Here is a 144,179-nt window from a genome sequence, read left to right on the forward strand (position 1 = left end):
AGTGGGTTTTGTGAGGAGGAAATGAAAAAGTGTAGTGACCACACAGTCTCTGGTGCAGCTAGCCATCTACGTATGATATCAAGAGTTAATTTCACAGGAAATAATCTTAACAATTGTTGTATACCACAAGTTCCTCATAAGCACATTTCATATCAACATGGTCTTTACAAAATACAAATAAATTTGCATAACTTTTTTGGATCCCAACTTTAAAGAAAATCAATCTTCATACTGGACTCTGTTCTCTAGATACTCAATATTTGTTATACTGTTAAAAAGATATAATATATATAGCAAACATGATTATAACATATCATAATATACCATAATTATAACATAATTGTACTATACTTAAAACTATATAATTATGATATAATTAATGGCATTCATGATATTGTCATTAATGCTTATTACTAATAATATTAATTATTAGTAATAAAAAGAATTAAAGTAGTCTTGAATTCTTTCAAAATACAAACAATATATAAGAAAGCTGTGTTCTTAGTTAAGTTTCTACTATACAAACAGTGATCTTATATAGGTTTACTTATGGTCTTTATAAGCTTAGAATATCCTTAGTGAAGAGCTCACAGCAATTTGCCCAAGGCCTGTTCTGTTGGCTATTGTGAAACAGGAGGCAGGGTTTTCCATGGCTTACCTATCCCCCATTATCTTATCTTCTCAAGGCTGGGCTCCTATGCCTCCCAAGCTTACCACTGGCTGATGGGAATGAGGTACCCATGTTGATAAGTTAAGGAATAAGACTGAAGATAGCTCCCAAGGCCTTCCTTCTCTTTCAGGGTAATGTACAGTTTAACAGTGGCCTTCAGAAGATGAGAACCTTGTTTTTGTTTTCAAACGAAAACATCCTAGGTGGCGAGCATATTAGACTATGTAAGCGCGAACCACTGGGGAATGGATTCTGGGTGTGTGACTACTTCGGGTAGCCCTGAATCATAGCAGAGGCAGCCACATCTCCTAATCACTTCAGGGTGAGCCTGCAGGCACAGATACAGGATGAATCTTCACCCCATAGGGAACAGAAACGGTTACCTTCCGTGTTAATACGCAGTTTTGAACAATGACTACTCCCAAGGTTCTTTCTGTTAGCTAACCCGAATATTTTATGCTGTAACTCAAGAACATTTTTCTTTCCATATTTTCAAAGTACTTTTTGATTCATAGCAGAAAGAATTTTCACATAGTATTTCCCCATCTGCTTTTAATTTGCTACTAGAATACCTCTGCCTTCCACTGATCTAATTTCTGTTTTACGGAGAGCCATTTTACTCTGCCTCACCTCATAACCCTGGATTCACTTCTTGCCTTGCTTTCTGACTAACATGCAGGAATGTTCATACGCATATACGTGACCACTGTAGCCATTACATTCAAACAAGCAGCCAACCCTGATGCCGTTTGCTCCAAAACATCCCACAATTTTATCTGTATTTCTCCATGGCTTAGAACACACTTTCATCATTCTTATCCAGGACAATGGGGTCTCCGAGCTTTTGTTTTTCAGTACCCCCACTAACAAATATTTTTGAGCCTCAGCTTTCAGCTTTTATCGCTTATAAATGAACTGTTCTATCAATTTACTTTATATGTTGTAAAATGTATAATTTTATACATTATAAAATGAATGCCAAAAGCTGAGACTTTTTGAAGGATAAGATACAAATCATTAGAAATAGAATTTCAATTCCTTTTCTCTCTAAATGAATTGCCTAGTCCTCTCCTTGAGGGAAGCACATCCCATGCACCCATCTTTGGAGACTATTGTCCTGAGATAGGGCAATAGTATTTTAATCCATGTTCTTGCCTTTCAACTTGTTCCCTTAAATTCATCTTTATTTAGCTGCCAAGGTGATCCATATGAAATGTGCACTTGGCCTTGCCATTCCACTGCATAAAGTGGTTCAGGGGTAGCCTCTCCCAGGATGAAGTCCAAGCCCTCTTGTACAAAGCTTTTCATACCCTTCCCCCCAGCTGCCCTTACATCTTAATCTCTGTTTTTGCCACAGACTTCCCATTTTAATAACATGAAAAAGTTTGTAGTTTGGCTGTGCACATCTAACTTTTATATCACTCAGTGTTTTTGCTCCTTCTGTGCCTTTCACCTGGAACAACACTCCCATCTTGAATCACCATTCTGAGACCCATTCTTCAGAAGTCATCTCAAGCATTATCTTCTTTTTGAAGAATCTTTCCCAGGGTGATCTTAACTTCTAGATGTGATAGGCATAAGGAAAAGGTCTATGGGGTTAATCAAGACCTACTGTAAAACTTAGCAACCAGAAGGAGGGAAAAAACTGCAAACTTGAAATGAATAAGGATTTAGTTACTAAAGACCATGACGTGTCCTTGTCTCAACCATCAGCTGCTATTGCAACTCCACACAAATGTTATATATTTGAGTTATATAAAAAATTGCATTCATTTGTGATGTGTAACAGCATTTTAATATGTTTGCTAGGATATGGACTAGGACCTCAAAACGTAGCAGTGCATCGAGCTTACCAATATCATAAAATGTTGTTGGATTTGTGGTGTTACCATATGGTTCTGAGTGCTCAGATCATTCAGATTTTATATTGAAATTATCTCAAATGTCTGTCTCTTTTCACTTTTTCTAGAATATAGCAATCATCAATCTAGAGCAAAAGGCTCATATACCGGGATTTATTTTGCTCACTGTATTTTGAACAACAAAATGCACAGCAATCAAAGTTTTATATAAAAAAAAATTAATGAAACTAAATAATATATCTCAAATACAAACATTCTATGCATTAAGTAAAATTCAAGTTTATAAAACTATATTATATATATTCTTACTCTAACATAGAAAAATTAAAATGATACATGAAATACCATTTAAAAATAAAAAATATACAAATGAAGACAATTACACAAAATAACCAAAATATTTGATCTTTTAAAAATAATGATGTGTTTCATTTCTCGAGTTCTAAGTATTTTTTTTTTTTTTTTGAAATTTTCTTCAGGGGCTGAAATAATTATTTTTGAAACTATACTAGTTGGAGAAATATTAAGAAGATAGGTATAAACTAAATCCAAATATATTACTGTAATTACATTATCATCAAATAAAATCATTTTTTGTTTGATCACTTTAGGAGAGCATTGTAAACTTTCTCTCTGGAGTTTTATCCAATCCTTCCATTATATATAATTTTGTTTAAATGGAAGCATTTCTAGTTCATCTTCATTTTCTTTGTTTCTATTGCATATGGATGGAAAGTTTAATGCAGGGTTACTTTATCAATATGAATACTGGTATGTTTGCATTTTATTTGTTCAGAAATTCTCTGTACAATATCAACTTTGCTTTGTTTACTCTCATTTTCTAACTCCTCCAGTGTATTATGAAATTTTAGAAGAATAATTTTAAGTGAGAGTACCTTTATATCATTTGTGATTTTAACACTGACTATAACTCTTTGAATGGAGATGATGTTCATTTGACAAGTGATTTCACTACAAATTGGCAACTTTTCATTAATGTTGATCTCAAGAGGTTTTTATATTTGTCTATATATTTACCTTTACCAAAGAACTTGGTATTTTCATATGGCTTTGAGTTACTATCTAGCATCCTTTCATTTCGTTCCTGAAGGACTCTGTAGTATTTCTAGTGGCAGGTCTAGTGGTAATGAACTCCCTCAGCTTTTATTTATCTGGCAATGTCTTATTTTCTCCCTTATTTATTTTTTTTTAAGTAAACTCCATGCCCAATGAGGAGCCCAATGCAGGGCTTGAACTCATGACTCTGAGGTCAAGACCTCAGCTGAGATCAAGAGTTGGATGCTTATCTGACTGAGCCATCCAGGAAGCACGTCTCTTCCTCATTTTTGAAGGACAGTTTTGGTAGATATAGATTCTTGGTTGACTTTTTTTTTTCCTTTCAGTACTTTAAAGTTATCATCCCACTACCACCTGGTCTGCAAGGTTTCTGCTGAGAAATCTGCCGACAATCTTATTAAAGATCCCTTGCATGTGCTGAGTCACTTTCCTCTTGCTACTTTGAAAATTCTGTTTGTCTTTGTCTTTTAAAAGTTTGATTAGAATGTGTCTTTGTGTTGTTTCTTTGAATGTATTGTACTTGGAGTTCATTGAGTTTCTTGTATTTGTATATCCATGTCTTTTGTCAAATTTGGGAAGTTTTGAGCAATTATTTCTTTAAATAAGCTCTCTACACCTTTTTCTTCCTCTTCTCCTTTTAAGACTCCCATAATGGGTGTACTGGTCTATTTGATGTTTTCCCATAAGTCCTTTAGAATCTACTCACTTTTCATAATTTAATTTTTTCTTTTTAGATTCAATAATTTCAAATGAGCTGTCTTCAAGTTCACCGAATCATTTTTCTGCTTGTTTTACTGTTGAACCCTTCTTGAATATCTTTCAGTTCAGTTATTATATTTTTCAGATCCAGAATTTCTGTTTCCTCTACCCTTAATCTCTTGCCCCTGAGTATCTGTGGGTCTGTGGAATCCTTGTAGTTTTCACAAGTTATGGCTGTTGCTTTTTGCACCTCTTCCTAGTCTGAGATCTGAGTCATTTTGTCTATCTGTGCTTTAAATTGGGTGACACATAGCCAGTGCCTCAGGAAGCTTAGAGTCAGGTTAGAAAATTTCAAATTTGGCCTGCACTTTTCACCCCAGGTCACTGAATGAAACTGGAGTCTGACTGGTCTGCTGGGGGAGCCAAGTGCGAGTAAAAATATCCTGAAATTTTCTACTGTTTTGTATGTGGTTTTTCTTGGTTGAATGCTTGCTTGGTTTCTGTAGATGTCAGATTGAATTCCAGAGTGTCTGGAAAGTTATTCTTGTCAGTTTCAAAGGTTTTGTTTTAGTGTTTTCAGAATTTTTAAATTACCGCAATAAAGATCCATTTGGAATACCCTGGTCTGGTTTCTCTGGCCTCTACTGGTGTAGTTGCTTCTTTGGGCTTGAGTTTCCTCCTCCGTAGCTGACCTATTGGCTATGGCCTCTGATGTGACTGGTCTATGGAGCTTCAATACCTTCTGCCATGGTTGACTACTCTAAGATAAACTTTCAGAATTACTGACTCTGGCCAGAGGCTGTTTTGAGAAATTTTTGTCTTTCTGCCAACTAGAGAATGAAGGACCTGTTTAGGCAGAGACACCATCTACTGCAGAGTATTCTTCCACCATATATACATATATATATAGATAGATAGATTTTTTTTTTTTTTTTTTTTTTATGAAGCAGAGTTGGGATGGATTGAGTTGGGGAATTGCAGGAGCGAAATAGAAAAAGGCACAAATGGGCTTTAAGTGAAGATTTCAGGGATGGGGGTTAGGAAGGACAGAGAAAGGGGAAAGGTGAGCAAAATTACTTGCTCATGCCCAAAACAATGTTATTGCCTCTATTCACCCCTTGCATTCTTAATACTATAAAATAATATGATCTGCCAAAAATACTGTATGGCAATCTGATCAATCTTTGTAATTCCAGTATCTAAAAGGGTATATTAAGCACTTAATTGGTGCTCAATGCATGGTGAACTGAAATGACAATTATTTAGTCTTAAAATGAGTTCTGAATGAAAATCTTTAATATATATCTTTCCCACAAGAAACTGTTATTTATTCCTAAATAGTGTTACATGAGCCTGTTCATAAAGTATATGACAACTACCTAAGGTTGAAATATATACGAAACATATTTGTAAATGTATGTTACTTTTATCTCTATGAAGTATGAAGGAGATTATGTGGATGATGAATATTATTTTTTCCTTGTCATGAAAGTTTCCAATTCTTCTATTTTCTCTTTCTCTCTCTTTCTCAATTAGTCAATCAGCAGTACTAAGGATGTGTTTGCTCAGGATTTTGCAAGGTGCTATCAGGCATATTAAAAATGTCATAGTTATTGTCCTAGGAGAACAATAAAATATACCTGCTCCCATCTCATTCAGCAATGAGTTTATTTTTTTCTAAATGGGAATTCTTAAACTTCTGCCCAGTTTTATTTTCATTTTTGTTGAGTGAGATATGGAAGGAAGTAGAATAGCCTAATTTAATTTTCTTTTGAGAGACCATCTTATGTACAGGAATGAGTCTTGGACTCAGCAGCAGAATATCCAAGTTCTAGCCTAAGCTGTTCCACTCTTCACTGATGTGTCATTGTTCAAAGGAATTTAACTCTTTGTTTTCTTATGTTAAAATAAGTATAACCACAGTTCCCTCAGAGGGGAACTTCTCTGTACTCCAAACAGAGTTTTTTGGGGGGGAGGTGGGGGCCCAAGCGAAAGCATTTGTGAGAAGATGCTATAAAATTGATAATTGTGATGACCTTTCCCTTGAACCCTCTCATTTGTTCTGTTTTCTCTGTTGAAGGAAACAATAAATTGATGGGCAGAAATTGGCATCACTGAATACCCAAGGTAGTAGCCCATGGAAAGCATCAGTTGCCAACAAATCTTCACATATTGGAAACAGGAATGTTTGGAGAACATGTGTGTGTGTGTGTGTGTGTGTGTGTGTGTGTGTGTGCGTGTGTGTATTATTTGATCATGTCTCCCCCAAGACTCACAATTCTCCAGGGGCTTTCCAACCCACTTAGCATAAAATCCAACATCCTTCCTATGGCCTTCAAGACCCTTTCTCTTACCTCAAATTTATTTCCTCCTCATTCCTCTCCACTCCTACATCTTTGCTGTTACACAAACATTCCAAGCCCATTTCCTGCTCAGGGGTTGTACATTTCAATTCTTTATTCTCAATCCTGTCAGTTGCATGACTCATATTTTCTCTTTATTCAGGTTTCTACTTAAAGGTCACCTCTTCCAAGAGGCCTTCCCTGATCGTCTATCTAAAATAGCATTTCCAGTCTCTCTAGTCCCACGACCCCACTTTATTTTTTTCTTTGTACTTAATGCTACCTCTCTCTGTTTTATATCTGCACTTTTAATTATTTTTGTCCCCCACTAGAATGTAAACTTCAGAAAGGCAGGAGTTTTGTCCGTTATTTTTCTGATCTGTGTTCAGTGCCTCGCACATTGTAGATATTCAATACATAATTGTTAAATGAATAAATGACTGGCTGGATGAATGAACAAATGTAAGTGTACATTCCATGAACTCTATGTAAGATTTGTAGCCAAGTCTATATTTTTGGAAGTATTATCTCTTGTTGTAGATTAAGCACCTGATCGTAGTTAATAGCACTTAGCTTTTCCCACTATTTATAATATCCCACTCTTTTGCTCTTGCCTCAAAAGCCTGAATGGATTCTTTTAAGCCATTGCTTTGAAGGCATTTGTATATTTTTCTAAAGATGTTTAATGAGTTGGAAATAACCATGCATGAAGCACTTTCAGTGTAGCCTTTATAAAGTTAGCTTTTGCATTTAGAAGTCTTGTTAGATAACTCACTGGAAAAAAATGTATTTATTTAGATCAGATTGTTTCTATCACAGATGATTTTTGAAGCTACTTCTCAAGGAATTTAAAATATGAAGTTATAGCAGAGTGACAAGACACAGATCCCTGAAACACAGAAACTCAAACTGAGCTCAGGCCGAGCTCGATGGACAGTTTTCCTGGCAGTATCACCACGTAGGCACTTAGAGGCAACTCTGTACGAGGCAGTGGCTTGGCGGCCGGCAAAGCTGTCGAGGTTGAGGAAAGCAAAACTAATTGTAATGAGTGAGAGTCCAGATTTTAGTGCCCTAAACACTTATGAAAGTAGCTGCCCTGTAAGCAGAGGAAAACTTAGAGAAAATGGGAAATTGCGGAGAACTTAGTGCGGTTGTGTCGACTCTGATTGGCTACCGTAGTAGTGCTGCACTTTGTTTGACGGCAGTAGTATTTTTTAGCTATAGGACATGGCAAGAGCTGCCGAGATACAAGGGTGAGGAGCGAAAGGGAGAGCTCTGTAATTCTCTGTTAGGTAGAGCTGACTACTCGTACAATACGTAGTTAAACAGATGCAACAGTGTTTACTCCTTAGTTAAGAATAAAACGATACAGCAGGGGCGCCTGGAGCTTTTACAAAGGGAGGAAGTCATCTTCAAAAAATTATTAGTATGTAGAGCAGACAAAGAGGTATCAGGCAAGTACATTTCTTTGCGGTCTGCCTTCTTATAATTGAGGAGAGCGGTTTATTCCCAGGTTTGGCCAGGAAAATATTTATCCTAATTGTCTTTGTTTGCTTTCTTCTTTTGAAAAAGACAAACAACTTTGAAAGAAACGTTAGTCTGATATGCTAGGAAGTTACTTGCTGAGCTCTGGTATGACAATGGAGAGCATTGCTGTGAGCCAATCAGGTGCTGCCTGGGGAGATGTTTTTGTTTGCAGCATTTTCACACATACTTATTCAATAAAGCTTTTGTTTTACTGACATTGGAAAACAGTGCACTGCATTATGCTGTGATTTTGAAGTGACAGTGTCAGTGGGACTAGGGTAAAAGATTTGAAGTGAATTGAGGCTGAAAACTAAAGCTTTGTTTTTGCTTAGTTAGGAAGGAAAGTTAAATTTAAGATTTTTTTCTCACTCTTGCTTTCACCACTGGAAAAATAAAAACAACCAAAACAATAAGAGAACAACAGCAAAAGCGAACTTGTGTCTCTTTGCACTATTTTAAGTGAGAGAAGATAACTCCAAATACATCTTTATATGTCTTGGGGAAAGCAAATTGTCACAACTGCTTATGCCACAACTTATGATAGGCAAGACATAGTTAATCCTCAATAAGTAATATAGCTCAATTGAGTTAAAACTCGACATTCTGAAAAGCGTCTGTTCAAATGGGATAAAGTGAAACTTAACCAGCAAAGAACGGTGTCTGTTATCAGGGTTCCTGTGATAAAACCAAATCATAATGAATTTCTTCCATATATCTGAATTGTATGCTTAAAACTTTGACTTTGAAAAGGTAAGGCGACAAGTCACGATGATAAACCGGCCAAAGTCCCAATTGCCGTATTCTACAACTTTCCCCGGGTGTTCTGATTGACTTCGGTGTGCCGCGGAACCCCGGCAGGCCTTCCTCTTCTTCATCTGATTGAGAGAACGTAACTGCACCACTTCGAATACGTCTTTCTGTTGAAACACCCTATGAATCACCTTGTTTCAGAAAATAAGCCATTCAAATGTATTCAGTAAATTCAGAGTTAAGCTCTTACTGACCTTCACATTCAGGGAAGGGGGAGGTGACGTGGTTCTTCTAACAATGCTCCCACAGTTCTATTTTTCTATCATAGCACTCATGTTAATTGGTAATTGTTTCCTATGTCCTTGTCCTCCATTAAATTCTGATTCCTTCCATTCTTGATGTGATGGTTTCTCCCATCTTAAAAAGTAATTGACCCATGATAATGATCATCTTTTATCACCTTTTTTCCCTTCAAATTCAAGAGTAATATATCGCACTGTTTCATTACTTAACGTCCTTATTTTTCTAATAACCAATCAACAATCACTAGTCATTTTTTCAAAATACTTCTGCGTGGCACCTGACCTTGTCAATTGCATCCTACCTTGTAGGAATTAGTTCTCAGTCATTCCTAACATTCACCACAGGCTCCCCAGCTTGCCGTGAATTTGTAAGTATTTGCTCTTTTCTGAGAACTGAGGCTTGGCCTCTTCTCCTCTTTACCCTTTTCCCCAGGCTCCTAGTTAATACATTTGAGTTCTATAAACATCAGATAATTTCTATTTCCTAAATTACTGCCTGTAGTCAAGTCATTGCTCCTAAACTGTACCTGCCTTCTGGTCAAATTTACGCAGGCACTTACGGGCACATCAGGTTCAATGTGTTTAAACTGGAACCAAAGGCATCTCTTTTCTCTACTGCCCAAATCAGGGATCTGGAAGCTTTCCAGATTGTTTTTTTTCTGTGTTATCCTCCTAACGTGGCCCTAGGCTCTAATGTATCCTAAATCTTAGACTGTACCTTCTCTCCTCTCGCGTAATCCATCAATATTACTTTAATTTAGACTTTCAGCGCTTCACACTGGAGCTATTATATTGGTGTTTTATTAGGTTTCTCTGTCCATTTTTTTTTCTCTTCCATTCATTCACCACACTGCAGTCATAGAAATTATTTAAAACTGCAGATATTATCACATATTTTACCTATTTAAAACCTTTTAATGTTTGCTGTTGCCTTCCAGACAAGTTAGAATAACAGGACATGAAAGGCCCCTTTTTAGGGTATCTATTTCTCAAATATCTATTGGATTTTCACTACCTGCTTTTTGAGGCTTCACTATAGTCATACACACTACTCATAATTCTCTGAGCTTGGCCTACTGCTTTATATCTGTATCTCCACACTGTTTCCTTATTGGACCCAACTACATGGACTTTTCTATGATACTCCCCTAAGCATAATTGGTTTCTCCTTTTGAGTTTTTAGTGCCCATCCCCCATACTTTGTCCAGAACTCATTTATCTTTTCTCATTAACCATGTTTTATTTATATCTGAATCCCCAGTACCAAAGCTGTTCCTGATAAATAATAGTTACTTGATACGAACAAGATATCAAACCTCTCAGAAAACAGTTGAGAAGTAATACTAACAATGCAACAATTTTGCCAAGGATTTTGTGATCTTTCCTTGTGGCCCTTTTCTCCCCGTAAAGATAATCCGTGAATAAAATACTTAAAGCAGGGGGTAGGTCAGCATTAAAATCCTGAAGGATAACGTGGCTGTCGGTGGGGAAAGATCAAGAGGAGGAAGCTGGAGTATTTTGGGCACTTCTGAAGGGGAGATGGAGACCATCTGGAAAGGAGGATGCTGCAGGAATGAGAGCCAGGACGGAGATAAAAGTGAAGGCAAAGGAAATGGCGGCTGAACAACATCAAAGAGGAAATCCTAGTGCTGCGCGGAACGAGTCACTGTGCGCTCGCTCTGGCGAGGATACAAGTGGGTGGCACTGGACGATGTATCCCAATGGTTAGGACAAGAAAGAATAAATGGGGACATAACTTGGTTTAAGACCACTTCCTCCAGTATAGCTGGGCTTATGTGCTCGGGACAAAGTAACAGGAAACAACCGGATGTTTTCAATTTCTTTTTATGTGCAAATGTATCTCAGTGAGTGTTTTCTACTCTAAAGAGCACTAACTTAAACTATTAATTTAAAGAAGTCTTTATTAACATGTTTAGCTCTTTTTCCTTTTAGAAGAAATCCATCCAACTACTATGAGTACACCAAGACTATTATTTTGGGTAATGTCCCTCCTTTCTGAAGGGAACCATTTCTGTGTTCTGTCATGGATTTTTCTTAGCCGAGCTCAGGTAGACCTGTCTGTGGGTAGGAAATTCATGTGACTGAAACAGGATACTGTATTGCTTTGACTTAGGGAAAAAAAAAAAACCGTAAACATAAACATCCTCTTCAACCATTTGTTTACAATTAATTGCTAATGATAGATAGAAAGCTTTGAGAGCAACAGGAAGTATAAATAATATAGGAAGAAAAAAGAGAAAAGAATAGTGTTAACAATAACAGTTGCAGATGGTTAGCGTTTTTCCCTGGAAAGTATTGTTTTAAATTTCTGTTAAATCTTGCCAGATTTCGGGAGATTGTTTGATCTCAAGTAAAACATGTTGCCACTACTTCAGTGATAGTAAGTGCTGCTGAAACATTTGCAAAATAAAGATCAATACACTGGAAATGCATGAACTTATATGTTTAGGTGATAAATCCATAAGTGCCATAAAGAAATTACTTTTTGTGTGGTTACATTTCCAGAAAATCAAGTTGGATCCTTCAAAGTATTCATACAACAACCATGATCTGAACTGGGTGATTTTACTTGGATGGAATTAGAATTCAAAAAAAAAAAAAAACAAAAAAAAACCACCTTTCAAAATGCACGTATGCATATATGTTTTTGCACATACCTGTAATTAATTCCTTCCTTGTTTTGTAAACAATGAAAAGAAGACCAAATAATATTCAGTAATTAATATTGATAGTAATTCTAGATACTGAGAGACTTTAATAGTGTGGTTGAAAGGAAATACTTGAGTATGTTCTGTAGATGTTCGGCTGACTCACAGCTCAGTGTTTCACACAACAGCGAAATGATGAGACATTTACTATTGTGTTACAGTCGGACTTATTTGGCTGTTTATCTTAGGAATTGTAGGACGAGGTGTGATAACTGTGGCATCTCCAACTTGAGGAGTCATTAATCAGTGAGAATATGGAACCAAAAGGCAATTAGTGTTCATGTGTGAGTAGTACAAAATAGCAAAAATGGAAAAATAAAAACACAAGATAAAGAACAACAAAACACGCCCCAGTAATGGTATGACTACTAATATACTAATTTCCTATTGATGCCAGGAGAGGGTTGGTATTTTAAGTCACTTTCACATTGACAGCAATTCTACTCTGGTCTATTTGCAAATCCAAATAAAAACAATAGTTTAGTATCAGACACTGATTTATCAAGGAATCTGAGGAAGAATCTAAAACAACTTTAAAAGCTGTTTTAGCGTAAGATGGGTTATTCTAAAAAAATTCTTTGAAAGTTGTCCCTCTTGAATTTACAGTCACAAATTCATATTCCCTTTGTGATATAAGTGGAAACGATCTGTCTTCTGTTCAAATTGCTGGTCAATATGTCAGTCAGATCAAATGCCACTAATAAGATGCTAAAAAGTGCTTCAGAGGAACGGGGGATTTCTTTAACAAGACATAAAGTGCTTTTTAATCCATTTCTTACTTGTTAAAAGCATTATGACTCTTACAGATTGTTCTATCATGATGTGGTTTTAATCCTTTATGAGAAGTGAAAATGCATTGTGGAATTCTGAAATATAAGTTAAGAATTGAGTCTGCGTAGCCTCCTCAATAGTAGTCCTACCCCAAGTCTGAGGTAATAACATAGTTCTGGAAGTACTGTACCCAATGAAATGTGGAAGATTTTTAAGAAAGGCTGTAAAATATTTGGGAATTTTTTTCATGAATTAATTTTTTAAAACTTACTTTTGACTTCTAAAGAATTTGGTTTCTCATCGTCTGAATCAAGTCCCCTCCAGAATATCAAACCGATGAGTAATCATGGGAACCCTCTGAAGAAGCAAAGATAGTGTTGCCTTGTGGAAGAAAGAGAATGCTTCATTTTTCATGTGAAATTTAGTTACCTCTGGGAATAAGAGCAAAATTACCAGCCTTTCCTCGTTTCTAGTTACTTCCTTTACAGTGACCACCTCTTTGATTCAATTAAATTAGATTTTACTGATCGCTAAATGTCAGAGGTGCAACAGAGTAAAAATCCTAAAATCAAGGGGGAAGGGTAGAGACCAGGGTAGAAGGTGGTGCCAAGTTCATATCAATCTGCCTGCTGCATGGAGAATGAACTGGAGAAGGGCAAGGACATGAGATGGCATGCTATAGCAATTGTCTACATAGGGTGTTATGGGGTTTGGAGTAGGATGGTGGAACTGGTGATAGGATTGGGATCGAAAAATACTTCATGAAGTTGTAAGGTAAGGTGATGAGGTGAATGTGGGGGAGAAAGAGAGGGTAGGATCATGAGTGCTGCTTTGTGTTACTCAGTAGATGGGGGAGAACACTGGAAGTGAGCCAGGTTGGAGGTGGAGAAAATGGGAATAAGAATAGTAATTTGTCGGGGCGCCTGGGTGGCACAGCGGTTAAGCGTCTGCCTTTGGCTCAGGGCGTGATCCTGGCGTTATGGGATCAAGCCCCACATCGGGCTCCTCCGCTGGGAGCCTGCTTCTTCCTCTTCCACTCCCCCTGTTTGTGTTCCCTCTCTCGCTGGCTGTCTCTATCTCTGTCAAATAAATAAAATCTTTTAAAAAAAAAAAAAGAATAGTAATTTGTCTTGAGACAGTTGAGACATATTAAATCTTTTTCACTTCTATATTCTAGGCTCAATTTACACAGGTATATCTCACTAAAAGGTAAATCAGTTAATTAGTGAAGGTATGATCTACATCCTTTATACATATATATAAAATCACACACACACACACACACACACACACACACAGGATCGTGATAAAAAAGGGAAATTTTCTATTTCTCAACATGCCATCACTCCTATTTTTTAATATTGTGAAGTTTTTCTCAATTAAGATTTATATAGTTGCTTTTATGACTTTCTTAACAAAGTGAAAAGAATTTGAATTCTCTTTGCTTCTTGACTTTTTAAGAATACTTTGTTTACTGTCTTTTGACAAATGGTCTATATATGGAGCTTCTTCTAGTTGCCAGTAACCTAATAGATGGTGACAGGCGTTTAATTTTGAGTGTTTGGAAGCAAGAAGTTCCAAGCACAGTTTTTCTGCTCATATTTTTTTTTTAGGATTTCCTTCTCTCTGTCAGGGAATGTGTGTTTTTGCTTCAGGAACTTTAAAAGAGCCTTCTCTGCTTTATCTTCAAGCCCAGTAACTAATCTAAGGATCAGGAAATAGGACCGACACCCCCCCCCCCCATACACACACACACACACACACACACTCACTCAGGAATTCTCTTTTAAACAAAAAAATGAAGAATTATACCAAATGTATATGATCAAATTTGGAAAAGAGTGTTAATTCTTTGGTTGAGTCTATGGTGGCAAAATGATTACAATTTTGTGGCAATTATTTGAATATAACATTAAGAAAACCTGATTTGAAGATCTGGGTTCTCATTTCCTACTGAATTATGTACAAGTTCTTTGGCATAGCGTTTAAAGCGTTCCACAGCACGCCACTGAGCCACTTTTCTATCTTTATCCTCCTCTGATCCTCTCTCTCTAAGCCTGTGCTCCAGACAAACTAGACTGCTTGTCATTCCCTACTTTTCCTAATACTGTTCTCTAGACCTGAAATCTTTTGCTTTCTTCCCAGATCACTTCCCTTCTTGCTTTTCATTTCCTGCCCATGTCCTATTCAAAACTCTCAAAATTTTGATTACTTTTCTCTCAAGGCCTGTCTCAAATGGTAGCTGTACCATAGCAGGGCTTGGTTATTTTTCTTTAAGCATTTTTAGTAATTTGCCTCCTTCTCTTACGCTTTAACCTTGTAAAGCTCCTACTCATCCTTGTTTTTCTTATTGTGACTATCACAGTGACTTGCACATATCATACAACCAATAAATATTTTTTTGAATTAAGTTGAATCATCCCCACTGACAGCCACTATTTACGTTAGACATTGGGAAATTATTCAAATCACGAAATCATCTTGTTTGCATAGACAAAGGTACCGTACCAGGCTCTCCCCATTATATTGCCTCATTAGGCCTCATTCACCAAACATGGGTTGAACACCTACTAATTGCAGTGTGCTGTGTTACTCTGTCCTGGAAACAGGACCAAATATAATTACATAATCATGTGTCAGGAAAAATATGTAATTATGTGCATCTCACATATTCAAAATAAATTTCTAAAATAAAATAATTAGACTAACTTGATATCAATTAAATCTTGTCCAAATAAAGACAGAACATTCAGCTTTGTTCAATCTCATGTAAATGCTGATAAAGAGAGTTAATCCTTCCACTTGAGAAAAACAATTAACACATATCTAACCCAGGCACTCATTTATTCAAGAACTTTCTCAACCAAATTCATAAGTGAAGAAAAATTTTTCTTCTCAGTGCCTTGGTTGTTTTTCAAAGGTGCTTCCAAGGATTTTGTTTCAGAATCTGATTTTAGGTACGTGTCTTAGGGTTGGTTATAAACAGGACAGAAGGAGAGCTGAAGTCCGGCAGCAGCAAACAATTGTGGAAAATCTGTGAAGTAATGTTGTCCTTGCAACACTTTCCGGCCTACTTTTCAGGACCCATGGGCTTTAGATAAGCATTAGGTATGTGTCCAAAATAAACCACTGGGATTTTTAAGTCACTCTCCATCCTTGGTGTAACTTTCTCACAAATCATCAACTTCATAAAAGACACTCTTTTTCCATGATTAAAAAAATTGGGGGATAGGGGAACTACCTGGGTATGTGTGATCTGACAATTCATTGTTTTAATTTAAAATTCTGCCCAACGTTGCATTCAAAAATGACCACACGATGGTTTGTAAGCCAAAAAGCATAAGAAGTGCATTATGGGTAAGCAGTTTATTTTTGTTATTCTTTTGAAATATTCAGCTGGTATTAAAAACAGATCTTTTGAGCTGGAACAACAGTGGTACAGGTAGACTTCCTACTTTTGGAAAAGATCTGGTCTTTAGCTTATGGGAACCAAGCCGAAGCAGATGTGAAAAGTTCAACTAAAGGAAGAACAGATTAAACGCACTTTTGTGGTTGAAAAACCAAAACAGATGTTATTATTAAACCACAAAAACCTGGGTACATTTAAGTAACACTAGGTGTCTGAATTTTAAATTTGGATTTGAAATAATGAAGGCATTTAAAGTTACCCAGGCTGTTGTGTGCCACTAAACTCTTAATCGCAAATCAAGCAGTTTTCAAATTAAAAAAAAAAAACTTTCAAGAACATTGAGTCTCTGTCATTGTGGCTATCATCTGAAAATGAGAAAGCATCTGACGATAAAAAAACAAATCCTTTCGGTGATTTCTAAATCATTTTTCCAAAGCATTTTGAAAATGTTTGTTTACATATATATATTCAGGTCTTTACAGAATAGCTAGGAAAGGTCTAGACTACTGTTGTTACACAGTAAATCTAAGAGGGAAGGATCAAGTCACAGAGGAGAATTAAGGTGATACCAATACGTGAATGCACAGACCATTGGCCAACTTCCTGGAATACTCGCCCATACATGACAGCTCTACCATGAGGTATAAAATGGTACGGAAAAGCAAATACAAATCAGAATTGTCCTGCAATGGCATGACTACTCTTTGATAATAATTTTGGCTTCCTCAATAACTTTTTGCTCTAATATGCCACCCCTTCTACCTTAACACGAAGAGGTTAAAAGCCCAAGTTAAAAGGATGCAGAGACTAGGTATTATCCAGGGAAAAATCCTGTACTAGAGAGAAGCCAGCAGAGAGAGACGGTGGCAAAGGGAAGGTACCAGTGATTTGCTTCCTAGCCTTTGATCATTAATCTAGACATGTTCTACACATTAGGCCAAAAGGGATGTATTTAGCTAAAATGAATATTAAGGATGTAGTCTTTCACCTCTATTTGGAAAAATGAGTGTTGTGTGATATGCGATGATTTTAGGATAGGGCTGGGAGGATGCCAAGCTTTCACATCATGTGATCTTTGAACATTGGAAGTGAAAGAGTCTCTATTAATTACCTATTCCCATCGAAAGAATTCTCTTTTTCACTCTCGTTCTCAAATTGGGAGTAGAAATGGGGTGACTCTTAAACTGCTTGGGGCATTTTTCCAAATCACGTATGCTTTTTCTCTCCAAATGAACATTTCTAAAGATCTTTAAGATGATTCCAACTCACGCCCTTCATTCCCTCACTCTGTCCTCACCACCTTGATAACCATTTTGAACATTCCATGTGGGAACGAACCGTACTTTAACATAATGCCTTAAAAGATTCATGATGTAGCCAGACTGTTACAACTCCTGCATTGCTCATAAAAACTTATATCATCATATTGATTACATGTTGGATTCATAATGCTCAGATATATATTCCAATTTCCCTTTTTCTTTTTAATTTTTAAATGTGGTTACTAGAAGATTTAAAATAACTTCAGTGGCTTGCATTTGTGGCTTGCATTTTATTCCCATCGGACAGCTCTGTTCTGTCTGGTAAAGAAAAGAGAGAGGAGAGAGAGCAAAAGAGAGAAAGGAAGAGAGAGAGACAAAGAGAGAGAAACACGTGACTACTTTGAGAAAATAATATATTACATCTCTTTACTTTCAGCTGTACTCCGCCCTTAGCAGCACAGTTTTGACTGTGTGTGAATATCATTTAAAAACAGGGTGGGCAGTTAGCAATTCTGAGATGGTAAGTCATAAGACAAGATCCCAGAGCATGCATCTCTTAGGTGGCTAGAACAATAATGACAAAGAGGAGAGGTGGCATTTCACCTGGGATGCATGCAAGGGGATGTCCTTGCCTGGCTTGAGGACTGTGCATAAGGGGTAGTGAACCCCGGATGGTGTAAACCACATTCTCCAGGAATGTATGTTCCAGGTAAGACCTAGATATGGATAATCCAGTGTGTGGAGTTCTTTGGAAAAACTGTGAAAAAGAGAACATGAATGGAGAAATGAGAATACATGGGAGAGATGTAAATCTCTTACAATTAGAAATCATTTATTAAATCATTCTTTAATTCCATAAATATCCATTGAGGTCTACTGACGTCAATTCATGCCTTTTTCTGGACAGTAAAAAGGGAAGCAAAGAAGCAAAATCTATGTCTCTCTGATGTTTGCATATAAAGGGGAATAAAAAGATGATAAATGTGTAGACAAATGGTTAGTGCATCAGGTTTTTCTATGAAGAAAGATAAAGTAGAGCAAGGGGATAACGAGGGAGGGAGTGCTAATTTAGAAAAGATGTTTAAGGAATTTCATTTAAAGGAGGTGGTGATAATTGAAAAGAGACATAGTTGAAGTGAGAGAGCAAATCAAATGGGAGCTGTGGGAAGACTGTACCAGGACACAGTGGTGGATGTTCAAATGTCTGAGGCAGGGGCTGTGTGATATGTGTCTGAGGAATCACACGGGACCAGTGAAGCTAGAGAGAAGTGAGGAACAGAGGGAGCTGTAGGAGGTGAGGCTACAGAGGACCAGGGTCAAGTTGTGCTGAATCTTAGAGGGTAAGGCAAGGATTCAGGAGTTTATTTTAAGGGAGATGGTCAGCCTTTGTAGAGTTTTGAGCATTGTAAGGATGTCATCTGGTTTTATATTTTAAAGGATCCCTCTGATGGTAAGCAGAACACAGATTCTAGTGGGGCAACAATGGAGAAAGACTGGTGAGGAAGCAGTTCCAATAGGCTAAGTTAAAGCTGGTAATAGTGTATACTGGAGGGCTAAAGTGGAGGTGGTTAGAAATGGTTGAATTTTGAACGTATTTTGAAGTTGAACCAAAAAGTTTTCTTTATGGGTTGTATCTGTGGGAAAAAAAAGAGAAAAGAATCAAGGATGACTCCAAGCATTGGGCTTGTGTAACTATAAAAATGGGATCACCATCTATGAAGACAAGGAAATCTGTAATAGACAGTAACAAGCCAAAGATGCATGTTGTAATCTACATGGAATCCGCTAAAGGGAAAGCTAGGAAATATATAGCTAACAAGCTAGTAGATGCTAAAATAAAATGATTAAAAATATTTGATTAATTAAAAAGAAAAATCAAGAAAAAAGTATAAAACCAGTGGTTCAAATAGAAAACAAATAAGGTGATGGCTGACATAAACCCAAATATTAGGAATAACCTTATTTTTAAAAATATGTATTTATTTATTTTAAAGAGAGAGAGAGCATGTGGGGGAGGGGCAGAGGGAGAAGAGAGAGAAACCAAGCAGATTCCACACTGAGGGTGGAGCCTGTGTGGGTTCAATCTCAGAACCCTGAGGTCACGACCTGAGGAGAAACCAAGTCGGATGCTTGACTGCCTGGGCCACCCAGGTGCCCCCAGTAATTACTTTATATGAACTAAATAAGTCCATTTAAAACTAAGATGACAGAATGGTTAACAATATAAATAAAAGAAAACCCTGCAATAGGAACAGTTAGGAAAGAGTGAAATTGGAATTCAGTTTGGGATATGGTAAGTGGAGATGGTTAGTTGACACTTGACTATTGAAGTCTGGAGTTCAAAAGACAGATGGAGACTGAATATGTCGATCTGAATCACTAGAATTTTCAACAGTTAAGAGTCCATCTTTCAAATTCATGGTTAAATAGCGACTTAGCTAATCGTCTACTTGAGTACTTAGTAGACATGTTTTAAGGGATTCAAATGCCTTACTGATAATTGCATTAATAAACTTGTAAGACTTCTTTCCTTCTGGGATTCCATATACTATCAAAGAAGTATTTCACTGAGAGGGAATTCAGACCAGATGGTTGCCATAGTCCTTCCCAAATCTAAAGTTCTACCATTAGAAGGTGAATCCAGGATCAGTGCAGGTGAACCATTTCATTTCTCCACAATAAAATGTTCCTTGTTGTGTTTTATCTAAATCATGTGAAACAACTGTGAAGGCTACTAGCTCTTAAAGTCCTTTCAAGGAGTTCCAAGTTGCCCTGAGACTCACTCATTTTCCTCAATAAATGCCATCAGGCAATCACTGGTACAATTTATTTTGCTAAAATTTTATTTTGTTAAAAATATTTGGAGATTTGGATATACATATAAAATTGAAACAGCGAGATTCAGATTTATTTTTTATTACACCTTATCACCACTTTTCTAAATATATAATTAAGCATAAAATCTAAAAAATGCTTTCCTACTGTGTAGTTGTTTTTTATTAGCCTATACATAATTATTATTTTAACAGCTCTTACCATTATAGCTCTTGACCAACAAATGATCTTTTTGATATAAATTTCGGTATTTGTTATACTGAACCTAACTAATATTTGGAACTTAAATCAGCAGGTTTATAGTTTGCTGTTAAATATCATCTTCTTTGGCAATTCTATATTAGAGAGATCTGTTTGCATATTGACTCTGTATTCCAAAATATTAGCTCTCCTCCAAGCTTTATGTTATCATAAAAATGAATACACTTCCTTCTGTATCTTCTAATCTAAACCATTCACAAAAACTTTGGGCAGAAGTAAAAGAACAGAAGCCCATGAATACCATATCAAATATAGTTCTTCTCAGCTTGATAATTACCAAAAGCCTATATTTACATTTCATCAGAGCTGAATCTAACATAAGTTAGTTGCATTATATTTTCTACATGACGCCAGTAAGGGCAGTTTTAGAGAACTGAGGGAGGTGGAGAGAGAGAGAAAGCACTGTACATAGTGGAGTCCCTCTTTCCCTTCATTCTGCTCAAATGATGTATGTTTTGTGGTTGCAGTTCTCATGGGATTCCAAGTGTTCATAAAGTTCTGAGTTGATCATTTCATCAGGCTGAGTGTGATTCTAGTTTTTAATGATTTTGGGGGGCTATGCGTATGGTTTGTAAACATGAGCCAACTACTTCATGTAATGCTCACAGAAAAAATGACTAATTCCATAGCTGCAGGAAAAACTGGCTGTGCTGTTCTTACAGAGACAAACATCTTAAAAACAATTTCAAAGACAATTTTGACCACACGATATTATTATCCTACAAATAAAATGTGAAACCTTCAACAAGATACAACTCCCCTTAACGGTACCATGATTTAACCCTAATCTCCATTTTATCCATGAAGACATGACGTATACTTTCTGATGGGAATAAAGAGAAATTATTCTTTTGCTTCCCCCTAATCTCCTAAACTAGAAACATTTCTGTAAAATGAAGTTCGGCTACTGAAATGTTCCTTATTACCTGTGGGTATTTGCTAACTTCTAGCTGTCCTTTCCTTTTTTTATGTGAACCCGAATGATGTTTTCTTTTTTTTTTTTTTTTTGGTACTTCACTTTATTTATTTATTTTATTTTATTTATTTATTTATTTATTTTTATTCTTTCTTTTTTTTTTTTTTAATAATGATTTTTTATTATATTATGTTAGTCACCATACAGTACATCCCCGGTTTTCGATGTAAGGCTCGATGATTCATTAGTTGTGTATAACACCCAGTGCACCATGCAATATGTGCCCTCCTTACTACCCATCACCGGTCTATCCCATTCCCCCACCCCCCTCCCCTCTGTAGCCCTCCGTTTGTTTCTCATAGTCCATAGTCTCTCATGTTTCATTCCCCCTTCTGATTACCCCCCCTTTCTTTATCCCTTTCTTCCCCTACTGATCATTCTAGTTCTTATGTTCCATAGATGAGAGAAATCATATGATAGTTGTCTTTCTCTGCTTGACTTATTTCACTTAGCATTATCTCCTCCAGTGCCGTCCATGTTGTAGCAAATGTTGAGAACTCGTTCTTTCTGATTGCTGAGTAATATTCCATTGTATATATGGACCACAACTTCTTAATCCAGTCATCTGTTGCAGGGCATCTCGGCTCCTTCCACGATTTAGCTATTGTGGACATTGCTGCTATGAACATTGGGGTGCATATGGCCCTTCTCTTCACTACGTCTGTATCTTTGGGGTAAACACCCAGTAGTGCAATGGCTGGATCATAGGGTAGCTCAATTTTTAACTTTTTAAGGGACCTCCACACTGTTTTCCAGAGTGGCTGTACCAACTTGCATTCCCACCAACAATGTAGGAGGGATCCCCTTTCTCCACATCCTCTCCAACAATTGTTGTTTCTTGCCTTGTCTATTTTTGCCACCGAATGATGTTTTCTAACACCTTTAGCTTTGGATATTTTCTAGACTTTTCAAAAAATTGGGTAGACTCACAGATACCCAAATATTCTGGCATGAATGCAGAGGGTAGTACTCGATACTTAGCGGCGATTTAGCTTCCTCATCTGACCAGATGCTGAGCACTGGCTTTTCAATCTCTGCTCTCACAGTTCTTCATGTAGCACATGCCAGGCTGCCTTCAGTGCCCAGCAGAGAGACTGCGTTTTCATGAAGTTTTCTCTGAACAGTATGTCCTGTGCCAAAACTTTCCTCTCCTGATGTATTCATCACTTTCTAAAATAATCATTCACTGTTTACAAATGTTGTCTTGTAATCATTCATTTACCATCAGTATTTGGAAATATGCCCTGAACATTTACTATAAATCAGGTATCATTTTAGGTATTATGAACTTAGAAGTAGCAAATAAACTCCCTTATAGTCTAATCTAATTGTAAAGGTAGTACATTTAAAAATGTACCCGCAACCAAGTCGGGTATGGATTAAGAGAGAGAAGTCCCAGTTGCCGTAAGAGCATGTGGAGGGCTCCCTTCCCAGGCTGCACTTTGGAATCACCCAAGGATTTAAAACAAACAACAACAAAACTCATGCCCGTGGGCTGATTTATCTGGCGTAGAACAGACCTGAGGCGTTAGCAGTCTTACAGTTCCCTGGGGAATTCCATTGTCCAGCCAGGGTTGAGAACCATGGGTCCCCCCCTTTCACTGAATCCTTAGTTTAGAGGTATTGGCACATGTCCCTCTGGCCAACATCAGTACCTCACTGGGTCTTCAACTTTTCACAAAGAGCGGTTATAAAAGAAGTTTGAAGAAAGACTGGGTTTGCTTCTAACATCCATTTTCGTGGTCCCAGCGGTAAATTAGGAGACTGCAGATTGTCTGTGATGCAGCTTCCAGGAACAGCAGCAGCCTCTGGAATTCCTTATCTAGAACTCACTTACTGAATTGAATACCAGGCATCAGTGATCATCATCCTCATGGAAAGAGAAGACCATCCATTGTATTTCCTTCACCAGCCCCTTTCTGTGTGATGCCTTCACCTTTATGCTTTATCCCCAGCTTTTCTTTAATCTTAAAGATTGTTTTCTGGGCCCGGCATTTTAATTATTTTTAAGCAAAAATGGACAAATTCCATGCCTACTATGGATAAAAAGATAAATAATTTTACTAGTTAGCCAAGTCTGCCCTTAACAAAGAAGAAAATAGAGGCATGAATTCTTTTAAGTCAGGCTAAATATAACATGGTTTATGGTATACAGGTAATTGAAGAAATCAGGTTTTCCCCCCACCCACCATATATCTCGATAATTACCTCATTCCTCACCCCCCACCCACCCCTCATCACCCTGTCCCCTTATTTTGCTGCATAAACAACCTGGTATTCCGTTTTGTGGTATTTGCTTTATCTTTAACTAGCACCCTTCAAAGGTTAAAAAAAGAGAGAGAGAGGGACTCTCCAGTCTGCATCACTACTTAAAACTATTAGAAGACAGCAATTCACTAGTTGGGACAATACAATTCAAAACACCAAAAAGATAACAGGTTTTGAGAAATTGGCATATGTTAGTGATTATGCAATCATTCATTTCCCACAGATTTCTTTTTATAGGAAACTTTGGAAAATCCCAAAAGAACTGACCGAGTCATTTAAACCACAACAGGTTTCTTTCAACATCAAAACCATGGGTAGGAGTGGGCGAGGAATAATTTTCTTTTTTTCTTTTCTCTTCCCTTCTCTTTTCTTTTGTTTTCTTTTCTCTCTTCTCTTTTCGTCCCCTTTTCCTCCCTTCTCTTTTCTTTTCTTTTCCTGTCCTGTCCTTTCCTTTCCTTTCTCTCTTTCCTTTTTCAGCACAGGCAGCTTGGTCTGAGTGTACAGAGCTGTGGCTTCCCCTCCTGTGGACGCCTTCTGAACAGCAGATCTGACTTCCTCCTCAAACCAAGGCATCCTGAAAACATCCAAGTAGAGGAAGCATTTTTTCACCATGACATGGGAAAGGGCCACAGAGATCCAAATGGAAACGGACATTTCATGTGAGTGACTATTTCTACCCCAGCTTGGCTTCTTGCCTAATTCAACAGACACTTAGGTGGCTGAAGAGGGAAATTTTTGTTAAAGTGAATCCAGCTCTGAGTTGGAAACGGAGCCTTTTGACTGGTGGCCGAGTTCCTTGTGCTAGCTGGCAAAATTCACAAATTTTTCTTTTGGTTGTTGTTGTTGGGTTTTGAAAATACTTCATTTCCTGGCAACAGTTTTCTTTCTTTAGGAGATAAAGGGAAAGATCTTTTCCATCTACACCATATAACACTCCTATCATCTTAGAAACTGTTTTCTCAACCAGGCAGGATCCCCTGAAGACTCACTCTCGCTCTCCATGGCCTCCTGACAGCTGGCTTATAACCAAGTGGTCTCAGAAAAGTCCTCCCTTTTCCTGATTGTGTATGTCAGCGGGAGTCTGTTTGCTGTCATCAGAAGGTTCATCTTACATGTATGACCACGGGAGCTGTGTGTGTGTGTGTGTGTGTGTGTGTGTGTGTTTGTGTAAGGGGTGGGCACAGAGCCCAGTTTTAAGCTTTCAAGAATACTCAAAAACTGTGATTGAGAAAATTAGAGATTAAGATGGTACTCCTTCCCCTGTTGCTGCCTAGGAAGCCTTGTAAAATCTCTTGTTATGGGCCACCTATCATATTTATGCGATACACACCACTGTGTTACTCAGAGATAGACTATCTTCTAAACTGGTGGCAGAGTGAATTGGCACCACCTTTCTGGGTAGCATTACAAGCCAGAGCTTTAAAAATCATATCTGTACTTAGGAATTGATCTTAAGGAAGTATTCATGAGTGCACACTAAGATTTATTGGCAAGGATTTTCACTGCAAAATAAAAGTGAAAACAAATGTCCAACATTTAGGAAATGGTGATGTGTCCATCTAACGAAAGATTCTATAGTTGTGTTTTTAAAGAATATACAAAGATAGGAGGTAAGGTTTTTGACATACTGTAGAGCGGAGGAAAAAGAATAAGAAACTGACACCGTTTAATGACAGCTTTGTATAAATATGTATGCATAACTGCATAAGTAAATGACTAATAGGAAATATACCAAAGTTCTAGCGGTGATTTTCTCTGTGGATTGGCATTCCAGCTAGGATGGATGGATGGATAGATGCATGGATAGTTACGTAGATACAGGTAAAACTTTTTGTAAGAAAGAAAATGAACTTTGTTAGATATAAAAAAGGAAAATGTTTACCTAATCTGTAAATAATATGTAAATTATGTAAATTATGAAAATATCCATATCAAAGTAAAAACAAGTATTTCATAAGCATAACCATCACAGAAATGGAAATAGCTTAAAACAAATACGAAATTCTAGATAACAGCAGAGGGCTAAGAGACCACCTAGTTCCTCTGTCTTCCCAGAGGAGAAACAAGCAGCACAGAGAGGTGCTATCTCTTTTATCAAGGTCATAGTAACTTTGTAATCAAGCGAGAACAAGTTTTAGCCCTCAGCTCATTCCAGTATACAAGGGATGGCATTTTATTGTTAATGTTATTCTTTCTTTGTTTACATGTAGCTCATTGATTTTGATTAAGTTTGGATTATTTGGTTGGCATATTTACCTCCCAAACAGTCACCTGTTTCTTGATTTGTGGGTGGTTTGACATTCTAGATTGGAAAAGTTTGTCGCAATATTAATAATAGCCCTACCTGTTGTGTAGACAATGTTTGATAAGTATTGGTATGCAGCAAGAGCTTCTGTCTTTGAATCTGTTGCTATTTATGCATCTGACTTTTAACGTGGATGACTTTGAATTTGAGACTAATCAAAAATGCAAGGGAAATAAACTAAATGATTTCCAATCCAGTAACACAAAGTTCCTTTAGTAAGGTGTTTATTTCTGCACCAAGTACAGAAACTTGTAAGAATTCAATAAACAGTTGTTGACCAAATTAATAAACACACAGTGTTTTCAGAAACATTTTCCCAATGGCATGGAATTATATGTAGTTAGAATTGGCAGTACTGTTTAAATAATTCACATAGGTCTCTCCTTAAATAGTATGATAAAATAAGATTTTCCGAAGTACAAGAGTGCCTTCATTTTGGTTTAAACACTTCCCTTTCTCAGCGTGTAGATCTTATGTTGCAAATATTAGCTGTGAAAACATCATATAATACCTACCTGGTATTATAACTTTCTTGCAATTCAGTCAGTGAGTATTTATGATTTCTAAGTAGGGGTAGTTAAGTTAATGAGTTCTGAATAATATTTATTAACTATATTTTAATGAACCACTCTTTTTATTGAAAACATTAAAATCTTTTAGAAATCACTTTATAAATGCGATTTTAATTCTTTTACCATCTTCATAGGCCGCTGCTTTCTCAGGAAAAGAGATTAAATGACTCAGGTTTAAAGAAACAAATTACTGTGCTAATCTTCAGGTATTTCTCTTCCTGATGTGACCGCTCACGTCTCATTGTGGCAGCACAGGCCCCATCGCGGGGCTGGTTTCATCGGTGCTCCACTGAGTTTTTTGTCAGGATCTTGAGATTTGGTGTAAGAAACACTAACCTTCAGTGCTTTCCAAAACAGGCTGCCTCCTCTAAAATAATCAGAGAGCTGGCCTCATGAAAAGATAGCTGAGTCCGCCAGGTAGAAGGACTTCAAATGGAACACGGGAGCTTTTGGTAGCATTTAGACTGATGGTCAGGACTCTTAGAATTAACCATTCAGGCATCTCAGAATGCCCTGGACTGTTGAAAAGCCCAGACCAGGATTGCTGGAACCGTCCCACGGTGGTAAGGTGTTTAGTTTGACCACGGAAGTTTTGAACAAATTGGGAAGTATTTCTTAAAAGCCAGGTGTCCAGCTTTCTTTGATAAATTGCAGGGACTGGTAACCCTGGGTTCTCTTCCTCTCGTGACACTGATCAGTGTGGCCTGGTAGAGGAACCTGCCCGTTGAGACGAGGGAGGTGCCCTTTACCGGCCATGCTCCGACTCTGACCTGGCCTGCTTTATTCGACATTACCGACATTAACGCATGGCCAGCTTCATCGGTAGGGATGTTTGATGTTTTTGACCTCTGGCAAAGGACGAATGCATTGTCAGGGCTGCCTCCTGCCCCAGGTAGATTTTGTAACTTGACTCAACATTTAACCCCATATTGCATGGGAAAGTACGCTGAAATTTCAGTAGGTAATTCCCTTTTATATCCTTTTATGTGTAAATTATAGGCTCTCTTTGTTCATTTTATGTCTTCCTTCTATTTTTAAAGAAATAATACAAGGCTTCCTAACTAGCTTTTCTGGGCTACTGCAGACTTTCCTTTTCTCCCCCTTTTCTGAAGTCTTATGGCATGTTTTATCTCTAAGAATTTATTTCTTAAGATCGGCACTGTAATATTGCTCTGGAATTCAATCCAATTCAAAGTCAGATATTTTTTCTCCACAAAGGACAAGGATAATGCCTTTTACTAATATTACATATAATGCTAATATTTTTACTAATATTACTACTAATAAACTAGTGTTAATTTACTAATATTCCCAATATTACCGAACCTAGCAGAGTGCTGTGTTCACAGCAGATCTGCAAGTGTCCTCGTTGACTGACTCAGTATTTCCACTTTTTCACTATTTAACCTAAAACATTAATTGCCTTCAGTATGAAAATTATTTATTGAACTGTAGCATATCACGTATAATACATAGTAAGTCAAATAATATCAGTTCCTCTTTCATGTGTTTAGGAAGAAATACTTCTAACAAACACATAATACAAAAATGTAAGTTCCTGTCCTGAATTTCTATTGCCTTTTACATTTCTTCTTACCACTGCTGAGCCAATGTTTTCCTCTTTTAATTTCTCTATTAACTTTAATTAGGCTCATGAGTTTGCTGGCCAGGTGGGTTTTCCCTAAATACTCACAACTCCATTTTCCAGGCTAACAGTAGAATTAAGTTAAGCTGCAGATTTGTGGCAGAATCTAACATTATAAGCTATGGAAGGTTCCAGTGCCACCACAACTCATTTTATCCACTGAGGATTTCAGCAGGCAGCACTTTTAATAAGCCAGGCTCGACATTTTTCAAGGAATACTTTGGGATCCATTTTTGAAAGCAATATTGGTTATGATTCCACAGCTGGAAGATTTCCGAGGAAATAATGTTTTGTCCTCTTGAAAACATACTTGGTCCATACGGCATACAGAACATAATAACTCTAAGCAACCGGTTCTCAATTTTCCTAACACATATCGCTAATACGTAATTTTCCAATGGCATTGTAGCAGGCACATGATAGAAGAAGAGTAGCATTGGTTCCAATTCACTCCTTTATTTTATCTCATTTTATTTTGTCTTTTAGGGAACATAAATCGCCTATATTATTTATGCATTTTAGTGCATTAGCATAGATTTCATTTGTAATTTTCTTACTAAAAATCTTGAAAAGAGGAACCGAACAAGCTGAAAATCTTCGTGCGATCGTACAGAGCATTAGATCGTCTCAGGTACTGGCTGCTGGTTTAATAAAAGGATAGGATTTTCATTTACTCCAGGCAGGCTTAATGTATTGTTCTCGGAGTGAGACAGTCAGAATGAGTCAGGAGCCAAAGAATACACTTTATAGACACAAATAATCGTAAATTCAGAATGTCACCTTTAGGCAGAGGCATTTTTATTATTGTTAGTGGAGCTGCTGAGTAGGTTTGATGTTTTATTCTCTTGAGGACTCAATGTTCCCGAGTCCTGGAGCCCTGTCTTTATCAGGCTCGCAAGGAGGGAGCCCAGCCAAACTTGCTTCCTATACTTCTCTATGATTGATAGCAGATGGCATGCTTTAAAATAAACCTATCCATTAGCAGTCCTCAGTGTTTTTACTCAAGGCATTTACAACTGTCTCAAGCAGCAAACACATTCACTCCATGAGCTAGTTTCAGTCCACAACAGCTGTACAGGTGCAAATCTCTCATTAACTCTTAAATAGTAGTGAAATAAACAATGGCTTTTTCTCTTACTCTATTTAAGGGAGTATACTTCAAAGCTGCTGTGGAATTACTCTCCTCTACAACAGAGCTTCAAAGGATGGAGTTTTATTAAAACTGAGTAATATTAGGCAATGATATGCTAGTCCAAAGAATGTATAGATCATGTGGCAGAGGTTATAGTTTTAAAAATTTGTTCTTAGGCACACAGATTTAGTGGTAAATTACAGTCTCATAGGAGTGTTTGTGATGAGGTAGGAAAGAAAAAACAATACTCAACAGGAGTCCTTGGCGGCACTGAGGCCCCTCATTCCATGCACGTCTACCCCAGATGTGTAGTCCCCTCTCCCCTTCCCCTGCCCCTCCCTGTTTGCAAAGGGAGTGTTCACCTGAGCTATTGCCATATGATGAGTTAATGGTTTCTTTTTAGGCAGCCAATTGAATTTCCTTGCATATTGGTAGTTAGAGAAAAGCAGTCATTTTATTTATTTATTTTTAAAAGATTTATTTATTTGGGGGCAGGAAGGAAAGAGGGAGAGAGAATCCTGAAGCAGACTCCCCACTGAGCACAGAGCCCGACTTGGGGGTTGATCCCAGGACCCTGAGATCATGACCTGAGCTGAAATCAAAGGTTGGATGCTTAACCTACTGAGCCACCTAGGTGCCCCAAGCGAATCATTTTAAAAGTTAGTTTGCTACCCATACTGAACACAGGTGAGAAGCTTGATCTGTGCTTAAGGGGAAAAAAACCCCAACTTTGTAGTTTAAAAGAATATTATTATTAATATTGGCAAACGCCTAACAGAATTTACCTTGTGTCAAGTATTGCCCTATAATCTTACAAAAAATAACTTACTAAACCTTATCAACAATTCTTGAGAAAACTATTATCAGTATCCCCAGTTTTACATATAAGGAAGCCACCATGCTATGTTATGTTTGTTGTAATTAACAATAAGACTCCAGACAGAGTACTTCCTAAAAGGAGGAACTGAAAGCATGGATTCCAAGGCCACACTGCCTGGGTTCAAATGCTTGCTTCAGCACATCTTGTCTGTATGGCTGTAGGCATGTCCTTTGATGGTCCCTGTTTGCTCACTTCTTACTTTATAGGTCTACTGTGGGCTGATAACTGTTCCTTCCTGATATGGCCATTGTGATCATTGAATTAGTGTAGATATAATGCTTAGAAGAGTGCCTCAGACTTAGTAAATGCTATGAAAGTTCTAGCTATTGCGTTGCAGTCATCATCATTATGAAGCATATTAAACTGACCTTAAGCCCTTAATGTAAATTAGTCTTCTCTGATTATCTTCTTTAAGACTCTGTGTTTTGAAATATTTTAATGTTCAAACAAAGCAGTTTGTTTTTATTGCACATTTTATTAATCAAATACATACACAGTTGCCAATCAGAGGCTCTGATCATCATGAGGTAGTAAGAGTTTTCTATGAAATTGATAAGATTTTACCCCTTATTTTTGGTGAGTGTGTTATTCCCTTGGGCCTTCTGAAATAATGAAACTGGTTGATGGAGTCCCTCCTTACAACCTTCCATGGATCCCAACGGCCCCATGCTGCCATGATAGGTAAACCTGAGCCAAAACATTTCTTCAGTGGGCAGCTGGAGAGGCAATGCAGCAACAGTCATAAAATATGCTCTATGCCTATCCTACCCCCTGCTATAGTTTTTAAAGGGGAGCCTGGGTTAAAGGATTTTTCAGAGGAAGGCCCACATACCAGAGACTTGCCATTAACTTCCATGAACACCTAATATAGATAGTTCAGAAAACTGCTGAAAAAATCCAAGTGTGCATGAGGCACTTCCATTACAAGCTGTCTTCATGGAGTCTGTGTGCTCTCTCACCAGGAGCCTTTTGTAGAGATATTTGCTCTCTTGTCTTTGCAAGTGCACTTAAGTAAGTTTTAGAATAAATATACCTATACACAAGGTGAAGAAAACCCTAAAATGATGCTGGGAAATTTAAGTGATAAACAACATCTATTAGTGCTGGGTTATTTTATGTTGGTATGGATATTAGACATCCAACTATTACCATTGTAATGACTGTTTGGTTACCCATAACATTTCATTTGGATTTCTGAAAAGTAATTCTATATTGGGTGTGGTTATAGAAGGTAAATGCTGGGCCAATGGATATTCCATACTTCTTGCTGTAAGCTTCAAGGGAATATGGCTAGTCATTTGAGATTACTCAAGGGTACCTTGGTGTGCATTTTAGAGGAAGTTGGTATATTAATGGTTCCTCTACACTTCATTACTAGTTTTAGTATCATACTGAATGGGATTAAGTCAGTTAGATTTATAAACTCTCTACACAGAGAGAAAGAAAGAAAGAAAAAAAGAGAAATAAGGAATGGGGTCTTGGAAAATCAGTACACTTATTGGATTAAATGTCCTAGAAAGAGAAATTAAGTTTTAGTAAGAAGTTATTTTTTTTCAGAAAGGTAGATAATCAGAGCTTGAAAAAAATTAAGAATATATTTAAATATTATGATTTTTATGGTAGAATGAACTAAGACTATATTATTACAGAAGTATAACTATGTATGAGTTATAGCTCCTGTAGAATTTCAAATAATCAGCATTTATAATGCAATCGAAGAAAGGAAGGTAGGGAACTTGATGTCAGTGTACCTGCATTCAATAAAGAATAACAACCTAATATCTGTCTACCCTTAGGCCAATTACTTCAGCTCTTTGTTCTTAAATGTAAGTACCCTATGTCTCAGATTCCTCAACTGTAAGTTAAGAGGGTTGGACTAGATCAGAAAATCAAACAAATGGCAGGTGGGTTTGGATTCCCCACTCCCATGGCCATGACAGGCAGCAATAATTGATTACAGACTCTTCCTGCTGAGCCAATATGGGGCCTTTGAATTCTCAATGCAGTGACCTGAGCAGTCTTTCTGTAATCCCCCTTACTCAAAGTGAACTTGAAACGAGACTCGTTGGATATCTCTGTTAGCTCCTCGATGGTCCCAAAAATGGATTAATGGTTTCCCACCTTGAGACATTGTCTGGGTTTAAATGGGCAGATGTGTTAAATGGCGAAATGGATAAAATAATTCATATTTTGGTGTTTTAATATGCTAGTGTTTTATTTTATATTTATATTACCTTTAATATGCTGGTGTTTTAATATTACCTTAAATGACTGTATTCCTGTGAGGAATGCTTCCTTTTAGGGAAATCTTGATATCCTTTCACACTGGCTCATTTATTTATTGTTATGGTTTTAAATCTGCTGAACCTATTGTTTTCTTTTCGTTGCTTACTTGTCCCCTTATTCAATATAACCTTAAAGTACTTTCTGCTAGTTTATACCCAGTCTGCGTTCTTCTAAACTGATCCAAGAATTGTGTTCCCAATGTACTCTTTGATAACTATTTATTCCTTGAGTCCCCCTTTTTCTGTTTATTCTTTTGAAGAATTGTTCCACTTCATTCAAAAATTTGAGATTTGAAATTTCCAAGTAGAGTTTATCTGTCTATATCTATCTCTGAACTCTGTTCAGTTGGAATGTTTTAGGAGTTGAGTTTCATTCCCAGCGATGGGTCACAATTGGGTTTCTCTGCATTATTAGTTATGTGTCAGAGTAGACAGCAGTTATCCAGAGCTTTCCAATGTGAATAGCAGCCCTTGTAAAGTTAGGAAATTATCTTTAGTTTATGAAACTTTCCTGATAAATATGTAATTAATTGTATCATCTAAAATAATAGCAATTTCCTAAGAATATATTGTTTACCACCATTCCTTACAGTAATTCTTCTTTTTCATATACTTTCAGATAGAGGAAATAAACTGTCCTAGTTCAAAACTTTATTACTATTATACCTTTTAATAGCACTTTACATTTTGTAGAGTGCTTTGTAGTTTCAGTTTCTGGTGGTTTTCAAGAAATTGCGGTCTTTCGGGTATAATTATGGGTTAGGACTTAGGAGACAGATTTTAGCCCTTCCCTGTCTCTACCACTATGATTTAGGTTACAATCAATGACCAGTAACCCTATTTCTCCACGATCAAGTTTTCATCTCTGTAAAATGGGTGCGATATCGCTAATTTTGTTTGTGACTGTGATAAAAAGAAACATTTTCTTAGACTATTTCCTTTAAACTCTTCAAGAGAAGAAAGCTATAAGTAGCATGCAAAGTACTACTTACTGTCTCATCTCAGACTCTGTTTCCCACTCTCAGGTTTCCTTCCTAACAAAGAAATAATGAAATTGTCCTTGACAGAAGAGTGGCTGGATGGTGGCCAAGGATTTGGGTTGCATCCCCACTGGTGTTTAACATTTGTGTTAATCAGTTGACTTTCTTTGTCACCTGGAGTAATGTTAAGTTGAATTTGTATGTTCAGCACAATGAAACAAGCAAACAGATTTTTAAAATGTTGAATGTTCAGCAAATTAATAGTTATAAGCCTTCATATCCAAAGGCAATAAAGTATTGTTATACAATTAAAATTAAACAGAATTTACATTGACAATAAATAAATATATACTTTAAGTTGAGGAAAATGTGAGCAAATATATTAGCAATAATTAACATGTAGTACTTTAAATATTATTTTAATTGTTTACAAAACTAATTTTTCTATGGTACATTCACAGCAAGGCAATCAGGCATTAATCAGCTAGGTTCTGAATGGCTGACTATCAGAGGTTTGACAGAAATCAGGTCAAAGGCTTGCTGGTACAATTTCTTCTTTGAGAAATCTTGTGACTATTCCCAGGAAGAGAAGCCAAACACACACACACACACACACACACACACACACACACACACGCACACACACACACACACGCGCAAACCTTTATAACAAACAAAATAGCAGTATCACTTTATATGGAACCCTTATTTTCAAAGGATCCCAGAATGCTTATAAACTGTTATTCAAACCATATACAGGAACCACTGAAGCACGGTCTTATTTTGGAGCCAGAAGAGGAGCTGAAATGTCAGTTGAAGAGGATGTTCTTGTTCTGGAAGGGGTGTGGCTTGCGTGACCTAATAGAAGTTTTCTGGCTCTAATTTCTGCAGTGCTGTGTGGGTGGAATTCCTCTGCTTTGGAGCTGCTTATATAAGGCGAGGCTGTATTGCTTTGGAAGGTGGGAAGTGAAGGAGAATCCAGTAGTGGAAAGAAGAGGCATGGGGAATGGACTGTTTATGTTCCTGTCACCAAGTGGCAGTGACTACAGCCAGTTACCGGTTGCTGGGCTCCCTCCCCCTGTGGTAGAAAAACTCTGTCCCAGGTGCTAATTGAACCAAGTTATTTGAGTTGCCAAATGAAAAACTCATCTCCTATGGGAATTTTTGAAGGAAAAATATAATAACAGGTTCAACCGGCTCACATATAGGATATAGAATGTTGGAATAAGATGGATACCAGAGATTATCTAGTCAAAAACCTTTATTTTATCTTTGAGAAAACTAGGACCCAAACAGGGGAGGAGATAAGAGCACTATCTTAGATCAATTTGGAAGAGACCTTAGTGATTAACTAATTACATCCCCCACACAATTATAGAATGACATCTAAAATCTTTCTGAGAGTTATTTCAGCAATTCTGTTGACTGACAGGGACTAGTATGCCAGAGAGCAATGAATTCCATTGTTGGAAGTCTCCCTTTAGGAACGTTTTTCAGAATATTCATTCTTTCATTTCTTTAATACACATTTATTAAGTGCCAATTATGTGCCAGGTATTAAGCTGGGCTTTGGAACACAGAGGAGGGCAACACAAAACAGCACATTATATTTAATGGGACCACACTACAGGTTAGTTACCATGTGCTTTATACATATTAACTCATTTATTCCTCATAACAAGCCTGTGAAGTAGGAGCTGTTATTTTCCCCATTTACAGGTAAGGAAGAGAGTATAACTTGCCAAAAAGAAGCAGCTAATAAGTGGCAGAGCAGGGATTTAAGCCACGTGTGATGGTTTTAGAGCCCATGCTCTTCACCCTAACACCATTGCACTCTTTAAGTCACCAGCTAAACAAATAAATGAACAACACAACAACTGATTCTTATTAAGGAGCAGAGTTCTACAAAGGCTTAATGAGACCCACTAGCCACAGTGGTCAGGGAGGAATTTGAAGGAACCACCCATCAGAATAGCTTTGTCCAGAGAAGAACAAGCTCAAAGGCTTCCCCAATCAGAATGGGGAAGAATCCAATGGAGCCCCAAATTTCTTCCTCTAAAGTTCTCCAATTTAATTCTACTCTTGAAATTATAAAAAGTAGATTGAATCTCTCTATCTTACACATTTGGGAGTAAGTGAGGCTTTTTTTTTTTTTTTCTTGAGGAGTACTATATAAACCATCAAGCACTGATTTTATAAACAGACCTTTGCCTTTTAATAAGGGCCTTTGTAGAAACTATTAGGTTTGTCCTTAATCTCTGCTCCTTTTATTTTGTTGTTTTTATCACCTCACTTGCTCCTCCCACCTTTATAATAATCATGTTTGCTAAAAATGACCTCTACTGACCCTTGACACTTCAATAGGAAAAACAACTAAAATGTATTTACTATGTATCGAGCTTCAGGGGAAGACCCTTATATACATTATTTCATTTAAATCTCACACTTCAATAAGTTGTATCATTAAATAACTTCAACACATTGAGGTTAGGGAGATTAAATTTGCCTAAGACCACTCTACTGGTTAGTAGCAAGCCCTGAATTTTTTTTTTTAAAAATGGTTTGCATGATTCCAAAAATTGTTCAACTCTTGTCTTCCTATAACTCCCCCTTTTAATTTGCTGAATATTCTGATGTTTAAAAAATTTGTTTGCTTGTTTCGTTGTGCTGACTATACAAATCCAACTTAACATTACTCCAGGTGATAAGAAAGTCAACTGATTAATATCAAACACCACTGGAGATGCAACCCAAATCCTTGGCTACCATCCAGCCACTCCTCTGCCTCAGGGACAATTTCACTCTTTCTTTATTAAGAGGGCAACCTGAGGTTGGAAACAAAGCAGAGCCTTACTCCTGATGGGAGCTTCCTAGGACAGCATAGGAAATCTCAGTAGGGTTAGGGTCTCTTCTTTGTTGTTATTGTTACCTATACATCTCTGATCTCAGGATGGGTCTTATAATTGATAGCATTTTATAAAGCAGTCATGGCATAGTTTTCATTGTTTGTTTATGAATGAGTTTGGTGATAAATAATTATATAGTTGTTTCAGTTATACATGGATTGTTGCAACTATGTATGTTTAATTGCTTCTTATTTTTATTTTTTTGTTGAAGTATACTTGACATACAATATCCTATTAGTTTCAGGTGTATATCATACTGATTTGATAATTTTATACATTACAAAATGATCACCACAATAAGTCTAATTATCATCTGTCACCATACAAAGTTATTGCGATATTGTTAACTCTCCTCCCTATGCTGTACATTACATCCCCATGACTTATTTATTTTATAACTGGAAGTTTGTACCTCTTAATCCCTTTCACCTATTTCAACCACCCCCCTGTAATTGCTTTTAATAATGTTTTCCTGAGTATTGTCTCAAAACTTGCTGTTGACTCCTTGTGATCAGATAAAAAAAACAAAATCAAAACTTGCAGAACAATTTCAAGTGATTCGAAAAAAAATTAGAGACAATGGTATAGCACTCTTAAAGAACTGAAACAGCATCAGTGTTCTGCTGGCATGTATCACGCTACTGTGTTAAAAAATTCTGTGCTTCATGTCATCATTTAATTAGCATTGCTTTTATTTTTTTAATCACACATAAAGTAATCCTCAGTGTTAGAGTCCATGACATCTTAGACCAATAAAATATGATGAATAACATGACCAAATTCACATAGAAAGTAACTGGTAGTGCCCACAATCACGAAACTTGTAAAGGGTCCATACTCCAGACTCTTACTTGCTAAACTATCCTGCCTTTTAGTAGAACAGTGAGAAATTATTTTTTTTCAACTCCACGTATCAAAGATGGGCAACTTATTATATGCATTAAAAATTAAAATGCATCCTGCATTATGCCTAGAAAATATTATATAACAGACTACGATGTAATAAAAATACATATTCTATCAGTGTTGATTATAATCTTCACATAAGATGGTAGACTCAAATACTAACACTGAATCGATCCTATCATTAGCCTTCAAGGACAGTGGATTGAGGTGGTAGCCATGCAAGAACACACACCGTGTTCATTTTTCATTCTAGGTTTCCCTCACATCGTATCTCTTTTCCTGATGTATAGGACTGATAGTCTAATAACGTAGGACCCTGGAGCTTGACATGTACAAAGAAACTGGAACACTACATTATCTTAGGATAAAAACAAAGAAGAAAAACAAAACTACTTAGGGAAGAGTTAAAGAGTTTCCTGATGGCGGAGTATCCTTGAAATTAAATATTTCTCCATACAAGTTGACATTTAAAATGTGTGACTTAAGAGAGATAAGAAGAAAATTGTGAGAAACATAACCTTAAATATTTTGGATCACATTTTCGTGAATTATGCAGCATTTGGCACAAACTTTAGGAAACAGAAACACTCTAGGGTAATGATGAGTATCTGTATGCACTTCATGGGAACATACATGCACACTCACACAGTGTATTTGGGGTATAATGTACTAGATATATAGACCACGTCTATGGCAACATTGCTTTTCCTGTCACTGTTCCATCCCTGGGACTAAATGTTGGCTCTTTAAAATTTGTCTTTATGGATGCTTCCATGCTGAACTTATGGAACATAGTTGCTGGATAGCACAAATGTTGTTCTAATTCTTCACGGGCAGTCAAATGTCCTCTGAGAAGTCACCCTGCAGCCATTCTTAGAGATGGCATGTTGTAGACAGGACGGAACAAAGCGGTAAAAGAAATAAAATGAAACTATGTTATCATTGGCTACCCTTTAAACATATTAAAAACTCTCAGAAGAGATAATCTACAGTAGGGAATAGTGCTGTGTTGGCACAGGGTATGCAGGATGACCTCATGGGTCTTTTCCATCTCTAATTCCTGTGATACTGCAGATCTAAGAGACGGAGCCAGTAATTGTTTACAACATAACAGATTTCTGTCTCCCCCCACCCCCCTTCTCTCTTTCCCCCCCTGTCCCTGGAGTTCCACAGAGAATCTCTTAAAATAAACAAAAACTGTGAGAAACTCAGAGAAGTCAGGGACTGGCCCACTTTTTTGGTGGCAGAGTATGGAAAGTATGAAGCGCTGATCTGACTCTATGGGCTGGAAAGCTCAGGAGCCTGAACCATTTACACTACAGGCAGTAGTTAAAAAAGGAAAAAAAAAAAAAAAAAAAAAACTTGAAAAAATGGGTGTAACCCTGGGCTTTGATACAACTGGCCTTTCAGCCCCCACTTGAGATTTGAACATCCCCAAGGGAAGCTGTGGTTTGGAATAAGATCGTGCATTTAATTTCACTCAGAGAACTTATTGGACTTGGCACCAAAAGAAAGAATTTGCAGTATATTTTTTGTCATGATTAGTGGCCCCCTCACCACAACATTTGATTATTTTGGAAAGGGAAAAGTTAAATCCTTGTAAAGTTGTGATTTACAATTTTCGAGCAACCAGGTAGGGAGCATGACTTCTGCCAGCTTGATCATGGGACCCACATTTTATTCTAGCTCATTGATGTGAGAAAACAAAACAGTTCTGTGGGGGGAAAGAGACTTGGAAATATATCCCTTGATTATCCTGGGAGATTTTCTCTCTACACTGCATCTTCTCTCAGTCACATTGATTTTGGTCTCGGCTGGAACTTGTAGCGAGAAACTGGCATGTGGCTGGTTTACTTTTCATTTCTAATCTGTAGTATCTGGTATTTTTATCATTTGATTTCTTGGCCCTCACGGTTATGCAAATCTTGAGGCAAAGGAGCTAAAAGGAGGTTCTAATTTTATACCTGAAAATAACTTTCCCTGAACATGAACATTTGTTTCTCGAGCTTTCTGATTAAGAGTGGAGATCTCATGGATGTTTTAATACAGACTAAAATATGCCCAGATAGCCAAAGGGAAAGGGAATGACCAACTGGGTAGGCTGATGAATATTTTCCTGGTAGATGCACAACTTTCCCCACAACTGTGATGCTTTATCCTCTGACATTAAGAACGCTGTTTGCAGAAGTAACATTCCTTTGAACACTCAGCTCTGAAATGGTGTCCTGCCGCAAGGACTGAAGTAGGGTAAGTTTGAGCGTCAACGCTGAGTAACAGCCAAGCAACTTAGATTCGGTTCTAGTGTCCAACAGTCAGTCGGGTCTTGAAGTAAATCTCGAAGTGGAATTAATACCAATTACACGCCACCTCTTTTACTACTTTTGAAATTTGGGGTTTATTTCCAGTTGGATTTGTGCTTGCTGGAAAACAGTCTCTAACGATCAGGCAGAGAGTTCTCACCATGATTACTAAGTGAAAGCTATTTGCTGAATAATGTCAATGTAGCAATGTTAGTGGTATTGTTGGCAGAGGGAAAACACTTTTTTTTTCTCTCGTTCTGGACTTGGACAGGAGATAAAGATAAATACAAGAATTTCATTGGTATTTGGGAAGTATTCCATTTGGTATACTTGTCCCAAATTGGGCATGGTGGTTAAGGGAATAGATGGGTAAGGGCAAAGAGCCTGGGTTCCAGTCCTAGCTGGCTGTGTGACCTTGGGCAAATTGTCTATCTTCTCTAAGTCTGCTTTCTCGTCTGTACCATGGAGCAAGTAAAACTGTCTCATTTGGTTGTTGCGGGGATAGGGGAGTCAATAGAAATATATCATTAATGTTGTATAATGATTGGCACATAATAAGAATTCAGTAAATGTTAGTTATTATGGCTGTATGGTATTGACCTCAGGAGCAAGATAGTTCTTGGTTGTATGTCCTGGTAAATTTAGATTCCATTTCTCTGTGGAAGTGAGATACAAAATCTGCTTCCTCTTTCTACTCTCACTGACTTAATGACAGGGAGTCGATAAGAGTGTTCTTATTTGACCCCACCTTTGCAAAGCTATTATGAAATTTGAATCAAAAGCCAATTCATTCTGTATTAATGAGGCCTTTTTCAATTGAACGTGACAGAAAACCAACTCAAGCTTTTTCTTATATTCTCTCATGTTTCTAGGAATTCTGAGATTGGGTTCCTGTTATCTCCTCTTCCCTCCTGACCCCTTCCCCCTCCTTTTTACTCTCTCCCTTCCTTCTCTAGCATTCACTTCCTTCTGTGGCAGATTCATTTTTGGCAAGCTGTCTACCCATGATGGCAAATATGCCCTCCGGCACAGGTGATCTGACAGCTAGAATTCCTAGAGGATACGTAGCAGAATGATGTGGCATAGAGATAATTCTCATCGTGAAGGCTAGATTTTCTCCCAAATATCTCTAGTGGATACACACTTACCAGTTACCACTTGCAGTCCATTTTTCTCTCTATATGCTCTTTTTTATATGTGCATAATTTTGTCATGCCCTTGCCTAAAGTAACACAAACTTCCTCTATGCAATAAACACATTCACCTCTTTCAAAAGAGATACAAAGCCATATCTCACTTTGTCACCCCAGATGCAAGCACAGGATCTTTGATGGAGGTGTATTTGCCTTGAGCCTGATGCAGACGTGACAATTTCATAAGCACCAAGTGCTATGTGGTATTTTCAATTACAAACTCTATGGACAATGGAGGAGGAATGAGGGGATGAATTCCTTAAGATTACCATTTAGAAAAGGGGAGAAAGAGAAACAACTTATAGTGGCCAAGAGTTTGGGGCATATAGCACATTCTGTTGGACTAGAGTAGCAGGAGCTCTTCCTTCTGGTGGTGGAAAGCATTCTACAGTCACCGATCTGGCTGCTCTGAGATATGCTTCTTGTCCATTGTCTTTCATAGCCTCCTTGGAGAGGCAAAGGTTCTCCCGCTGTGACAAAGTGACTTTAAACAACTTATGTCATCCTGACATGGTCTCAGTGCCCTGGAGAATGACTTGGGGATTGACCATTCCCCACCTTTATTGGTCGGTCTTTGAGTTTCTTTCATAAACATCTTTAAAACCTTAGGAGGCTCCCTATCCATTTGTTCATTTCACTTTAAGAGTTCTACCTATTATCAATTCTAAGATGCACATTCTTTTCCACCTTTTGACATTTCTGAAATGTTCCTGAAGCCAGTGAATGTGTGAAGTCAAGGGCTGTGAAGGGCTGGATTCTAGACCCTGTTCTGGGCTTTTTGTTTTGTTTTGTTTTCCTTTTAGTAAGAGCCTGGATGTGTTATCCACACCTCCTTTCCTGCCTATGGTGCTAACAAGTACCTTAAAGAAGGCAAAAAATCTACAATTTTCATTGTTTCGAGTGGCTGGGAATGTGGAGGGACAAAATAGACAAGTCTAGCACCTTAACATACCTATTCATTACCTTTATGGTGTGTAAAATTGGACTATTTACTATAATAAAAACCTTGGAGGCTCACTAATGTCATTTACGTTAGTATTGACATCATCTAGGACATTTACCCACCTTCTTCCAAAATACCGCTTGACACCCTTGCAGAGTCATTGTCAAGGTTGGACTTGATTCACATGATAATGATCAAATCTGTCATTTAGAAGTTTTTCTATGTGCTAGTAAATTCACCAATGTGGTCTCTATTCATCATGTCTATGGAAGTGTTAAATTGTCATTTGCATTTAAAAAAAAATAACACCCACAAAATCCACATCATCTTTTGCGGACTAAGTCTATTCTCAGACAACTGTTGGATTTAGTTTATTTGCAAGGAGCAGAGCTTAGACTCATTTATGACATAGTTGACTTAGCAGTTTCCTCTCCATCCAGTCCCCTCAATTCTGTGTCCGTTTGTGGCGCCCACCTCCTTTTCAGTCTGCACTTGAGTAACTCATATCTTCCTGTTTCTTAGCACACCCTTCTGTCAATACCTTCTTTAAGGAACAGATCTGGTATCAATTAGTTTTACTTTGGTATGACGTAAAGTCAATCCTAGTTGTGCTTTCTTTTTATACCGACACAGTGAGGCAGGATGCTTCTCAGTGAGCATGCCGGAGAGGAGACATTACCTTTTTCCCCTGAAGTACAACTAGTGAAAATACTGCTCACACTGATTAGGAATAAAATTGAGTTTAGAGGATAGGTTAGATGAAGGTCTAGAACCATACTTACTAAACTTAACCATAAAAATTATCTGGAGCATTAAAAAAAAAAAATTTCCTGGGCCCTGTTCCAGACTCGTCGGGTCAGACTCTCTGAAATGAGGTCTTGAGAATTGTTCTTTAATGAACTCCCCAGGCAGTTCTTATGACCAGGCAAGTTGGTCTAAAATAAGCCAATAATGGGAGAGGGTATAAACATAAGAGAGCACAGTGGATGCCACAAGATCCTACATGCCATGCAAAAGGGTACAACTTTGATTTACCTTCTTCAAACACATTTAGAGATAGTGTAATCTTATTGAAATGTTATTGTTCCTCTTACAGTTTATCTCTCCTATATTGCAAACTTTAATGTATCCAAAAGCTAGGGAGTTATATGCAGTTTGAAACCAGAGAGAATAAATGACTAAATCCCACAGGATCTGAAACGTGAGGATTCTAGGGAAGTGAGATAAGCTGCTGCATCCATAAACATAAACAGTCACTTGGTTTCATTGCGTTTATCTCCTGAAGAGGAACTTTATTCCAAATCTAGCATTTCTTTGCTTTTATTTCTTCATATACTTTAATCTTTCTTTAAAAAAATTATTTATAACTTTCTAACTTTTTTGAGGAATAATTAAACATAACTGTATATATTTAAAATGTACAGCCTGATTATATATATGAGTATAATATATATATTATGTATAATATATATATATATTACATATAATATATAGACACACATATACAGTGGAATGATTACCAAGATCAAGATAATTTCCGTATCTTCATCTCACACAGTTAACTCTGTGTGTGTAGTGAGAGAACACTTAAGATCCACTCTCAACAGCTTTTAAATATACAATACCATATATTATTAAATACGATAACCATGCTATACATTAGATCCTCAGAACTTATTCTTCGTATAACTGAAAGTTTGTACCCTTTGACCCATATCTTCCCATTTTCCCCTTACCACAGCCCCTGACAACCAGCCTTCTGAGAGCATTATGGTAGGTGAAATAAGCCAGACAGAGAACGACAAATACTGTATGGTATCATTTACATGTGGAATAAACAAACAACCAAACACAAAAATAATTTTATAGAAACAGAGAATTGAATGATGAGTACTTTAATCTTTCTAATCTGAGGTAATTTTGCAAGTATTTTATTACTTTAGAGAAGGGTAACATTACGACGAATATCATTTTCGATCTTTTATAATTTTTACTATTTAATATTTCTATATTAAGGAATCCAATTAGAAGTACTCGAACATCAACTCCTGAATTAAATCAATATCTACTTAGATGATACTGAAGTGGTTAAAATGTAGTCCTTTATATAATTTAAATAGTGCTGTGCTGCAAATATCGTGGCAGAGCGATAAAACTATGAAGAGCAAAGGTTTTAACAAAAGATATATTCTAAAGTGTGATATATTCTAACCTCACTTATTTAACTACAACTTTCTGCAACAAATATTTAAAACACTCAGGCTTCATTCAAAATTTCTAATGTTAATTAACGCATGTTCTAGATAGGTTGTAAACTGGCTTAGATACATACATTCTATATTCTATTTTGTCTCTACTTTGTAAATCTGTGGCCAGTTAACTAGTGGCATTTCTGTTAGTCTAAAAACGGAGACCAAACTGCCCCAGATCTGAGATCATCTGTCCTCTTGCTTTCCAGATCTCCCTGGATAAGGATTTGAGAACACAGCAAAGAGAAAGAGTTAAGCCTGTTCTCCTAGTTGGCAGAAACTTTGTAGTTTAAAATTACATACTGACTCTGGTGTAGAGACACAAGAAATTATAGAGCAGACACTGTCCAGGACAACGTATAATTTACAATGTACTAAAGAATGTATACCGCATGGCAAAGTAAGTGAAGTGCTTCTTCAAATATAAGTGTTTTGCATAGAAAGGCAGTAATTATCCACTCCTAGGGAAATGTTTGCATTCATTCTAAATCAATATTTACTATTCATTTCTTGTGTTCAACAAAACAGGGATTTAACTTTTTTTTTAATTTTAATGAAGCACTAAGACTATAATAATTCTACAATGTAATTGTCTTGATATGAAATATTGCTAAATGGTGTTGCTATTTCAAGAAAGAGCAGTGTGAAATGGAAGGGTATCCCTGTTTGTGAAATGTTACTTTGGGAACATTCAATTCAAACTCAGCCAAGCAGGGCGACTCACCAGTTTTCAAAGATAACTTCAGCTGTCTCTTTGGTAAGACCCTTAACTAGGGTCATTCAGATGAGTCTTTGCCTTTGTATCTTTTTCTCTTTCTCACACAGGCTTTCTGATAACGATTCTGTTTCAACTCAGCTATTGCTTTTCGGGGTGGGTGTGTGTGTAAGAAATTCTTCTATACAATTATTCTTTTCTGCAAGAGGAAAAGATTTCTTTCCCTTTTACCTTCCCAATTCCCCCTGATTATTTTGTTCAAAAGAACCTCAAGGAAAATGCTGGAGGAAAAAATAAGAAAATAGGGACACATGAATACTGTAGTCTGAGACAAGACTGAGGGTCTCTGGCATATTTTTATTTATAGAGCTTATGATCTGATTGTTCTATGACTTTTCTTTGGAAAATGACTACAGTTTTTTTTTTTTATTATAGAGGCTAAAAAAGAACTGGACAATATAACAGTATGTTATATTACAACATGAATACTCTTTTTTATCAGCAACAGAAACAATAATGGCTTTGCCCCCTAGTTTCAGGTCAAAGCAGAGCCCTTCAGTGAACACCATTGCATTACCAAATGCGACATAAATGCCCAAGTTTTCTGCAAACTTCGATTTCTGTCTTCCGTGTCTGTGTGTAGTTTAGGACCTATGGTTTTCTCTTGCTGTTGTTGTTTTTATTTTTATTTTAGGGGTGGGTGGAGTCAAGGGGACATCTTTTTGGAAGTCCAATCACTCCCAAGAGATTTTTCCGATTCTATATTGATTAGCTTATTTGATTTAAAATTTAATCAGTGCTGTATCTTCAGAGTCACAGCTTCTATAGTGTCCCTATATTATTTAAAATGAGATTTAGAGCAGGAAGGGAATCCAAAGTCAATTATATACCTTCACAGTTTCCTTATATAGTTTGTGTAGCTTGTCTGACTTTAAACTGCTCATGTAAGAGCAGTGTGGAGTGAGTCTGGATTGAGGTTCCCTCTCAGTGCTTTCCTGCCATTTATAATTCATGCAAGCTCTTTGAGTGAATTACTACTTGGTATGTACTCTGGGGACAAATAATATCATTTATGTATTGTGATTGCTACTCTATTCTATCTTCCTTTTTATTGACAAGAAACAAGGGTGTTGCTTGTATTTTGAAACTAAATGGGGTGCAGAAATCGTCCTTCTCTTTCTGAGAAAGGCACCTTCTTTTTGCAGGAAATGCTATTATAAACTGTACTGTTATAAATGGTGTGTTAGTTTTCAAGATATTCCTGTCTCAGTGTATGAAGTAACAAAGTGTTCCTTTAGCATTCAGTAGAGAGAGCCAATGGAAAAGCAGGCAGTTAAGGACACGTTCCTAAAGTCTGGAAAAATCAATGGGACACTAAAAAGGGAACTGAAGTGGACCGGAAGGAACCTCTTGAGGGTCATTTAAAAAACCAGAAACTGATTATGAACAGAGCTTTTACCCAAGGAACTGGAGGGGGCCAGAAAACCCATTCTACTGCACTCAGTTAAATGTCTAATAGTTGAGATGTTTTCTGCACAGCCCATAAAGGATAATGAGGAAGGCTTTGATAGCTTTAAAGAAAGTCACTCTGTGGCCTCTCACAAAAACATGATCTGAGTGCAAGTGGCAAATGCTTGCAGACCCCAAAATGAAAAGGGGCAATGCCAGCTAGGTAAGGCAGTTACCTTGCTAATTGCACGAGAAAGAGATCCTGATGCGAGTTTGCACCTGAGGGAAAAATAAAAGCAAGGGACGTCAGAGTGTAAAATCTAAGATCTCATTTACTTAAGCTGAAGCCTTCTGGAGTCCTTGAAATTATCCATGAGTTTACCTCTACATCATAATTATTTAATGTAGGTCAAATTAAGGACTAACCTGCATTCTTAGTTTTATTGTATTGTATTTTGAATTATGAATCATCCTTCTATTTGTTGGGGTTCAAAAATATTATATTACTACTTTCTTATTGCAATCATTTCAGAGATTATTCTTGTATATCACCACCCCCAACTCAGGCGAAGACTTCATGAATAATTTAAAAAAGAAAAAAGAGAAGAACATTCATGTTGAAGTATTTATATTAAGTTTGGTAATGAAGAAAACAAGTTTCGTTAACTGTTCTTTTTATGGTGCCTTTGCTACTCTTAGCAAAAGTCTATTAAAAAAAGCAACCCTAAAATCCTCTCCCAAGGCACTGAGGACACTTACGCTGACCTTGTATTCATTCTTTCAGAATATAAGACAGTTACATTGAATAAGAGAGTAGTTGAATACTTCTATTCATAGAAGTAATCTGCCATATGGTTAATAGACTAGCCACCAAGAATGAAGTAATGCTTTCTGCAAGATAATCAGTCAATCAGTCGGTAACTTTATAAACATTGATCACACACCTGCTTGGCATGACACCCAAACAAGAATTTGGTGAGTTAGCCAAAGCAGGATACCTGCAAACAGATTGGAGAAAGATAAGTACTCAAAGCCTTTCCTCACTTTTGTCATACTTCAACCAAAATTTACTGCACTATAGAGATATGTCCAATAATGTGGCCTTTCATAAGAATCAAATGATCATGGTCTCTGAATCAACGATCGAGAAAGAAAGGGGCAACAGAATGTCCTGCAAGGCATTTCCTCAACCGCTCACAGAAAGCCTACTGCTGATATTTACATGTGTGTACTGGTTATGAGTCCCTCCTTATCTTAGTACTGAAGTCCTAGAAGACTGACTGACACATGGTAGAATGCGGCCCTCAACCACACCTGGTCATCACCCATACCTGGACTTGTTTTAGCTCAGTGATGTTCAGGACATTATTATTGATGGATAGATGCCTCCTTTCTTGATTATTTCACTGTCTGTGTCAGCAGTTCTCAAATTTTTGGTCCCAGAACCCTGTTCCACACAAAAATTATTGAGGACATTCAATAGTTGGGTATTAGATCTATCAATATTGACCCTACCAAAAATTAAAACTGAGATTTAAAAATATAAAATACCAATTTATTTTTAAAACAAGAGTAAATCTATTACTTTACCATAAGTAGGTTTTTCATGAAAGATAGCTACATTTTCCAAAACAAAATATTAAGTGAGAAGAGTGGCACTGTTTTACATTTTAGCAAATCTCTTTAATATATGGGTTCTCCTATATGCTTCTTCATTCAGTTAGTTGTCATATCAAATATTATGTAGCATTTGGAAAACCCCATTGTAGGCTCACGAGAGAATGAGAGTAAAAAAGGCAAAAATTTCTTAACAATCTTAGGCAAATACTTTCGGTTCTGCAGACCCCTTGAAAGGGTCTTAGGAACCCTCAAGGAGCCTCATGTATCAAATGTTGGTCCGTAATGTACTGAATTCATATGTCTGTTTACCTTCCCCCAAACGATGAGTTCAGTGGAACACCTGACACCTACTAGGTACTCAATATAATTTCTTTTCCAATTATTCTTTTCCAGCTCAAAGAGAATCTTTCAGATTTGTGCCTCAGAGTTCAGATAGCTATAGATCCTGATGTCTTTTTTTTTAAAGATGTTATGTATGTATGTATGTATTTTAAAGAGAAGGAGACAGAGAGTGTGTGTGTGTGTGTGTGTGTGTGTGTGTGTGCATGAGTGGGGGGGACGGGCAGGGGGAGAGAGAATCTCAAGCAGACTCCATGCTGAGCAGGGAGCCTGTGTGGGGCTTGATCTCATAACCCTGAGACTATGACCTGAGCCAAAATCAGGAGTCCAACGCTTAACAGACTAAGCCACCCAGGCACCCCCCTGATGATCTTTTATGTATTCCTAAGTGAGCAGAAAGAACATTATCTCATTCTGGGTCCCCTTTGGGTCATTTCTGTTTCTTTGAAGAAGGTTAAGGAAAAAAGAAGGAAATGGGAATAAGGGGAAAATAGCTTCTTGGGACGATATGAGGAACAAAATCACACACCTGGGATTCTGGATTTCTGTTTCATCATCTGATAACTGATGCCATATAACACAGCTTATAAACTTAAGTGCCATAATTATCAGATAGATATAACTATCTGTCAACAATAAAACCAATCTTCCCAAAGTATTTAAAGCTTAGAAAAGAGCAGCACAAGTATTTTCACAGTTTGATATTGGGTTTTCAATCATGTGAAAGCTAAAATTCATTTGTTTAATCCCATGTTTACTGATCTGGTGTGTGCTACAGATAAAGCAATGTAGAAAGGCATGGATTTCTGTTTCAAATGCCTTGCAGTCTAATGAAATCTACTCATACAACATGGCAATTAATGATACAGAGTAATGAATGTTAGAATGTGGCGAGACAAGATGTTTTAAGAACTCATGAAAGGGGATATAACCCAGTCTTGTAGGAAGAGTTAGGCTTCCTAGGGAAAATGAAGTGACCTAAAGAATGAGTGGAGCTGGCCTGGTTAGTATTCCTATGAAACTGGGAGAATATGCCAAATAGAAGGAGAGTTAAGAGAGACCATGATTCATTTTCTGATTCATTTACATACATAATTTTGAGATTATTATGGAGTCTTTGAAGGGTTTTGATCAAAATATAATCACAAATAGGCTTGAATTTTGTCAAGATCATCATGGTAGCAGTTTGGACCCAAAGGGTAAGACTAATGTTGTGTTGATTCTAGAGAAGGGGGATGGAAGCCTGTATAGATAGGACAGCAGCAGAAGTGATAACAGTGAGCACATTCTAGAGATATTGAGAAAGCTGCCCAACTAGGCTTTAATGATTGGTACAGAGATGGGGATGGAGTGAAAAGGAAAATTTAGTATGAGGCTCAGGTTCCCAGCATAAGCAACTGAATATTTTCATTGAAACAGGGAGCCCAGTAGGAGGAATATACACATGCAGAAGTCAGGGAAACATAATGAATTCACTCTTTTTGAGATATCCAGGTGGAGATATTGAGTATTACATGGCACCTATGAGATCCATTAGACTATGACATCCATTAAATTTAGGTTTTTTGGAATTATGGAGTTCAATAGACTAGCCACTATGAAATGGAGCAACTCCTCCTTTGTTTCTTATCGTTACTCCATTGCCTACCGATCTGTTGCATAATCGAAGTTCACTCAATATTTAGAGAATAAAAAGTACGAGTGGCATGAATAAACAACTATGAGGATCAGAGGAGAGACTTAGAATGGCTGGATGGATTCGAAGTCATTAGCATGTGTGGGTGACAGCTGAAGTCAAGGAAGTAGCTGAAATAACCAAGGTAGATAGTTTAGGGTGAAATGAGAAGGGACATTAACAAGTATCTAGAAGACTTGCAACATATAAGGAATAGACAGAGGAAAATCAATCTCCAAAAGCTATAAAAAAGAGGAGCCAGAGAATTGGAAATTACAGCAATCTACATTCTTTTTATAAGCAATAGAAGACTGACTATCTATCTTAAGGAAAACTTAACTTTAATGAAAAATATCTAGAGAGAACAGAAATGAAGAAAACATGGAGAACCAGATTTGAAAAATGGCATTAACAACGTGAGATCTGGAAAGCTGGAGAGCATGAGCTAGAATAAGCTTGAGTTGGTGGTGGTGTCTGAGGGGGTCATCTGTCACGGCCATTGCACAAATAAGACTTTTAATCATCCTTACACCCTGACTTGATCAAGCTTTAAAATCCCAGAAGAAAGTGTCTGATTGGCTGAGCCTTGCTCACAGCACTACCCGCTGTGCCAGGGAAAACAGAAAGTTATATGCCTTCAATGGAAAGCAACAGTGACCTCCCGCTCCAACTCCATACTGATGGAGCCTTCTTCAAAAGGGAAATAGAGATGCCAATAGAAAGGAAGGGCCAGTAGGTACAGGAATGAAAAAAGGACAAAAGCTAGGAAACTGGTAATCTTATAAATCGAGATAAATTTGGATAAAAGAGAAAAGCAAAAGCTTCTTCATTGGCACAGCAGCAAGGAGGTCACTGTGACTTTGTTAAGAGCAGTATGAGCAGTGCAGTGGTGCTGGAAACCAGATTGGAATAGATGGAGACGTGAGAGCTGAGTGACAGAGTGAAAATAGCGTAGACGACCATTTTAAGAAGTTTAACTTAGATTAATACAGGGGAAATTTGCTTCTATCATTTGGAAACATTGAGAATGACAGAGAAAACAATTTTGCCCTTAAGCAGGGATTTTTGAATTCCGATGATCAGGGAGAGAGTTCTAAATCTTGCATGACCCTAGATGGGTAAATTTCCACATCTGGGCAATTGCCCATGCACTGGAATCTCTCGCTTTTTTTGCAGGACGCCAGTGAGTTGCACAACTCTGTAAGTGGCTTGCTTCTGCCTCTGAAAGTCTTAGCCACATGATTATCACTCTTATGCTTCAATGTATGTTGCCGTTATGCTGAATATTGCTGTCTTTGTATTTTTCTCTAACCAGGATTCAGCACTTTGGGACAGGGCGCTCTTTTACTCCTCACAGCACCTACCACAATAGTAGCGTGAAATAGTGCCCATGCTGATGGAGTATTTACTGATTATTTTATTGATTTTTTAAGAACTTTGACTAAAATGACATCTACCCATAAATCTTCACAAGAAAAAAAATATTTTAAACTATTTGCCTCCTTGAAGTTTCATTTGATATCTCGCCTGCCCTCCTTTTACCGTCTTCTCTTCCCTATGAATAGCTGGTATGAAAACACATGAAAAAAAAAAAAGCATTGTTGCATTTTAAGATAGAATAAACTTTTAGATTGGAAACTTCCAAAACAAACTGAAACAAACGAAGAGTGCATTTTACTGCTTTATATCTAAAAATGGCACTGCCCAATTTAAACTATTTTTAAAACCTGTATACTCATGCAGCTTGCATACCAAAATGAAAATTGGTGAGTTATAAACCTTTGAAAAACAGGGTTTATAATGGAAACAGTAATTGACCCTTAAGTACAACATCAAAAATACAATACTATATAATACAAAGCCCAGGGCTTGGGATCTCATGTGTGCTCTAACCTCAGACTGGCACACTAACCCAACACCACAAAGCCAACTAATAGTTATATTCCAAAATGTTTTCTTCTTACATGGCAGGGAAGTGGATATGTGATCCAATGGCCGCATGCAGCAAAGCTTCACAAAACCAGTTCTCCAAATATCTTTAATGAACTCACAACTCCAGAGACACAGCACACCATTAAAACATTAGACTTGCTTGGAGAAACCATTTAATTAAAAAAAAAAAAAAAAGGAAAACTACTACTACCTTGAACTTGTGTTGCATCACGGACTTTGGATATGTAACATTATACCACAGGAGGCAGTGAGGATAGAGTGACCAACTGTCAGGAAAGCTCATGGAATTACCGAAAATACTCTTGAAATATTTAGCTGTCTTCAACTTTGCTCTAGTTCATGGTTGATCCAGTTTCCCATCTTCCAAGCCACAACTATCCGTTTTTGTCATGAGAAAATGCAACCTAAATGAAAGAGGAAAATAAAAGTATTCAATTGGACTAATGAGATATGAAGGGTAAATGCAGATTCCTGGTTATATCTTGCTCTAGGCAAAGAGGCGTGTGTGCGTGTGTAAGCGTGTGCGCATGTGGGCACGTGTGTGTATATATACACACACACACCAAGAATCTTATACTGTTTGTTTTTTGTGGGTTTTTCATTTTGTTTTGTTTTGTTTATGGAGGGGAGGGAAGGGGTTAAGGGAGTTTGTTGCTAAAGAAGGAAAGTTCAGAGATTCCTTTCATTTTAAAGTTGAAATGTGAGAGCATTGCCAGCTTATTCCTTTAAGAAGCTTCCAAAGAATTTGTCAGCTAAGAATAGTCAAGATTTTGGCTTTTAAAATGTCATCTATTCACACAAGTTTTCAATGACTTATGTTTATCAAAGGACAATTAGCAGGACTCTTTGGTGTTTTCTTGTTGGGCCTTGCATTTCTCTTGCTACCTTAACAACTGGTGAACTTGGCAAAATGAAAATGAGTGAAACATTATTGACTCTGTGAGTACTATCTCTTCATCGACACCCTGTGACCAAGACACTAAGTGAGCTTTGGAGAAAGAACCAAAGGAAGAAGGAGGAAGGAAGAAGAACCAAAGGAAAAAGTTTAGAACTGGGATAGAGGGGTATTTTTCTTAGTGAAAGTTTTTTGGAAGATTGTAGAAGTGACAGTGTCTATTCTGGCATTCAGCAATTCTTCTAATTGCAATTAAAATGTTGTCTTTATATAGTGATATGAAAAACTGATGTGCATCATAAAATTCCAAGGCTTAAAAATAAATAAAATCCTTCTGAGGTCACAATAGGGCACTTCTATGATATTTCAGATACTGAAATCTATTTCAGATAACTTTATGGTGTATACTACCAATAATGTTTACTCAATGTCATACCAAAGAACACTAGACCTCTTCCACACACATATTTGAACACAGATACATACTTTCTTCCTTATTTTCTTTCTTTTTTGTTCCTCCTTTCTTTCCTTATAATTCTTTCATATACTGAGTTTGTTTCACCCTAGTTTATAAACCCTGTAAATTCTGTAATTATATTCATGACTTATTACATTGTGTATATATAATAATGTGGTGGGTTAAAGTTTTGAACTATTAACTGATGTTTTTCCTTTTCCATATACCCCTTGGCTCTTTCCAGGAAAGTCTGGGAAGAGATAACACATCAAAATGCAAAGGAAAAATGAGTAAAGTTTTAGCCTCAGAGTTTCAAGAGCCTACTCCTTGGGAGAAGCAGAGATAACTCAAGGCATAAGCAAAATATTTGAAAAGCAACCTAATAAGTAAAGACCCAAGTGGTTCTGTTGGCCATTAGATAAAACTGTGTTGGGCTGGGGGCATGAAGAAAGTTGGAAAATAAACATTAAGAGATTATGATAGAAGGGTCCCCAAGAAAAGAAAAAGACTCATGTCCCAGTCACTTTGGCCAACTGTAGGTGGGGGGGGAAGAAGAATGTGTAAGGTGGGGGTTGGGGTGGGGGTGGATGTGGGACAAAACCCAAGAGGCTTACACAGATCCAAGGCTTCAGACAAGGGACCCAAGGATCAGGGTCATGTCAAGGAGGAGAAACTTTGAGATGACCAGTGTCTCGTCTTTATCCTCTGAGTTCACACAGGTTTCTTGAGTCTTGCTTGCTAAGCCCATTTAGAATTGGTGACTTTCTCTTTCTAACTTCTTTCCAGCCTTTTCTCAGATCCCTGAGCAAAATCCTGCTGGTCCCATGGCCCACTGGTTTCATGGGAATCTCTGAGAGGCCTTTTGCAATAGTTTTGGCTATCCTTAAACACATGAGAATTATTCTACTGTCATGAGATGCAAAAAAAACTCTCTGAGCTGACCTGGGTTCACCTGCTTTGCCTCACCTCTCAGCCAATGGTCTGAAGACATCTCAGATTCCACCTGGAGGGGGGACTGGTCTCCCCACACTCAATTCCCAGCTCACTCTAGAATTTCCGTTCTTTTCTTACTGGAAAATCACCATGTAGAGGAGGAAACAGGGAGCTGGAAATCTTTCTTAGGGACCCATTCATATCTTCACTTTCAAAGTATACTCTGTGTGAACCTCTAGGGAAATTTGTCTTTCAACCTGAAGTATGATATCTTGGTTCTAACTCATTAATTAATATATTTTCTATTATCTGTGGTTTATTTACCTGCTTCTTCCTGAGGAACAATGTAAGAAAAGACTGTTTGGTTTCATTATTTTTTTTCTCTAAGTTATGCATATGTTCCCAGAAGTAAAACCATAGAAGGCCTTAATTGATTAAGTTAGAATAACCCTAGGGCCCCGAGAAAAAATATAGAAAATATGAGTTAACATTTCAAGATATCCTACCACTGTGTAGTTTCATTTAATGGTGTCTCTCCTGCTGAAATACAAGCTCAATGAAGGCACAATATCTTTTTGCTTATTGATCTATCCTCAGCACCTTGTACATTGCCTGAGACATAACGACTACTCAATAAATATTGTTGGGGTGCCTGGGTGGCTCAGTCGTTAAGCATCTGCCTTCGGCTCAGGGTGTGATCCTGGCATTATGGGATCGAGCCCCGCATCAGACTCCTCCACTGGGAGCCTGCTTCTTCCTCTCCTACTACCCCTGCTTGTGTTCCCTCTCTCTCTGGCTGTCTCTCTCTGTCAAATAAATAAATTTTAAAAATCTTATAAATAAATAAATAAATAAATACTGTTAAATAAATGGAGAAATAAAACAATAAATGAAATGCCTAAAATATTGTTACTCTTTTGTGGGATGCCCTGCCATTTCCTCAAGAAGAAGCTTAGGTGATTTATTTTATCCATTACTAACTCTGAAAATTACTGGTTGCAACCAAGCCTTTTCTTTCCTCCCTGGTTTTGCAGACTTAATACATTCTTAATACAAAATTAGGTGAGATCCAGACAGTTGAGCTTTTTCCTTTTTTTAACCTCTGTTGGTCTGAATTAGATTTGGACATTTCTATTGAGAGAAATTCATTATTTGAATTAATGGAGAATTTCTGACAAATCAGGCCAGAGTACTTAGAACATTTTGAGTATAACTGCCCAAGGCGCACAAAGTTGAAATAAGATAAGAAGACTCATGGAAGTTTATTTTGCTCTTAGTTTTGAGTTTTAGGTATAAAGTAAGGTTTTTTTTTGTTTTTTTTTTTAAGAATGTTTTAAGATTTTCACTGTGTTTTTTGATCAAAGCAAAGACTGAAGGTGAACTCACCTTTAATTCTTTGGTAAGGTACTCTCGAACTCTGTTTCTGTAACAGTTACCTGCTACAGATTCCTACTCTTTGGGCCCTTGGACTTGTCTGTCTGTAGTTCGCATTGACCTAGAATTTAAATATATGTTGCTGAAAGGAGAAAGGCTGCAGAGAAGATCTCTCTCGTATGTGACAAAAGTGTGTGCATATACGTGTGTGTGTATACGGAGGTCATTAAACCACATATTTTAACCCCTACGAGAAAAGTAATTCAATTCTGGAAACCGAAAACTAGAATTAATATCTCCTTCCAACTGTAGAAAATACATAGATTAACAGAGACAAATATTTCCATTCTAGTTAGTTATTCCATAGAGATAGACCGGTAGCTTGCTGGAGACTGCACATGTGTGCGTGTGTGCGTGTATGTGTAGAAGTGTGACCGCCAATTTGTGGGCAATCTCTATGATTAGAATCAAAGTGATATAGATAGCAGCAAAAGAGGAGCGGTGCATTTCTAATAGATCACCTGGCATAAATGATGGCTGTTTACTCTGCTTTCTTGTGGATCTCATTTGATATTCCTCTCAAGGTAAATGTCAATTTAGTCAACCAGGCATAACTTCATCAAATAATATAAAATGCGACTTTGAAAAAACCATTAAACACTTATTGAACACACATTACATAAAACTGTAGCTAGTCAACATGTATTAATTACTAAGTCATGTCTCCGCTTTCCTTTAGATAGTTTCTTTTTGATAGTTCCTTGATATAGCTGAAAGCTCATGTCTAGAAAAGAATCAGGTGGAATATTGAGCACTCAGCAAATACATTTAATTTATGGAAGAAGTCAGTCAACATGATTTGGTATTTCTAAAATAATTGCCTAATAACTTTACTTCAACTTAAGTAGGTACGTAGGAGTAATTTCCCTAGATGTTTCTATTGATGTTTATATGTTAAAGATAATTCCAGAGGCTTCTTCTCAGTGTTGGGAAGATGACACTTTGTTTTAAATTCCTGCGTATCTTTCTCACATTGGTCACTCAAAAGGGAAAAGTATACTAATTATTCACTCATATTTGGAATTCTTTAAATTGTAGAAGCAATCAGCAATAGTTTATTAAAAGAAATAAAAACTGATGAATGCCACATCAGTCTTGGGCAATAGATCAAATTTTAAAAGTTTGAGTCTGTTGTGGCATTGACATTTCTAAAGCAGTCACCATGAAGTATAACTCAAAATGCAGGTTTCAGCAAAGACCACAAAATACATATTTATATTGTAGTTTCCTAACTGTTCCCTACTGTTATGGGCATTTGTCCTGCCTTTCAAATCTTGAAAGAGAAAAGCCAAGAAGAAAGCCGTGGTTTTTGAGGCATATATTTTAGGTGTATGTGGACTTTTTTAATAAGGCATCTTCCCCTCCTTCCTGTGTTTCTTTCTTTTGTTTTCATGCCTATAAGAGTATTATCATTTTAGGAACACAACTGCAGCCCTTATCATGAGCTGAAAGTAAGTATCACTTTGTAGACTGACCCTGTAAAAAATTTAAAAAAAAATTCTCAATGAATTGGGTGTGTTCATATGCTTTCTCCTCCAAGGGACAGAGGCCTTAGTCTTTGGAGCGGACCCTTGTCAATTGCTATCAAGAGTGGGCAAATTACATCCTGCTAATGTTTTGAAATCTCTACTTATTTGTTCATTACCTTTCTTTTTCTTTATAAAACTTTCCCTTTTCCTGTCCTGTTCACCTCTCTCTCTCCTCACACTTGCTACCCCAGTTCTATAAGTATGCAACAACCAGAACGTTAGTCTTCAGTACTCATGGCTCCAGGAATCTGTGATCATTCTAGTGTACAAGTAAGTGGAATTTAAATAATGTCAGTCGACCTTCTGACCATGTGGCACTTACATTTTCTTGCTATTAAGAGATGGGGAGAAGATTGAAACCAGAAGCTATAAGATACATTTGACCTTTTCTCAAAGATATAAAATTCAGTTATTCATATTGATAATTATGACAGGATCACTAAGATCCATGCAGTATGTCTTCTATGTGGTGAAAGTAGAGAACATTTGTTTTGGCTAGAATATAACCAAATCCCATTAAACAAAGTTGACTATATTCTTAGCCTTGATATATGGTGCTAGAAATGCCTGCATTTATGATAGAATTATTTTAATTTAACTTTAAGAAATTTGATTAAGACTGTGATCAGAAAGACCTATATTTGATTTCTGTCAGGAAATATTCATTTACTTTTTGGGCCGAATTGAATGCATCTATGTCTTCCAACTCATCTGCACTGTCTACATATACTGGGAAGAAAATCTAATTCACTTAGGCTTATTTAATGTTGAGGAGAACAAGCTGATATCAAATTCAGGTGTGAAATCAGCCTGGACACTGTTCATTAATTCACCTAAGTATTTAAGGGGCTATTCTGTACCTAACACTCTTCTGAGATCTGAAGGCCTGAAGGTAAGAAGAGAGCCTCTGTGTGTGTGTGTGTGTGTGTGTGTGTGTGTGTGTGTGCACATGCATGCATGTATGCAAGTAAAAGAGACCCCTGCCTTTAAAGCCTGTGTTCTGGAAGCCACACAGCATTATTCAAAGGATTACAGAGATCTATATGAAAATACGAAACTATGTTGGCATAAGTGCTTTAAAGGAGAAGAAAGTATTATGAGAGTACTGCCTAATGAGGGGGGTCAAGGATTACCCCTGAGAGGAAATCAGAACTGAACTGAGATTGAAATGAACAGTAGGAGTTCTTGCCTGAAGGAAGATGAGGGACAGGAGGAAGGAACAATGACCCAGCCCTGGGGATGAGGAAATGTGAGCTGTGAGAAGCAGGCAGAGGCCAGGCTATGGATTTTAGCCTTCACATTATATGCAAAGGGCAGTCACTGACATTTTAATCAGGAGAAAGGGGAAGGGACCAAAGGATAAATGCAGCATTTTGCCTTTGCATTTTGGAAAGAATATTCTGGCTGTTGTATGGGAAACCACACTGACTGTAAATGAGTACTTTTGATAGGAGATTGCTACAGTAGTCTAAGAAAGAAGGGATGAGAGTTTGTAGTGGAATGATGGTGTGAAAAAGAAGAGAGCAGAGAAGAGTCAATACATATTTATTTATGATGTGATAATAATAAACTAATATAAATAATTTATTATAAATAACAAATTTGTATTTATTATTTATAAATATAAATATCTCTATTACTAATAAAATATTAATATATATTATTCGAGGGAGTTTGATTTGGATACAGAGGAGTTTGGGAGAGGACTTTTTAAGAGAGAGAGAGTGTATGTGTGTGAGCAGGGGAGAGGGGCAGAGGGAGAAGGAAAGAGAGAATCTCAAGTAGGCTCTGCATGGGCTCAATCTCACACAACACTGAGGTCATGACCTGAGCTGAGATCAAGAGTTAGACGCTTAACCAACTGAGGCACCCAGGAGCCCCTGGGAGAGGACATGTTATAAGAAGCGACTGAGTCACTGATTGTACCATTGATACTCTGTGATGCTCTTCCATGGAGAAAGAGAGAGGTGCTGAGGAAGAGGGCCAGGATTGAAAGAAAACCATATGTTTGGTTTGGCCTATAGCCTTTGAAATACCCAAGTGAAAATATCCAGAGAGCAGTGGGAAATAAGACCTGGAGCTCAGAGGAGAGGGCTAGACCACAGATAAACATGTATGCAGCTTTTGTGTGCCGTTGGTGTGGAAAGCCATAGAGAGTGGGTAAGGTTGTTTAAGGAGAGGATAGAGGGCAAAGAAGAGAGGGACACAACCTGCCCAGGAAACTGCAATATTGAAATTATAAGGTAGAGGTAAAGGCTAAAAAATCAAATCAATGATCAGGAAGGTGGGAAGAAAAGAAAAAAAAAAAATCATGGTATGAGAACTGAGGTAGGAGAACGTTCCAAGATGGAGGAAAATAAAAATACAAGGTAATAAATAGCTCCCTATGTGTCCTGAGGCAAAACTGAATTCATATTTCTTTATTGGCTCTGTCAGTGGTTGTAGTAGATGCTAAAAAACATCTAATGACACCATTTTAACTTGAGAAAGACAAACAGAAACAGGTATGCTGTGTGTGGAAGAACGCATCCATTGTTATTGATGAACAAATGAATGCATTGCAAATATGAAATAAAAACCAGAAAGCTCTAAATTAGGGAAAAAAAAAGACTTACATCTTGTCCTGCTCTGAGTCACGTGGTATTAAAACATCTAGGAGCTTCTTTTCCATAATATAGAAGGGCCGATGCCTTGACAGGAAGACTTCCAAGATCTTTTAATCTAAAGTTCTGTGAATCTTTTTTGCCTAACTCTGCTGACAACATTGGAGTAGATCTCTCTGGGGGGAAAAAAAATAAAGGCCTTTTCTAAATCCTATTGCCATGCAGGTTGACTTTGAACTGTGTCAATAATATTTGAAGAAGGGAAACACCTTACAGACATTGTGCCCTATCCCCCATTCTCTAGCAGCGTATCTACTTGCCTTTGCTGTGACATCCAGCCAGGTGAACCTGGGTATATCTAGCATCAGCTGAATCCTGTATCTTTTTTTCTGCCCTAGGGCTTCTCTACAACCTTAGAGAAAAAGGCTGGGCTTGTGAACATCTGGAAGGGTAGGCAAGTCACATCCTCAAGGGAACTTTGACTAATAGGGAATGGGAACCATAAAGAAATACTCCCCGCTACACTGGTCTCAGGTAAGCAATCCCATGGTGAACTCATTCTACATGATTTCTCTCAGGGTCCCCCAAAACACTGAACCCCAATATTCACCATGGTAATGAGTTCAATGCTACTTTTCTTCCCCCTCTTCCGTTTTGCTTTCTCCAGTCCCCACTCTTAGTTGTTCTTTGGAGGGAATTTCCCAAAATAAAGGATTTTCCCTCAAACCCTTCTCAGGAGGCTGCTTTTTGGAAGAACCTTAGTTAAGGAAGCTTTCTTCCTTAGGTACACAGAGTTTACTTTACCCGATTAAGAGATTTCTGAAATTTTATGAGTAATTCAAATTATTCTAAACAATATTTTGCTCATTGACTTACATTTCAATTTCAGGAATGTTATATCATTATTTTGTTATAAAACTTTAGTTGGCATAGTCTTCTAACTCTTTAACATCTCACCTGGGATATCTTCCAGCTTTTATACCAAACAAAGAATCATCTGTAAATAAATATTCAAATGTATTAGCAATATAGTTATTTAAAGGAACTGTTTACTAAGAAATAATTTCTTTGCTGGTCAAAGCACAATTACTTGCTAGCAAGCATATTTTCATAAATTTTATCTTGGATTATCGTTTTGTTATGTCAGGTTTATATAGATTTTAATCCTTATTGCTGGTGCCCTTCATTTAGACTTGGAAATTGTGTTCCCATTTTCATAGTAATGATAATGCTTTTTCCTGATCCACAAATTTGTTAAAGTAAAATGTATACACACATAGATATTTCTCTTTTTATTGGGAAAAAAAGAAAGAATTTTTCTTTTGCTGTTCCCTCAACCCATGAATCACAATACAATATATGCTATTAATTATGCTTAAATGCAGTTTGCATTTGTGACCATCCAATAACTCAAAACTTTCAAATTATCTGTCTTCCATGTAGACACTTTGATTACTGAAACATTCCTAAAGCTAGAAGAAGGAATAATAACATAGGATTAAAACTATGAATCACCTTTTGATTAAATACTCCACAGTCTTTCTTGCTAAATCTTCACTCAGAGAATAACTCTAGGTCTCATTTGAACTTGTAGATTTTAATTCCATATCGATCACCATAACCTAGTAAAAGCGATACATACTCACTCACATTACACTTTGACTTTAAGCAGGATATTGATGCTTTATTATAGTAACAGTGAGCTCTAAGCGTGCCGCTCCAATAGGTAAGACTGAGGGAACAAAGTACCAGCATAAAGTGGACCATGGTGTTTGGTGACAATCTCCAATCTCAATGTTCAATTTGCTATATCTCTTGATTCGTATGTTCACTCAGCTACAAGTCTATTGGAGTAACATAGACTTCAGCTCATAAAGTTTTTATAGTGGCAATAATAAAAATAATAGATGTGTATATATAAATATGTACATATTTTAAAGTCTTTCACATACGTTATCTCATTTGACTTGAAAAATTATCTTCCAGTGCAGGTGAAGGAGGTGTTAATATTTCCATTCAGGCTCAGAGAAATGGTATCAAGTATGACCAAATTAAAATAACTGCTAAATGCAAAGTTGGAGACCAGGTGTTCTGGCTCCTGGCCCAGTGAGCTTCTTGATATATGCCAATGTCCTACTTTGTACTCTATCTAGACCGTTGGCTTCTCAATTGGTGTCTTGTCCTGTCTCCCACTCTTACGTTCTTCCCTCTTCTACCTTTCTAAACAAATGGTGAGATGTATACTAGGAGCTACTTTGGACCAGCTGTATTCTTTTTCTTCTTATTCACGCTGAACATTGCATAGACTCTTTCTGTGATGGTTAATTTTATGTGTCTACTTGGTGAGACTGTGGTACCCAGTCACTTAATCAAAACCAAATCTAGATATCGCTAGACTGTGGTTAACATCTATAATCAGTTGACTTTGAGTAAAGCGGATTACTGTTGATAACGTGGATGGGCCTCATCTAATAAGTTGACAGCCTTAAAAACAAAAACTGAGTTTTCCTGAAGAAGAAAAAGAAATTCTATCTCAGCACTGCTGCATCAATTCCTGCCTGATTTTCTAGCCTTCTGGTCTACCCTGTGGCTTTCGGACTTCCCAGCCCTTACAATTGTGGAGTCAATTCCTTAAAATAAATTTCTTGATACAGGGTAAGGTATATTTCTGTATATCCTGCCTAGAAATATCTGTATACCCTATCCTAGAAATATAAATATATAGATATAGATATACACAAATGGAAATACAGGAATGCTTCTCTGGAGAACCCTGGCTAATACACTTGTCTCATATTTGTCCTAGAATATCAATATCATAAAATGGTGATCCATCAATTTTTTTCTGTTCCTTGAAGGACTTCTTTATGTATACTCTCATCTCTGTTTTCCCTCCTCCTTGCCAAAATTCGAATTTTTACTGGTGCTCCTAGATTCCATAATTCTCTTCATTATAGGACCTGTTTCACCAATCTTTTCTCTCTTGCAATACTAGTCTTTTCTTTTCTCGGTTAGTGAACATAATCCTAATGTATAGGACAAAATAGTTGTCATTAGCCAGCTCCTTTCAATCTTCCTGTCAGGAAAATGAGGCACTTCAAATCATTACTCCAAATATCTTACTGTTAGATGAACACACACACACACACACACACACACACACACACACACACATATACACACTAAGTTCTAAAGAATATATTTTATTTTATTTTTGATTTCAGTCCTGTATTCCAAACTATTTATATTTTTGCAACAGAAGGCTAAAAAGCAAGAAATCAACTATGAACTTCATCACAAATACTGGCTTTCATCATGAGTTATTGAATACTTTGATCCTATGACTTTGCATAGAGGTAATTCTTAGGTAGCTAGGAATTTTTGGTCGCCTACTCAAATTCACATGGATATTCTACGTGCAACTTAAATTAAACCTTATCAAAATTTAACTTTTTCCTCCCATTTTTTTCCCAGTTTTTTCTCCCAAACTTTCTCTTTCCTTGTATTACCTATTTGGCTGTCAGCAATATCATTCACATTTCTCAATGACTCTTGAATGTACATTTTCCTGTATGTGTCCAGTTTGACCCCAATCCTGGCAATTACTTTTCATTACTAAATGCACTATACTCTCTTCAGCTTTATGCTTTTTTCCCCCAACACTGATTCATTCATTTAATAAGCATCTATTGAATCTGTAAGCCATGTCAAACATGGTTGTACATGTTCAGGATACTCCAGGCAATAAAGCAAAATAGTGGAACTTACTACATTCCAGAAGGATGAGACAGATAATTAAATATTAATATAATTAATAAGTAAATTGTATGTTAGAAGATGACTTTTTCCCCTCCCTCGAAAGAAAGAAAGAAAGAAAGAAAGAAAGAAAGAAAGAAAGAAAGAAAGACAACACAGCAGGCCCCTCTGGGAATTGGGTAGCCAAATATGTATTTAATAAACATTTATTATATTAGTGGTTGACTGAATGAATAGTCCTTTAAATTCCAGTTTGTCTGGTGTTCAATGTCCTGGAAGACATGAGTTATACATAAATAGGACTTAGTTCATCTGTTTGTTTGCTTTGGTTATCTAAAGACTTATTTTGCTTTGTTGTCTGTTTACTTCTCTGTCTTTGGTAGAATAAATGGGTGAGGGCTCCTAAGATGCTGACAGTTTAACATAACAAGTGAGTTAAAAAAAAAAAAATGATGTGCTCCTCTAATTCTCCCTCCCTCCTTTTCTTCCTTCTTTCCTTCCTTTCATTTAATTTATCAAGAAACTGTTTAATTCCTGCTATGATGCAGGAACTATGCCTGACACTGGAGATGCAAGTCTTATGAATAAAGAGCCACTGAACTTGAGAATATCCCAGTCAGGTGGGTAGATGCATATAGACAGAGGTTAGGGAAAGCACCCAGGTGGGTGAGAGCCAGGCTTCTGGAGCTAGGCTCTGCCTGGATTATGGTCTCTAGGCCTCAGTCTTCTGAGGAATAGGGATAAGAATAGAACCTATAGAGGAGGCTGTGTTAGGATTCAGTGAGTTACTATTTGTAAGCTGCATAGAAAAGTACTTGGGATACAATAATTACTTAGTATGTTTTCACTTATTTATTTTATTTTTTATTAGAAGGACAATATGCTAAAAAAAGGGGGGGGGGACAATATGCTGTAGTAAATTGAAAGAGAGAAGCATGCCTAGAGATTATGGAAGGTTACACATGGTAGAACCAAAAGTGGAGGGATGAGTCTTTGTCTGTAAATTAAGAAGTGAAATGAGGTTCCTAGAGATGGGATGGGGATCAGGTTAGTCAGGAGGCTCGAAGAGACAGTGAGTTTGGGAATAGCCCTCAGGAAGGAATGAAAACAAGACATGCTGAAGGGCAAGAAATATATTTGAAATTTCCAGACAAAACATATTGGAGAATATGGGTAGCACTATATGAACAATATATTTGGCAAGGAAACAGGCTGTCTGTAAAGTCGCGAATGAGATAGTGGAGTTTTGACTTCAGGGATTGATCTAGAACGTGATCATTAATGGATTACTTATCACAAAATGTCTTTGTTAGCACTTTATATTGTAATAATTAACTTTAAAGTGCTAGTTGTTGTTTGAGATTTGAGAAATTTGGAGTTCATAATTTAAGAATCATAGCAATTTTGTGAATTTTAGTAGATTTTTGTATTTATTCTACAAACTCTTATGTTTTCTTACCTGTAAAATTGTTCTGTGACTATTAAACCAAGTATATTCTCACTTTAACCTTGTTTCTAGTTAAATTTTCAAGCTGTAGAATTTAATGTGTTATAATTGCTGCGTGGCAGGTTTTTTCAGGAGATATAGTTGAGTTCATGCACACTTTTATATGCTGTGCAGTTGTTAATACTAATTTCAATAAATTAGATAATACATTGCATTGCTACATTTCATTTGTTAATATAGGACTGGAAAATGATATTTATTTTCTAAAAATAAAGGAAACAGTGATTCGCTTCCTGACATAAAGTAGTTTTACCACACACACACACACACACACACACACACACCCATGAAAGCATACATTTGTCTTCAAAGAGCAAAAAAAGATTTAGAAAAGAGGGCAAACTTGCTAGGATTTTAAATCAATATTTGTATGACACCTTTTTATCTACTGCCTGGAAGAAATAAAAACACATTAAACTTTTTAATAAAAGTAAGTTAGAGTAACTGAGAACATTTTCAATCACATAATAAAGATTTGTTTCAGACATAAACAATGACTTTCTGTGAGCTCTGCTCTGACATCTCAAGAATTCAGAACGACATTCGCTATCCAACAGGGTTTTTCCTTCCGAAAACACAGCCCACTAAGAATCTCTAAACTACTCCGCCTCTTTGGTCCTGTGTAAAACACCATGAGAAACCGAAACAGGCTGGCTGAGGCTTGGTAAAGAAGACAGCGCAATGGGAAGGCTTAAGGCAGAATTTTCCTAGAATCCCATAGCTGCCAAACCAGGCCTTCAGATTCTGGCCATTTTCTGGACAGGAACAAGTAGAAGCTGGGTAGGTATAAAGAAGAAAGACCGTGGGAGACCATCCTAGAGCAAATAGACCACATCCCCGAGCTCTACCGGTCAGTAGAAAATAATAGTGGATAGTAATTATCAACATTCCATTCATTCAATCATTCATTCACTCCTACATTAATCCATTCAACAAATCTTTGCCTGCCAGGCATTGTTCTCGGTGATAAGATAAAATACTGAGTACAACAAGTCCCTACCCTCCTTCGAATTCAAGAGACAGACAACAAAATAAAGATGTGGTAAGTCAAGTGGTGATGTATACCACAGAGAGAACTATAATAGGAGAGGAAGTATTGGGATGGGTTTAGACTTGCCAGGGCATTAAGTTAAATTTTAATTTCAGATAAACACCAAGTAATTTTTTAGTATAAGCATGGCCCATGCAATATTGGGTTTTTTGTTTTTGTTTTTGTTTTTGTTTTAGTATAAGTATGTCTTCTGCAATATTTGGAGTATATTTATACTAAAAAATGAAATATTTGTTGTTTATCTGAAATATAAATATAACTAACTCTGTGCTCTCCCACCCCTAATCTGGCAACCTTGTTAGAATTAGAAGCAGGAGAGAGAGTCTATTTTTATATCGAGTAGTCAAGGAAGCCTTCTGATGACATGACAGAAGAGCAGAAACCTAAAGGAAGTAAGTTATTTGAAGGAGGAGTGTCCCCCAGAGAGACAGTCTATGAGTGAAAAGGCCCTGAGGCTAGAGATGTTCCTGAGAGGCTAGTGTAGACACTGGGGGCTGAGAAACGAAGTTGGAAAATGCAAGGGGATGAGCTCAGATAGTTGGATAGGGAACCACATCCTGTAGGTTTTATAGGATAGCAGAGGAACTTTGGCATTTACTCCAAATAGGATGAGAAGTCATTGGAAAAGTTAGGTCAGGAAATGCCATAATCGACTGAATTATAAATGGGTACGCCTACTAAGAAGCGAGGGACTAAGAAGAAAGCCGGAAGCAGAAAAACCAGTTAAGAGTCATTGCAAAAAATCCAAGAAAGACACGACTGTCGTTTAGTGTGAGTGTGGTAGCCATGGAGGAAGAGAAAAGTGGGTATTTTCTGAATAAATTTGGAAGGTAGGACCCATAGGTTTTGTTGACAAACTGGATGTTAGAAGATCTGTGGGAAAGAAGGCAAGGCTACCTGTCCTGGTTTTGGCCAGAGCAATCAGAGTGGGAGGATGGAATGGCTGTGGCCTTAGGAGCAGGCCGCAGAAGGCACAGGGGTTAGAGGGCGGTCCGAAGCGTGTTTTTTAGGAGCTGGGTTTGCAGTGGCTTTGTTATTCACGTGGAGATGGCTGGCAGAGGACAGTATATGTACGTCTGGTGTTTAGGGAGCGATCAGGGTTGTAGACCTGTTTGTGAGTTGTCAACAATGAGATGTTATATGAAGTCATGAAACTAGATGGAATCACTCAAGAGAGAGGATCCAAGGATTGACCCCTGGACACCACCATGAGTAGAAGCACAGTGAATAAAAGAAATATCGGAGAAGGAGCATTTAAGGACCTAAAAGGCAAACTGAGGGAGAGAAGCATCAAAGAAAGCAAGGGGGAAATAGTGTGTGAAGGAAGAAAGACAATCAGTCATGTTAGAGGCTATTGATATTTTTTTAAGATTATTTATGTATTTATTAGAGAGAGAGTGTGAGTGGGGGGAGGGGCGGAGAGAGATGCAGAAAGAATCTCAAGCAGACTGCTGCTGAGCATGGAGCCTAACTCAGGGCTCGATCCCATGACCCTGAGATCATGACCTGAACCGAAACCAAGAGTCAAACACTCAACAGACTGAGCCACCCAGGCACCCCGGATGCTATTGATATTTTGAATAATAACAATAACAGTAACCCCAAGGTCTTTTAACTATGTTAGTTTCATTGAAAATACAATAAAAGATGAAGCACATGATATCTCTGATGGGGCTTCTAATCCCGTATTTTCTTCTGTAGCTCCATCTTTCTAGATTGGAAGTATTTTGGTAAACAATTCAGTAATACAAGAGGACAAGCATGAGTCAATATCGGCAGTAACTGGCTCTTAATTCACTGTACTAATATTTATTTTATATTTAGTTAACTTTCGCCATGTCCTAGACTCTGGGTCTTTTGCTAATACATCCGTTTTTTTATCTGAATCTATTTTGAATCTACCTATCTTTTATTTGATTTTTTTTTGTATGCTCAACTCAAAGACGTTTACATTCTTAATAAATGTATGAATGCAGAGCCAAACTCAAGTTTGCCTTCCCTGACCATCCCTCCCCTTATTGTAGCTAACAACCCACCTTGATCTACAAAGCGTCTGAGCCTTATTCCCCACGAATGGAAACCTCATCTATTCTGTGATCCGCTCGCTCAGTGTTCTGCTAAGTAATCTGAAAAACAAGTACAAATCAATGTGTTGAACACTTAGCAGCCTAATAGTCTGCCTTTTAAAATATTACATTTTAAAAATTTTATTTGTGTGTGAGAGAGGGAGTGAGCGAGCGCACAAGCAGGGGGAGGGAGAAGCAGGCTCCCTGCTGAGCAAGGAGCCCCATGTGGCATCATGACCTGAGCCAAAGGCAGACGCTTAACCAACTGAGACATCCAGGCGTCCCACAAAATATTACATTTTAAAAGAAGTTTTTATAGCACGTAGTAGCTACTGAAAAAGAAAAGTTGAATGATTTCTCTATGATAAGTTAGGTATGAGGACAAAGTGGATGGGGAGATACTTTGGAGTAGATCTCCGAAAAAGTCGCCCAGCTTTCAACATTGTGTTTCCCTTTCTATATATGAAAGGATTACCTCATTCTTTTCCTCAGTTCAAGCTAAACATATAATTTGTGAAATGTTTGCGGCTTATTTTTTATTGTTTTATTTAGAAAAAAAATCAATGAGATATTTTCTCTACAAACTCCTAGAGTTCCTGTTTGTTTCTTTGTGTTCTGCTAACAAGAATATACTTCTTTAATGAAAAGTTGCAGTTAAACGTTAAGTCATATTGACAGTTGTGTTCCCAAGCAAAGCAAGCACAGAGCAGGATTGTCAAACATCTGATGTGGACTTTAGATGTGACCGGAGAATCCGTTTACGAGACTCATCGAGCCACCAGGACATCCTCTTCTGGCTCTGCGGTGTGTCTGTGCCTGGCGGGGGGAATCTGCACTGCTTGCAAATTCACCTCTGACTGGTCAACAGAGTCAGGCAGTGAGACCAGACAAGCTGCAAAGATGTCACCTCTGCTGAACCCAGAGACCCTGGGCGTCTGGGTTCTATTTAAATAAAATCTGATGCTGAGCCGCTTATCTGTTTCCTTCCAAAGGCTCTGAACCTCACAAGTTAATCCGCAAAAGAGGGTTGAAAATTTGGCCACGTTTCTAGAACATCCACCCCTGGTGTTCGCCAAAAATATCAAAACAGCGGACTTTCTTGTGGTGCTCAGGCTCTTCTGATTTCAGGCCCAGTTAAATACCAGGCACTTTCTTCTTCCTTTTTGGGCGGGAAAGTAGGGTATGAGAAAACTAGGAGGAAGATGGACTATCTAGACATTGAAAAATTAATCTTTTCATATTTTCAGATCCTTGACCGAAAGCAGTGTAAACTAATGAGTTTGAGTGTTTTGCGTGTGAAGTAAAAAGAGCAGCATAGAAAAAAAAAATGGAGGCAATCTCTGTGCCAAGACCAAAGGGTAATTTTGTGTCCTGGCAGTTCAGGTTGTGGGTTGCTTTTCCACAACTATGCTTCCACTGCTATTACTTAGTTTGCTCAGAGTTCTACCCTGACTAGTGCCCACATAATCTAATAATGAGCAGATGCTCCTGCTGTGGACATTGCTTTTATATGATGATTTTGGAGAAGATTTAACTGTTTCATGATCTCAGGAGACAAAGGAATGAAAAGGAGAAAAAAAAAAAAAAAGGAGGAAGAATAAACCAACATGCTAAAATAATTAATATAGCTTGCAAACTTACCTAGTGTACAAAAAGGGACCTGAACTGACAACTAAAACCAAACAAATCAGGGGCGCCTGGGTGGCTCAGTCAGTTAAATGTCTGCCTTTGGCTCAGGTCATGATCCCAGGGTCCTGGGATCCAGCCCCATATCGGGTTCCCTGCTCAATGCGGAGCCTGCTTCTCCCTCTCCCTCTGCTGCTCCCCCTGCTTGTGCTCTCTTTCTCTGTCAAATAAATAAATAAAATCTTAAAGAAAAATAAAACATAACAAAATAAACACACAAGAGTGAATAATGTTTTAGAAAGCTTTCTCCTTTGTTTTCTTTAATGTTTAAGAGTCTTGGCGATGTTATTCCAAGTACCTGGGTTTTATTAGATACCGTTAAGTAAAGACACCACATAGTTCATTGGAGGTAAGATATTTCCATGTCCTACGTAGTTGAAGAATACATATTCAAATTTTGATGTCTTGCAGGACATGTTACCTGGCTAAGTGATGGTTCCAGGAGGAAGGAACAAGGTTTTTTTGTCCTCTAAATTAGGTCCAGGTGCTCTCTGCTTTCCATCCCCGCACACAATGTTGGAATAGAGATAGAATCAATAGACATCAAATTGAAAAAGGAGAACACGAGGTACCTTGTGGTTCACAGGAATTCTGAAATTCAATAGTTTTTATAATCTAATTCAGCTCCCTAAAAATGGTTCTTTGGAGTCTTGGCTATACCCTCTGGGTTCCTGGTTCTTGCCTTCAAGTCATCCTTCCTTTTTCATTAGAAATTACCAATATTAATATCTATGTAGCTTTCTTGACATGCTTTGTAGCAATAGAATTTTTGAAGTTCAAAGTCTCTTTTTATTTTGTAGTTTTTGTACATTATAGCTTCAGTCCAATCTAATTACTATAAAAAAATCTTTTTTTAAAAAAATTATCAATCATCCACTCCATTAGATAAAAGACATGTTCACAAATCTCTTTAAGATTAGTTCCTTCTTTATCTTAGGCTTCTTGTGACATTGCTGAGGGACAACAGCTTTAAAATCTTAGAAATTTTGTCTATGGATGAGAGTTTTCTTAATATGTACCCCTGCTGTGGTCCGTGCCTCCTCTACCTCTCAGAACCTAACCCATTCCCTCACTGCTTTTGCAGTCATTCCTGTCTTTCTTTAGTGTCTTCTTTGCCACCATCATCAGTGGACACAGTCCATATATAGGAGGATTTCCTTTTTCTGGCACTTCCGGAGATCTGCCACCACTAGCTATCCTGGCTCCATTTTTTATTTCTTCACTACCACACTCGTTGCCTCTTTTGTAAGGATTACCAATTACCAAGAGGCCTTGTCCATCTCAGTTGCCTTAATCAGCGCTTACACAATTTGAAATCTGTCTCCTAATTTCCCTGGAAATATAGGTCATAGATTTTCTTCTTATTGTTATCCTTTTTGTGGAGTTTCTAAGAGAGGAGAGAAGTTTCAGATTTAACCTCATGCCATGTTTCTACTAGATTTAGAACTGATTTATGTTTAATCTTATATTTAAAAAAGAAGTCACCTTTAGAGATAAATACCAGTCTGATAAGGGGTAAAATAGAACAATTTGAAATAATCAATTTGATATTACTTTAATTTGTATCGACACAATTTATTGAGGCCATTTGGGTATCACAAATTATAATAATATCTCAATGAAGCACCCTGTCCTTCATTTTAGTAATGAGTTCAGGTGGGGATGAGAGTCAGAGACAAGACGAAAAAGAAAGAGGAAGAGGAGGTATAAGAGGAGGACATGATCTAACTTTTCATTTGTAAGATGAGTCAAAGTGAACTGAAGTCAAAGCAACTAAATTGAGAAGGCAAAGTCCAAATGGATTTCTTCATAAATATCACATTAATATTGGGAGAAAAAAACCCAGCATATTTACATTAGAAGAATGTCTAAATTACAAAATCCAGTATAAAGAGTTAACTAGTTTTAAGTTAAGACAGGAGATTCCTCCTGGAATTCTCTTCAACCTGACCTTTGCATATCTGGCCCTCCTCATTCAGGTCTCAACTTAAATGTCACCGGCTGAACTCCCAAACCAAAGTAGCCCATGAGACTTACCTTCAGTCTATTTTATTCCTTAGAGCATATTTTACTCTCAGATGCTTCCTTATGTATTTATTATTTTTTAATTATGTCTTGCTCCACTCAAATTATAAACTCCCTAAGAATGGAAACGTGTGGGACTTTTCCAGTGTTGTTTTCTCTGCATCTGGACAGATCCTGGTGCCTAGCTGGGTCACAGTAACATTTTGTTTATGGATGATAGAAATGACATAGAAATTTCCAGCTGGTAGTGGTATGCCATGGAGGTTCCACTTCTGGGTATCAAGTCACTCTTTTCTGCTCTTAAGCATACTTACATGCAAATGGGACTTTGTTCCAACTGGCTACTTCTAGTATTTAAAAAGATAAGACTTTATTACTTTTCTGTTGCATTTGATCATCTGATCAACATTCATTAGTTTTAAGAGTTTTTAAGTTTGTTTTGTTTTCAGTGTGGTCTAGTCAGAGAGATAACTTTGTCTCCTCCTTTCCAAAGGTTTTCTGGTTTATTTTGTGTAAACCATTTTACTGGCTCTTTAATTAGCCAGGATCTTCCCAACATTATTATGCAATAATGATGATGGTGGGTAGTCTTCTTTTGTTCCTCAGTTTAATAGGAATATCTCTAGTAATTTAAAATAAGGTACAGCTGATTAATGATTTAAAAGCTATTCTATACCATGCTTAATGAGTAATAGGATTGCATTTATTCAGTTGAATGTCTTCATAATGGTGAGTTTGATTGCCGGTACTTGTATTTGATATTTTCACATCTATATAACTGAGATAAATGCACAATTTCCTTATCGTTATTCTTATCAGATTGTGATACTAGGTATTTCAGTTTTAAAATTAAAAGACTACCTTTTATCCTTTAGAGGCTCTAGAATAAATGACACAGAGCTGGTTTTGTTCTCTGAAAATCTAAAAACAAATGCTCATTAGTTAAAATAAAATATTATGTTGGCCTAGAGTCATCTTTAGAGATTTTTTTTGGAGGGGGTAACATTTCCAATTTATTCAATGGTTACTTGCATATAGAGGTTGCCTGTATAAAGTTGATACTATTGACAAATGTGTATAGTACCAGAAAATTGCCCAGTTCTTCTAATTTATCAAACTGATTAAGAATTATGCATTCTTGCCTTTTATAACCATTTTATCAAGTGATTTTGTTAGAAATAATATTGCTGTTAGGAGCACAGGTCTTGGCAAAGTCAAAACGAGGAAGTGCTGCATTAAAATCCATCTTTCATGTGTACAGAGCTTTGTGATAATAGTAAATTAATTCCCCAGCTTCAGTGCCTGCATTTGTAAAAAAGGGAAATAAATAAACATTTTAGAGTTTTGCTTTAAGGATTAACTGAAATAATATACAAAACTCTAAGGATAGCATCTGCTGCAGAGAGAATACATAATACATCCTAGCTATTTATCATTATAGTTATCGTCGTGATCATTTCCCTCTCCATTTTATTTGCAAGAAGTTTTTGTCTGTTGTTTTATACTTCTTGAATTTATTTATAATACTATCTTCCTCTTTTATAATAAATTAATTTCTGCCTTCATCTTCACTGTTTTATTTCTCCTATTTTCCTTAAATGTGTTTTCTTTTTCTAATTCCTTTAATTAAATACTTGGTTTATTTTCAGTTTTTTCTTGTGTAATTATAAAGATATTCCAAGGCTGTGATTTTGTCTCTGGATACCACCTTGGCTGCAACTCATAAGAGTTAAAAAGTAATATACTGATTTATTTTCTAAACAATCTGTAACTGTTAATTTTTATTCCTTCTTGGTCTAGATGTATTTAGAAAGGTTACTATAAATTTGCTAATAGTTAGATTTTTACTGGTTTTGTTTGTTTCTTTAGCTTTTTATTGCTATTTCTTATATTATTGCATGGTGGTCAGAGAATGTATGCTGCATAATTTATGCTTTGTAGAATATATTGAAATATTTTATGACACTATAGATATTTTTTCTACATGTTATGTATTATATATTTTATACTTTTGTAGAGTTTATCATTAAAATATATTTATTAATTCAACCATATTACTTTTTAAAATAATTTATATTTTTTTCTTGACCTACTAGAAACATCAAAGACAGAGAACTGTCCTAAAGTTATTAAAAAACAAAATTCAAAGGATTAATTGGAAGATCTAATTGGTTTTATTAAGTGATTCATGAATCAGGGAGCATCCCATCTGGCAGGTAGAGGGGAACCTCCTGGGAGTTTACAAAATGGAAGGTGTTTATAGGAGGGAGGGTGGGGCAAGAAATTATTAGCAAAAGAAAAGATTGTTTCTGGCCAGGACACCTTTTCTGGGGAGAAAGGATTAGGAGGGTTTCTATCATGCAGCTAACCCCACTGGTGCTGATCAGGAAATTTCAGATTGACTGTTAAAAGGTCACATTCCTCAAATAGGTTGAAACTGTAATTATGTCCTGATTGGCTGTCTTGGAGGGAAATTACTCCATTTGGGGCTTGCTTTTTCTTTTTTAACAAAGTCTTCTACAGAAGTTCTGTCTCTATCCATTTTTTACATAATGTTTTTCAGTGCTATTCATTTAGCACATAAAGATTTATGACATTTTTACAACTTTATTGTAAAGCCCACTTTTTCTGTATAAATGGCCTTTTGTAATCTGATTACTCTTTCCTTCAAATACATGTTGGTTTTGCCTTCATATTTTCATCCCTACAATTGAACTTATGGACAATTTTTCTTGGTAAAATAAAAGTTATGTGAAAAGAACTGAAAGATCAAAGTCCCTCATGATATATTTAGAGCAAGGTAACTGCCCTTGTTTTTTTCTGGAGGGAAAAATCTTTGCCTGAAGAATTTTCTCCTGACATGCAGGTGATAACATGCAACATTAGCATGAAAAAGTATGAGAAAGAAGGATTTGCTCTTGACTAGCTAAGAAATAGGCTTAACAATTCACAAATTTCTTATGGGATTAGACTTTAATACCCAATAATCACCTTTGTCAAGGAAAATGTATTCGACACTGTGGGAAGTAATTGCAATTTATGGAAATGTTTTGAACCAAAGGAAAATCAAAATATTGCTACTGAGAATGGTAATATGGAGTTGGCTCACTATGCCAGAAGGGAGACGCATCTTGACCAGTGCTCTGGTCTTCCTCTCAGACAAGACTGCATTTCTGGAAGAACTTCCCAGCTTTGGTTCATTACACTCCTACTTCATCATCCCCATTAAAACCCTTTTTCCACAACACTCTGGAAGAGAAATTGCCATTGATTCCCCAGGTAGCTTTTCCCTTTAACACTTAATTTCACATTATTATCTCTCCCTCTTTTTTCTTTTTTACATCTAATTACTTATACAAGTACTTGTTTAATGCCTTCTGATTTGTTTTTGTTTTTTAAAAAGATTTATTGTTTATTTGAGAGAGAGAGAGCACATGCATGCACAGGAGCTGGGGTCAGGAGGGGACAGAGGGAGGAGTGGAGGGAGAGGGAGAGAGAATCCGGAGAAGACTCTGCCCTGAGCACAGAGCCTGAGCTAGGGCTCAACTCACGACCCCAAGATCATGACCTGAGCCGAAATCAAGAGTCAGAGCTTAACTGACTGAGCCACCCAGGTGTGCAGGCTTTTTCATTTGTTTATTCCTCCTTCCCCAGTGACAGATGGTAAACTTCTAGAAGACAGGAATCTTCTTGAGTTTACGTTGCTCTGTACTAGGTGGAGAACAGACACATACTTCAAAATTCTATCATGATGTGCGAGCCATTTCCTTTTACTCACATTATCCGTCCATATGTCTGTCTACTTTTTTTTTCCTAAAAAGAGCATAATAATTGATGCAAGTCCAAGTGTTAGGTAAAGAAGTGAGGTAGAAAGGTGAAAGAAGTTTTCATTTTCTGTTAAAATCTTCAATTTTTGCCCACAATGATTGAAAAACTATATTTGACAAGGCCCATAATATAAAATTAGTTTGAAATGTTTTTATAAATTTGCAATTGCCTAGTTAATTGGGTGAGAGGGAGTAGCAGTTAGGTTAGATGTAAGTTGCTGTATCATCTCATCAAAGGAATCTAAGTAGCCTCTTGTCTCAATCTATCATTAATTTTCATTTATGTTTCAACCACTTCATAATCTACTGATTACTGAATGAGCTATTATCAATGCAGTCTGATATATGGGGGCCCTAAAAAGAGAATTGTCTGGAACATGCAGTACCTGGTGGAGGTTGGAAGAAAACAATGCCGAAATGCATCAGCTCCGTCTCAGGACATCTAGGATCCCTGAAGAGTCTGTAATTAAGGAGGAGTTGTGTAGGAGTGGTGCTCGGATTATGTAAACGAGGGTCCCTAATTGAATTAAGGAGTGGGGGGGAGGGGAAGAAAACAAAGATCAAAGCTCAAATAACATCAGTTCCTCTTCTTGGCTATGACATTAATGAGGAAAAGATTTCTTTGTTCTTTTGCGTATTCTACCACTCCACTTCAAATGAATACACTCTTGCAAAATTTGCACTTTGCCCAGAACTCCTGACTACTGTGAATGTTAAAGGAAAACTTGAACAGGTTGAGTTTTCGGAGTTTTAGAAATCTTCTCCTAATACTTCCTACATGAAGGTTTAAGGCTGTACATGAAAGCAGCTGACAATGTTAAGAGAAAGAAAACCCTTAAGAGTGAACACCGTTATTGGTGTCCTACACATAAACTGCAGTTAAGGAGTAGCCTCAGGGGGCCATTTCCAGGGAAAGCCTCACCTGGTGAGGTCAGAACCTCAGGAGTTTAAAAGCAAGGGTCATGCTTCATTACAATGCGGACTGGAGGTGAGCAAACAGATCCCATCACTCTTTAGAGAAGCTATTTCAAGGCTTGCCCAAGTGTTCAGGCATAAATACACTAGCAGGAGGCCCTTTAGAAGGGGTTCAGACAAGTTATAGTACTATCTGAACGTGAGCCAGGCCAAACTGCTAGGGCCTGAATTAAAAGGAAACAGTTTATAGGCTGTGGGACCTCTTACCAATCCATCTTTTTCACTGGGGAGAAAAAACGTGTCTTTTGCAGAGGTGATGAAAACCTGTATTAAAAGGTGACACAGCAGAAAAAAAAAAGGAGGCTAAGCCAATTGCTGGAGTATTTCAAAAAACAAGGGGAAAAAAAGCCAACATTATTTTAAAAGTATTTAAGTGGAGAAGGGAGAAAATGAGGACAAATCATGGTATATTCTATAATTAGCTATTCTAGGACAAATGATAATGACAATAAAGAACATTTAGAAAACTCAAAAATTATGTTTTCTTTAAGTAAACCTCTGCTTTTTTTTTATAGCTACATATATGAGAATGTTGATGAACGCTTTAGTATGGTGTGAGATGTGATATTTGTAAAATTTAAACACAGCCAATTAAGTAGGACCATAGCTAAAGCCAGTGTTCTTGATAAGTCTAGGAAGGAGCAGTCCAGCCAAAGCACAGCTTATGAGTCTGATAATTGTTCTTCTGGACTGTAAATATTAGCCTATAAATGACCGTTTGCATATTCCAACTCTTTTTCTTATCCCACAAGCCCGAGGGCACTTGCACATACATGCATACTTCAATATAGATCATGAAGGCTTATTATCATTGCCCATTATAGGTAGAAAAGCTAGAATGCATGGTAATACACAGAGAGCACCATGTTAGTCATCTTTCAGAATGTGCCCACATAGGACATATCTTATACTTTGCTGTTAATATAAATGATGTAAGAAGATTTGCTAGATAGTACGATGAGTGGAAAGAATGAAAGTATGTCACCCAGATCCCCCTATAAGAAGGGACTTACTGCCCTAACTTCCAGTAGACAGTCTCCATCTGTCAGCTCCTTCAGGGTCTGCCAAGCTTTCTGTGGGCTGCTTCCTCCAAGACATGTTTTTCCTGCCCCCACCCCATCCCTACCTGATGACTTTCTGGGGCAGGTATAAATATCCAGCCATTTCTGCCCAAGATGGAGCTACTCTGAAGGGCTATATATTCACCTGAGCTACCCTGAGCTTTTGACTAATGGTTTATTGGGCCACTATGGCTGTTCAACTTCTCCCTCTGCCCAACCTCTTCTGACATATTCTAATTGTCCAATTCACTCTCAGTTCCTACTTCCAGAGAAACCAACCTGTGAATATGACCATATTAAGAGAATTTCTAATAAGTGTTCTTGTGCATGGACCTTATTTTACAGATTAAGCAACTGAGGTACGAAGTGAAGAGAACCTGCTTGGAACAAATACTGGGTTACAGATTAGGTGTCACAGCTGTGATTTTCTAATCACCAAATTAGTCTCTCATTCATCTAATTCTAAGAATTTCCTGGGATATTCAATAAGAATGCCAATTGTATAAGTCGTAGTTCTACTGGTTAGTATAAATCTTGGCTGTCAAGTGACATTATCTGTATATTAAAATTATGTATAAGGTAGCTGATGACCAAACGGGGATATTGATTAATTGCGATTCACTATTGAGTTTCCATCTTTTTTCTAAAAGATTTCTGTCTTTACAGTTTCAGTAACATCATGTAACTAGAGGAGATCTTGGAGATTATGTAGTTCACCCTTTGCAATTGGCATACAAGTAGAACCTGAAACTATGGTCTTAGAGTTAAATAGGAAAAGTCGACAAGATGTTTTGACTAGGCCACAAGTAGATAAGCTCAAGACAGCCAATGTCATAATACATGTGATACTGGGGGTCAGTATGAACCATGAAAGCTGTAAACAGTCAAGTTGTTATCATCTTCATGCTAATTAGCCAGTTTTTGTTAACTAGTTATTGATACACATTTACTTCCTTTAATATATAAAATAGGTAATGAAACTATGTGATATATCCTGCCATTTATCTTATTTTCATATGGTTCAAACTTTCAAATTGATTAAAAAATGTCCACTTAGCTTATGAATGCTTGTTTACTATCTGCTATGTGCTAGGTAACATTTTAGGCACTGGGGATATAGTGGCAAGCAAACACACAAACTCTCTGACATCGTGGAGCTTATATTTCTGGTAAAGGAAATAATAATAATTAAGCAATTAATTAAATAAGTAAATATAATCCGTAAGGATATATTATAATTCAAGTAAGTTTTAAGAATTAAGATGAAGTAGGATAAAAGGATAGCGACAACATAGGCGGCTCTATATAGGATTGTAAAGGTTGAGCTCTGGGAAGTTAACTGTGAACAGAGAGTGAATAAAGTAAGAGAATGGGTCATGCAAGTATCTAGCACACAAGTATTCCAAGCAGAGTGTAAAAGCCCCGAGATGGGAAGAGGGGTATTGTTGGAGTGCAATGATTAAGCTGAAGTATGTAAGAAGTCAACTCAGAGTGGTTCTAGGAGATGGCTCTTATGTGGACTTAGAAGCCATAGTAAGGTTTTTGAATCTTATCCTAAGTATAATGGTAAGGTATTGGTAGATTGAGGGCAGGGACGTTATATAATCTGATTTTTCCTTTAAAAGGATCACCAACAACTGTGTGGAGATGAGCCTGTAGGGAGCAGCAGTGGAAGCAAGTAGTATGAGGGGCCATTGCTTATTGTAGTAGCTCATTGCTCATTACTATTGCAATGGTACAGGCAAATGATTATAATGGCTTGGTGATAGCCCCAGAGATGATAAGTTGTTAGATTTGCTAATGATTTGGATGTGGGGTGTGAGAGAAAGAGAGCAATCAATAATGACTCTTAGGGTGTGTTTTGAGCAACTAAGTGGTTGACGGTACCATTTACTGAGACGGAGGCCACTATGGCAAGAAATAAAATGGTGCTGTAAGTAAACACTGACCTATTGCCAATGGTTCACGCACAAGATAGTGAAGTTTCCAAATCTTTTCTTATCCAGTTATGGCTCTGCTTTTCGTTCTTAGTCCTTCATCATTTAGTTGGGGTCAAAACAAACACAAAATCAGAATGTGACATGGCAGAACGCCAAATGAGGAAAAATGACAACTAGAAAGCATAAGATTGTAGAATGGTGGGGAGCAATGCTTGTGGAAGAACATTTGTGTGTGTGTGTTTCTTCCTGGAACGGTTACAACAAAGCGACAGAGATGTTCTGTCCCTCTATCGGGAATATAAAAAACACAGCACAGGATTCTTCATAATTCTATAATATCCCCATTTTTTAAATCAATGTTTTGTTCTAAAACACATTAGGACAGAATTATGCAAATGACCTTTCTGATTGCAATTTTCATTTCTATTTCTTAAATTATAATGCCTCACTCGTGGCTATGTATTTAGTCACGAAATAGGCAAATGTCAGTCACTCTCCCAATAATCCTCTTTTCCTTCAGCATTTCCTTGCTGCCTTTGGTGGAGGACTGCTTTCACTGTGACTTCATGTATGTTAGTGAAAAGGAACTTTGGTTGCAGGTATTTGAAAGATTGTGTTTACATTTAAGTTGCCTTTTACATTTTGGTCAGAGTGCTTAAAGTCTGTTTCGAGAAACGCTCATAAGGTCACACTTATGGTTCCAACTAGGATCCCCTGAGAATTTGAAGCCACACTGAACCTCGGTGCCAAGAGATTAATGTTTGAGCTGTTGAAGTTGACTAATTCTACCACCTACCATACTAACCTTCATCCAACCAGCAACAAACACCTAAAGAATAAAGTCTTTGTTAGTTTTGCTAAGACAAGCGTACATTTGCCTTGGGAAAGTTTTGCCGAAAGCAGAACATGATGTTGAGAAGTCCTTACCAAATCATCTGATCATCATGGACATTGTCAATAATCATCATTAACTTGGGGTGGGAGGTAAGGGATATTTGTGGTAAAGCGATACATTTCTTGGGCACAGGGAAGATTTCTAATCTCTTTTCCACATACGTCATAGACTCTTGTGTCTTGAGATTTTTTTAATATGCATGTTCAGAGACTAGTAGTGATAATAATAAAGCTAAACTTAATGGATGTCCTGCAGTAATATATAGCTCCAACTAACTCTTCCAAAGTGGCAACTAACCTATAGAGAGAAATTCCAATCCTTAATTATTACGATATAGCTACCTTGTGATTTATCTCTGAAGACATTTCAATGGGCATTGAATTTTCAATATAGGTCAATTAATGTCATATTAATTGCTGTTATTATGTTGCCCCAATTGACCTATTTCATATTTGCAGGACTCCAATGAGAAGGAGGAAAAGACAACAGAATAAACCTTTCCTTTTAAGCTGCTGAAATGTCCCATCTTTCTGGAATTGCATTCAGAGTAAGGATTTTGCATGAAAGAGCTTCAGGAAGTTACAAAACTCCTTTACATGGGCTGTTGGATCTGTGTACAATTTCCAGCATTACCCAGAATAAATACCAGGAGACTGGTGTGGTTTATACAAGAGTTTATAGAGAAAAAAAATCCACCCACTAGCTCCCATGCTGAGGATTACAACCAGGTCCCTGCTGCCAAGTTTTGTGTTTAGGTAAAGCATGAGAAAATCTGCCATTTTTTTTAAGTCACAAAAGGGTTTCTATAGTAAGGAGTGGTAAGAAGCTGACAGCTTTTTATGCATAAAAGGCAGCTGTTCCTTCTCAGGTAATATTATTAATAAACCCTAAGGTAATGTTTGCTCTGAAATATGTCTAATTGAAATAATTTACTCTGACCCTTGGAGAATTATGAAACTGTTTTCATCATGTTCACACACAGCAAAATAATTATGAGATGCCATATGGAAAAGCCATCATGTGGTAGATGTCTTTCTGAATCTATATTTTTGAAATGTTTCCCACAGATAAATCATATAGCTAATTTACAAAGTAGAGGTGAACAGTCCCTTTTCCACGTGGAGATTTGATGTGAAATGTTTGCAGTTCCAGAATATTAACAGGGGTGTTGACATCAGTAATTACTACAGTTATGAAACATTTTTCACAAAGTGTTATGAGAGCAATACTTGGTCATACCGGGAGGAAAAAAAAAGGTATGGGACTTTATACACAGCATTTGAAATATCTAGGAACCTTTAGACTCAGAAAACCGTGGGCATATTGGTGACTGAGGTACTTTTTGCCTGTAGCATAAAATCTGTCTGGAAAGTTCCAGCAGTTTCCACTGAGATAGCACATTTGGCAAGATGAGGCTGAGTGTGGTATGTAAGGACTTTCGGGAAAACTTGTCAGCTTTCACAGGGAAAGGTCCAAGTGTTTATGGGAACTATGAAGTGGTGTTGGGTGGCTCTCAAAGGGATTTGTGGGGTCATTTGGGACAGGGATTTGAAAGCTTTTTGATTGAAGCTCTTCTGAACTTATCAAAATGGTTAAAAGTCTGGCTGTGAGTCTCATGAGAGCAGACTTTCTTGTGAAATTTCTGGTATGGTACTTTCCTGCTGGGGTGAGAAAAATCTTAGTAGGACAGACTTTCTCACCGTATTTTAATTCTTGAGATCCATGTCCCTGTTAAACCCAGGAAATGGAGAGTCACAGGAAACTGAGCTTTACTTTAAACCTCTGGTAAGTTAAGATTCAGATTTCTCTAGAGTTTCAATTGTTTAAATCGACTTGTCCAATTTCCTGACCATACCCTTCTCACCCCCTTCACCCCCACCAAAAAAAGTGGGGTGCAAGAAAGAAAAAGCATGTGAAAGAAGATTTTTTTAACGTGGCATTCACTTTTCCATAACATTGCCGTTTGTCCAGATTTCTCTTAAAGAAAAAAAATGAAACATTGATAAGTGAAGTATAGCCGGTTAACCCTGTGCGTTTCCTACCAGGCGCGGGCTCCGAAGCCTCTTTGACCCTCAGCACTGTCTGTTAGCAGAGGGATCTCCATTTCCAGTGCCCATGTTCGGATTGCAGAGCACTCGGTCTCAGGCTGAAACAAATGAGCCTTTTCTTCTCACAGCAGCTCTTTTGAGGCAGACACGGGGATGCAGATTGTGAGGCTGGCCAGGCAGTGTCATCCTCCCAATTAGCTAATATTTGGCACATGGAGATCCCAGTTCCGTCCCCTTGGGTCCTTGCGGGAGCCTCCCATTTGTTGACAGCCTCATCTCACTTCAATTCTCAGCGTTCAACTACCCCAGACCTTTCAAAAGAAAAACAAATTTACATCAAAGTTCATGTATGTACAGAGTACTTACAAATGTTTATAAGGTTTTAAGGGAAACCCACGAGAGACGCTTTTTCACTTCTCCAAAGCGGCAGTTCTACCTTCAACAACAGAACGAGGGATTAAAAAAAGAGTGAAATGCAAAACTGGAAACCTGACAAAACGATGAAACTGCAGTTGTTTTCTACTATATTTTAGGTCAGATTCTCGTACTTCCCATTTTTAAACAACTGCCAAGCATTTGTTTTTATATCTCCTAGACATCTGTGCTATTGGTGAGCACTATTTCTAGCTATCGACTGTCCTAACAGAAAGGTAACATTTCTGTGTGATTTATAGTCTATCATTATTCTCGTGCAGCCTCTGAATGCATGAGCTGGAGATTTAGTGCACACTTGTGTCTTATCCCCGGCTCTTGTAATAGAGGAAAGGTAAAATGTCTTGGCTCAGTGAGGGCTCCCTTCTTCAAGCAGCTGTCTTTTTTGGTGTGGTGCTTGAAGCTTGATTAAACTGCATCGAGAAGGTCAGTGACCAAAGTTTGCCTTTAACAGTTTCCCATAACATGTATTCCTCATAGGGAGCAGTGCTCAATGCAGGTTATTTCCAGCAATGTTCTCAAACCAAAAGAATGGTCTTTGCAGTAAACCAACACATTCCCACTTTCTATCCTTTATCTCACACGTAAGTGATGACAGCATTTATATTTCATCTGCGGACCGGGCCAAGAACAACTGGATTAAGGCTGTCTCTTTTTCATAAGTGTATTATACTCTTTCTTTGACCTTTCAAGACATGGGAATCTTCGGTTTCATAAGACCTCTCAGGAGGGAAATTCCCCACCCCCATGCCTCTCTATTTCTCATCGCTTTTCCCCCTACACGGCCAGCTGTCAGTGGGAATAATGCACTCAGTACACACACACACACACACACACACACACACACACAAACACACATTCCAATCTCAAACACATTTACTGGAAACTTAGAGTATATAGAAGTATAAAGAAAAGCTTTGCTATAAGATTGGATTTCCACCTATGTCACACTCCACAAATGTTTTTGGAAGACACGATCACTAAAGGGTTAGCTAAATTGTACAGAGTTTCAAGAAGACATGGTAGCTAACCCTTAATGAGTGAAACTTCACAAATGACATTTTGACACCTAACTTCCTTTTCTACAATACAGCAGTGATATTTCCATGTTTTCTTACCCACTCTTGTTTAATAATAGTTCCTGATTTCGGGTTATGTTTTATATGTGAATGGCTGATGACTATTTGGGAATAGAAGTATGAGAGTATCAATAAATTGACAAAGCCCAAACCTAACGAGTACTTCTTTTACTTCCTTCAGTTGGGTACCACAGTGCCAAGAAATTTTTTTTTTAGATTCCGTAATTTCTTTCTGGGGTCAATAACACCGCCTATTTTTCCTCCTTTTTTTTTTTATCCATCTGATGAAATTTATTTGAGACCAAGGCAGCAAATTGACTATGTCTTTAAAGAGAATGTTGACTGAGGGCAATTTTTCAAGGTGTTGGTAAGTGCAATTGGCTGTTGGGTAACTCGACTTCCCATTGCTCTCAGAGTGTTAAAGCAAGCACCTGAATATTGCCTCAAGGTTTCCCTGTTTAGACCCTCACTTCCTTTTGTCATCTCAGAATAAGGTACAATGGTCTTTAGAAAACTGAAACAGTCAGTCAAATCATTTTGTCTATGGGAGTATAGTTTAAATGGATATATTCCTAGAAACTTCATTTCCTCCCACCATGGGTTAAGAACCACAAAAAGAGCTAGTATCTGACCACTCAGATATTAACTGCAAGTGAAAAATAGGGCTTAAAGCTAAAGGATGACATTTGGGAGGCTAGGTCTTTCCATAGATCTCTAGATTCCACTAACCATCTGCCACTTAAAGAAATCCATGTGGCAATCCTACAGGGATCTCATGATGAACCCACCAAAAGTGGAATGTTAAATTCTTACCCCAGGTGTCCCTCCGCCTATCGAGTAAATCTTAGTAAATGATGCCATTACTAATGCAGTTGCTCAAAACAGAAACCAAGCATGCTCCTTAATGCCTCTTTTCCTCAACACCTACCATGTATATATCAGCACGTCTTCTATTCTGTCTGAATCTCTTGATCCTTACTGCCAACACCCTAATTTAAACCACCATCATGTTTCACCTGAACTACTGAGATTGCTTCAGTCAGGGTCAAATAAGGAAAACAGTCAATGCCTGGTAGTTGGACATTAGGAGTATAAAATCTATCATCAAGTTATTAGAAACCTGAAATGCCAAACAGAGATGGAATTCCAGCCCCAACATTAGCTATACCAGCAAAACACTTCCATCCTAGGACTGGAGGACAAAGGGAGGAGGTGCTATTAAAAGAGCTGAGGGGCCCTGGTCACCAGAAGGTGAAATCACAGTGGGAAGGGCTGTTCAGAGCCCCGATTAGAATTAGAACCATGAAACAATGAGAGGGTTGGTGTGGTGGGCTTGATTTCGCCCTTCCTTGGGCCCCAAACTCATATCATAGCATCCCATTTACCATACCTAGCTAGAGGGCAGTTGACAAAAGCATCCTTGAAGATGTTGTTTGCAAAAAGCCAATTCCTGAAGAGCAGAGTAAGGATGGGGAAAGAATCTGTGATCAAAAGTGCAAATACGTGTCTGTCACAGTCCACCTCTTTTGTTATGTAACATGTATTCTCCCCAACCATATATAGTTTCTCCCCACACAACTACTTCATGCTTCTACCTAATATAATACAATCCAACACAAATGGAAATGCTCCCACACCTCCCCACAAAAGGGGCACATGCAGTCTCATTATTCACTCTTCACTCTTGAAGTTGAAGGTCTCCAGGTGATAAAATGCCTTCTTCTTCAGGTCTGGATGTATGTGGTTTCTCAAAGTATGGTGACTTATGAATTAAAATGCAAGTGTGAGCATCACCAACACTCTTCATATAGATAGTCAAAGAAATAAATAAATCCTCTTTCAGAAAGGATAAATACGAATAATTTGTTAATATAAACATACAAAAATGAACAAAGATGGTATAGCCCTTATTTCTGCTCCGATCATGAAAATGATTCCTTCATCCACCCTTGTATGTTCTTCTTTCCTCAAACAGATCCTCGGTTGGTCAGGGTTCTATATCTGGTTGGGAGACACAAGACTTCTTTCCCAGAGTCTGAACACTTACGGTTGTGGCTTTTTTGGGTAATTGTAGATTTTACAACTGGGCCTGGGGTTATTAAGGTAGGAAGGGTGTCCCAGTGAATTCCATCATGTTTCAGCAAACTGATGTCTTCTTGGTAAGCAAGATCAATACCCCCATCCCTTTTCTTTGGCTGATGATTAGTGGCAGGAGAAACCCAAGCTATCCAGGTATTGCTTGTCAACTTATAATTCAATGGAACAATTATTGTGTCATTAATGAAAGTATTTCTCTTTTGGGAACTAAGACCACCAAACTTGCAGAATGTGAAGTTATAGGGACAGGAAGCAAAAATGATGCAAGTATAGAAAATCTGGTGTAATAGTGAAAACAATAATGCCTACTTCTACTTCTTTGTCCCCAAACTCTAATGTACTGGTCATGGGAGAAACAGCACCTAATACTGGTCCGTTGTTCAAAGTACCCAACACCACCAGGATGTGATCTCCCAGATGACATCACAAGTGAATCATCAGTAAGCCATTCACTATTTTATGAGGTCAGTTTCCTTTGGTCATTGCAATACAAATGAATTTCATGGTTGTAAACCCACTGGTGCACTTTTTGCTGTAAAATGAGCTCCAATGTATTGTGCAATTCTATGATGATTAGCAAGGAATTTCTATAAGTTCATGGATGATAGTACTGGCAGATGTATAGAAAATTCATATACAGAATAGTTATATATTCTAGAGGGGATAGATGCCCCTTCAAAATTGTAGAAGTTCACGATCTTCACTCTGCTATCAGAAAGTTGGTGATCTCTTTGGGAACAATGCTATCTCAGGTGTTAAGCATTGGCCATTGGTATGTTGTGGGGATTAAGGAGAAGTAAAATTTATGCCACTGAGCCCTCATGAAGCCTTTATTTCTGGCACGATGGTACCTTTGTACATGGACCCACTGAATAAGCACTGTGGTGTCTAGGAAAGGATGTTGCCTGATCTCCATTGTATGAATTATTTTAACCGTCCAATGTGAGAACCTCTTCAATAGTGGATGTCTTTCACTGAGCATTTCACATGGAATAAAAACACCCTCATGCTTCGTGTCTGTCCATACTTAGTACCTTCATCTAATTTTGCCTGACAATGCACACCGTGCTTCTAATTCCTGGCCAGCTAGCTTAATGACCAGTGACTGCTTATGAATCACTCTATTCCTTAGGCCATTTCTCTTCCCAAGCAAACAAGGTAACCCAAATTGTGCCCACAAGAGAGGATATCCCTTTATCATATTCTTTAAGTGGGGATTCATATTCTTTGAGCCACTTATGAGTGGGTCTGCAGTGGGACAGCAATCATGGCTGACTGGAACCAGCATATCATGTCGTCCATCTGTAACCAGGTCTGAGTTTTTCTTCCTCAGTCAACTGGTCATAGGAACTTCCTAATAGGTGTGTTATTGTGTATGCAGTGAGTGGATTGAGAGAGGCAGGGATAGTGTGGGTACTGGAGGTAAAAATGAAACCAATTTTATTTGACTTCTTAAATGGCTGCCTCTTTAATTTGCTCTTTAGAATTATCTACTTATCTACTCTTCTCAGTCATCACATCATTGCAGTGTTGGGACATTTTGGGGTAGTGATAGCTTTAGCACTTCACATGGGAGCTACTTACAAGGCCTGGGGGAATTGGACCAAAGTATCCTTTCTGAAACTCTCAGTAGTTCCCCATTCTGTGGACTGAATAAACCTGTCTCTTGTAAAAGTGTTCTTTCTTTTCTTTTCTTTCCTTTTCTTTTCTTTTCTTTTCTTTTCTTTTCTTTTTAAGATTTATTTATTTATTTGACAGAGAGAGAGAGGAGGGGCAGAGGGAGAGGGAGAGAGAATCTCAAACAGACTCTGTGCCACATGTGGAGCCTGAAGTGGGACTTGACCTCACGACCCTGAGATCATGACCTGAGCCAAAACCAAGATTTGGACGCTCAACTGACTGAGCCACCCAGGTGTCCCATGAAGTATTTCTTGAATCTGGATCTTAACCTTGAAATTGCATTGCTCTGAAGAACACTTTCAGTAGAGATAAGTGTTGCCTCTACTGGTCAAAGTATGCATTGGGTAGGATCTAAGGAATCCAGTTTCCAGCAGTTCCCTTACTTTTTCCATAGTTCCAATTTACCTTAGTAATTTTCGACTGTCTCTGCTGTCACTCAAAATTTGATCTTGGGGTGGAGAATTTGCATTTTATAATCCCATAAATCATGGGAATAATTTATTCCAGTCATTTTAAAGTAATGACCCAGGTCTCTTCCCTGTGTGCTTCCAAAATGTTGGCTTGAGCAAAGCTCTCCTGAAGCTTTGACCTTACTGAAGGCTCTAAGGAGGACCTGTATCTGTCAGGATCCTTAGTTCAAGCCACAGAAATAAGCTCTGGATATTTCAAGCAGAAAATGGAGTTACTAAAGAACATTGCAGAATTTACTGACGGCCGGGGAACCAGGGTCCTACTTAGAACAACATCCTGAATCACACCAGAGTTCTGTCTATGAGGACATGGTGTTGCTGCCTTTCCCCTTCACCACTGATGCTTTTGGTGCTGACTAAACACAGCTGAGAGAAATTTGCATGTTACCATTTTGATGTTTTTGTTTTTCCCTAGGACCTTTTCAAAATGTACATATATTTTTGTTTCTATACAAAACGGGATACATTTTTTTAAAGTTAGCAATACATGGTGAATATATTCTTGGCATGCTCAGAAACTTGTCTCCTATAAAACAATTTACTGTAGAGCATAGTAAATTATTTTGTAGGTCTACCCTATCTTATTTAACAAATCTCATATTGCTTGCACTGTTCAGAAGTCTTTATTATCTTACATAATGCTTTGGTGAACATCTTTGCATTTCTATTTTATACCAACTTCAGGCTATTTCTTTAGGTTAAAATTCATAGAGGTGGAATTGCTGGTTCAAGAAACATGGTGGTTTTCAAGCCTTTGGGTTGATTCTGCCAAACTACAAGTGTGAGAATTACCTTGAGAAATGGAGTGCAAACCCAAGGTCATTTTGGGGGAAACAATTTGTTATGGAAAACAGGATAGGCTAAGAGATTCTCTATTCGTTCATTCCCACTGACATTCTATAGTGTTTCACTTATCCGTATTCCAATTCCAATTCTGACCCTCCTCTCTTTTCAGAAAATTGTTAGGATAATTAAACTAGATACTGCTTAAATTGCTACTTACCATATGCCTTGCACAAACTAAAAACTTTTTTTAGAAGCTAACTATTATTATTACTTATTATTAATCTGTTTCTTCATCCTTCTCATCATTGATAGTCAAATTTCATTGTTACAATGTTATTTTTCTGTTGTTTTTCAAGGACTCTGGATGTTCACATAGATGCATAAGAAATTTTGCCCTTTGAAGATAATGAGGCATAAATTCAAAATGATGTTGTTAAAATGAACCAATTGTAGGTATAAAAACAAAATTGTTGCTGAAGTAGATCTCACATTATCCTTAAAGCCTCTGTAGAAACTAATAAAGTGGACTCTCAAAAACTTGGAAAATATAATTTGCATGGATAATCTTAGAAATACTTGGGATAAAAATGTATTTTAAATTTGTCTTGACAGGCATAATTTGTTGCAATTACATCACCAACACATATAGATATTATGTATATGTCACCTTGACTTAATAGTGACCTGAGAAGGAAATGTGTGGGTTTAGCAAATCCCTTCTAGTAACACCCACAGAACTGAAAGCTTATCCCACTTCTTGGTGGTCCTCTGCCCATCCAAAACTCCGGAGGACCATAAAAAATATCAGTTCCTCTCCTAAACTGCTGTAAAATATATCCTGTGAGACCCAGGGGAAAATCTTTCTGAGGTTGGGCATTCCATGGAGACTCAATATTCCATATTTTGAAATGTAGCTAGAAGTGGAAGTGGATTTACTTCTCATGATCTCTTTGTTCATAATTAGGTTTATAAAAAGTGGAGCTCAGAATGTGAATGAAATATGACTGAAAAGAAAAACCTTGATTTTACATATAAAATTTCTTTACCAGATGGGTGAACTGAAGGAACTTAAGATAGTACTTAAAATTGAAGAACAAAATTAATTGAAACTATGAAATATAAAACTTCGGACACCCATGAGCTGGTGACTCCAAAGATTATCATATATTGTTAATGTGTTCACACATTTAACAAATATTAATATGCTCATTATATATAAGGCATAAGACATATAAGAACTTGAAATTATAGATCATTCAGTGATGATAATAATAATTCAGTAATTATTAATGACAGTAATGGTGTTAATAACCACAAGGCAGGTCATTTCGTTTTGGGTGTGTTTTTTTTTTCCTCTTCTCTCTTGTTTCTTTTGAACTTCCTTAATCTGATATTAGTCTCCCATTTAGATATAACCTCTTTTGTTCCAAAAATTACTTATGACAAATATATTTCTATTTGCCATCTAAAATTCATTACTAATCTGGATATTGTCCCAGCAGTCTTATGTTCCATTTTTCACTCTATCACTTGAGACTAATTGCTGTGATTTCTCTTTCCGTTCTTTAAAGCCATCATATATAGAACACTGTCCCTTGTGTGTTCAATATTGATATGGAATTCACAATCTTTGATAACGCTTAGTTTGGGCTTGAGTCACAGTGAAGTAGACTTAGGCAACACATTGACACTGGGTTAATTAGAACATTCTACGTGGTTGAGAATCCTGGTCGTTTGAGTTCCGGGGACTGTTGTAGCAGAGAAACCTCAACCTTTTGTTATGGGCTCTGAAAATCATCTTATTTAATTGTATTCTGGAGGAAAGGGAATGCAGTAAGTTTTTGAGCTTCTACCACGTCAAGTCAATTCTTCTCTTTTCTCGGTAATCCTCACAGTAGGCTTCTCTTTGACTATTTTTCCCATTTTAAAGATGAGTGAAAAAAATATATAACACTAAATGGTATAACACTAAATGGTATAACACTAAATGGTATAACACTTAAATGGTAAAGCCAAAATTAAAATCCAGGTTTGCCTTCATTAATTCAAACAAGAGACATGTAGCATATGCTTCACTGTTTTAGGCATCAGCGTAATGGAAATTGTTGGAGGTTATTGAACAGTTACCATGGTGGGAGTTATCCCCAAATTGCTTTATATTCTACTACAGTTGCTGAAAATGTTTTAGGTGCACCCTCGGTATTCCCTGAAGATTAGAATCCTACTGTAGTAAGTCAAATTTAATTTACAATCGAATCATGCACAAACTAAAAAGCGTCAGTCAAATACACTAATTGTGCCTACACTGGCATTGTCAACAACAGCGGCAAGGTCTTGATAGAGTCTTGTTCAGTCTGCGTATCTGTAGGATCTGGAATATTTAGTGTGAACTTAAGGTAAATACCCAGCTGGTATGCTCCAGTGTGGTCATAGCCAGAGGTAGATTTTCATAAAACTAATCATGTTTAAGCTTCCCAGGTCTCAAGAGAGGCCCTAGTAATGATCACTTTATTTTCCTTTTTCTCATATTTATTTGAGAAAGCAAGGCAATTTGTACTCACTTTCTTCGTGGGTGTATTTGCAATTATATGAATTCTAGCTAGAATAAATTCCTTAACCACCTCTAGTTTTACCAATATTTAAAATATTGACCTACTCGTATAATTGGTTATTTACTAGCTGCAACCCAGGTCCTTGGGGGTCACATAGCCCACTCAAGCTATAGGGGCTTCTCCTTGGAAATCACCAGGCTTTCTGTATGATCCAGCATTGAGAGGTGATACCAATGCAACAGAGAGGCTGAGAACCAAACCGTACTCCAGGGCCCTGCCAGGGGCCTATTTGGATTAGTCGTTTCTCATGCTATTATTGGTGGTTAAATACTGTGAATATCATCCCATACAAACCCAAAGATCCAGCTGAATTTCAAAAGTCCTGTACTATTGAAGGACAGTTATAAAGCAATGTCAGCTGTTTTGTCAGGATCCAATTACTTTGGCTTAATAAATAGGTAGAACTTGAACCTGTCTGAATGCCCAGAGTTTCCTAAGTAATTAGCCTAACCTCAATTAGGTATAAAATCAAATGATCATTTCATTCATCATATTTGTTACATTGTGATCTTTGACTCTCAGGATCTTGGGGGAAAGGGAGAAGAAGTAAGACTGAATAATGGGTAAATCTTCTCCCTTTCACCTCCTTTCCTGAATTAGACTGTATTTTAGGAAGTGGTTGTTCTCTTCCATCCTTCTCATTCATGCCCCCAAGGATTAATTTTAAGGCCCATGCCACTAAATAATTAACATTTTTAATTTGACAAAGGATTATTTATATTTGGACCTCAGATGTTTCCTGAATTGAATCAATCATAAATCCTTGGTTCATGACACATTAAAATCATTGGTCATGAATGTCCCTCTTTAATTTATATCAATCAATCAATTAATTAATTCAAATGGAAAGAATACCCATGAACTTACCAGTCAACCTAAGCACTGGTTATCAATAACTAGGATAACCCCATGACCAGGTTTGCCTTGGAACAGTTGCTGTTTACTACTACTTCCCTGCTTTAGTTATTAACAGTGCCCTTTTTTTGGTCGAAATCACCCTGGTCTCAATGATATATTGCACTCTAACTTACCTCCCCCTCCTCTAAAAGGAAAACACTGTTCTTAATGTTGTGTTTATTGATTTTTAAAAAATGTTTATTTGCTTGTTTCTGTCACACATTTATATATGCCTAAGTATTATGTTGTTCATTTTAAAACATTATAAAGGGGTGTCATACAATTCTACTCTTCTGAAATTTCCTTTTTCCAAGTAAACATTATGTTTCTAATATTTATGGTTCTAAGATTTATCTATGTTGTTGTGCTTAGAGGTAGTTTCATTCATTTTAATTTTCTCTGCTGTATTCTATTCCATTGTGTGAATATACTACAAGTTATTATTTCCAGATGATTGTTATATGGACTATTTGCAATTTTAAGCTATCATAACCAGTTTTGTTCTTTTTTTAAAAAAAGATTTATTTCTTAGAGAAAGAGAGAGAGCAGAGCTGTGGGCAGAGGGAGAGGGAGAGAGAGAATCTCAAGCAGACTCCCCTCTGAGCATGGAGCTTGATGTGGGGCTCGATCCCATGACCTGGAGATCATGACCTGAGCTGAAACCAAGAGTCGGACACTCAAGCAACTGGGCTACCCAGGCACCCTAACCAGTTTTGTTTTCTGAACATTCTGGTAAAATTCTGGGAGTTGCTGAAATATTGGTATTGTTCTGTTTCTTGATCTGAGTGCTAACTCTAGAAGTGTGTTAAGTTTGTAAAAATTCAGAGAATTGTACACTTATGTGCAATTTTTACATTACATTATTATTAAATAACAAATTTAAACAGATAAAATCAAATTGTTTTCTAAAGTGTAATGATTTACATGCCCACCAGCAATGTATTTCACATAGGCCTTTAAAGGAAATTTTTAAAAGGAATATAGTGAGGCCCAATAGCTCAGGGATCAGAGCACTGGTCTTGTAAACCAGGGGTCATGAGTTCAAATCTCACTGGGACCTGCCAACTATTTCTTATGGGGTGCCGGGGTGGCTCAGTCTATTAAGTGTCTGACTCTTGGTCTCAGCCGAGGTCTTGATTTCAGGATCATGAGTTCAAGCCCCATGTTGGGCTTCATACCTAGCGTGGAACTTACTTAAAAAAAAAAAAAAGAATATAAATTATCAGAAATTTTGCTAATAAAATATACTTGTTTTTAATTTTCTTGTATCCCTTAGACATTTTTGGCAATTTTTTTAAAGTATCTTTTTGTGTGTGTGATAAGAAGGTGGCAAGAGGGCTTGTTAGATAAAGTATAGCTCATTTAACACGTGTGTGCAAAAAAATCTTTGTTTATGAAATAATAAAGTAGCATTTACCTATCTGTTAACTTGATCATATGCTAGATACATTTACATGAAATTTGGAGTCTAGGTTTAAGATGGTCTGACCTAAAAGTATAGGTTACCTGGCATACAAGAATTCCTTTTGTATACAATGCAGTTTTACAAAGAGAAATGTAAGTGTTTTCCAGAACAGCTCATGTGACGCCAATTGGTGTATAAATGCAGACATTAGTGACAGAGAAAGCAATCTGTGTTTTGACCACAGACTCCTAACTGGAATGACCCAAGGCAGACAACTGAGTGGAAGGTAGTGATTGGTGATTGTGCAGCTTCTCTGGAGGGCAGTCAACAGGTGGGAGGCCTCCTGGATTCTCGGCCCTGGAGCTTCTTCACATTCCACTTGCTGCTTTCCTTCTGTGGCCTCTGTGTTGATCTGTTCACTGTGTCACCTTGTCCTGTTTGGCATTTTTCCAGGTTCTGCCCTGGGCCCTCTGCCCTTCTCCCCGCCTTCTCTCTCCCTAAGTGATAGGTTTCAGTCCTGTTTGCAAATGCTCTCTGTGGGCTGATGACTCCCAAACTGCCTTCTCCAAAAAAAATCTCTCTTCTGAGCTCCAGATCTGTCCAGCTACTTGGTCAACGCTTCCACTTTGACACCTCAGGGTCAGTTGAAACTTTACAACTGAAGCAGACAATTGATTCCCTCCTCATCCTCAGTCTAGTCCCACACTCCCCATCTTGGTAAATGGTACTATCACCTCTTAGTTGTTTAAGCGAGAATCCTGCATATTATTTCTGATTCCTTTTGTTCTCGAACTCCATATCAAATCCATCATCAAGTCTTAAAGATGTGACTTTCCAAACACACCTCAAGTCTATTCATGCCTTTCCATGTCCAATGCTGTCATTTGCCCTAGTTCAAGGCTGTGTCATTTTTCAGCTGGACTAATGAAATATTTTTCTCCCTGGTCTCCCTGTCTCTACATTTGTTCTTTCTAATGAAATTTTATCTCTCTGTTAACTATATCATTATTCTCTGGCCAGGCAGTATTATCTTAAAAAGTCAGTCTTATCATGCCACTGTCTGGCTGAGAGCCCTGAATGTCTTCACAGAAGTTCAAAATTCTCACCATGGACCATAAGGATCAACATGGCCACTGCTGACTTTCCAGAATCTTCTTGTATTCCCCCAATATTTGTTATTCTCCCATCTCACTGGTCTTATTTCAGTTCTTCAACATAGCCTGCACTTTCCTCTTCCCAAGATGTTTCTATTTCTCTTCCCTTGATTATTTGTACCTGCCCTTTTGGACTTAAAGTCAAGTATCAGTTGCTCAGAAAACTTTGCCTCTTCCCCATCCCTCCTTGACATCAGATCCCCAGATAGACTCTCTCAGCAAGTGGTATTCTTCCTTCACAGCTCGTATCACAGGCTGTAATTTTATTTGTGTTTTTGGGATTCTTGGCTTCATGTCTCTTCCTCTACTGGAAATATGTGTGTTACCTGAGGACAAGGGACCACAGCATTTTTAAAATGTGGACCATAGTAGATGCTTAATAAAATTTATTGACTGAATCAATGAGTCGATTAAATATTTATCAAGGATCTTCTGTTCACCAGAATAATCATCTTGAAGGAGGAAGAATGCAAATTAATTCAAAATAATAAGAAAATAAGTAAACAAAAACAAAAACAAAAAACAAAACTTAAACCGCTAAACCTCCAAACAATTAGAGAAGAAAGGAAGACAGGATGCAATTAAGTGTGAAAATGTGTGATACAGCATGAAACTGCTAGAGGAATGCAAGCAAGGAAGAGATACTCTGGGCCTCCAACCACCACGTGACTCTTCTTTGGACTGGGTAGGACTTCCATGAAATATAGGTTTTGGTCACTTCAAACAACAGATATACATTTTTATTCTCCCACAGCCAAGCCTCAATTATAACAATTACTGATTTTTTTTACAGCCATTCTTTTACTGTTGTAAAGGGACTCATAAATATGTTATTATTTAAAATTCCTTTTTTCATCTTGACATAGTCATATGTTTCTCTGCTGCTTACCACCCATTTGAGTGACATCAAGCAATGCGGCATTTGCTCTAGAGGGGCTGTCCCAAATCAGAGCCTTCAGAAGGAATGGTGTTCATGGCACCAAAGTGACACTTCCCCCACCCCCAGCAGCAGATGAAATATTTCAAAGAGGACATCTGCCACCACCACTGAGATTTTATGGAGTACCCACACATGTAGACTCACTAAAGTGGGCATGACAGCTGAAAAATATTAAAAGTGTGTGTGTGTTTTTAAAAACAACTTATGGTTAGGAATTAAGAAATGACTTTTAAATAAGAACAGAATTTTTTTTTTTTTGCAAGTGTGTACTTTTTTCTTTTTACTTCTTCCTTTTTTTTTTTGTTTTGCTTTTTTTATTTTTATTTTTTTTTGAAGACCCCACACTTGCAAAATCTTTTAGGTCATGTGTTTGCTTTACGAAACATTTGGCAAGTAATCGGTGCCATGGGAATGTATCCACTCCATCTGGAATCAGCAGATCCTCCTGGTTTCCCTGTACCTGTGTTACCATCAGTCCCCATGGCTCACAAATGTTTTTGTTTTCTTTCTTTAATACATTTTGGATGCAATAATTAAATGGAGGAGCCCTAGTGAAGAGAGTTCTTCCTTAAATTTTGTAAAGCAAATCTTGAGGAAGAAAGTCAACGTATATTTGTCAACTTCATGTTTATAAAAATGAAACCTGTGTAGACTGTCATTACGTCTTTCCTTGATAGAGCATTTTCCTTTCACAAAGCAAGGCCCAGGGAACATGTTATTTCTGACCTAGTTTGCTTTCTCTCCCCACCCCTCCAATGGAAAACTTTTTAAAGCCATTTAATTTTATTTAGATAATAACAAGTTATGGGTCATGTTGTCCTAACTTCTGTGTTCCTTTTAAAAATTGAACAAATATTGAAACTGGAAAAATGATTTGGTTATCTGACCCATTCACTGTCAGAGTAAGATTGTTTCTTGCTATATCCTTTTTTATTTTCAATTTCTGTCATCAACTGAGGAAGGTTATATCATTTCACAGAAAGCCTTCTGGGTTTCCACTCCTCCAATTATTTTATTTGTTTTATTTTATGTTAAAGGGGAGGTCATGTAGAAAATCAGGCTTATAATCTCACAAATACAGCATCCCTTGTTTGATATTTGGATCTTTTTTCTTTCATTTTGGCAAGAAATACTGTGGGAATAAGTGTTTCTGCCAAGTATCAGTTATTTAAATATTTCATTACCTCACAAAATAAAAAAGAAGACAGAAAAAAAAATAGCTTCTCTAAGACAATTGGACAAATTCCTGATTTATCTGAAGACGGAGTTTCTGCCTTTTCTTTAGAACAACACACTAATTTTTAAAAATTCTTCTAAAAATTTCTGGAGGTATTCATACTATTAAATTAATTCAAATGTTGAACATCGAAGACATAGTTTTCTGAGAAGGAAACAATTTAGTGTGAGAAAAAAAAGGAATTTTTCTCACAAAAGCAAAACCAAACAACACAGAGTAACAACAGCCAAAGACTATAATAATAAAATATCACTTTAAATACCCTATTAGGAGAAAGAACGTACGTCCACCCATACGTCCACACACATACATCCACACACGTAGAAAGGCCTTTCATTGATATTAATGCCTCTTGCCGTTTTCTTGTTATACATATATTTCTAATTAAAAAGATTTGAGGGGATAGTAGTTGCAAGGAGATATTGGTGTGGTGTGTGTGTGTGTGTGTGTGTGTGTGTGTGTGTGTGTGTCTAAGCAAGTAAGGACTGAGCAAAACCAGAGATACTATGTAGAAATGAATTATTTTGCATGTGCTGAAATTTTTTGTTTGCTTAATTGCTACAAAATACAATTTGTTTTTGGTGGAGAGCCATAAACCTAAATTTAGTAGATATCCAAGTAGGTCTAAGTAGCTCTAATTTTGCTATCAAAAATATATTGTCTGATTTATTTGGCAAGAAACGGTCAAATCAATTTTAGTAAAACACATTTTCTAGTTTCATATTTATTTCACCCATCGCTTTATAAAAGTGTCCTCAATGTTGTTATTGACTAACTTGCCAAAACGTGAATTTAAAAGAAAAAAAGAAAAGAAGAGAATGGGGCGCCTGGGTGGCTTAGTCCTTAAACGTCTGCCTTCGGCTCAGGGCGTGATCCTGGCGTTCTGGGATCAAGCCCCACATCAGGCTCCTCCACTGGGAGCCTGCTTCTTCCTCTCCCACTCCCCCTGCTTGTGTTCCCTCTCTCACTGGCTGTCTCTCTCTCTGTCAAATAAATAAATAAAATCTTTAAAAAACAAACAAACAAACAAAAACAAAAAAAGGAAGAGAACAGTAAAGGACTAGTATATTTTTCAAAGGGAATCTTATTAGAACGTCGCTGATAATGGTGGGGCATTTGACTCAAGATTGTTTCTTTTGGACCTAGATCCAGGGTCTTTATTATTGATAGCTTCAGATTGTCCTTGCTTTTAATCCATGTCAGCCCTCCCACAAACTCATAGCGTAGCTGTAAGGGAAGCATATTGTCAAGTTTCAGTATATTATTATCTAATCATATTTTACTTTCCTAATGACAGATGGAACCCCCTTTATGCCAGCCTGTGCTCCATGCCTGGTTTTAAATTTCCATAAAGTGAATGCCTCCATTTCAACCAGAACAATTGATTTCTGAATGAAAAGTACCAAACCTCTGAGAAGCTAGAGATAGTCAGAACTCTAAGACACACTTCTTCGTGTGCAATTAGATATCATTTGAACACCAGTAGCTTACACATTTGTTACATGTCAAATATAAGGCTCTGATCTTAGTGAATGGAAAGGTAATATTTTAAGAGCTTACTATCTAAAAGCAAAACTTTTCAACATATTATCACCTGTATTTTTTATGATACTATACTTTATAGAGGATACTATAAAGATGAAAAGAATAAGTGATTATATTAGATTATACAACTGACCCGACACTTACTAATGTGTGACTTTAGCTGATACTTGTAAGATTTCTTCTTTAATAATTATTTTTGTGTAGAATCCTCTGAAGCCTAGTTATAGTAAATCTCTAAACATTTCCATATAATAGGGATCGGGGAAACTTGAGTCAGATTACGCCTCTCAAGTCGTGGATGACATAGAATACTAAATTACAGAGAGAATATGTATCAGTGTTTCTGATTTTATTCGTTAAAATGAGGTTTTAATTGAATTTTAATTTGTTTTAAAATCTTTGAAAATAACTTATCTTTTGGAATAATGACTCAGAAAGTGTTCCATGAAATAACCAATTTCTGAAACACTCCATTCTATGAAATATGGATTTAGTAATCATTGGATTATCTCCTTTTCTTGAATGGCTTGGCCTAGTCACACACACACACACACACACACACACACACACACACACACACGGCATCTTATGCATTTTTCATTTTATTCCCTTTATCCCCTTGACTGATACATTTGGCCAAGGCATTTAAGTTTTGGGATATGGGCAAAGTGGATATAGGTGTTTGAGGCCTGAAATGTATAGGATTTGGGAGACCTTCCTTGAGAAACAGAATATAAAACAGAATATAAAATTACAAATATAAAACTAGGTACAAGGATTTTGGAAAGAACCCTCGCTGGTAGTGAGTTACCAGAATCTTTATGCTTCATTAGCATTTGAGAAATATTCTAGTGAATATAGGATTATAGACCGAAGCCTCTATGTGAAGCTTCAGACCCCTCTCTAATCTCTTTGTCCTTTTCTGCATGTGATTCCCAAGAGGAAGTGTTAATGTTGACAGAGATATTTAGGACACTAACATGCTAACGTCCTAGTCTCTCTATCTCTGTCTCTCTTTGTTATTCTCTCACTCTGGGGGTGTTCCTTTTGGAGACCTTTATCATCACTTCTTCTTCCCAGGTTTTAGATTAGGACATGTCTTAAGAAAGTATGGGGGAAACAATGATATTGTTCTTACTGAGTAAGAAGATCTTACTTTCCCCTCTCCCTCTTGAAGTCCTTTCAGGTATAGAGGGCTAAGATTCAGGTGGGGAATTTAGATCAAAAGCCTCAAATGCAAAGCCAGGCAGGTAAGTATGTGAACGAAGCTGATCTGGCATAAGAGCCACAACAATGAGCAGCAGAGGCTGGAAGTTTTGTTTCATGGGCAGAACAACCAAGGTGCAGCTCCGGAAAAATGGTCGCAGGTAGGCAAATATTACAGAGGTGCAGGTCTTTTTTTGTTTTCCCCAGAAAAACACCAATCTTGCTTTTTCAAAATAGGAAATCTTCTGATTTGTAGATGTGTGGAAGTAATTCCATATTTCCAAGACTGCAATGAGGGCCGAAGAACATATGAGCCTGTTCCAGCTAATGGCCCCCGATTTGTAAGCTCAGGTCTACAGGGAACGAGTAGAGGGGAGCTCTCTATCCATTAGGCTATAGGCTCCGTAAGTCTGCCTCTAGTTTAGGGAAGAGGAGACTTTTAGTCCATGCTAGGCTTTCGGGTTTTTCCTACTCCGTCAGTGGAACGAAGAACATGTATTTGTTTGGCCATATCTACTGTGCGTATATCTCTGCTCCAGTGACCTTGTGTTGGGTGAAGATGGAGATAGGAACCGTGACCTAGTGGCTAGTGGCAGGACAAGCCAGGTGTTCATGATCCTGGATCCCTAATAAAGTACTTTCAGTTCTTAAATGTTATTAACCTGGCATGCACTTTCCTTTCAGGGCATTTCTTTAACTTTTCCTTGGGCTTTAGTCTCCAGAAGTTGCTTCCTAACTGTAGCTGTGGCATTTTGTGGTTTCGAGTCCATCCAGGAATGCTGTGCTGCTGAGGATATTCCTATTCCCACATTAAACGTGAGAGCAGCATGATTCTACCCAATGCATTTCCTGTCACTTGGCCTCTTGACATTTCCAGTATGCTCTAGAGCTGAGCCTGGAAGTTTTGTATGTAGTTTAAATCACTTGCAAAAAAAAAAAAAAAAAAAAAAAAAAATGCAGGTCTGGAATCTCATTTCTTTTTTCTCTAGGGAACATCCATGTGCTAAATTGACATCAACACATGATAGAAATTGGTCACTCCCTGATACAGTCATTCAGGAATTTTTGCTATTTTAAGGCCTGTTATTATTTCCAGCAGTTGCTACTTCATCATTCAGCAAAATACAGTCATCCAGAACTTCCTGACATATCAGTAGTCCTGTTCCAGGCCTTAACTCCCCAGTAGCCGGCCCTGCCACTTACAGACAGCGCGGGGCACGGGCTCACGGGTGTGGCTCTAAGACACGGTGTACACGGTGCCTCCACCCCTCCCTCTTGCTTTTCCCGGCAGTCCTATCTGAATGAAATCAAGGCGATTTTGAGACTGCATTCTGCCCGTGCTAGTCCAGTGGCATCTGCAACTTCTTTTTATGCAAAACGCGGGACGGGAACAATGAAGGAAGTGAAAAGAGAGCAAAAAAATAAAACATGTACAGTTTGTTGCATAAACACGGGCACAAAGAACAGAAAGGATAAGGAAGAAAAAAATGTGAGACCATAGGAATGAATAAATAGGAAGGAATTAGGGGAAAATGTATGCTCAATGACAAAGCTGCTCTTTCTCCTCTTCCATATATGAGTGTTTTACAGAATTTCTTCAATTTTACCTGAGGAACTCAATAGGATACTTGTTTCCTTCCCCTCCCCTTCCCTCCCCTCCCTTCCCTTCCCTTCCCTTCCCTTCCCTTCCCTTCCCTTCCCTTCCCCTTCCCTCCCCTCCTCCCTTCCCTTCCTTCCCTCCCCTTCCCCTTCCCCTCCCCTCCCCTCCCCTTCCCTCCCCTTCCCCTTCCCCTCCCCTTCCTCCCCCTCCCCTCCCATCCCTTCCCCTCCTGTCCCCTCCCCTCCCCTCCCTTCCTTTCCTTGTTCATTATGCTGGTTCACTATAGATTTTACATGTATGTAGTTGCTTAATTAATGCTTCATAGGATATGATGTGTGCCCATAGCCTGATCTTACATTCTTCCAACAAATGCCTTTGTTTTATTTTTGAGGTTTTGAATTTCCAAGGGTCAAAGCATGGATAACTGAAGATTGATTGACTTCAGCACAAATGAGTTTCTAAAAAAAAGGTTTGTGTAGATGTAGCCTTACATACATAAAAAGTTAACCAACTTCAGAGAATAAAACAGAGCATGGCAGGAAAAAGCATGTGAGGTCTCTGCAGCTGTGACAACTTTTAAAAAAAATATTGAAAAGAATCATTTTAAACCATAGTTTACTGCATTATTGGTTTATAGTAGGTAGTATGGACTAATTATGTGCGATTGTTTGCCTAGATGACTAGGTTGTCAGTTTTAATTAGCTTTTGTTTTTCTTAATGACTAATTGCTTTTAAAAAAAATCAAGATTTCTTGAGTGCCAATGACAGGAGTAATAAGTAATATGGTTACATACTTTTAAAAGAAAATTCACAAACCTACCTAATTGTACAGAACTAGATTTCCTTTGCATTTTTAAAAATAAAGTACATATTTTTAAAACCAGAGAAACACATATTTACTAATAATATTAGTAAAATAAAATGTCTTGTTTTTGGCAAGTGGATCACTGCTAACATATTTCATAAAACATAAACAAACATTTCTGGTTCTATTTGGCTTTAAAATATACTTTATATCTCCGTTTTCTTATAACTATCATATCTTTCTGGACTAATGCACTATGCTATCTAAATAAATATGCTATATATAAAAATGTTTTGGGGGCACCTGAGTGGCTCAGTCAGTTAAGCGTCTGCCTTCGGCTCAGGTCATGATCCTAGGGTCCTGGGATTGAGCCCCACATAGGGCCCCCTGCTGGGGGGGGCCTCCTTCTCCCTCTCCTCCCTGCTTGTGCTCTCTAGCACTATCTCTGTCTCTGTCTCTCTCTCTCAAATAAATAAATAAAATCTTTAAGAAAGAGTGTTTTTACCGTTACCCCCTATTGCTAAGTATATGCTTGTAGGGATTTTTCCTTGTTCAGATCATATCCTGAATTGCATGGTATCATCAATATTTTCTTATTCTTGTGACTTACTGTATACACTGTTTAGCTGGAGAGATAATACTAGGGTGTTGTGTTTGTTGTAGAATGCAGATTTTCTTTCTGCAGGGCTAATTGGTTCACAGGTGAAATAGGTGACTGTCCTCCTTCACATTCTCAGAAGCTGTTGGCTAAATCAAAAACCTTAGATCCTTCATCAGGTTTCATGGGCTACTTGGAGGGTGCAAACGTTTTGAGTAGCTACTACATTTAATTAATTATTTTAATTAATTAATGCCTAGATCTAGATCTAGGCACCAGGAAACAAGACGGACAAAAGCCCTGTCCACTGGTCTTCTATTCTTCTATTCTCATGGGAGAAGACAGATCATAAATAAGAGGAATAAGTAAATTAAGTGGAATATTAGTAAGTGCTATGGGGAGAAAGTGAAACAGGGAGAGTGCAGGTAGGGAGCCCAGAGATGACTTTCCTAAGAAGGTGATATTTGAACAAAGATTTCAAGGAAGTGAGGAAGTGAGCCCAGAAATGGACACGGGGCAAGCTTCTCTCAAACTCTGGGACATTTTGGTAAATATGTAATTATACATGTGGCATCTTCATATGTTCTTTCCAGCAACCGATTAATATAAACCAGATGTGTGGTGGGCTGGAATACGCTCTAGAGGTTGTCCTGAGAAAGTAGAGACATATTGATGGAGAGTGCACACCTGCAGTCCTCGCTGCTGGGCGTGCTTCTGCCGCAGCTTTGACGTCAGCTGCTGGAGGGAAGCCTCTGCTTCCCAAATCCTCTCTTGTTGATTAAGTAGAGGAACTCTGGGTCAGCAAGATCATCTAATCACCTCATTGCAAAGCACAGAGCATCAGGAAATGGCATCTTCCTAGAAGAGGTCACTAAACCCCACCTGGTGTTTAACATGATCTGCTTGCTTTCTAGAGAGCTCCAAGCAGTATCTCTTCTGGTTATTTGTGAAAGGAAAGACCCAGAAAATGAAAGAGCGGGTAGGAGTATCTGAAAGGTTGTGAGAAAAATGTAGCCTCACTCTATGCTCTCAATAAGCCAAGAAATACGAGTTTTCACTTTAAGCAAGACCGTGTGCTTAAGACATCTAAAAAAGAGATGAACAAAAATGGCATTGTTAAGTCAACAAATAGTTAAAAAAAAAAAAAAAGAAAGCATGGAAATCTTGGGATTTAAATTATTTATGAGAATAATCCGGAACCATAGCCAAACAAAGCACTAAACATGGCTTAGATCAAAAGTTTTTTTTTTTTTTTTAATTTCCCTATTTTGCTGTTTAAGTGCTGAGTGGAAATTTACTTTAAAATTGGTAAAATACACATGGTTAGAACATTCTTCTTAAAGATTAAACGTTCAATAATTATTGAAGATATTGGCAATAATTCCTTCTCACCTTGAGGCTTGATTTTTTTTCAGATTTCAGTTATGTGCACCCAAATTATTACAACCAGATTTTACTATGAAATCTTTACTTCTATTAGTATTATTATTATTTTAATTAACAAAGATTTTGTTAACCCATCACTTATATTTCATTATCACTGGTTCTTCTCTTGTATAAAGAAATCTAATCCTGATTTTGTAGAAATTATATAACATCTAAGGTGGAATAGTTCATGTACCCATTAAGGCAGACAATTTGGGTTGTTTTTCTCTTGGTCAAGATAAACCTGGACTTCTTCCTTTAATTAATAGACCGAGAATATTTTGGTAATGGAATTTTGATAGGTCCACAAGAGACCTTGGTAGTTTAAGCCAGGGGAGAAAACATACCCATATAGAGAAAAGTTGTAAATGGTGATTGTAGATTATGCATTGTCTTATGATAGGAAAGTTAGAGATCTCTTTAGTGCTGGCTACTTCTCCCCTTGATGTATCCACAGATCCTGAGAATACTCAGCTCCACTGAATTTCTCTACTTCCCTTAGCAGAACTCACTTGGATCCTGTGTTCTTCCATTTCCTCTTCTAATAAAATAGAATAATAGCATTTTCTTCAACAAATATGAAAGGTGATATAAATGATAATGTTTTATTTTTTAATCTCCAGACAAGATAAATGACTTGAGGGCAAGGAAACACCTATTTCTTTCTTTCTTCTTTCTTTCTTTCTTTCTTTCTTTCTTTCTTTCTTTCTTTCTTTCTTTCTTTCTTTTTTTTAAGAAAAAAAAGAATAAATTAATTTCATTTGAAGAAAGCCAGATGTCCTCAAGATAGGTCCTGTCTGCCAAAAGAGTTCTTTAGAAATTCTCTGATGAGTCAAAATTCCAAGGTTCTTTCCCATGTTGGCTGTGTGGTTCTTTGAGTTAGGTCAGAGTGATAAGGCGTCTCTCCCTAAAATGTTTCTGTAATACTCTCAATTGTTAGTTGATTCCCTGAATCCAAAATCTTATTCCAATAAGTCACTTTATTTCCCACTGATCCTTGAGCAGAGCCATTAACTAGGCATTGAAGGGAACAATATTTGTATGAACGCTGATTGATTCAAATACTAATTGGTAATCTCTGTGTGCAGTAGTTTCCTTCAATATATGTTCTATTATACTTAACCAGTCTCCTGTCTAGGATATCAGATATTATGCATTTGGACAATATTTGTTATACTTTGTTTAATTGTCTTTTATAGATTATCAATAGATCATTTAAAAGAGATGAATGAGAAATGTATGCAGAGTGCTGCTCTGTAACTGAATGGGTGTGTGTTATATTCTCTTTGGTCAAATTTGCCAGAGACCCTTCTCTAAGGTAGTCATTTAAATGATAGTGATCTTTGGATGATGCTGTTAGGATTAGATAATAAGAGTATGACTCATAAACATGTCATTTAAACATGGGAACAAGTAACTAGAGCCACTCTTTTTAGCCAAAAACCTCTCATTTTTATGGTTTTTCCACCCCCACACGAATGGCATACACCTCCAGTCTTTAAACTGGCAGGTTTTCTTAGAAAAATGACCCATTCTATGATGAAGAATACCTAAATCCCACAAGTAAAAGAAGCAGCCTGTTATTACTCTTCCTGTTCGGCGCATGAAAAGCAGAAGTATGTGAGAACCAGACCCAACCTGTAATTTGGTAGCCAAACAACAGATCTGTGCTGTCACAGGAAAAATAAAAATATAGCTCTACTTTGGTATTCTTGGCTGGTCTGCCCTGGAGGAGTAAAATCTTTGCTTGATTTTTCTCTCTTCTAGAACAATGTTCTTGTCTGCTGCTGGATTCCCACTAAAGAAGCTTGTGCACGTGGGGAGTTTGAGGTTTCCTTCCATTCCAAGGACTGAGATTGAGGAGTATATGGCTCGTGTTTTCTCTGTTATATTTAAGGCTTTCCTCTACTAATGCACACGCTTTCTCCTAAGTACATTTTAGGATCGAACTGTTTCAGGCTACATGTATATATGTGTATATATATATTTTTTCTCTCTATGCAAGTGATAAAACATAAACTGAGGCACATTAACATTTTCAAAAGTTTCTTTGAGTATTTATCAATTCCAGTCTGACAGTGCCAAACCGAAGGTGGTTAGGGGTGCTCCACCCAGGGGAGCTAGGAGAGATTTTTACAGACCAGGTGGAAAGCAAGGTGAAGAAATGATTTGATTGGCTGTAGCTTAAACAGGTGCTTATTTGGGAAAACCTATCTGGCTGTTTGTGATTGGTTGTTCTTAACTGTCATTTTTGTGGATTCAAGTGCATTGAATCTAGCTTGGGTTTTGGTTTGCTTTCATGGGCTGCCAAGGTGTTAGAGCCCTCTCAGTCTAATGGCCTCCCTGTTTAATTACTTTAACACAAGGGACGTAGTTACCTCACCACTGAAGTGATCGGAGTTCCTCACATCCATGAGTGACTACAACTTGCTTAGTGACAAAAAGGGCAGATCTTCCTAGCGCAGTCCATACTGCAGTACAAAGGAGACTGATGTTAGTCCTTGTTTTATCAATACCACTGGCACATGTTGACCCTTTTGAGTAAGATAATATCACATTTAGATCTATAATTTTCACAATGGGAAACTATATGCGTATGACTGTGTATGTCTGTGTGGCTATGTATATATACTCTCACAGGCATACGTACATAGTTACACATACATATACAGACACAGAGAAATACACACATATGTGTGAATACATATGTGTGTATATAATTTAACAGAGAATTTTCGTATTTGTCTTGGTCCCTATAACAACAGCAACAAAAATAACGAAGACGATGTTATTATTCCAAAGCCGTCATTGAAGACTGGATTTTTGTCATAGGTCAGTGAGGAAAGGGGAATTTGATGCAGTTTTAAGAGAAATAGCTTTTAATCCACACAGATTCCCCAAAGCACAAATCATTCCACCAAAATGCTGGGAATCTGAAGCTCAAAGACAGGTTCCATACTTTGACAATAGGTGTCTTGCCTTCTTTACGTAGTACATGATCTCGGGTCAAATCAGTGATTGGATTTTTAGGCCAGTGAGTTTCCCTTATTCCAGGTTGCCTTGTAACCTGAGGTGTTTCGATCCCAGGTGTTACTAGTTTCTTACTTCCTTAGTGTTCAATTCCACTGCCTTTTTATTAAGTAATGTGTATATACTAATAGAACTTGACACTCTGAAAAAATGTGCAAAATTGCTTCCATCATTAAATGGAATACAATCAACATCATGATAAAATTTTGTGTGCAGTAGGCATTTAGAAGGCAGTATCTCAAGAGAGATATTAAAGTCCTTTCCTGGTAGATGAAAAAATGAATTTTTTGTGGGTTCATTTGTTATGGGAAGGAATAAAATGTGACTAATTGCTGTGAGCCTCTGTATTTAAAATATATGTAGCAAGATGAGCCAAAAGCTAGCTTTTTCTATTCTTTCCCTGGCCTTACCCTAAACTGGTGGAATTAACCTCTTTCTGAAGGGCTAAGGTGCCATTATTTCCCTGTTCTCCTCTAGGACAGGAAACAGGGAGGATGAGGAGAAGTACAAGACTTCCATGTTTTAGGACCACTGAAGGTGATTATTGAAAGTGCCAGAGCTGAGCTGGTGCTTTGAGTGGATGAGGCTGTGTTACAAGAGCATCTGGAAAAGAGGAGTGCTTTTAGAGTGTTGAAAGTCTTTCTGAGGCTAGGGGGTAGACTTTATATTTCCTCAGCCCCTGCTCTGGTAGATAGTCTTAACCCTAAGAGATGCCAATATCATCCTGAGGTGGTTTCGGGCTTCTGAAGGTGGGGGCAAAACATTAGTAGCCATGGCCATGAGGGTCACAGTGAAAGGTACCTGTGCCCTGCAGAGAAGATTCCTCATGGTCTCATCTGGCGTACATAACAGCAAAGTCCCGTGTACGCTGATGGCCAGAGTGCCCTGCTCCAAATGTTCTGAAATGACCCAAGAGGAAATCGTGACTAAATCACAACTTCCTTTCTAAAAGACAGGAGGGAATTCTGAGCACATTGTTTGATGAGTAAGAGAAATGTTAAAAAATGAAATAAATATGAACCAAATTTCATTCACATGACAGAAAACCTAGCCCACTCAGATGGGTTCTTTCCCTTTTTTGTCTATGTGCATATCCTTCCTTCAAACTTTGAGGTGAGAAAGATGAGTTGGAAAAAAAAGAAAAGAAAAACCATGAAAGTTATTTCCTGGCATCTCACCCAGGAATGAGTGATGAATAGAGCCTGGAAACAACTTTAAAAGCCATTTTCTTTGCTCATGTGAGGTCACGAGGTTGCTCCGTGCAACTCTCTGGGCACTAGAATGAATGAAAATGGCACAAAACACACCCAAGGTCTATCATTGATTTAAAGTGATTGATGGCTGGTCTTGTCTGATTGTGCTATATTGTCAAACCATCCATCATTCCAAACAAACCCTATACTCCATAGTCTAATATACAGTTACATGTGGCCAAAGAGTTGAGGAGTTATTTATGTGTTTTTTTTTTTCCTTCCCAGAGAGCAGTTGGTGGTGAGGTGGGGGCGGGGGGAGGGAAAGAAAACATGTTGCTTCCTATTACAAAACTATAAAATTGTTGTCTGTTAAGAAGAAAGTGCTCTGATGACACATGCTACATTCTTGTTAAGTTTATGTAGGAGTGTGTTCATTTCCATTGAGCAAACCATATTTTCCACATTTCCCACTCTTTCCTCAAGCTGTGTCTTCCCAAGCTTTTTCACAAGACCTAGTATTTGTCCTACTTAGGAAGTCAGCTGTTCCTAATTCCTAGACCAATCCTGGTTTGAGACAGGAAGTTCATTTTTTTTAGGACACCTAAAAAATGAGTATAAAATTATTTCATACTCATTACCCAAAACATAGAAGATAAAAGTATAAAGAAAGAAAGAAAAGTAACACATTATCCCCTATCATCCCACATCTTAAAGCTTATCTCCACACTTTACTTCCAGGAGGTTTCCTAAGTGTTGTTATTTATAACTAGTTAGCTATGATTACATCTTTTCCCATATATATATATATATATACACACATATATATATATATATATAAATAAAACTATATTAATTATTATTATATAATTATATAATTAATATATATTAATATATAATATATATATTAAACTATATATATACACACACATATATTAAACTATATATGCAGTTTTGTGTCCTTTTATTCCCACACAATCTTATATCTTGAGTGTTTTTTGCCAGGTCATTGCAAAACCTTCCGAAGTATGATTCTTGGGGCAGACAGGGAGTATCAGCCTCTCCTGACTCACTCTAGCGGGTTAGTAGGACTGTGTAGGGGGACACCGCTAGAGCATGAGGGGTGATCCCGCCCAGTCTGAGTCACCATTGCAGCTTATCTCACCCGTGACATGGCATCTCTTGCTTACCTCAGGGCTCCAAGGTTGAGTCCAAAATCCAGCCTGCCCCTTAAACCCTGAAATGCCTTCAGTCATATAAAATCTCAGGTCAAATTCTGCTCTAGGTGCCAGAGTTCCTAGATCTTGGCTTTTCCTTCATCATCATTCAGGCCCCGTCTTTACACAGTAATGAGGACCAGACTGTTTTTTGTGTGAACCTGTATTTCTCGAACCTAGAGAGGAATGGTGTTCTGGCTCAAAATCTGATTACCACCAGCTTAGACCCCACCCCATCCACCCCTGCGTCCCTGATGCTACATTAGGACTAACTCTTAGCAAGTTCCACTGCATCTGGACCATGAGTCTAAGTCTGTATCACGAATATGTGTAGTTATATTCTACAGGGAAACTTGTTTTTCCTGTTGTTAACCTCAGCCAGGCCTTCTATCATCATGAGCTCCTAAGTCCTACAGAAACAGACTTGTGGCTTCAGTAGCTGTAAGCTAGTTGGGTGAAGGAATTTCTCTAGGGGGCACCTGGGTGGCTCAGGAAATTAAGTGTCTGCCTTCGGCTCAGGTCATGATCTCAGAGTCTTGGGATTGAGCCCCATGTAGGGCCCCCTGCTCAGCAGGGAACCTGCTTCTCCCTCTTCCGCTCCCCCTGCTTGTGTGTTCTCTCACTCTCTCTCAAATAAATAAATAAAATCTTAAAAAATAAATAAATAAAAGGAATTGCTCTAGGCTTCACTTCCTAACTTTACCCCCAACTGGTTGGGTGTTTGTTTATTTGTTTGTTTGTTTTGTTTTATTTTGGTACCTGGATTTTCTTTTCTTAGAAAGCTCTTTCAAATCTGGGTGGTTTAGATGAATTTGGGAGTTCAAATCTCCCAAGATGCTTTGTCTTGGCTCTTTGCATTAAGCCAGTGGATCTCAACTGGGTGTGATTTTTGGCCCACCGGGGATGGGATCTATTGGCCATGTCTGGAGATATTTTTTATTGTAATAGCTAGAGGAATGCTAGTGGCATCTAGTGAGTAGAGGCCAGGGATGCTGCTACATATCCTACAAGGTACAGGACTGGGCCACACGACAAGGAATTAACTGTCCCCAAATGTGAATAGTGTCAAGTTTGAGAAACCCTGCCTTAAGCTGTCCACAGCATGTCCCATAAAATTATAAGGCCATACCCAACTCTGGCTCAAGGCATGCTGTGCCTCCCCTTTCTTGGAGATATACTCAATGCCCCTCCCCCTGCCTAAGCTTATCACAAGTAGGTATATGTGATACTTGGCTCTGAATCCTCTATGTTGAAAATGCACTGTCAATGAATTCTGAGCCCTGAATCAATATATGAAAGGCACTAAGCTGAACACTTTGAACAAGACATATTCTTCATGCTCTTGTACTTTTTAGCTAATATGGAAAATAAAATGTGTTCGTAGATGACTACATAAATCCATATCAGTATATTATGACATGAATCTGTACAAATAATTAATTACATGGAATATGGCTATTGCTGACCACTTCCCTCCCTCCTAATTCCCAGGGATATCTTCAATTCTGGATAGGCACTCACAGAAAATATCTGAATAAAACCAAATTAACATCCAGAAATAATGTATCAAACACACCAAGCCAGTAATTTCATATGGAAGCCAAAATTTTTATGTTGCCAAAATTCTTATCTGACAATATCCTTCACCTCACATATTAACTCCTATATTCTGATGAATGGGAAAATGAAAAAAAGAAATGGTTCCTCCTTCAAAGCAATGCATTTCTACTCTCCATTACCATCTTCCTCCTCATTGCTCTTGGTTTTTCCTTTGTCTACTTTAGCTGAACCCAGAGAGGCTTATCTGCTCAGCCAGTTCTAAGCTTTTCTGTCAAACTGTCATCCCTTGATATACTTTCAATGTCACGTCTCTTTGGTATTTAGTTATTCTCTTTTTCTTTTCTTCTTTGTCTCCTCAACATTTTACTATAAAAATTTTCAGACATAAAAATAAGTTGCAAGGACCATACAGCAAACACCTATATACACACCATGTAGATTCTACGATGATGCCCTGTTTGCTGTATTGCGTATCTGTTTATCCATCTATCCGCTTTCCTTTTTGATGAGTTTCAAGTTACATCCTAGTGATCAGTACACTTTACCCTTGAAGACTTCAACATGCGTACCATTGCTAGAATTTACATCTAGTATGTCCACTATATCTGTTCACTTATTTTTATGATAAAATTTACGTATGGTGAAATGCACAAATCTTAGGTATACCATTTAATGAGTTTTGACAAATGCATACACCACTGTCACCCAAATCAGAAAGATATATATATTTTTAAGAACAAAGCTGATCTCATTACCCACTAAGACTGACCTTAGTTCCATGTGTGAGCAAGTTTAATGCCACATTCTACTGTGGTGACTCACGTATCTAGAACCCTCTGAGGAGTTGTTTTAGAAACACAGATTCCTCTATTTAGGAGGTCCGCATTAGGGCCCAGAAATCTGTGAGTCTTAAAAACCCTCCAGGTGATTCTGGTAATTAGCTAATTTCGGAAATCTCTGTCCTAAGGTAGTGTGACCCAAGCTTGTCTGACAACACTCACCCAGGGAGTGTTTTTTAAATATACACATTACTAGGGGCGCCTGGGTGGCACAGCAGTTAAGTGTCCACCTTCCGCTCAGGGCGTGATCCCGGCGTTATGGGATCGAGCCCCACATCAGGCTCCTCCGCTGTGAGCTTGCTTCTTCCTCTCCCACTCCCCCTGCTTGTGTTCCCTCTCTCGCTGGCTGTCTCTATCTCTGTCGAATAAATAAATAAAATCTTTAATAAATAAATAAATAAATAAACACATTACTAGGCCTGGTTCAGTAGGTGTGCTTAGGACTCATGTGTGGTCATTTCATTGCTTTCGTTTTCAGTCTCCCTTCCTTTCTTTTCTTTTCTTTTCTTTTCTTTTCTTTTCCTCTTTTTTTCTTTTCTTTTCTTTCTTTCTTTCTCCCTTCCTTCCTTCCTTCCTTCCTTCCTTCCTTTAAACATATGTGTTGAGTGCTTTGGGAAAGTGTGGAAATCACTCTATCAAACATAAAAATAATGCCAAGGTTGGAGATAGAACATGACCTGGAAATTTGGGGTGATAGCTTTAATCATCACTTCTCTCCTAGCCCCTTCTCTCCCTTCCGCGAATGCTGCTGTAGTCAAGTGTATAATGTAGGCAATGTACCTAAGAAGTGAAATCTTATCCCGAGTCATTACCACTCAGCCACTAGCTGGGAGATTGAGTTAGGAGAAGGGAATTCTCCTGTTAGATTACAGAAGCATAATCCTGGAGCCTTTTGGCCACATCCATGGTCTCAATATTTTCAGACTTTTTGAAGTGCCTTGTATCCATAATAAATTCTCGGACCACATAAAGTCTTGGACCCCTGAAAAAGACTCTGTAGTGCTTTTCTAATCACTTGGCCACGAAGTTGACATTAAATAGCAATTTCCATGATCTGTTTAAAGCCTTTGCCTCCCATCATCTTAATATAAGCCCACGAAATGGACAAGATTGACCTGGAGCCCCATGTGGGTGCACCAGTGATATCCATAAGCTAGGTGTCTTCACTTGGACTTACTGAAATGATGGACGATTGGGTGGAAAAGTTGCAAGATACCTCTTTACCCTGATGGGCCCCTTGTCAGAGCTGCCTCTTGTGGGGGTAATACAGAAGGGCATGTGAATCCTCCCAGCACTTCTAAATATTCACCAACCCAGAAGCACTGGCATTTATTTTACATTAAGGATAAAGATGAGGTCTACTGGGGGAGAACAGAGCAGGGGATTTTACATCTGTTTGAGATTTAAGGCACTTATGGTGGAGGTGGCACTGGATAGAAGAATGTTCTAGTAGAAGGGACATAAGACATGTGCAAAGACATCCTTGCAGGGAAGTACATGACATACTTGCAAATGAAAAGTTATATATTTTGATTGGAGTGTAGTTGGTGTGAGAAGGATCAATGAGTAGAGAGGCTGGAAATGGAGATTTGGGCCAGATTATAGTAGGCTTTGAATTTTAAAGCTAAGAGTTTAGGCTTTATTTTATGGGCAATAAGGACCCATTGAGCTGAGTGTGTTATAATCAAAGCCGCACTATAGCAAAATTACTTTGGCAGCAGCCTGAAGGATAAGCAGCAGCATGGACTAAAGACTCAGACCAAATCTGGGTGTTAGACCCGCACGTATTAGCTGAGTGAACTGGAGTGAGAGATCACTAAATCTTTCCTCATCTGTTTCCTCATTTATAAAATGGGGGGTATGGCAATATTACCCTGCAGGGCTCTGACACCTATTTGACATACTGGATTTAAAAGACCAGTACCAAGCCTGGCATTTTCAGGCACAGAATTGAGTTCTTCAGTAAGTTATTTTTGGTAACATCAATTATATTAGTAGATAAGGAGCAAATAACAATTGTCATATAATTCTTCATGGTAGGGACTGCGTTAGGTATTACATATTATCACTATTTTAAAAACTGAGGAACTGAGATCCAGAGAGACTAAGTAATTGCCTAAGTGCCCATAACTACTAAGTAGCTGAACCAGGCAATAATTCCAGGCACTCTGGCTCCAGAATCAGGGAGCATTATCTCTATATTATACCGAAAGGGCTTAACATTCTAGAAGAATTTCTAGATAACTCAGCTCTGCTGAAGGGCTGTTCAGGCATGGCTGGTCTACTGTGGAGAACTATGAAGATGTAGAATGTAAATGACTTCTACAAATTTTAGTCAACACACTAAGATGTTTATCCTTATTTTCTTTAAATCAATTAAAATCCAACAAAGCCACTGTTCTACCATGGGTTTTAGGTAAAGTCAAAATGTTGGAGAATTCCTCCAGGTGTTAGTCATAAATCCATATTACGTATTACTGAGGATCCATGTGTATCGGCTTATACAGCTGCCTGTAGGTGTAGTGACCCTACAGCTCCCAGGGTCTCTAGAGGCAGGAGAAAGTTGGAGATTCTCTGGAGTCCAAACTTCACGTGCAGTATCTTTAGTTGGTCACATCCCTGCTCTAAAGTATCGGCCCCGCCCTAGGACTGTGCGCAAACTATGCCTGATAAGCCTACTCCCTCCCCAGTTCGGGGAAGTCTTCCTTCTTCCTTCCTTCCTGCTGCATTTGGAGGAATTCTCTTCATTCTCCTCCCTTATCATGAAACCAAAGATAATTTTTCAGTGAGTTTTGGCTTTTGCAAATAAGAGAAAAATGCCTCCACTTTTAGAATTGCAAAAATACTCAGGGCAGCATACAACAAGAGATTGACTCAGAAATTGGAAGCCCTCCTACAAGGGAAAACCCAAACCCAGATGACTTTACTAATGAATTCTACCATTTATAAGAATTAGTGCCAAGTTTTGATGAACTCGTCAATAAATTAGAACAGGAGAGAATACTCCCCAACTCATTCTAAAAAGCCAGTATCACACTATAAGAAAAGCAGACAAAGACGTCACAAGTAAACTGCAGAACAAAACAATGTTTCTTATAGAAGCAAAACTCCTCAATAAAATCCTGCAAGTCATACCCAGCAACATATAGAAAGGATTATATACCATGAACTAGTGAGATTTACCCCAGGAGTACAAGGATGTTTAACTTCTCTAAAATCAACTAATAGAATACAGAACACCAACAGAGTAAAGGACAAAAGATGTAGAGAAAGCATTTGACAAAATCCAATATTTTGTCATGATAAAAGCACTAAATAAACTGGGAATTGAAGGGATCTTCGTCAACATCTATGAAAAAACCCATTAGCTACCATTATACTTAATGATGAAAGACTGAATATTTTCCCCCTAAGATCAAGACAAAGATGTTACTCTTGTCATGTACATTTAACACTTTACTGGAGGTTCCAGCCAGGGCAATTAGGCAAGAAAAAGATAAAAGACATCCTGAATGGAGACAAAAAAATTAAAGCTTTCTGTATTTGTAACAGCTGTGGTCTTATATATAGAAAATTTTAAAGAATCCAGTAAAAAATTTAGAGCCTACAAATGAGTTCAGCCATGGCGCAGGGTATAGATCAAAATACAAAATTCAATTATATTTCTACACATTAGCGATGAACAATCTGAAAACAAAATTAAGAAAGCAATTCCACGAAAAAGAATAAAATACTTTGGAATAAATTTATCAAACTAAGTACAAAATTCATACTCTTAAAACTAAAAAAAAAAAAAATCAAAAACACTTGTTGAAAGAAATTAAAGATGATTTAAATTAATGGGAAGACATCTGATGTTCACAGGCCAAAATATTTAATATCGTTAAGATGACAGTATTTCACAAATTGATCGACAGATTCAACACAATCCTAACCACAATCTGAGTTGGTTTTTCTGCAGAACTTGACATGCTGTCCTAAAATTGATTTAAGGGACCCAGAATAGTCAAAATAATCTTGGAAAAGAAGAACAAAGTTGAAGGACTCACAATCCCTGTTTTTAAAACTTAGCAAAAAGCTACAGTAATCAAGACAGTTTGGTTCTGGCATAAGGACAAACATACAGATAAATGGAATAATTGAAATTCCATAAATAAACCTTCAAGAAAAAGCGGGATAGAAAAATCCAAATTTCTATCTTAAGAGAAATAATTCAATATATTATCTATCTGTCTATCCTGCTATAATATTGGTTTTCATGAAACCCTATGAAATCATTTTGGAATGAATATAATCAATCAATTGCAATGAATATTTTCTAATTGAAGTTTGACGATTGAATCTTTTTTTCACTGCAGAGAACACAATCGGTATTTCTCTTTCCCATTCTGTACATTATTCCCTAGCCACCTCGCTCACCCTCAGGCCCATTCCCTCACCCCCAGCCCCATGGCCAAGCACCTGGTGAACTCTCTGGAAAGGATAAACACTAGCTGATTTAAATACACACTGAGGTATAAACTATTCATATCCCAAATTTTCCTGAGGCTCAAAGGCCCTTAGAGGGTTAGTGAGCCGGAGTATTCCAAAAGCATTTCTGCGACCTCTGCAGACAGACTCAGCCAAGTTACCGTGTCACCTAGATCAGGATTTAAAAGCAAGGCGGCCAGCTTGGTAAGAGAGACCGCCTAAGCTCCAGTAATAAAACCATGGTTCAGTCCTTAGAGTTACTATATAGTAGCAACTGTTTTGAAAATTGCGTTAAATTCGGAGAGTTGAGAGGTTTCAGTTAAGATTTAGGAAGACGTGAGGACCGTCCAGAGGTATCAAACTGGAGAGTATTCAAAAAAGAAAAAAATACTCTTTGTAAGAAATTTTAAGTAAGAAAGTGAGGCGGATTGCTACTGTTTCAGAAGGAGCAGGGAGGAGAGAGAACAAAACCAATAATTAATCTTACAATATAGGAGACTGAAGGAAATTAAAGTCAAATGAATACTAGTGACTTGAGTTTGTTTTGGAATAGAGAAACCTATTTAATAATGAGGCAACTGCCCAGACTGAAAAGAAATGCTTGGGGAGGGATGAAGAAAAGTTTATAAAGGCCAAATTTATTGAGCTCTTAAAATATGATCATGTTGGAGCGGATTTCAGAAGTTGTGATTATTAAAACTACTTACTACTTCTCTTCATTTTTATCCTGCCAAATCCTGCCAGTTAAAGAGCACACAGCTCACCCTATTGTAATGGAATTTAGAGAATCCACAAGCCTTCATTAATTGTTGCAAAGAACACACTGAATCTAACAAAAATCAGTTTTGCCTGCCTTTCAAATGTTAGTTTCATTCGACGAGTCCATAAAGCACCTATAGAGTGGTAAGAAAAGAAAAGCTGGTAAGTTGCAAGTGTTCTGAAGACATTGTGATATTCATCTCCAATGTATACATTGTATTTTCAGCTGTCCCCTTCCCTCCCCCCAGTATTCTGGCACATTCAGAAGATATGTGCTACAGAACTAGAAAATCTCAATGAAATCATGATCTAAACATCTAATCGTAGTTCTTAAAAAAAAAAAAAAAACAGACCAGCTTTTTACTCTAGATTAAAAAATACAAACAGATGAATTTCAATTTTGGTTATTGACTTTGAATAGACTAACGAGCTTGGTGGTAAGAAAGGGGTGGGAAGGACAGGCAGGACAGGGAAGCAGCACCACTGGAAATACACTGATAGATTAACGATTAAAAAATTAAATAGAAGGAAATTGCCTACACATTTTTACAAGAGAAGGTTAATCTAAAAGGTTAGCTGCCACATTCAGCGGCAGGGGCATACCGCTTTCACCGGCTACCTAAGAAGTTGGTAAATTTCTCCAGATCACATACTTTGCAGAAAGATCAGCTCTTCCGTGTCTTTGGCTGGCCTGCATTAGGAAGGCTTCCCATTCTGTGGAAGGTTTTGTTAACCTAGCTAGCAGCAGGTCCTGATTGGTCATGGGAGAATCTGGGCTAAATGGTATACATTTCCGATGATGTAAAAGTAAATTAGAGAACAGGGCAAGTTATTACACCAGAGAACGGGGGGCAGTGGGGAATAATAAAAATCAGGCTACTCTAATTTCCTTTGAACAACTAAATATATACAGGTCATTATTTCCTGTAATCCGCAGGCCTCCCAGTGCAAGTCCTGGCCCTGTGTTAAAGCCTCTGAGACAAAAACAACAAAATGCAGTGTGGAGAGAAATGAAAAAGGCTGTAATGCTATTTAAAGAATGGATTAAGTACAGTTTTCAGTCGCCGGATTGCTTCTCAGATTGGAATGTTAAATTAGACAACCAAGAGGAAAATTCACCTTGTTTGAAAAAGTCAGATGTTTCTCTACCAGTAATTTCCATTCATATTTTCTGTAGTCTATTCCTCTACATCGCTGAGGTGGCTGCGCCACATTGTAACTTTTCTTTGCCAAGTGTGGATCATAAAGGGAGTCACGGTTTCTCCTTGAGTGGGGTTTAGGCTATACTTAACATTATTTCTCTGGAGATTGATTTTAGTCCTTAATTTCAAGTCTATGCCAAAAGTGGTCTGTTTTCCCAGGACGCACAGCATACCACTTTTATAGGAATGAGGAAGCTTCTTTTCCAGTCGTAGGTGGGTCTGCATGTCCCTCCTGATACATGAGGACTTGCAGGCAACCAGAAGAAGCTACCTAGAGGCCCACGGCATCCTGTGGGCTGGCAAGAGGACGACTGAGAAAAATGAAGCCTTTGTCCCAGTGCTTTTGGCTGTGTGGACCCCTGACGCCCAAATCACCTGATGGGCTTATAACACATACTTCTTGGGCATCTAATCAAATTTACTGAAGGATGGAACCCGGGAACTATTTCAGATGATCCCAGGTGATTCTTATAAATACTAAAGTTTGAAAATCACTGCTAGCCATTCTTTTTCACAAAACTTATCCACTGGAACTGCGAGGGATTTTTTAAAAATCCTATTTGTCCCTGGAGACAGCTACAACTATATTCATCATGACCATGCCAGGGTTTTTCTCTATGCACAATAATATCACGGCCAATGGACTTCTTCCCGTGATACTAAGTTTTTGTACTACTAAGTCAGCTTATAATAAAGTCCTACTACATTTCACATGTCCTAATTGTTTCACCCATGGAACCATGCATAATCCATGAAGCTTTTCTCACATGGGGGCTCTTGGCTTCCAGGCCTCTGGCCTGGGACAGAGAGTCTGAGTGACAGCAGAGAGCTCTCACTCTGGGAACCTGGCCTGGACACACCAAAGTCTCACCTGACCTCAGCAAATCTATCTAGAAAGACTGGAGAATATCTGGAGATGGCAAAGGTTGAGTTAAAGACCCCAGGAAGCCAGCGGTATTGACCCAGGAGTTCAGCTTAAGGGATGGGGGCAGTAAGTGAAAGAAGAAGAAGGGGTAGTCTGGTTAGGAAAAGGACAGGATACAGCCATCGCATGTATATCTAAACATGAGTTTCTTTACTATCAAATATTTACATAAATACATAAGATGTCCCATTTACCTGCGATAGTTCTGGCTTAGGCTTCTTGTCCCAGTGCAATCGTTAATTGCTTAGGTGCTCAGTTTGGCTAAAAATGGTATGCATCGAGAGTAATATCAAGTCCACCCATGACCTTTGCTGGTCCTAAAAAGAGGCCACATACCCAAGTTCTACAATTAGAAGATAACTAAGTCCCTGTAAGGTTTCCTCATTGCTGAGACTTAGGACAAGTTTTAGTAAGGTGAGAGGAGTAACAGATTCCATTGGTTCGAGGCATGGCGTGGGGGAAGGGTGGCATCCAAGAGAACAGTGTAAAATACAAAGATTGAGGACAACTTCAGGCTATATCTGGTACTACCAAAAACCCTGTTACTTCTTTTTTTTTTTTTTTAAAGATTTTATTTATTTATTCAACAGAGATAGAGACAGCCAGCGGGAGAGGGAACACAAGCAGGGGGAGTGAGAGAGGAAGAAGCAGGCTCATAGCAGAGGAGCCTGATGTGGGGCTTGATCCCATAACGCCGGGATCATGCCCTGAGCCGAAGGCAGACGCTTAACCGCTGTGCCACCCAGGCACCCCAAAAACCCTGTTACTTCTGATACTATTTTTTCTTTAAAAGGAAGGTTCTATTTGTAAGTCAGAGCACACAAAATGTTTAGACTTCATCTTTTTATCAAACCATTGAATGTACTTATTTTTATAACTTTTCTTGATTTTAAGTAATACTCTTGAATATTAAATATTAACACACTGGAAAATCACACTTTTACTCTGATTTACCTAGAAATAACATCTCTAGCAATCTTTTCCAGCTATTTTTTCCCCATCACCTTTGGTAACAGTTAAACTATTATTGACATATTAGAAAAAAAATCCCTACCTTTCCAGGAAATGTTCTTATTCCAGAATCATAGAAAATTGGACATCTCTATTTAAAGAAAATAATTGTCATAGGTTCACTTAGGTCTGGGAGGCAGAAAAGGAAGTTAAACAAAACAGGGGACTGATATTTAGTATTTTAAAATTGGGGGGAAAAAGAAGATACTTTTATAGAATTGAGTTTTGTTGTCACTGCCAGAAAGCGTCTCTGAGAAAATAAACATATACACTCCCTTCCAAAAGAAAAAAAAAAAAAAAAGTGAGAACAGGAGTTTTTTTCCCCTCTTAATTTGCTGTTTGTTTCTAAAAAAAATCCACCCCCACATAGGTCACTTGGAATTCATTTTGTCTACATCCTGGACTGCACGTAGGGAGACAAAAAAAAAAAATGCCTGGGATCTGAAAAGAGGAATGTGGCAGGGCATGGGAATCGCAAAGTCGTGGTGGTCACCCGAACATATTTTGGCTTGTCTTAAAACAAGCAAGCACCGTTGGGCCTTTGGAATACTAGCAAGTCAGTCCCGCTATCGTCCTACCTATCAGAGGAGGGCTGCCTGAGAAAAAGTGTGTGGGTTTGAGGCTGCAGCCTGAGGCCTTGGCAGGCTCTGCGTCAGCCCCTGCCCGATTTCTGACTTCCAGAACTGTTCAGCGACCTCTGCCCCTATCCGGTGTCCTGTTACAGTTCATTTCAATAATTAAACAGTTCAGGGATGGCAAGACTTTTGTGTTGTCAAGAGAAAATCAGAGCAATGGCTTTTTCTTAATACTGAAATCAGGAGTGTTTGGGTTTAATTATAGTAGCCAGTGACTGTTCATTAATGTTCCCAATCATAGGAGGGCATGGTTGCCAGCAAGATTGGCAATGGGTTAAAGCGGTTATTAAGGCAGGGCATTTCAAAGGAAAGGGATCCGAACTCTGACAAAATCAGATGTCTGAAATTTCAATCATGTGCCCTGAGTTCCAGTGGCAGCTTTACTCCTTGAAATAAGACGGCTTCTCTCCCATCTGGAATCCCAAATCGCTCAGGGAATGGGACTAAGTCATTGGATGCCAGCTCCAAATATGCTGATTTCTCAACGCCAAAAAAATAAACTGCTCCCTTCAAACTCCCAGTAATTGGTTGATGTACCACTTTTGAAAAGTCTCTTACACCCTCACTATTGCTCGGTGAAGCTTTACCACCTCCCCACTTCAAGGGGAAAAAAAAAAAAAGGCGATACAATGTACTTAGTGAAACCAGCAAATTTGTCATTTTTGCTACTTCAGCAAAAATGTTAATACTTCAACTTTTTGTTAGGGATGTCTTGGAAATTTTGCTTATTTTTTTTTCCCTTTGGAGAGTTTAATGTGTACCTTAATGCCCCCTTTCATTATTGGCCTGGCCTTCTTCCCAGCTCTTGCCTGCTGACTCCGGACCTATCCTGGTTATTTTGTGGTGGTGGCTGGCTCTTGGTCATTCAGACATGTTTGTGGCTTATAAGTGTATCAAATTAGATGCCTCAGTCTTCTAGGTCTCCTCCCTATACCCTGACAAAATTTGTCTTGCTCACAAATCTTCACTGGCCTATCTTTTTTTTTTTTTTTTTTTTATTAATCACCTATCTCTTTTGTGAGCCTAAGAAATACCCAAATGCCTATCTCTACTCACAATGAAAATGGCCAAATCATAACAACTCAAAGGTGTCCTATGGAACCTTTTTAACCCTTGAAGATACAGTTTGCCACTGAATAACGTTGATGTTTAAGCTCGTAACCATACTGAGGCTCTAGGGGATGAAGCAATGACTATAATAACCATATATTCTTCCCAATTTCAGCTGAAGAACTGTATTTCTTTGCTGACTAGCTGAAAATTCAAGTAGAGAAGACCATTAGAATCTGTGTAATATTTCTCAAATTTAGTTCTCCAAGATTTTATTTGGTTTTGCTCCTATTCCTGTGGACTCCTGGGAGCCAGCAACAAGGGTTAAGAAAATGGGTTTTGGACTTTGATAACGGGGACTCAAATCCTAATCCTATCTCATCTTATCTGTAGGATTTGGGCAAGTTACTTAAGGTCTATCACCACTTTCTCATCTGTAAAATGGACTTGATGAAATAATCTACCTGAGAGCATTACTGGAAGGAGTAAATGAGTAATTCATCTATCGAACAGTGTCTGTCACAAGATAACAAATGTCAGTTCTTAGCACCATCGGCTGACAGCTATGACAGCATCTAAGACTGACCTATAAATTTTGCTTTGATGCTTTTATTCCTTTGTAAGTCCTTTAAGAGTAAAGACATGAGACCCTTCATCTTTGTGTTCTTACTGCAGCATCACAGTGCTTCATTCAAAGTTACTGCATAAGCTTGTGTTAAATGGATGGATGGACAGAAAGATGGATATATAGCATTAGGGTTGGTCCTAAGCAATCACTTTAAAATCATGCGCGGTTACCTAGGGATATCTCCTTTCTATCTTTTCCTTCGACTGTTTGGACAGTGTTGCCCTTCCAAGTTTAGACATGCTCCAAGTCTTGTTTTTCTCCTCTTTCTCATTGCAATTTTCTTCTGTTTAGTCCTTCTAAGTGACTAATTATCTAGTTTGATCAGTAAGTTAAAGGGGCTTTATGTGCCATGGCTTTAAGATAGCTTGTATATTTTATCAGATAATTTTTTCTCACTGTTTCATTCCACAAAAGTGACTAATATGGGGATTTCAATAGAGCTATTGGAAAAAAAAATATTTTCTGTAGGAGGCTTTTGGACTTAAAAAAAAAAAAAAATCAAACCCTATAAACATCTGCCTTCTTTACCTGAGGCTAAGGCTGACCCTGAACAGTCCTTTGTTCCAATATACGAACAGCTAAATAAACTCATTTTGCATGAAAAGGTAGGGGGTAAATATCGAAAGACGAAGAGGCCACCAGGAACCCCTGTGGCATATGCTGAGTTACCGTCCAGCGACAGGATTAACACATGCCGTTCAGCCTCTCTCCCCACCCCCAAGGGACGAGAAGCTGGAGTGTCAACATGAAATATTCAAGTCTCATATTTTCCAGGTGTACACAAGCCAAATCTCGCAATGATGTTGGCGACTTCTTAGAATTGCAAAATAAAGAAGAAATTTTCAAGTGAATGATTCTCTGGCTCTCTTAAGAATATTCTTTATTTCTACTTGTTCTTTCAAACTTGATATTTCAACACGGGTGGAAGGTCAAAGTGGAATTCAGACAAGTGTCACATATTTTGCTGAGGCAACAGGTATGTCATGAAGGCTTCCTAAAGCTGAGCAGACAATGGATGAAACAAGAAGTGAATAAAAACTCTGAAATTTAATATTCACACTGTTGAGGCATTTATTATACACTAGGCTGGGACTATGTCATTACCAGTTTTCCAAATGCCTGGATAACGGCTGTTGATCGTTAAAAGAATATTAGGAGCACTGTTGAAAGGGTAATATGGCGGGGACACGGGTACTGCTGGCATCAGCTTTTCACCGTAAGCAATCCCCACTCATTGTGGATGCCCTGAAAAGGAGTTTGTAAAGGAAGGTGTAGAGCAGAAAGGGAAGGGATCTTGGGCTCACTCATGGTGAAAGAGTAGGGCTGAAAGGGAAGGGAAAACTAGCATAGTGGGTGAAAAGGGAAAAGTCACAGAGGTAAGAAGGAAGATCCAAGAATTTACTTCTACAGATGCAAGGGAAAGAAATATTGATCTGTGGAAGATATTATTTGAAGGAAGGTGGAACAGTGTGAGAAATAAGGAAAGAGAGGATATATTTATTATTTACCTCCTATATTCTGGACAGAGTTGGCCATGTTCTGCCACACCATGGGTCCTCTAATGTAGGTATTTTTGGTCCCCATTTCATAAAAGATTGAGTTGGGGCTCATTGAGGTAAAGCCACACACATGCCTCAGGACAGTGTTGAGTAAATCAGGTTCAGGACTCCAATGCACATTGTCTGCTCCCATCTAAATTTTTTCTGTACCTTCTGCACTTTTTTCTGGACCTTCTGCTTCACAGTGAGGACCTTTGACTTAGCTCTAACATGCTAGTTTCCTAGGTAAAGGTGCAAACTCCAGAGGGAGTGGCATGGTATGGCCATGGGAAGCTGTCACGGGAGTGGTGGACCCCTTAGTTCTAGTACCAGCTTTGTCACTAAGTAGCTCTGTGATTTTAACCACTAGTCTAGGCTCCTTTCTTCCTCATCTGTGAAATGAGGGAGTGGGGACTCAATGTTGTCTTAAGGTAGCTTTTGGCTTCAGTAGTCTGTGGTTCAATTGAGTTAAATGAAAGTGAACATAACTAGATGAAGGCTGGGCTTCTAGAAAGAATACGTTCATGTACTCCCTAGCAAGTAAGGGTTATTAGGGTCACTGAGAGAACGGCCCTAAATTTATATTCCATTTAGAATATCATGTTAGTAAGATGCAAAAGAAATTACATGAGAATGTTGAACAAACATGAAATTCAGAAGACAGATATTTCAAAACTTTTTGGAAAGCAATTGAAGGGAAGTAAGAAGGGAAGTCGGTAGGAGAAAGGTTGAATCAAAGTTTTCCCCCCCTTTGGGGAAACAGCTGCACTACTAATGTTCCTTTCCTCATACCAGAATTGTGTACTCGTTTCAGAATATGGAGTCACTTGTAGCGTTTTTCCCCATTCTTACTAGTTCCAAAGTGGATTATATCCCTAGCTAGGTCATTCCATATTCTTTATTATATAACTTGATCTAAGTATCTTAAGTATTAACAGTTAATCTAATCTACCTTTGTATTCAATTCAGAGACTGCTAAACTAAAATAATACAAGTTATAATCACACTGCCTAAATTAGACTTTAAATCTCTAATAGACTTTATAGATTTCTAAATTATTTTTATTTACCAAACTGTCTCTAGATTCTTTATGCAGTGAAGTAGGTATGAATAATTAGATTAAACTGCAAATACATTATAAAATTTGATTTTCACACAGTCTCATGAAGAAGATAAAGCAGATTTTATCATTTTCATGAGTGAATCTGAGGCACAGAAAGATGAATACTCTTGCTTCCGTCTTTTTCTTTTGTTTTGTTTCTGTTTTTTAAATTTGGGAACCATATTCCTTTATTGAAAGGAATGGTGAAATTGGAAGAAAGAACATCTTAAGCGAATGTATTGCAAAGGCAGTATTGCAATAGCATGCCCAGCATGGTGACCGGGGGACATCACCAGGTGGCCATGTGGAAGGCAGGCAAGCTGAGTTCTTACTGCCATGGATCCCGCGGGGCTTGTCACAGGCACTCTGCCTGGCTGGCTTCCAGGGCCCCCATCACGCAGGTTGGTGAGATAGCCACGCACTCTTTGAAGGACTTGACCGGCTTGTGGAGGGAGGGACTCTCTAGCAACTCGCACAGGTGGGCGTCGCTCCCATCCGGGGCCAGCTGGTGCAGATCAGCGAGGCTGGTCGCTCGCTTCTCCAGGTGAAAGCCGCACGCTGAGGCTTTCGCGGCGCCTGCAGCCCCCGCGGCCCCGCGTCTTGATGCTGCAGGCGATGGGGCCGGTGCTGGTTCTCCAGCCACCGGGGCTTGGCGGTGAGCGCCCGCGCCTCCCTCTCCAACAGGAGCTGGTGCCGGAATTCCGGGCGGAGCGCTTCAAGGCCACGTCGTCGTGGACATACAGGTAGGAGGCGTAGAGCGCCAGGTTGGTCTGGCTGTTGGCGGCGGCCTCGCAGTTGGGGTGGTAGTTAATTGGTAGAAAAACGAGTCTAGAACCCAGGTGTTCTAATTCCAGTGCAAGCCCTACTCCCTTGATTACCGCCTGCTTATCGGGGGCTGGCGACATCACAAAACTGAAACATCAGGCAATAGATGGAGATGTGCGATGGGAGACGGAATAGAATTAAAACAGTTAATCTGGGTGCTAATGCGAATTTCACGATTTAGGAGCTGTTTGGCTTGAGGACAAACGCACTCAACCTCTCTGAACACTTAGAGCAATTTTTTCTGAAGTTTTCCTTCACTTTTAAAATGTGGATGATTACCCGAAGCTTGAAAGGCTGTCCAAAAGAAATAAGATTACCTCTGAAAATAATTAAAATATACATTGTACAAATAAACTTATATTGTGACTTTAGAGCCAAATCTTCAATTATCTTTATTTTTGTCATATGGCAACAGCATACATAATTTAAATAATTCCAAATCTATTCATTGTTTCCTTTAGTTTTAGTAGTTTATTAGTAATTAAAAATATAACATGGTCATATTACCATAAGGAAACTAAACATTGAAAAATGAATGTTTCTCTATTCCTAGATCTTGCCTTCTTTTCTGTGCTTACAGAGAATGTACATACGTATATGTGTATAAAACACACTTCTTTGATCCATGGTTCTTAGAATGTGATCCCCAACTTGCTGCCTGGGAATTTGATAGAAATATAGGTTCTAGGGTCCTTCCCCAGACCTAATGAATCAGAAACTCTGGTGCCTGGGGTTAGGTAATCTGTGATTTGACAAGTTCTCCAGGTGATTCTGACTCACACTAATGCTGGAGAACCAAAGCCTTAGTTTAAAGCACTATTTTAAAGTAAGTCCTGTCAAATCCATGAATATTCGTTGAATGGCTATTAAATATAAGACGCTGTGCACGCTGAACTGAATTAAGGAATAAAGCAGATCTCATGATTCCGCTTCCTGACATCCCATAGACTTTAAACAGAAATAAGGAAGGGCAAAAAACTGTGTCAAGTAATACAAACATTAAGTTTGAAATCCAGCTCCTGTGGGTTAGAAATGTCAAGTAATTCAATTCAGGCTTTACGGATTTCCCCTGTTATGTAACATTTGAGGCTTACCTCACACGTCCAAGAATAGGGTCTTGATAGGATGTGTCAAGATGTTTAATAGAGGATTTGTCTTTCCTATTAATATCACAGATCAGGAACATACCTCAAACCACTCAATTTCTCTCAATGAAAGTGGGAGAAAGTAGGAAAAAACACTATTCTCTCATAGGATCTCTCTGTGTTCTGTTCAGGTCCTTGAACAAAGACAGATTGAAGGGGGATGGTGGAAAAGTTGGTACTGTATGCAAAGTAGGTCAGTTGAAAAAACAGACCAAAAATCCTCTCAGAAGCCCTCCCCCACCCCACCTCTAACATTATTGCTAGGGAGGTTTTATTAAGGTGACGGAGAAGCTGTCACTCTGCTGAGCGCATTCCCCAAATGCATGTCGTCAGAAAGTGATTCAGGAATTGAGACTTCCAACTATTCTGAAGCCATAGAAATATTGGGGTCATGCCTTCACAATTTATATGTATTTGGGTGTTTATTTTCTATGGCTTTTATAAATATGTAACTCAGACAATAGAATTTAAAGGAAAAATAAGACAAGCAAAAAGAATTACTAAAATTTTCTTCACACAACCATTGGGTCTGCCTTGCTCACCTTAATGTAAGTTACTCATTTAGTTACTAAGGCGAAAAGGCATTAGTGGCTACAACGGGAAAGGAAAGATGGATCTGTTTACTGGGTCCTCAGGCAGCAGTGATCCAGGTAGACGTGGGATGACCGCAGTTTTGGTGGTTATGACATAGTTGAATATGCTTTATCCTCTACAAACTAATATAAGATCTATTCTTCCCCTATCCTGTACTTTCTAGATACACTAGAAGCTGCTTCCAATGGTAGGGTGGTCGCCATGGCATTAAGGAGAGGAACGTCCAGACGTCCTCGGCTGACACAATACCTCTTGTTTCATGACATAAGGCTCACAGTTTTGTAGACAAAACCAAATTAGCAATGTGTTTGTGGGTGCTTTAGAAAGGTGGGGAGTTAAGGGGAAAGGATTTTGAGGAACCCAAGTCAAGTTTAAAGGTATAGATTTCAATAGCAATATAATGAGTAAGAATTCAGGGAACACCAAAAATTGGAGGCAGAAATGACTCTTCATTTGGAAAAAAAAAACTTGGATAGGTTTTGGGGTGAATTTTTGTTCCTGCTAAATGAGGTTTCTAGTGTGTGTGTGTGTGTGTGTGTGTGTTCAGCATTGGCCACAGATATTGAGGAGGTGGTTTTGTTGGAGGGAAAACAATAGGAGAAATACTCAGTCCATTTCATCTGGAAAAAAATGATAGGCAGCTTCTGTAGGCTGGGGACTGAACCTATCACAGAGAAGGTATAGCTCACTATGTTTATAATCATGAAACCCAAGTCAGCAGGTCAAGACCTTCCCCAGGTATCTAGTTTTCGGACTGAATGCCCTTTTCAAATAATGGAATCACCTCATTTTACTGCCTGGGACTTAGTTTGTAGCCAGAATCAAGACACTGAAATCCTTCTCTTCCATGTCCTCCCACATATACCGTGTACGTAGGCACCGTGATTAGACAAACACTGCCATATTTGTTGTGACTGCAGGCATACCTTGTTTTATTGTGCTTTGCCTTATTGCACTTCACAGATAGCTGCTGTTTTACAGATTGAAAGTTTGTGGCAACACTGCATCGAGCAAGTCTGTCTGTGCCATTTTTCTAACAGCATTTGCTCACTTCATGTCTCCGTGTCATGGTTCAGTAATTCTCACACTATGTCATACTTTTTCATTATTATTATATTTGCTATGGCGATCTGTGATCTGTGGTCTTTGATGTTACTATTGGAATTGTTTGGGGGCACCATGAGCCAAACTCATATAAGAATGCAAACTTCGTAAATGTGTGTGTTCTGACTATTCCACTGACTGGCCATTCCCCATCTTTCTCTTTCCTCCTCCCTCTCTTTAGTCCTCCCTACTTCCTGAGACACAACAATATTGACATTAGGGCAATTAGTAATCCTACCAGGGCCTCTAAGCATTCAGGTGAAAGGAAGAATTGCACATCTCTCCCTTGAAATCAAGAACAAGAAATGGCTAGCTTAGTGAGGAAGGTATGTGGAAAGCCAAAATAGGCCCAAATCTAGGCCTCTTGTACCAGTTAGCCAAGTTGTAATGGCAAAGACAAAGCTCTGGGAGGAAATGAAAAGTGCTACTCTAGTGAACACGTGAATGATAAGAAAGTGAAACAGCTTTACTGTGGATATGGAAAAAGTTTTAGTGTCTGAATAAAAGATCAAACCAGCCACAACATTCCTTTAAACCAAAGCCTAATCCAGAGCAAGGCCCTAGCTCTCTTTAATTCTAGGAAGACTGAGAGAGGTGAGGTAGCGCAGTCGAAAAGTCTGAAGCTAGCAGAGATTGTCTCATGAGACAGAGAAGCTGTCTCCATGAGATAAAAACGCAACGTGGAGCAGGAAGTGTTGATGTGGAAGCTTTAGCCAGTTATTCCAGAAGATCTAGTTAAGATAATTAATGAAGGTGACTACATTAAACAGCATATTTTTTAAAAGATTTATTTATTTTAGAGAGAGAGAGAGTGAGAGGGACAGAGGGAGAGGGAGAAAGAATCTCAAGCAGACTCCACCCTGAGCACAGAACCTGACATGAGGTTCAATCCCACGACTCTATGATCACGACCTGAGCTGAAGCCGAGTTGGATGCTTAACCAGCTATGCTACCCCGGTGTCCCTAAACAGTATATTTTTAATGTAGATAAAACAGCCTTTTATTGAAAGACTAGGACTTTCATAGCTAAAGAGGAAAAGTCAAGGCCCGGCTTCAAAGCTTCAAAGGACAGACTGACTTCTTTGTTAGGGGCTAATGCAGCTGGTGACTTTGAAGCCAGTGCTCATGTACCGTTCTCTAAATTCTAGGGCTCTTAATAATCATGTTGAATGTACTCTGCTTTTGCTCTATAAATGGAACTAGGAAACCTGGATGGCAGCACATCTGTTTACAACACATTTCATTGAATATTTTAAGCCTACTGTTGAGACATACTGCTCAGAAATAAAGATTCCTTTCAAAATATTACTGCTGGGGCGCCTGGGTGGCACAGCGGTTAAGTGTCTGCCTTCGGCTCAGGGCATGATCCCGGCATTCTGGGATCGAGCCCCACATCAGGCTCCTCCACTAGGAGCCTGCTTCTTCCTCTTCCACTCCCCCTGCTTGTGTTCCCTCTCTCGCTGGCTGTCTCTATCTCTGTCAAATAAAAATAAATAAAATCTTTTTAAAAAAAACCCAAGCTTTAAAAAAAAAAATATTACTGCTCACAGACAATGCACCCGGTCACCTAACAGCTCTGACGGAGATGGACAATGAGATTAATGTTGTTTGCATGACCGCTAATACAACATCCATTCTGTAGCCCATAGACCAAAGAGTAGTTTACTCTTCCAAGTCTTATTATTTAAGAGATATATTTCATAAGGCTATAGCTGCTATAGATAGTGATTCCTCTGATCAATCTGGAAAAAAACAAAAGTCCTTTGAGAACGTGGGAAGGAGTCACCATTCTAGAATCCATTAAGAACACTTGTGATTCTTGGGAAGAGGTCAAAATATCAACACGAACAGGAGTTTGGAAGAAGTTGATTCCAACCCTCATGGATGACTTTGAGGGGTTCAAGACTTCACTGAAGGAGGTCATTGTGGATGTGGTGGAAGGAGCAAGAGAACTAGAATTAGAAGCGGAGCCTAAAGATGCGACTGAATGGCTGCGATCTCATGATAAAACTTGAACGGCTGAGGAGTTGCTGCTTATGGATGAGCTCATCTTCTGGATGAGCATTTCAAGATGGAAACTACTGGTGAAGAGGATGTAAAAAGTGTTAAAATGACAACAGAGGTCATAGACTATTACATAACTTCGGTGATAAAGCAGCAGCAGGGTTTGAAAGGATTGACTTCAGTTTTAAAAGCTGTAAAATTAAACAGCAGCACATGCTTCAGAGAAATGTTCATGAAAGGAAGAATCAACTGATGAGGTAAACTTCACTGTTGTCTTATTTTAAGAAAAGCCCACTGCCTGCCAAAAAAAAAAAAAAAAGAGAGAGAAAAGAAACGACCACAGTCACCCCAACCTTCAGCAACCACCACCCTGATTAGTCAGCAACCATCGACAGCCAGGCGAGACCCTCCACCAGCAAAAGGAAAGCTCGCTGAGAGTTCAGATGATACTTAGGATTTTTCAGCAATAAATTATTTTTAAATGAAGGTAAATACATTGTTTTTTTAGATATAATGCTATTGCACACTTAATAGGCTACAGTATAGTAAACATAACTTTTACACGCACTAGGAAACCAAAATTTCATTTTACTTGCTGTATTATGATATTCACTCTGTTGCAGTGATCTGGAACTGAACCCGCAGTATGTCCGAGGTAAACCTGTACGTGGCCAAGATTAGGATCACTAAATCCATGAATATAGCTACCCATATATGTGGAAAGAGAACACACTAGATAAATATACTTGATTAGGAATTTCTCTTGGTGGTGACTTCATGTTACCTACTTTGACAATAATTCATACACTATAAGATTTCCACGATTAACTTTCAATGGCTGCCATTGGTGTGGTGACGGGGTGGGGGGGTAGGGGGTGGGCGAAATTATGTATTCACGTATTTGACATTAAAAAGAAAAACAGGAATAGGAAGCAAAAAGAAAGGAGGTGAATGAGAAGGGCTGGTAGATGTTTGTGCTTCACATAGAAAGCAAGATGAAGCAGGAATATCATATGAAAAAAGCAAAGATTCCCAAGGACAGGACAAGGCTTATGCTTCAAGACCACATGGCAAGGAAGTACCAGATACTTGGCTTAAAACAATTTAACATTTTGGTATAAAAAAAAAAACACACCAAAAAATGTATGTACACTTAAAAGGTACTAAAAACAAGCTCAAGCTAGAGCAAGCTTGTGGCTCTTTGATGTAGGACAAATTCAGGAAAGAGCCGTTGGAGCCCTATGAGTGAGTTTTCCCAAAGGATTACAAAAGGATGCAGTGTTGAGCCAGTGCACATTCCTTCTCACGGTCTCCTTTACCTTTTCCCTGCTTCCTTTCTGATGTCTCTTGTTGTTTATGGCTGAACATTTAGGGCTTCTTCCTTTTAATGAATTCTTTAGCCTTTGACTTGCCTGTCACCACTGAGTTTTATGCTTTTGTTGTAAGGCAGTGAGCTTGCTCCACACACAGTCCAAATTGAGCAAAAACCCCTTCAAAAGCCCCCCAAATGATGGCATTGTCCTTTTTAATGTACGCTTAGAGAATGAAACAATCTGTTTCATTCCTTGTGTTAGAACAGCTGGAATGAAATGAATAGAGGGGGCTGAGCAGTTCTGCAAAATCTTTGATAATAGAGAAGTACAAGTGTTCCCCATCAGCAGTAGGATGATAATTTCTCTGGTATGAATGATGTAACCAAGTGGTTGTATATTACTGCCCCATTCTTTCTTGTCCCAAGACACCCTTGGAAACGCGATGCTACATCTCAATGGGATTTTCCAGTACAAAGATTCTTTTCAAATAATATAATTGTGGATACACACCACTCCTACAGAGGTAAGTATACTGAAGATGTGCCAAAACATTAGGGCAGAAATTCAGTTCCCATGGCACACAAGTAGGAATCCAACCATTTGCAGCAATAAATGAAATTTTTGTAGACTCCAAGGTTATAAAGTATACACTCTCTATAAGACTCAAATTGCTTGTTTATTTGTTTTGAAGTAAAACAAACTGATACATGAAACAAGAGAAAAAAAATACAAGAATGCAGAATATTTTTGTTTCACAGCTGAAATTGGTATATTTCTATTGTTCTCCAACATAGAAAGCCTATAAGCAATGAGAAATGGTATGAAGAGATAATAATTCTTTGTTTACTCTTGGTTGAACTTTTACTTCCTTGACTTTCTGAGGCTATGTAAACAAAACAAACAAGCACAATAAAAACAGCAGAAGCACTAAAAAAATCTTCCAATCTAAGAGTCAACCAAAATGAAGTCCAGGCGAAAAAGAATAGCACAACACTGGAGATAAAATGGCATAAATAAATAGATAGTTGGGTGTCAAATTTCTGGAAATCATGTCATATGCAGAGCAGTTGAATAAACCTGCTTTTAGACATGTGAAGATCTATGTAGAACACATAATAGACATAATTTGGATGGCTTCAAAGGGAAAAATTAATGGATAAACCATAGAGGTAAATAACCAGCTCAATATAAGAAAGAAAATTTTAATTACATGTGCTCAACAGTAATAATGACCACCATTTTTGGGAGTTCTTAAGCAGAGATTGAAGTAAGGAAGACCAAAGTATTCCCTGCTTGAATTTCCTAGGCTATCATATTGAAGCTATGATGGTACAGTTTATATGTGAAGAGATTTATTCACTTAGGAGCACAAAGGAAAATTAAATGTTAGACTCTTCTGGTAAGGAAGAGTCTGAATCCTAGATCACTGTCCAGAACTATAGGCTTTAGTAGATACTTGTTTTGATCTAGTATATATTTCCCCTCTTTTTTTTTTGGCTAAGGTCACCCTGATTTTCCAGGAAAACCAACTTTCTCCCATTCTTCATTCAGTTAGGGTTTCTATCCCCCAGTCCTAGGGGAATTCCTGACATAGATTTGCTCAATAAAATCATTATATGCCTGGCCACAGTAATTTACCAAGCAATGAGTGTGTGATTCAAAACAAGCTAGTTAGGGCTAATGAGGAGTCTCAAGGCTAGTGTTTTTGAGAGGTCACAACAAAAGCTAGAGCTTCTGGAAGTTATTTTGTCATTGTGATGAAAGAGCCTATGTGAAAATAAGTCAACTCAGAGTCAAGCAGAGCTTAGGGGCAGAGAAAAAAGGAGTAAAAATTCATATAAGCTCTTAAAACAGTCATGCCTAAAACTAATTCTACCCCTAGAGTGCTTATTCTTTGAGCCTCCCTGCCTCTGAATAACTGTGGTACTTCAGCTTATTTAAGTTGGTTTTCTGTCACATACAACCAAAGTGTTCTGATTACTACATGGATGTTCAGTGAGAACAATAGTGTGAAAACCCTGGACGGTCAATAGTCACCAAGGGCCAGGAGAAGAATAATGGCAAATTTAGCTGCCTCATTATTTTGTCTGGGAGCTGGCCTTGACTATCATACACTATTGACCTTAACTAGATTCTCTCTTTAAATCATTGTTTGAATCTTAATTTTTTTTTCTCTCAACCTCTGCTAAATTATTTAGTCTCCTCATAGCCTTTCCAAGCCAATCACATTGATTTCAGTTATTCTAGGCTTCAGGCTGTCTTTTAAAAGACCAAAATACATGGGTATAATTTGATGTAACAAAAATTTTTGATAAAGTGATTGAAAGTACTTATCTGTTGGGGCACCTGGGTGGCTCAGTCCATTAAGCATCCAACTCTTGATTTGGGCCCAGGTCATGATCTTGGGATCCTGGGATTGAGCCCCACCGTGGGCTCCATGCTCGGTGGGAAGTCTGTTTGAGGATTCTCTCCCTCTCCCCCTGTCCCTTCCCCTGCTTGTGTGCGCTCTCTCTTTCTCTCTCTCAAATAAATAAATCTTTAAAAGAGTACTTACCTGTTATTGTCCTACTGTATTCCACCCTTCTTAAATTTATTTATTTTTGTATTGAGTTATTTATTATTAAGTTACATATTTGTGTTTAATTTTAATACTCTCGAAAGAGAAAATCAAGTTATGAATACTTAGAGTGGTGTACTATCTATATAACCATTTTATTTCCATTTTGATATTTTATTTGTAACTCTTAAATTCTTTAAATACTTTGGCCAAGTCCTTGATACATACTGTTTTTACTTAGAAAGGAATTTAATTCAATTTGATTAGTCACAATTTCTAGCACACAATGAATGCTTAAGCAGTTATTTTTCTTTTTGTTTCTGATAGAGTGTGTTTCACAATGACAGAAGACATGACAAGAAACTTAGGTAAATAACTAAATTAGGATTTAGACTGCTAACATCTTAAGGTAGAGAAACACTATAGGTTTTTCTATTTCTCACTACTTGTTCTTGAGGGAAAAAAAGCCGAGGAACTCTACTCTTGTGAAATAGTGAAGAGAAAAAAACAGTATCTTTTAGTTTCTGATTGCGGCGTTTCTCAATTTTTTTTAGATAATAAAACATGTATAGAAAATAATAGTACTTATTCCAAATATTGAGGTTAAAATCCAAAATTGCTGCATGGTATAAGAAAGTGGTCCACTTTCATTATTTTGAATGTAGCTGTCCAGTTTTTCCAACACCATTTGAAGAGATTGTCTTTTTCCCATTGGGTATTCTTGCTTTCTGGGTCATAGATTAACTGACCATAAAAGCATAGGTTTATTTCTGGACTCTCTACGCTTTTCCATTGATCTATGTGTTTATTTTTGTGCCAGTACCATACTGTTTTGATTACTACAACTTTGTAGCATATCTTAAAATCTAGGATTGTGATACCTCTGGCTTTGTTCTTTCTGAAGATTGCTTTGGCTATTCAAGATCTTTTGTGGTTCCAAAAATAAACTCAAAATGGATTAAAGACCTACATGTAAGACCTGAAACCAGAAAATTTCTAGAAGAAAACATAGGCAGTAATTTTTTTGATATCAGGTATAGAAACAATTTTCTAGCTATGTCTCCTCTGGCAAGGGAAGTAAAAGTAAAATTAAAATATTGGGACTACACCAAAAAAAAAAAAAAAAAAAAAAAAGCTTTGTACAGTGAAAGAAACTATCAACAAAACAAGAAGGCAACCTATGGAATCAGAGAAGATATTTGCAAATGATATATCTGATAAAGGGTTAATATCCAAAATATATAAAGAACTTACACAGCTCAACACCAAAACCCCCCCACAAATAATTGAATTAAAAAATGAGCAGAGGACCTGAATAAATATTTTACCAAAGAAGACATACAGATGGCCAACAGACACATGAAAAGATGCTCAACATTAATAATCATCAGGGAAATGCAAATCAAAACACAATGAGATATCACCTCACACCTATTAGAATTGCTAAAATAAAAAAGACAAATAATAAGTGTTGGTGAGGTTATGGAGAAAAAGGAATCCTCATGCATTGTTGGTGGGAATGCAAACGGGTGCAGCCACTGTGGAAAACAGTATGGTGGTTCCTCAAAAAATTAAAAATAGAATTACCATATGATCCAGTAATCCCACTAATGGGTATTTCCCAAAGAAAATGAAAACACTGAAAAGGTAGATGCATCCCTCTGTTTATTGCAGCATTATTTGGAAGATGATAGAAGCAAGATATGGAAGATATGGAAACAAATTGAGTGTCCATCAATAGATGAATAGATAAAGATGTGGTATATACATACAATGTAATAGTGTATCATGTTTTTTAAACTAGCAAAACATGTATAGAAACCAATAACAGTTATTCTGAATAATGAGGTTAAAAATAAAGATTGCCAGAATGGTCTGGGTTAGAATTCAGGGGCTGTGGGAGTTAGTCCTGGATCTGCCTCTATACTCTGTTCTCTGCCAACAGGCAGTCTAGACCCATGCTTCCTAGACTTAAGTGACTGTTGGAATCATTGGTAGAGCTTGTTAAAAATAGAGATTCCCCAGTGGACCCTACCCCCAGGAGATTCTGATTCAGCAGGTCTGGGGTGGAGCCATGCGTTTGTATTCCCAGTGAGGCTGATGAGCCTTAAACATATCACTGGTCTATACCTTCGTTTTTCTCATGTTTATAATGTAGGGATCCAGTTAGGCCTAACTGTTATAGCCCTGAAAAAATAAGAAACAACAATTTCAACTTTTTAAGGGGACAGAGATTGCAGTTTAGAAGTTCTATACTTTAAAATATTAATAAAAGTTTAACTCTTATAAGCACCATGTAAGAATATAGAACGAACATTGGCACCATCGTCCAGACGTGAGAATAGAAGCACTGGATATGCAATGTCTAAAGTTATCCAGCTGGGGGGGCTTGGGTATCTTAGTTAAGTGTCCAACTCTTGATTTCTGCTCAGGTCATGATCTCAGGGTTGTGAGATCAAGCCTGGCACAGGGTTCCCCGCTGAACATGGAGCCTGCTTAAGATTCTCTCTCTCCCTCTCTCTCTGCCCCTCCTCCTGCTTGCTCACTCACTCTCTCTCTCTCTCAAATCAATCAATCAATCCAGCTGGATAGTAAGAAAGTTACGACTAATCTTGTCTCTCAACTCAAAGCCCTATTTTCTTTTGTTTATATGGTCCAGTTTTATAAGTGAACAATAACATTTATAGCCTGTTCATGGTGTTTAGAATGGATTCTCTCTGTTTCTTGGATCACACATGCTTCTTGGATATAGCTTTGTGGCAGAGGCAGGTAATAGTTTAAAAGAAGAATAACAATAAGAAATGATAATAATAGTATCAATGAAGAAGGAAAAAAAAGCTGCAAAGCACAAGAGAAATAGCATTTTCCGGAAAAGCACTTGTCATCTTTGAAGGTATCAATATTGCTAACAAGAGGTTCTCAGTGTGGTCTCTTTTGCAAGAACCCTCAACCCTCTACACTCTTGTGGGGTAATGTATATATTTTTCATTAATTGAGATGAGACACCAGCTATGAACAGATTTAGCTAACACTGCAGTTCTGTACCTTCTGTCTGAACCTAATTACTGTTCCCCACCAACAAATGTTTGCTCTTACCTCACCTTCAGTATCTCAGCTGTTGAAAAGTAAATCCCCAAACATTCCGTGATTAAGTTCTTGTTTCATGCTTGTAAGTTAATATTGAGATGCTGAGCCGGAAGGCGGAGGCATTGTTAGTGACAACTAAAATGAAAGACAAAGTGAGAATTAATTTGTTCCCATAGCTGTCAACGGGGGCTCCTCTGAGGCCATGCCAGTATAATGCCAGTTGCTGTATTGTGCTAACAGGAATTGCATCAGGCAGTGCCTGGCCAGCAAACACCAGCGTTTGGAATATAATACAATTTCAGGCCATCTAACAGGTTGGGCCTCATGATGCCTTTATTTTATTTTTTGTTTCAGATATAGTTTTATAGATACTTTTGCATAACAGCTTTGCTAATCTTAAATATTAAAACACCATGCAAATCCTATTCGATTTCCATTATTTTCGTTGTTGCATTTTTTAGCCCAAATGCAATGTTTAGTTGCATTTTAATCTTGAGTTAGGAAAATTAATTTTATGATACATTTCTGAAGGTTATAAAAGACTAAATGCTCATTTTGTAAGGGGGCTCTCTGACTTGTACTTTATAGACCAGTAAACCTAAAAAAAAATAAGAACAGATATAGAGTTAGCATATTTCTGCTTAATGAAAAGAACATTGAATATGTAATCTCTCCTGTTATCATTCTCTCATTTGTCAACAGCATGAACTTTTAAAAAATAAGAAAGTAGAAAAAACATGTCAAAATTTTAAAAAATAGCCTATGAAAGATATAATACAAAGTCTTTAGTGTTTTTTGTCTAAGATGCACTCTTGAAAACTTTGTTGACAACCTAGAAATACCAAGACCCACTGTTTGAGGAGGAGAGGGTCAATTGTCTGCTTACTTGAGGAGGGGGACACATGATGGGGATGCAAAAATGGTGATTTTGTAATGAGATAAACAATACTTCAGAGCACTTGGAAATAGGCGGTCTGTTCCATGACTAAGGATAATAGAAATCTCCACACTTTCCTTAATATTGCTTGGCTAGTGTGCGTGGATCTGGCCAAAAGCTCTGTCTTTTTTTCTCATCAAATTGTGATAGGCTTGTAAGTATTTCATCACTGTGAGCATTTCAAGAACCATGCCCCAGGTATTACCATAATTTTTTAGTAGGAAAACAAGATTTATTTTTAAAAATTTTACTTCCCTATAAATGTTTTCTCATGTTCTGTCACATGAGATGAGTGTTCTGTCATGTCACAAGAAGAGATGGCATTTTTCAGATTGTGCGTGGACCTTGGCGCATGAAGTTACATAATCTGGGGGAAGCCCATGTGCACTGTGCAGCACGGTTTTGGGGGGTCCCTGTCTGGTCAGGGCCAGAACAGCTAGACTTCCTGGCCTGTTACCCCCCAGGCTGCTATATCTTTGGTCTTAAGCAGCCATGTCAAGTTGGTCTGATAGTGAAAGCTTACAGATGGCGAACAGGACGAGTAATGTCCAGTATTTGCTATGTGCCTGTGGTGCTCTAGACTCAGCCGTGAAGGTCTAGATAAGTATTTCAGTGGCCAGCTGTAGAACTCATTGTGTCCATTTTGAATCAAGGTCTTTTGGACCTTCTGGAGGAGTCCTTTTTCAGGTTTTCAAAAGAAAAGCTGTGTAGTCTGAATTGTGCCTGGGATGGGAACTCAGTGGACTGAATGGTAGCAAGGTGGAAACCCTTAGTAGACAGAGCTGAGGGCAGAAGCTCTACATCATTACTTTACATATGAATTCGTCTATCTTATTGTAGATCATTTGTATTCTTGTAATGATGTCCATACTAGTTGCATGGTAGGTGCTCTAATGATATGTATGTTCATAAGTTGGATCTTAATGAGAAAAACATTCTGTTGGATTCAAAATTATTGAAGGAAGTTTCAGCATTATATTTATCAATGAATGGAAGAGCTTTTGGATTTGTTATCTATAATTTTAACTGTTTTAATATTTTGAATTGTTGTAAGAGTTGATTTGAAAATTGTTCTACTTTTTTGTGATATTTTTCATTAATGGTGACTGTTCATGATTTGGAATGTGCTTGTATCATTTTAATTATAGATGTGATACAAAAAGTTACAAAAAGTGCTCCCTAGTACTCTTGGGCACAGGTGGGAGTTCTGGCTACTCACTGGTACTCTACTGATACCACCTGGGCACCATGCCAATTCACCCCCCACCCCACCCCCTGGTGTGAACAGAGACTGAGTGGGGAATCTGGACTAATGTCCCAAACTGTCCATGCATGATGCAATGGTGCCCCATATTTCCCTGCTGGAGTGGCATAAGAGGAGGCCAGCAAAAATTAAAGATTCATGTAAGATCCAGAATTTCATAAGTTGATATCCAAGAAGTTCAGGTTCAATAAAAAAATAACTAGTCCTACCAATAAGCAGGCCAATCTCAAACAGAATGAGAAAAGACAATTAATAGATCTCTGGATTATACCTGAAGATCTAACATTCTTGTCATTAGAGTCCTGGAAGACAGGGGAAGTAGGATACCTTTCAGCCTTGAGCTACTTGAAACATTTGTGAATAAATTATGGGTCAAAGAAACAGTCTGAAGGAAAATAAAAAATATATTGGATTGAATGAAAATGAAAATAGAACATACCAAAATGTGTGTGACACAGCTAGATCAGTACCAAGAAGGAAATTTACAGCATTAAATACGTGAGAAAGAAGAGTAAGTCTCAAAACAATAATTTCAACTCCTACTTTAAGAATGTAGAAAAAGAAAAGTAAAAATAAACATAAAGCAAGCAGACAGAAGGATATAAGGACAGAAATAAATAAAATGGGAAGGAGAAAAACAATAAAACAAAACTTTTTTGTAAAAATCAATAAAATTCACCAATTGATAAAAAAAGAGAAGGCACAAATTATCAATATTAATAGTAAACAGGGGATATCACTGTAGATCCTGCAGACATAAAAAGGAAAATAGTCGAATACTGTAAATTACTCAGATAAACTTAAGGGCTTAGATGAAATGGATCAATTTCATGAAAAGCACTAATGACCACAAATAACTAAATATGAAATAGATAATTTAAATAGTTCTGCAACTATGCCCCCCCACCCCCCGTGGTTGATATCTTTATTGCTTTGGAGATGGGGGCAGGTGCTCAGGGGCTCCTGGTGGGGCGGGCTGCTTCCTCTTCTCCATCACAGGCTTCTGACTGTGCAGGATGGCGCTGGCTATGTGAATGGCAGCCATCCACAGGTCTGGGCAGTACTTGCTCTTGCGGATCATGCGCCTGATACTGCTGAGGGTAGCCGGTGCATACTTGCTGCTGCTGGTCCATATGTAGGAGGTGGCGGGTTTCCGCGGCCCCCATCTCCACTTCATGACCACCACTACAGCTCTGCCGTGGGCCACTGGCGCCACGCCCACAGTCTTGCAGTGAATCAGCTTGTTGTAGCGGAATGAGTTGCGAGCCTTCAGGTTACTGGGCTCAGTACTGTTTGACTTCTTGTTCCTCTTAATCAGGAAGCTGGAGCAGTTCGCGCAACCATCCATTGTAGGTGGGCGGACTTGGCGGCAGCTCCTTTCTCTACTGTGGCCAGAGAGGGAAAGAGACCCATAGTCCTGCAACTATTAAGAAAATTGAATTCATAATTTAAAAACTCATGAAAAAGAAATCACCAGGCCCAAGTCGTTTTACTGGGAAATTCCATTGAACTTTTAAGAAAGAACTAGAACAAATTATGCAGTCTCTTCCAGAAAAGAGAAGACAAGGGAATACATCTAAATTCACTTTATGGAGCTAGTATTACACTGATACTAAAACTATATAAAGACAGTAAAGAAAAAGAAAACTATAGTCTGATATCCCTCATGAAATTAGACACAAAAATCTGTAACATATTAGCAAATAGAATTAGGTAATATATATGAAGAATTATATGCCATGGCCAAGTGCGGTTTATTACGGTGATACAAGATTGGTTCAGTCCTCAAAAGCTATTATATGATCCACCATATTAACAAGCTAAAGAAAAGAAAAACCATATGATATCAATTGATACAGAAAATGCGTTTGACCAAAATTCAACACAATTCATAATGAAAATTCTCGGAAAAAATGGAGAAGAGGGAAACCTCCTCAACTTGATAAAGAGCATCTATAAAAAGCCTACAGCCAATACTTAATGGTAAAGAATTTGAATGCTTTCCCCCTACGATTAAGAAGGCAAAGTTATGGGGCGCCTGGGTGGCGCAGTCGTTAAGCCTCTGCCTTCAGCTCAGGGCGTGATCCCAGCGTTGTGGGATCGAGCCCCACATCAGACTCCTCCACTAGGAGCCTGCTTCTTCCTCTCACACTCCCCCTGCTGTGTTCCCTCTCTCACTGGCTGTCTCTCTGTCAAATAAATAAAAAAATAAAATAAAATAAAATCTAAAAAAGAAAAAGAAGGCAAAGTTATCTGCTCTTATATATTCAGCATGGTTCTGGAAGTCAGATGAGCAAAGGAAATAAATATACAGATTAGAAAGGATTTGCAGATGACGTGATTGTCTACACAAAAATCCCAAGGATTCTACTAAAAATTCCTGGAAAATAAGTCAATTCAGCAAGCTTGCAGGATACAAAATAAATACCAAAAAAGTAATTGTCTTTCTATATGTTGATGATAAACACATAGAAAAAAAGATTAAAATTCAATCCCACTTAAGATTGTTTAAGAGAAATGATTAGGTCTGAACCTAAAACAATATGTGTAGGACTTACATGCTGAAAAATACAACATGCTGATGAAATCAATTAAAGAAGATCTAAATAAATAGATATATTCTGTTCAAGGTTTGGAAGATTTGACATAGTGAAGATTTCAATTGTCCTTAAATTGACATCTAGGTTAAATGGATTTTTTTTTTTTTTAGGTTTTATTGATTTGATTGAGATTGAGAGAGAGAGAGAGCACAACCAGGGAGGAGGGAGAGAGGGAGAAGCAGGTTCCCCCCGAGCAGGGAGCCCAGTGTGGGACTCGATCCCAAGACCTTGAGATCATGACTTGAGCTGAAGGCAGATGCTTAACCGACTGGGCCACTCAGGTGCCCTAAATGCATTTTTAATTAAAATAACAACAAAATTGTGGACATAGAGAAGATTATTGTAAAAGTCATATGAAAATGTAAAGGAACTACAGTGGTTAGCATAATTTTTTAAAAAAGATTTTATTTACTAATTTGAGAGACAGAGAGATAGCAAGCAAGAGAGAAAGCATGAGCAGGGAGGAAAGGGAGAAGCAGGCTTCCTGTCAGCAGGGAGCCTGATGTGGGACTCGATCCCAGGACTCTGAGATCATGATCTGATCAAAGGCAGATGCTTAACTGACTGAGGCACCCAGGCACCCCAGTTAACATAATTTAAAAGAAGAATAAAAAGGGAGGAATCAGTCTACCCAATTTCAAAACTTATTATACAGCTAAAGTATTGAAGACTGTGTGGCATAGATAGATATACACAGGTCAATGGGACACAATAAGGAGCCAATAGGTAGGTCACATAAATATGTTCAACTGACTTTTTACAAAGATGCAAAAGCAACTCAAAGGAAGAAGGACAGCATTTTTAGCTGAAGATGCTAGACTAATTTGACATCTATCAACAGAAATACAACTTTTACTTAAACCTCACATCTTAGATAAAAATGATCTCAAAATGCATCATTGACTTAAATGTGAAATATAAAATTATAAAACTTTTAGAAAAAATACAGAAAATAGTTGGGATCTAAAAGCATGATTTATAGAAGGGAAAATGAATTAATTACATTTGATCAAAATAGAAAATTTTGCTCTGTGAAAGATACTTTTGAAAGGACAAAAAGACAAGCTACAGACTTGGAAAAAATACTTACAAAAGAATAATATCTATAACATGTAAAGAACTCTCAAAATTCAATAGTAAAAAAATAAGC

The 144,179-nt window shown here is 37.8% G+C and overlaps 1 pseudogene; it reads right to left on the minus strand.

The window, feature by feature from the left end:
• Positions 1-141,354: 141,354 nt before the first annotated feature.
• Positions 141,355-141,842, minus strand: LOC113263357 (60S ribosomal protein L28-like; annotated as a pseudogene).
• Between the last annotated feature and the right edge of the window lie 2,337 nt (positions 141,843-144,179).

The sequence above is a fragment of the Ursus arctos genome, unplaced genomic scaffold (assembly GCF_023065955.2).
Source record: "Ursus arctos isolate Adak ecotype North America unplaced genomic scaffold, UrsArc2.0 scaffold_1, whole genome shotgun sequence".
Lineage (NCBI taxonomy): Eukaryota > Metazoa > Chordata > Mammalia > Carnivora > Ursidae > Ursus > Ursus arctos.